Source organism: Bos grunniens, chromosome 28 (genome assembly GCF_055505025.1).
Source record: "Bos grunniens cultivar Pamir isolate PY7600 chromosome 28, Bosgru_T2T1.0, whole genome shotgun sequence".
In the NCBI taxonomy this organism is placed as follows: domain Eukaryota; kingdom Metazoa; phylum Chordata; class Mammalia; order Artiodactyla; family Bovidae; genus Bos; species Bos grunniens.
In genome coordinates this window covers 37,054,406-37,198,584 of record NC_141192.1, presented here as the reverse complement: position 1 = coordinate 37,198,584, position 144,179 = coordinate 37,054,406, and the positions used below count along the sequence as shown (strand labels likewise).

The 144,179-nt window shown below is 42.3% G+C and overlaps 1 protein-coding gene and 1 long non-coding RNA gene across 2 annotated transcripts; one reads left to right on the top strand and one right to left on the bottom strand.

Moving 5' to 3' along the window:
- The first annotated feature begins 76,621 nt into the window (after positions 1-76,621).
- On the top strand, positions 76,622-143,678 carry EDARADD (EDAR associated via death domain). Its single transcript, XM_086382806.1, has 6 exons — positions 76,622-77,184; positions 90,977-91,035; positions 95,831-95,870; positions 102,825-102,883; positions 128,021-128,066; positions 142,837-143,678. The coding sequence occupies exons 1-6, from the start codon at positions 77,154-77,156 to the stop codon at positions 143,217-143,219; spliced, it is 618 nt and encodes a 205-aa protein (XP_086238932.1). The 5' UTR covers positions 76,622-77,153; the 3' UTR covers positions 143,220-143,678.
- Positions 130,611-132,263, bottom strand: LOC147343141 (uncharacterized). Its single transcript, XR_015157128.1, has 3 exons — positions 132,121-132,263; positions 131,936-132,020; positions 130,611-131,122 (listed from the first exon to the last, which is right to left on the bottom strand). It is a non-coding gene; the product is annotated as an uncharacterized LOC147343141 (long non-coding RNA).
- Positions 143,679-144,179: the final 501 nt, after the last annotated feature.

The window sequence follows — 144,179 nt, the reverse complement described above, 5'->3', positions numbered from 1 at the left end:
ATCTGTCTCTTGGTTGGAGTTGTGAGTGTGGGTATCACATCCTGTGTCTCCCTCGTTCCCACCAGGAATTGGCCAAGATATAATTCAGTGATGCTCCCTTGGATTCTCACTCCCCCTCTCCCAAGAGGATGTACAAATGAAGGCAACAGACATTCTACAGAGAGTCTCTTCTGGGAAGATAAGTCCATGATCTAGAATGACCACTTACCTGGGGCAAGCTGACACTATGGGAGAGAGAAAAGAAAGGGATTTATTGACTTGGGAGAACACAAAGATAGCAGAGACAACAGGGCAGGAATATATTAATGTCTTCAAACATTAAAATGAGGTCTCATACATGAAAGGTTATTATATACATTTTAAATATTAGAGATCTTGGAAATGAAATGTCTAGTTGTTTCAAAATCCCTTGGGGCTATCAACAGATGAATGGATTACTAAATGTGGTAATGGAATTTTTTTCAGTCTTAAAAAGGAATGAAATTCTGACACAGGCTACAATTTGGTTGAACTTGAGAACACTATGCTAAAGTGAAGTAAGCCAGACATGAAAAGATAAACGCTTTATGACCCCTCTTGTATGAGGCACCTAGAATATGCAATTACATAGAGACTTTAGAAAGTATAGCAGAAATTCCCAGGGGCTGGGGCAGCCGAAGATGGGGAGTTACTGTTTAATGGGTGTGGCTTCTGTTTGGGATGATGAAAAAAGTGATAATGGTTATACAAATTAGGAATGTACTTAATGCCACTGAATTGTTCACTTAAAAATGGTTCAGTTTAGTTACTCAGTCGTGTCCGACTCTTTATGACCCCATGAATCACAGCACGCCAGGCCTCCCTGTCCATCACCAACTCCCGGAGTTCACTCAAACTCATGTCCATCCAGTCAGTGATGCCATCCAGCCATCTCATCCTCTGTCGTCCCCTTCTCCTCCTGCCCCCAATGCCTCCCAGCATCAGAGTCTTTTCCAATGAGTCAACTCTTCACATGAGGTGGCCAAAGTACTGGAGTTTCAGCTTCACCATCATTCCTTCCAGAGAAATCCCAGGGCTGATCTCCTTCAGAATGGACTGGTTGGATCTCCTTGCAGTCCAAGGGACTCTCAAGAGTCTTCTCCAACACCACAGTTCAAAAGCATCAATTCTTCAGCACTCAGCTTGCTTCACAGTCCAACTCTCACATCCATACATGACCACTGGAAAAACCATAGCCTTGACTAGACGAACCTTTGTTGGCAAAGTAATGTCTCTGCTTTTGAATATGCTATCTAGGTTGGTCATAACTTTCATTCCAAGGAGTAAGTGCCTTTTAATTTCATGGCTGCAATCACCATCTGCAGTGATTTTGGAGCCCAGAAAAATAAAGTCTGACACTGTTTCCACTGTTTCCCCATCTAGTTCCCATGAAGTGATGGGACCACATGCCATGATCTTCATTTTCTGAATGTTGAGCTTTAAGCCAACTTTTTCACTCTCCTCTTTCACTTTCATCAAGAGGCTTTTTAGTTCCTCTTCATTTTCTGCCATAAGGGTGGTGTCATCTACATATGTGAGGTTATTGATATTTCTCCCAGAAATCCTGATTCCAGCTTGTGCTTCTTCCAGCCCAGCGTTTCTCATGATGTACTCTGCATATAAGTTAAATAAGCAGGGTGACAATATACAGCCTTGACGAACTCCTTTTCCTATTTGGAACCAGTCTGTTGTTCCATGTCCAGTTCTAACTGTTGCTTCCTGACCTGCATACAAATTTCTCAAGAGGCAGGTCAGGTGGTCTGGTATTCCCATCTCTTTCAGAATTTTCCACAGTTTATTGTGATCCACACAGTCAAAGGCTTTGGCACAGTCAATAAAGCAGAAATAGATGTTTTTCTGGAACTCTCTTGCTTTTTCGATGATCCAGCGGATGTTGGCAATTTGATCTTTGGTTCCTCTGCCTTTTCTATACCCAGCTTGAACATCTGGAAGTTCACGGTTCACGAACTGTTGAAGCCTGGCTTGGAGAATTTTGAGCATTACTTTAGCAGCATGTGAGATGAGTGCAATTGTGCATTAGTTTGAGCATTCTTTGGCATTGCCTTTCTTTGGGATTGGAATGAAAACTGACCTTTTCCAGTCCTGTGGCCACTGCTGAGTTTTCCAAATTTGCTGGCATATTGAGTGCAGCACTTTCACAGCATCATCTTTCAGGATTTGAAATAGCTCAACTGGAATTCCATCACCTCCACTAGCTTTGTTCGTAGTGATGCTTTCTAAGGCCCACTTGACTTCACATTCCAGGATGTCTGGCTCTAGGTGAGTGATCACATCATCGTGATTATCTTGGTCGTGAAGTTCTTTTTGTACAGTTCTGTGTATTCTTGCCACCTCTTCTTAGTATATTCTGCTTCTGTTAGGTCCATACCATTTCTGTCCTTTATCAAGCCCATCTTTGCATGAAATGGTCCCTTGGTATCTCTAATTTTCTTGAAGAGATCTCTAGTCTTTCCCATTCTGTTGTTTTCCTCTATTTCTTTGCATTGATCACTGAGAAAGGCTTTCTTATCTCTTCTTGCTATTCTTTGGAACTCTGCATTCAGATGTGTATATCTTTCCTTTTCTCCTTTGCTTTTCACTTCTCTTCTTTTCACAGCTATTTGTAAGGCCTTCTCAGACAGCCATTTTGCTTTTTTGCATTTCTTTTCCATGGGGATGGTCTTGATGCCTGTCTCCTGTACAATGTCACGAACCTCAGTCCATAGTTCATCAGGCACTCTATCTATCAGATCTAGTCCCTTAAATCTATTTCTCACTTCTACTGTATTATCATAAGGGATTTGATTTAGGTCATACCTGAATGGTCTAGTGGTTTTCCCTACTTTCTTCAATTTAAGTCTGAATTTGGCAATAAGGAGTTCATGATCTGAGCCACAGTCAGCTCCTGGTCTTGTTTTTGTTGACTGTATAGAGCTTCTCCATTTTTGGCTGCAAAGAATATAATCAATCTGATTTTGGTGTTGACCATCTGGTGTTGTCCATGTGTAGAGTCTTCCCTTGTGTTGTTGGAAGAGGTTGTTTTAAATGGTTGTTTTAACCATTTAAAAACGGTTAAAAGTGGTTAAAAGGGTAAAAATGGTTAAAAGGTGATGTTGTATAAATTTTACCACAATTAAAAAGAGAGGCACTTTGGGTAACATAGGTGAATAAGACTAGCAGCTGATGAAGAATTTCACCCAAAGTTAAGAGGCATGGGAGATACATTTAAAAGTTCCAATACTGGCCCACATATATTTTATATGATGTCATCATTCCTCATCAACGTCTCTAGCAGAGAAATCACACAAAGGGCCCATCCCATCCCCACCCACCTCATCAGCCTCAGCCTGGCTGCACTGGTTGTTCTGGGCACCTGGCCTTGCACCCTGGCCAACACCTGCGCCCACGTGTGCTTCCTGGTGGGTGCCTCAGAGGAGTGCCCCAAGGAGCCCACCACCACCAGGAACCTCTTGGCCACCATGGCCCAGACTATTCTGCTTCCAGAGCATAAGTCTCAGAAGATGAGAGACTGCAGAATCAGTGATTTGATCATTTAAAAAGGGCATAAAAGTCTCCTTGCAGCTTCTAGAAACCCTAGGTAAAACCTGAAAAGTCCAGGTTTCACTGGACTTTTATCCTATTATCCTCCACAGGGCCCTGGCCTCGCCCTTCCTTCTCAGCCAGTTGCACTGGGACAGTGGAGTCTTCTCTTACGGTCTCCAGGTTCCCAGCAGAATAGGAGATTTGCAGTGAGAGAAGTAGAAGAGGGGCCCATGACCTGGGGGCAAAAAAGGGAGGAAGTCAAGGGGCGTGTAAATCAAGGGGAAGATACAGGCTGAACACTAGTCCTCCAGGCTGGGTTTCCTCCCTTCAGCTCCAAAAGGAGTTGCAGCATGTCAGCCCAAACACGAAGGTAACAGAGCCAACAGTGTGGGGATATTTTGAAATTATAATTAATATCTTCAAACATTTTAGAATAAAGAATTCAAGATGGCAGAGGAATAGGACTGGGAGATCACTTTTTCCCCCACAAATTCATCAAAAGAACATTTAAATGCTGAGTAAATTCCACAAAACAACTTCTGAATGCCTGCAGAGGACATCAGGCACCCAGAAAAGCAGCCCATTGTCTTCAAAAGGAGGTAGGAAAAAATATAAAAGACAAAAAGAGAGACAAAAGAGGTAGGGACAGAGCTCTGTCCCAGGAAGGGAGTCTTAAAAAGGGAGAAGTTTCCAAACACCAGGAAACACTCTCACTGCCGAGTCTGTGGCGAACCTTGGAAGCACAGAGGGCAACATAACTGGGAGGAAAAATAAATAAACAATTAAAACCCACAGATTACGTGCCCAATGGTAACTCCCTCAGCTGAGAAGCAGCACAGATGCCAGCATCCGCACTAGCAAGCGGGGGCTGGGCAGGGAGGCGCGGGCTGCATTGCTTAAAATGAGGACCGGGCCTCAATGCCCCAAGGGCAATCTGAGGGAACTAACTTGGGCTAGCAAACCAGACTGGGATAGCTACCACGTGAAAAGCCCTAACCTAAGACACCACCAGGCCCACTCACAGAACAAAGGACTGAACAGAGCTAGCCGGCTGCAGACCATCCCCCTCCAGTGACAAGCAGCCAGAGCCGGAAGCGGGCAATTGTGCTCCAGAGAGGCATTATCTACCAAACTGCAAGCAGGCTTCTTTGCTAAGACTTCTTGGGATTATGGATGGTCAACATCCACCTGAGAAGGGGAGCCGGTTGTACACCCAGAAAACCGAGTGGCAGGGACGGGGGAGGCAATAAGTCACAGCTACCACGCTTGCCAAACACCTGATCACCTGAGCTGCTCGGACCTGGGAAGGGTACAAAACGCAGGCCCAACCAAGTCTGCGCCTCTGAGGACTACCCAAGTGCCTGAACTTGAGCGGCTTAGACCTGGGAGGTGCATGCAGCCCAGGGCAAGCCTTGGATGGTTGGGGAATCGCCTTGGAAGTGACAGGTACAATAGATTAAAACCCTGTAGTTAGTACCGACTACATAGGAAGGGGCCTATAGATCTTGAGAAATATAAGCCAGACCAAGGAACTATCTGAAAATGAACTGACCCCACACTGCCCACAACACCACCAGAAAAAGTCCTAGATATATTTTTACTATTTCTACTATCATTCTTTATTTTTTTAATTTTAAGTCCTCTATTAATCCTTTAATTTTCATTTTTATAACCTACTATTACTTTTCAAAAAAAAAAAAAAGAGAGAGAGACCCTATATTTTAAAGCAAACTTCAAATATATATATATTTTTATAATTTTTGTGACTTTGTTTTTTTCTTTTCTTTAATATTGTATTTTTGAAAATCCAACCTCTACTCTAGATTTTTAATCTTTGCTTTTTGGTACTTGTTATCAATTTTGTACCTTTAAGAACCCAATCTTCACTACCCATTTTTACTTGGGAGCGAGATTACTGGCTTGACTGCTCTCTCACCCTTTGGACTCTCCTTTTTCTCCACCAGGTCGCCTCTATCTCCTCCCTCCCCAGTCTCTTCTTTTGCCAACTCTATGAATCTCTGTGTGTTCCAGATGTTGGAGAACACTTAGGCAACTGATTACTGGCTGGATCTGTCTCTCTCCTCTCGATTCCCCCCTTTATCCTCCTGGCCACCTCTGTCTCCCTCATCTCTCTTCTCTTCTCTGTATAACTCTGTGAACATCTCTGAGCGGTCCAGACTGTGGAGCGCACATAGGGAAGGGATTACTGGCTAGCTTGCTCTCTCCTCTTCTGATTCCACCTCACCTCATTCGGGTCACCCCTAACTCCCTCCTCCCTCTTCTTTTCTCCATGTAACTCTGTGAACCTCTCTGGGTATCCCTCACTGTGGAGAAACTTTTCATCTTTAACCTAGATGTTTTATCAATGGTGCTGTATAGATGGAGAAGTCTTGAGGCTACTGTAAAAATAAGACTGAAAACCAGAAGCAGGAGGCTTAAGTCCAAATCCTGAGAACACCAGAGAACTCCTGACTCCAGGGAACATTAATCGACAGGAGCTCATCAAACGCCTCCATACCTACACTGAGACCAAGCACCACCCAAGGGCCAACAAGTTCCAGAGCAAGACATACCACGCAAATTCTCCAGCAACACAGGAACATAGCCCTGAGCTTCAATATACAGGCTGCCCAAAGTCACTCCAAACCCACTGACATCTCATAACTCATCACTGGACACTTCACTGCACTCCAGAGAGAAGAAATCCAGCTCCACCCACCAGAACACCGACACAAGCTTCCCTAACCAGGAAACCTTGACAAGCCACCTGAACAATCCCACCCACAGTGAGGAAACTCCACAATAAAGAGAACTCCACAAACTGCCAGAATACAGAAAGGCCACCCCAAACACAGCAATATAAACAAGATGAAGAGACAGAGGAATACCCAGCAGGTAAAGGAACAGGATAAATGCCCACCAAACCAAACAAAAGAGGAAGAGATAGAGAATCTACCTGATAAAGAATTCCAAATAATGATAGTGAAAATGATCCAAAATCTTGAAAACAAAATGAATCACGGATAAATAGCCTGGAGACAAGGATTGAGAAGATGAAAGAAAGGTTTAACAAGGACCTAGAAGAAGTAAAAAAGAGTCAACATATAATGAATAATGCAATAAATGAGCTCAAAAACACTCTGGAGGGAACAAATAGTAGAATAACAGAGGCAGAAGATAGGATTAGTGAAGTAGAAGATAGAATGGTAGAAATAAATGAATCAGAGAGGAAAAAAGAAAAACGAATTAAAAGAAATGAGGACAATCTCAGAGACCTCTGGGACAATGTTAAGTGCTCCAACATTCGAATCATAGGAGTCCCAGAAGAAGAAGAAGACAAAAAGAAAGACCATGAGAAAATACTTGAAGAGATAATAGTTGAAAACTTCCCTAAAATGGGGAAGGATATAATCACCCAAGTCCAAGAAACCCAGAGAGTCCCAAACAGGATAAACCAACGGTGAAACACCCCAAGACATATATTAATCAAATTAACAAAGATCAAACACAAAGAACAAATATTAAAAGCAACAAGGGAAAAACAACAAATAACACATAAGGGGATTCCCATAAGGATAACAGCTGATCTTTCAATAGAAACTCTTCAGGCCAGGAGGGAATGGCAGGACATACTTAAAGTGATGAAAGAAAATAACCTACAGCCCAGATTACTGTACCCAGCAAGGATCTCATTCAAATATGAAGGAGAAATCAAAAGCTTTACAGACAAGCAAAAGCTGAGAGAATTCAGCACCACCAAACCAGTTCTCCAACAAATGCTAAAGGATCTTCTCTAGACAGGAAACACAAAAAGAGTGTATAAACTCGAACCCAAAACAATAAAGTAAATGGCAACGGGATCATACTTATCAATAATTACCTTAAACATAAATGGGTTGAATGCCCCAACCAAAAGACAAAGACTGGCTGAATGGATACAAAAACAAGACCCCTATATATGTTGTCTACAAGAGACCCACCTCAAAACAGGGGACACATGCTGACTGAAAGTGAAGGGCTAGAAAATGATATTCCATGCAAATAGAGACCAAAAGAAAGCAGGAGTAGTAATACTCATATCAGATAAAATAGACTTTAAAACAAAGGCTATGAAAAGAGACAAAGAAGGACACTACATAATGATCAAAGGATCAATCCAAGAAGAAGATATAACAATTATAAATATATATGCACCCAACATAGGAGCACCGCAATATGTAAGACAAATGCTAACAAGTATGAAAGGGGAAATTAACAATAACACAATAATAGTGGGAGACTTTAATACCCCACTCACACCTATGGATAGATCAACTAAACAGAAAATTAACAAGGAAACACAAACTTTAAATGATACAATAGAACAGTTAGACCTAATTGATATCTATAGGACATTTCACCCCAAAACAATGAATTTCACCTTTTTCTCAAGCACACACGGAACCTTCTCCAGGATAGATCACATCCTGGGCCATAAATCTAGCCTTGATAAATTCAAAAAAATTGAAATCATTCCAAGCATCTTTTCTGACCACAATGCAGTAAGATTAGATCTCAATTACGGGAGAAAAGCTATTAAAAATTCCAACATATGGAGGCTGAACAACATGCTGCTGAATAACCAACAAATCACAGAAGAAATCAAAAAAGAAATCAAAATATGCATAGAAATGAATGAAAATGAAAACACAACAACCCAAAACCTGTGGGACACTGTAAAAGCAGTGCTAAGGGGAAGGTTCATAGCAATACAGGCATACCTCAAGAAACAAGAAAAAAGTCAAATAAATACCCTAACTCTACACCTAAAGCAACTAGAAAAGGAAGAAATGAAGAACCCCAGGGTTAGTAGAAGGAAAGAAATCTTAAAAATCAGGGCAGAAATAAATGCAAAAGAAACATAAGAGACCATAGCAAAAATCAACAAAGCCAAAAGCTGGTTCTTTGAGAGGATAAATAAAATTGACAAACCATTATTAGCCAGACTCATCAAGAAACAAAGGGAGAAAAATCAAATCAATAAAATTAGAAATGAAAATGGAGAGATCACAACAGACAACACAGAAGTACAAAGGATCATAAGAGACTACTATCAGCAATTATATGCCAATAAAATGGACAACTTGGAAAAAATGGACAAATTCTCAGAAAAGTACAACTTTCCAAAACTGAACCAGGAAGAAATAGAAAATCTTAACAGATCCATCACAAGCATGGAAATTGAAACTGTAATCAGAAATCTTCCAGCAAACAAAAGCCCAGGATCAGATGGCTTCACAGCTGAATTCTACCAAAAATTTAGCGAAGAGCTAACACCTATCCTACTCAAACTCTTCCAGAAAATTGCAGAGGAAGGTAAACTTCCAAACTCATTCTATGAGGCCACCATCACCCTAATACCAAAACCTGACAAAGATGCCACAAAAAAAGAAAACTACAGGCCAATATCACTGATGAACATGGATGCAAAAATCCTTGACAAAATTCTAGCAATCCGAATCCAGCAATACATTAAAAAGATCATACACCATGACCAAGTGGGCTTTATCCCAGGGATGCAAGGATTCTTCAATATCTGCAAATCAATCAATGTAATACACCACATCAACAAATTGAAAAATAAAAACCATATGATTATCTCAATAGATGCAGAGAAAGCCTTTGACAAAATTCAACATCCATTTATGATAAAAACTCTCCAGAAAGCATGAACAGAAGGAACATACTTCAACATAATAAAAGCTATATATGACAAACCCACAGCAAACATTGTCCTCAGTGGTGAAATATTGAAAGCATTTCCTCTAAAGTCAGGAACAAGACAAGGGTGCCCACTTTCACCATTACTATTCAACATAGTTTTGGCCACAGCAATCAGAGCAGGAAAGGAAATAAAAGGAATCCAGATTGGAAAAGAAGAAGTAAAACTCTCACTGTTTGCAGATGACATGGTCCTCTACATAGAAAACCCTAAAGACTCCACCAGAAAATTACTAGAGCTAATCAATGAATATAGTAAAGTGGCAGGATATAAAATCAACACACAGAAATCCCTTGCATTCCTATACACTAATAATGAGAAAATAGAAAGAGAAATTAAGGAAACAATTCCATTCACCATTGCAATGGAAAGAATAAAATACTTAGGAATATATCTACCTAAAGAAACTAAAGACCTGTATATAGAAAACTATAAAACACTGGTGAAAGAAATCAAAGAGGACACTAACAGATGGAGAAATATACCATGTTCATGGATCGGAAGAATCAACATAGTGAAAATGAGTATACTACCCAAAGCAATCTATAGATTCAATGCAATCCCTATCAAACTACCAACAGTATTTTTCATAGAGCTAGAACAAATAATTTCACAATTTGTATGGAAATACAAAAAACCTCGAATAGCCAAAGCAATCTTGAGAAAGAGGGACTGGAGGAATCAACCTGCCTGACTTCAGGCTCTACTACAAAGCCATAGTCATCAAGACAGTATGGTACTGGCACAAAGACAGAAATACAGATCAATGGAAGAAAACAGAAAGCCCAGAGATAAATCCACACACCTATGGACACCTTATCTTGGACAAAGGAGGCAAGAATATACAATGGAGAAAAGACAATCTCTTTAACAAGTGGTGCTGGGAAAACCAGTTGACCACTTGTAAAAGAATGAAACTAGAGCACTTTCTAACACCATACACAAAAATAAACTCAAAATGGATTAAAGATCTAAACATAAGACCAGAAACTATAAAACTCCTAGAGGAAAACATAGGCAAAACACTCTCTGACATAAACCACAGCAGGATCCTCTATGACCCACCTCCCAGAATACTGGAAATAAAAGCAAAAATAAACAAATGGGACCTAATTAAAATTAAAAGCTTTTGCACAACAAAGGAAACTCTAAGCAAGGTGAAAAGACAGCCTTCAGAATGGGATAAAATAATAGCAAATGAAGCAACTGACAAAGAACTAATCTCAAAAATATACAAGCAACTCCTGCAGCTCAATTCCAGAAAAACAAACGACCCAACCAAAAAATGGGCCAAAGAACTAAACAGACATTTCTCCAAAGAAGACATACAGATGGCTAACAAACACATGAAAAGATGCTCAACATCACTCATTATCCGAGAAATGCAAATCAAAACCACAATGAGGTACCATTTCATGCCAGACAGAATGGCTGCGATCCAAAAGTCTACAAGCAATAAATGCTGGAGAGGGTGTGGAGAAAAGGGAACCCTCTTACACTGTTGGTGGGAATGCAAACTAGTACAGCCACTATGGAGAACAGTGTGGAGATTCCTTAAAAAACTGGAAACAGAACTGCCATATGACCCAGCAATCCCACTGCTGGGCATACACACTAAGGAAACCAAAATTGAAAGAGTCACATGTACCCCAATGTTCATCGCAGCACTGTTTATAATAGCCAGGACATGGAAGCAACCTAGATGTCCATCAGCAGACGAATGGATAAGAAAGCTGTGGTACATATACACAATGGAGTATTATTCAGCCCTTAAAAAGAATGCATTTGAATCAGTTCTAATGAGACAGATGAAACTGGAGCCTATTATACAGAGTGAAGTAAGCCAGAAAGAAAACACCAATACAGTATACTAATGCATATATATGGGATTTAGAAAGATGATAATGATAACCCTGTATGTGAGATAGCAAAAGAGACACAGATGTATAGAACAGTCTTTTGGACTCTGTGGGAGAGGGAGAGGGTGGGATGGTTTGGGAGAATGGCATTGAACCATGTATAATATCATGTATGAAACGAATCACCAGTCCAGGTTTGATGCATGATACAGGATGCCTGGGGCTGGTGCACTGGGATGACCCAGAGAGATGGTACGGGGAGGGAGGTGGGAGGGGGGTTCAGGATGGGGAACATGTGTACACCCGTGGTGGATTCATGTTGATGTACGGCAAAACCAATACAATAATGTAAAGTAATTAGCTTCCAATTAAAATAAATAAATTTATATTAAAAAAACAAACATTTTTTAAAAAAGAGACTACATATGTGAAAGGTTATTGTATATTTTTCAAACTTTTAAAGATCTTGGAAATGAAATATCTAGTTGTTTCAAAACCCTGCTGCTGCTAAGTCGCTTCAGTCGTGTCCGACTCTGTGTGACCCCACAGACGGCCGCCCACGAGGCTCCCCCGTCCCTGGGATTCTCCAGGCAAGAACACTGGAGTGGGTTGCCATTTCCTTCTCCAATGCATGAAAGTGAAAAGTGAAAGTTAAGTTGCTCAGTCGTGTCCGACTCTGTGTGACCCCATAGAAGGCAGCCCACCAGGCTCCTCCATCCATGGGATTTTCCAGGCAAGGGGCCATCAATAGATGAATGGATTAACTAAATGTGGTACATATATTCAATGGAATTTTTTTCAGTCTTAAAAAGAAATGTAATGCACCTGTCCACAGAGTCTGACTACCCCGTGGAAACCCTCTTCACCACCCCTTTTTGATGGATTCAGGATCCCTAAGTGAGCCTGGTTTCTGGGAAGCCTCATCGTAGGCCTGATAAAACCTAGCAGGTATGAACTGCCCAGGACTTTTGCTGCTGTGAGCTGAGGTAGTGATGAAAATGCCTGGAGGTACCTTTCTATCTCAGCTCAGTAAAACACTCCAGGGAGTTCCCTGGTGGACCAGTGGTTAAGATTCTGCACTCCCAGTGCAGAGGGCTCAGGTTCAATCCCTGATTGGGGAACTAGATCCTACATGCCACAACTAAAGCTCTCACATGCCACAACTAACACCCAATGGAGCCTAGTTCATTATTTAATTTTAAAAATACTTAAAATAAAATAAAGCGGTCCGTGTGTGATCTGAGTCCGGGGTCATAGCCCCAACCACTGATGTACATATTCCTGGAGTCTAGTTTTCCTTCTGCCACAGATTCCCACGTGACCTTGTGTAAGTCATTCATAAGTCTGGCCTTGTTTTCCTTCCCTGCCAGGGATCAAGCTGCCTATGAGCTGAAGTTTTAAGACTGTTATTTGAGCACTTGATATTTAGAAGTTTTTAGTGGATAGATGTTTAATGAATAAAAATGTTTTGAAACGTACTTTTTCATGTCCATGAATTTTGCAAAGCCACTTAGTTCAGGAGGCCTCTTTTGATCACTGGGTTTTACTGCCTAGGTTTCTACTCAACCTTGAATTGACCAACTCCATCCCCAAACAAGCACCAAAAGATAAACATTGGTTTTCTCTTCTTTTGGACAAATCTTTTAATCTGGAGTCCACTATATCTGGGCTTCTCTGCTGGATCAGCAGTAAAGAATCTTCCTGAAATGCAGGAGACTTGGGTTCGATCTCTGGGTTGGGAAGATCCCCTGGAGGAGGAAATGGCAACCTACTCCAGTATTCTTGCCTGGGAAATCCCATGGACAGAGGAGTCTGGCAGGCTAAAGTCCGTGGGTTGCAAAGAATCAGACATGACGGAGTACACACATACCTCTATTTACAGAGAGGTTTCTTTTCTCCCTTGCCCTCTGGTTGTGGGACCAGTCTTTGAGGAACTCAAACTTAATCATTTAGATGGCGATTTGCTTAGAAATACCACCAATGATTTCTGTAATATACTACATACCAATGCAACCAGGATTTGCAGCAAAACCTGGTTTTGTACAAATCACTTCTATTAAGCACTCAGATAAACCTGACATAATTCTGAGAAAATCTGGGGTGCACTAATTAGACCAGAATACCGTACTTGGAACTCAAGAGTGTGTGTGTTCAGTCACTGAGTCGTGTCTGACTCTTTTTGAACCCCATGGACTATAGTCCACCAGGCTCCTCTACTCACGGGATTTCCAGGCAAAAATACTGGGTTTTTGCCAAATGGGTTGCCATTTCCTTCTGGAGTTCAAATTCTGACATCTGCTTTCTTTTTTTTTTTTTTCAAGTAGTGTGACTTGGGCAAGTAAATTAGCTTTTTGGAGCCTTGGTTTTCTCAAATTTCCAAAATAATTTTTTTCCTATAAGATCAAATTGTTAGAGCACTGGATGTCAATATATTTCATCCTCACAACAGCCTCATATATAGGTATTCTGTTTTCCCCATTTTACAGATGGTTTAAGCGCAGTTACCAAGTTAGTGGTGGAGTCAGAATTTGACCAGGCAATTGGCTCCAAATTCACACTCTTTTTAAAAAATTTATTTTTCATTTAAGGATAATTGCTTTATAGCATTGTGTTGGTTTCTGCCAAACATTATCATGAATCAGACTCATGCTGTTAACCATAGCAGAAACTTGATTGGCTTCAGTTCAGTTCACTCAGTCGTGTCCTACCCTTTAGTCATATGTGGAACACCAACTCCCAGCTCCCTGGTTAGACTTTTTAAAATTAATTAATTGACTTTATTTATGTATTTGGCTGCACCAGGTCTTAATTGTGATGCATAGGATCTTTTAGTTGTTGTATGTAGGATCTAGTTCCCTGACCAGGGATTGAATCCAGGCCCCCTGCATTGGGAGCTTGGAGTCTTAGCCACTGGACCACCAGGGGAGTCCCTGGTTAGACTTTCATACTCCCAGCTCCCACTGATTTGCCACTGAAGAAACCAAGTACTAACCAGTATGTGGGAGGAATGAAGAGCAAGGTAAATATCTAAGAACTTTTATGCTCTTAAATCCCTGGTAGAAGTAGCAACAATATCTCCCATAATTCTATTCAACTCAGAAGACTGACTTGTGACTTCTGGGACAGGACAGGGCCTCTGCTTGTTCTAAACATGTTGAGAGTGGAAAACTGTCTTTGAACTCCATCTTTAGGGAGGGAGTTGGCCTAGCTCATAGAGACACTTGCAAAAAGCAGAGGTGAGCTTCCCTATGGTGCCAGCTATAGGTTCAACAGAGAATAGGCCAACGTTCGTCCCCATTATTTTTCAGCTTCCTTTGGAAAATGTTCTACTGTGAGAATTTCAAACTGGTGGCCTGTGGCTTCACATAGCCCACAGAACTAACCTGTTTGGCTCGGAAATTGTTGATCTACAGATTTTATTTTTAATGTTATTAGTTGTCCACATTTGGCAATAAGAAGAATTCGGGGACTTCCCTGGCGGTCCAGTGGTTAACATTTTAACATTTGATGCTTCCAATGCAGGCTGCATGGATGCGTTCACAGTTATATCCAAGTTGTTGGTCTACTGAAAAATCTGAAGGTCTGATAACAGTGCCACAATCAGCCATCAACTGGAGCCTAACAGATGCTGCGGTCATCGGAACAGACGTGAACACAATTTCCACCCCCAGCAGCTCGTTTCACTAATGTTCAGACCTCCTGGACTCCTAATAGCAACCAAAGTGACCATGCCTATTCTAGCCTCTTATCCCTTTTCCCTGACATCAGCCCCTTTCACCAAATGTCTAATACTTTTTCTGGGTGGTCTGTTTACTTCATTTACTCAATTAGGGGCTATATCCAGGTTTGAAAAAAAAAAAATCCCTTAGCCTTGCTAAAATACAAACATCTCCTTCAAAGCCATTAAGGGAATGGTGTTAATAATGAGGATTTCAGGTATGCAGAAAATCCATTTTATCAAATGGCCTTTTGGCAGGACTTACTTGATGATAAATAGTCTTCAGAGCATAAAATATATACATTAAGACTTCAGGGAATTGCATTTCATTTCACAGATGAAGTGCCAGAATTATACAGATAATATGCTCCAAAGGTCTTGCCTGCAGAAAGCTGTAATGAGGATCAGGTATAGCCAACTTATGAAGGGACTATTGAAAATCCCTGAAATAGAAGATACATAACTGAATAAGACAATCCTTCATAGAGAGAATTTTCTTCATGATAATTCTTTATGAGAAGTTTTTCAGTCCTCTAAATTGGAATATGTGGCCTGAATTTGTTGTTGTTGTTTTACAGATTTGATACTTTCTAAAAAAATGTCCTACTCTGGATTATTTTTAGATCTACTTCACAACTCATTCTTGACAATACTTATACCATGCTAAAGCAAAGTCTCTGGAAAATCTAAAACTATAGTTCCATCTATAATGAAAGTCAATTTAGCTATTAGTATATATGAACAAAGATAGTATCATCAAAGCCAAAATTGAGACTGATCAGTAATTACAGATTTTTGTTATGTTTAGTATCACTTTGGGCATGTACTGTATCATATAAGGAGTATTTATCATTTTTCCACCGGGAACAAGAAAGTTTTGCTGACAAGCAATTGTGTTATCCAGAAAGAACAAGAAGTACGCACGGTATTTTGAAGTCTTATGTGTGCAATCCTAGTCCTTGCTGTACCATATTGACACAATTAAAATTACTTTCTGTCCTTTTAAATATTTATAAAACAACCTGTGGTCTTTGTTAACTTTAATTTCCACATAATACTCTAATCACAGCACATCAGAAAGAAAAGCAGCACACGAAGCTCTCTGCCATGCAACATCACTAGGCTTTGACAGACGCTGATATCACAGCCTTTGAAGACACATGGTGCTATCTCTGCTTTCTCTATGTTGGTGTGATCTCAATTCATAACACATGTCTGCACATCTACCTGGGTTGCAATCTGTCACCCCTAATCTTACTCTATCTCCAATAACCAATCAAAAATTGTGGCTTGAATGGATACGTGTATATGTATGGTTGAGTCCCTTCACTGTTCACCTGAAACTGTTGCAACACAAATAAAAAGTTTAAAAAATAAAACAATAAAAAAGTCTGGACTTCCACTTACGTGCACCAATAAAGGCCTAATTGTTTGAAAAAAATTGTGGCTTTCTTTTTCCATGTTTCTCCATCAGCCGCTTTGTTAACTATATTGCTATAGTTAAATCTCTGCTTTCCAGGTGATGCAGAGGTAAAGAACCCCCTGCCAATGCAGGAAGCGTGGGTTCTATCCCTGGCTCAGGAATATCCTCTGGAGTAGGAAATGGCAACCCAATCCAGAATTCTTGCCTGGAAAATGTCATGGACAGAGGAGCATGGCGGACTACAGTCCATGGGGTTGCAAAGAGTCAGACACAACTAAGCACACAACACATAGTTAACAATACCCAGTTTAGACCAGCATCCTCCAAACACGTTTTTTTTGTAACAGTTTTATTGATGCATAATTTACATATCATCTAATTCACCCATCTAAAAGTGTATAATTCAATGGCTTTAGCATATTAGCGAAACTGTGGGGCTTCCCTGGTGGCTCATTGGTAAAGAATCCACGTGCCAATGGAGGAGACACGGATTCGATTCCTGATCTGGGAGGGTCCCACATGCCGCAGAGCAAATAAGCTCGAGCGTCACAACTACTGAGCCTGTGCTCAGGAGACCAGGAATTGCAAGTACTGAGCCTATGTGCTGCACCTATGGTAGCCTATGGTAGCCCCTGGGCCCAAGGGCTGGCACTTGGCAACAGGAGAAGCCACCACAGCTCAACTAGAGAGTAGCCCTCACTCGCCATGACTAGAGAACACCTGCGCAGCAACAAAGACCCAGCACAACCAAAAAATCAATCAATAAATAAAATTATGAAACTGTGAAGCCATCACCACAATAAATTTTACAGTATTTCTGTTGCTCTCCAAAGTAACTCTTTGCATGTTTCCCTCCACTCAGCCCCTGGCAATCACTAATATGTTTTCTGTCCTGTAGCTTTGCTTCTTCTTCATTTTATATAAATGAAATTATACAAAATGTGTGGTCCTTGGGGACTCATTTCTTTCCCTTAGCGTAATATTTTGAAGGTTCATCCATGTAAGTATCAATACTTCATTTTTTACTGCCAGATAAGATTACAATTTTTGAATACCCAACATTTAAGAATCTAAAGATACTAAGTATTTCAGTGATGTGAAACAATGGGAGATTTCTGTATTCCTGACTGGGGAATAAATTGTTACAACCACTATGAAGAGCAATTGGCAATGTGATCACAGTTAAAAAGTGTTTACCTCAGGACACAGCAATCACTCTCTTAGGTATGTATTCTGTAGAAATGCTTGCGTGCATGCATGTGCATGCTAAGTCACTTCAGCCATGTCCAACTCTTTGAGACACTATGAACTGTAGTCCGCCAGGCTCCTCTGCCCATGGGATTCTCCAGGCCAGAATACTGGAGTGGGTTGCCATGCCCTCCTCCAGGGGATCTTCTAGACCCAAGGATTGAACCTTTATCTCTTACATCTCCTGAATTGGCAAGTGGGTTAATTACCACTAGAGACACCTGGGAAGTCCAAGAAATGCTTGCACAGTTGCACAGTTGACACATAAACATACATTCACCTTTGTAATTACAAAATATTGTAATCTTTCAATGAAATATACATATCCATTTAATAGAAAATCTCATTCTGAACTATAGACATGAATGAAACTTTAAACATAATTCTAAACAAAAAAGCAACTTTCCAGAGCACGTGCAATATGAAATCATGTGTGTAATTAAAAAAAATTTAAACAGTACTAATACCTGCTTTTATTTCTCTAAAAGCATTTATTTAATTTAAAAACTAACCCTTCTCCTACCTCAGCCAAAGGTCTCTGATGTTTATAAGCAATAGAAAATAACTCTGAAGTCCTTCAAAACAAAGAGATGTATTGCACTTATATTGAAATATCCACATAATCAAAGAAAATGTTGAACCATAAAATCTTGAAACGCAATCAAGCCAGTACCAAAGTCCTCAGCAGAAGTGGGTCCTGCTATTGTGTCACTCTGCTTCTGACACCTTAAGTTCTGTATGGGTTTTCTTTTTGGAAATGAAAATTCCTGAAAGGGTATATCATTGACCCAACCCAGTCTCACTGCCCTGGTGGTGGGCATGCATAGTCTAGCAAGTTCCCTTCTATTACTGATCGTGCAGCCAAAGGGAAGGCGCCTCTCAGATCTCCAACCACAGGGCCCTGATGCTGTGCTCTGAGGGCCATCTCTAGGTTAGCACAAAGCCCATGCTCCTCCACCTCCTTCCTATCTTCTGTCTCTTCTTTAATCAGACCTGTATCCAAGTCTCACTACCCTCCCACCATCTCCATCCTCCTCCCTCATTTTCTCTGATAAGCATTTCCCCAATAAATTTCTTGCACATTTAATTCCATCTTCCCATTTGATCTTAAAGAAACTGGATTAAGATATTAAGTGCCATGTGGAGTAGGTGAAGACTGGTCTCTAAATGATGGGAATAAAAAACACTTCTATTTCAACATCACCATATTCCACAGTCCTTCTGCCAGTGAGGGGGAGACCAGTCTTCATGTACATTTGCCATCAGAAATAGTAATTAAGGAAGAGCCCAGAGTGAACCTCAGATTCTCACAACTCTCTTCATGGCCTCCCCTGTATCAGTATATTTATTTGGATCTTTGGGGAGGAAAATAAATAACAGAAATTTCATTTAAAACTGAATCAAAACCACTCAATATTGCTAATTATTAGAAAATGCAAGTCAAAACCATAGAGAGGTACCACCTCACACCTGTCAGAATGGTCATCATTAAAAAGTCTACAATTAACAAATGCTGGAGAGGGTATGGAGAAAAGGTAAGGCTCTAACACTGTTGGTGAGAATGTAAATTGGTGCAGCCACTATGGAGACTAGTATGGCAGTTCCTTAAAAAACTAAAAATAGAGTTGTCATATGATCCAGCAGTCCCACTCCTTGGCATGTATCTGAACAAAACTCTAATCCCAAAAGATAAATGCACTCCTATGTTCATAGTACAATAGGTAAGACATGGAAACAACCAAATATCCATTGACAGATGAATGCATAAAGAAGATGCAGTACACATACACAATGAAATATTACTTAGCCATAAAAGAGAACAAAATAATGCCATTTGCAGCAAAATGGATAGACCTAGAGATTAACACACTAACTGAAGTAAGTCATCATATGATATCACTTATATGTGGAATCTAAAATAGAACATAAATGAACCTATCCATGAAAGAGAAACAGAGTCACAGACATAGAGAACAGACTGGTAGCTGAGAAGGAAAGGCTTAGGGGAGGGATGGAGTGGGAGGTTGGGGTTAGCATATGTAAACTTTGATTCATTGGATTAGCACGAAGAAACAAGTTTGTACTGTATAGCACAGAGAACTATATTCAATATCCTATGTTAAATCTATATCCTATAAACCTAGGATATATTCCATATCCTAAATAATGGAAAAGAATATTTTAAAAAAGAAAGTGAATGTACATATATATATATGTACAACTGAATCATGTTTATTGTACAGCAGAAATTAACACAGCATTGTAAATCAACTATACTTCAACAAAATATAAAATTTTAGAAAACTGAATCAAAACCAATGAACTCTATATTCTCGAGAACATGAAGTCAGAAGGTAGAATGGGTTTCAGGCACATTTTGATCAAAGGTCCTGCTTAATTTCTCATGTCTTCTCTTTGCTCTGCCCTTCTCTGTGGTTAGCTTTATCTGTGCTATCAAAAGCGACACAATGGGGGATTGTCTGCCACCTTTCAGATGCAACATATGCTGTGAATTATTGGCATATATTATATTTCTCATGGCAAAATGCACAGATATAGGAACCCAAGAGTAGAATTGAGAGATGGACAAGAGGATTCTTTATGCCATTACAGCTAATGAACTGCCTTTCTTTCCCCGGTGTCTTGATTCTATTGATCTGAGATTTTACCGACATGTTCTCTGTCCCTCCCACTCCATCCTCAAGACATAGTAAGTCTGTCGCTGAAACAGAAGTTGACACCACCACTTGGCTGTGTTTGGCTTTTTTGCACAATCAGTAAAACAGATGAGAGGAAGGTGTAAGTGTTGGAGGGACTGTGACCCTGACTCTCTCTACAAGAGAAGAGAGTTCTACTCCTATGGACACCCTTCCCTTAGCATCTATTTCTCTCTTCCTCCTTTGCATCAGAACCCCAATTTCCATCCATCATCCATTTATTCCCCTTATGACTCATGGGACTTCAGAGATAAAAATCCCATTCCCAGCCACAGAGAGGGGTCCTGACTAGTCTATTCAAATACAGTGATTCCATTTGCCTCACAATAAGAGAATCAGAAACCCAAGTTGGAAGCAGCCAACACGTGACAACATCAGGCAGTGATTATTGGCTTAGGGATAGGGATCTGACCAAAGCTGGTCTAGTCAGGTGTATGGGAAGAGCTTTCATTCTACAACTGGGATTTAGAAAGTGAAGAAATATCTTGTCCTACAAGCTAATAGCAGCTATCTTGTGATCTTGAGGGAAGGTAGTCTGCAATCTTTACTATGATGTTGTTTAAATATTTAACAAAGGTTATTAGATTTACATCCCTGTGTTCCTGCCACTCACTTCTAATTTATTTTAAAAGCATACTGCTTAAAGCAGAACTCTGTTTTTTCCAAATTATCCAAAGGAAAGATAGAACATTTTTTGTTACTTAACATTTCAATGACTAATTGAACACTTGGCCTTAATATTATTTCTTTTTCCTAAGAAATCAAGTTTGAGCCATCATAAAATGATTTATAGCAGATTAAGGATCTTAAAAAAATCTTCTGGTTATTCTTTCTAATGCGTTCCCACTGTGTATATAGTTCAAACTGCCTTGTCCTCCCATTTCATCATTCTTGATCATTTCCTGTTGCAAAAGTGAATTCACAGAAAATGACGTTGGGAGAGGACAGGTAGAAACATAAGTCTGGATTCTGTCCCAGTCGAGGAAAAGTTGCTGTCCTTTCTGAGAAGAAAGAGTCCAAAGTTATTGGCCTACCACTAGGCAGCTGGCTGGTCATCTCAGATCAGGGTGCCAGATAGAGGGTTCATTGTGAATGGTGGTGGCCCACAAATTAGGTACTGCACAGTGGCAGCTTTGGTGACTGAAAGTCTATCTTACTGAGCTTTCACATAACTTGAAGTCCAGCCACTAGGGATGATAGATTCATGATTACACTGGGCTGGCAAGGGAAACAGGTTGTCTTGTTTCCTAACTAAAAATTTCATCTGCAATGGGATAGAAGTATATTTTCTGGCCCTTTGGAGCCATAGTGAGGGCATAAATGAGAGGAACACTCATGTGGCTCAAAACCAGCATCCCCATCACTCTAAGTCTTGGTATTTCTTCCTCTACATCAGGTTTCTCAGTTTTGGCAAGTTAGTCATTTTGGGCCAGATAATTCTTTTTGCAGAGGTCGGTGGGGGGGGGGTGGGGTGGTGTCTTGCTCATTGTAGGATGTTTAGCAGCATCTCTGGTCTACCCACTAGAAGCTCGGAGGACCCTCCCAGTTGTGACAGTCAAAAATGTCGGCCAAATTGCCTAAGAACCACTGCTCCAACATGGCATAGTTTTCTTACCTATGTATACAATTTAACACATGCACCATTAGGTCCAATCTTGCAGTAGCAAACCCAGGAAACTGTTGAAATGTGATCAGTTAATAGGGTGAACATACTGAATGAAGACTGTGGTGATTATACCAACAGGAATACATTCATCTGGGTTCAAAATGATGGATCCGATTGGGACTTCCCTGGTGGTCCAGTGGCTGAGACTCTGTGCTCCCAATGCAGGGGGGCTGGGTTTAATCCCCAGTCGGGGAACTAGATCCCACATGCTGCCACTAAGACCTGGCACAGCCAAATAAATAAAATAAATAACTATTAAAAAAAAAAAACACCCTGTTAATCTAAAAGAATTATCATTCTCCTCATCAACCATCTTCAAAAGTCAAGCTCCACAGATATTCCACCAATTTTTGAGAAATGAAGCAGTGAATTCTCATGGTTTCTTTGTTCCATCTTCCTATTCTGTACCATTCCTATCCATCATGTGTGTGCATGCTGAGTCACTTCAGTCATGTCCCACTCTTGGTGAACCCATGAACTGTAGCCCACCAGCCTCTTCTGCCCATGGGATTCTCCAGGCAAGAATACCGGAGTGGGTTTCCATCCCTTCCTCCAGTGGATTTTCCTGACCCAGGGATCAAACCCAAGTCTCCTGCATCTCCTGCATTGGCAGGCAGGTTCTTTACCACTGGTGCCACCTGGCAAGCCCCCTATCTATCATACCAAGGCTATATTGAGGTTGAAACTGGATTATACGGTGAGCAGCTGCTTCTACTGGTTACTGCTGCTGCCACTCACTAGTGCTCTTTTCACTTTAGAAGTTATTATTCAATTCTCTCAACAACCCATGAGGTTAATACTAAGATACCAGCAAGTTAAAGAAGTTTGCATCACAAATTACTGGCAACAGTCAGTTGGGGATCACTGCTTTCCCTAGTGAGGAAGGCAAATGTCTGGCTTACAAAGTGGGGGGCGGGGGGTGGTGAGAGTTATGATCTTTCTCTTGAGCCCCCTATAATGGACCTCCAGGGTGGGGTGTCTGTGTACAGGCAGACATTAGTGGAATTTTCCCCTGAATTCTTTGATTATTTCATTTCTGGAGCCCCACTCACTCTTTGTTCTGACCCTGACTAATAAAATCATGGCTCAAGTTTGAAACTCAAATCTTTAATGAGAAGCTGTTAATGAAATTTTTTGAAGTGAAAATGACCATTGATCCAGGTCCTGTTAGGAGATGGAATTCTGAGCAGTGCCACAATTTAAAAGATTGTTACATAGACAAAGGCTGGGAATTTTCTGTGAGACCTGATGATGGTAAGATTATAAATCCTAATACACATTGAAGCAAAGTATTGGATATGGAAGAGGGGCTTGGCTTGAACGTCTAGGACATGAAAGAGATTAAGAGTGGGGGAAGGCTCAATTTCATCATAGGGTGATTTCATCATGGCCTTGGCAGAGTCCTCTGTGTGGGGCCAACAGAGGCAGAGATAAATGTTCCACCTTTCCAAAGGGATAGTGTGAAAATATGCACAGATCAATATATTAGAAACATATTAATTTCCAACCTACTAAAGCACACTTCAATTCATGGCAGATCCTTTCAGTTTGCTCTGGAAGAATCTCCCCTTCTCCCAATTCAGTATTAGCTGTTCCCTTCTCTCCATCCTATACTCATCCTTTAACTCCTCTAGTTGCTCCAAAGCCATCTTTAGCCTGAGGTGCAGCCAACCTCACAACTGCAGGTCAAAATAATCCTCTCTCCTTTGATCCAACAGCTTCCCCAGTGGCTCAGCCAGTAAAGAATCCACCTTCAATGCAGGAAGACAAAGGAGACCCAGATTCCATCCCTGGGTTGGGAAGATTCGCTGGAGCAGGAAATGGCAAACCACTCTGGTATTCTTGCCTGAAAAATCCCTCTGGCAGAGGAGTTTGGTGGGCTTCCTAGCTTACTCACACTGTAACACTGTTTGTTTGATGTTTTTGTCACACTACCAGGTGTGGGCAGTATGAAAAGGCAAAAAGATATGACATTGAAAGATGAACTTGCCAGGTCAGTAGGTGCCCCATATGCTACTGGAGAAGAGTAGAAAAATAACTCCAGAAAGAATGAGGAGACAGAGCCAAAGCGAAAACCACATCCAGTTGTGGATGTGACTGATGATGGAAGTGAAGTTTGATGCTGTTAAGAACAATATTGCATAGGAACCTGGAATGTTAAGTCCATGAATCAAGGCAAATTGGAAGTGGTCAAACAGGAGATGGCAAGAGTGAATGTCGACATTCTAGAAATCAGTGAACTAAAATGGACTGGAGTGGGTGAATTTAACTCAGATGACCATTATATCTACCACTGTGGGCAAGACTCCCTTAGAAGAAAAGGAGTAGCCCTCAGAGTCAAAAAAAGAGTCCGAAATGCAGTACTTGGGTGCAGTCTCAAAAAAGAACAGAATGATCTCTGCTTGTTTCCAAGGCAAACCATTCAATATCACAGTAATCCAAGTAAATGCCCTGGTCAGTAATGCAGAAGAAGCTGAAGTTGCAAGGTTCTATGATGACCTACAAGAGCTTCTAGAACTAACACCAAAAAAAAAGGTATCCTTTTCATCATAGGGGATTGGAATGCAAAAGTAGGAAATCAAGAGATACCTGGAGTAACAGGCAAGTTTGGCCTTGGAGTACAGAATGAAGCAGGGCAAAGGCTAATAGAGTTTTGCCAAGGGAATGCACTGGTCATAGCAAACACCCTCTTCCAACAGCACAAGAGACGACTCTACACATGGATATCACCAGATGGTCAATACCAAAATCAGATTGATGATATTCTTCACAGCCAAAGATAGAGAAGCTCTATATAGTCAGCAAAAACAAGATCGGGGGTTGACTGTGGCTCAGGTAGTGAACTCCTTATTGCCAAATTCAGACTTAAATTGAAGAAAGTGTGGAAAACCACTAGACCATTCAAAGTGAAAGTGAAGTCACTCAGTCGTGTCCAACTCTTTGCCACCCCATGGACTGTAGCCTTCCAGGCTCCTCCATCCGTGGGATTCTCCAGGCAAGAGTACTGGAGTGGGTTGCCATTTCCTTCTCCAGGAGATCTTCCCAATCCAGGGATCAAACCCGGGTCTCCTGCATTGCAGGCAGACACTTTACCATCTGAGCCACCAGGGAAGACCATTCAGGTATGACCTAAATCAAATCCCTTACGATTATACAGTGGAAGTGACAAATAGATTCAAGGGATTAGATTTGATAGACAGAGTGCCTGATGAACTATGGACAGAGGTTTGTGACACTTTACAGGAGCCAGTGATCAAGACCATCTCTGAGAAAAATGAATGCAAAAAGGCAAAATGGTTGTCTGAGGAGGCCTTACAAATAGCTGAGAAAAGAAGAGAAGTGAAAGGCAAAGGAGAAAAGAAAAGATATACCCATGTGAAAGCAGAATTCCAAAGAATAGCACAGAGAGATAAGAAAGCCTTCCTCAATGATCAGTGCAAAGAGAGGAAAACAATAGACTGGGAAAGACTAGAGATCTCTTCAAGAAAATTAGAGATACCAAGGGAACATTTCATGCAAAGATGGGCACAGTAAAGGACAGAAATGGTAGGGACCTAACAGAAGCAGAAAACTTTAAGAAAAGATGGCAAGACTACACAGAAATATACAAAAAAGATCTTAATGATCAAGATAACCACAATGGTGTGATCACTCACCTAGAGCCAGACATCCTGGAAGCGTTACTATGAACAAAGCTAGTGGAGGTGATGGAATTGCAGCTGAGCTATTTCAAATCCTAAAAGATGATGCTGTGAAAGTGCTTCACTCAATATGCCAGCAAATTTGGAAAACTCAGCAGTGGCCACAGGACTGGTAAAAGTCACTTTTCATTCCAGTCCCAAAGAAAGGCAGCAATTCCAAAGACTGTTCAAACTACCACACAACTGCAGCTCATCTCACATACTAGCAAAGTAATGCTCAAAATTCTCCAAGCCAGGCTTCAAATGTACATGAACTAACTTCTAGATGTTCAAGATGGATTAAGAAAAGGCAGAGGAACCAGAGATCAAATTGCCAACACATGTTGGATCATAGAAAAAGCAAGTGAGTTCCAGAAAAACATCCACTTCTGCTTTATTGATTATGCCAATGCCTTTGACTGTGTGGATCACAACAAACTGGAAAATTCTTCAAGAGATGGAAATACCAGACCACCTTACCTGCCTCCTGGGAAATCTGTATGCAGGTCTAGAAGAAGTAGTTAGAACCGGACATGGAACAATGGACTGCTTTCAAATTGGGAAAGGAGTACGTCAAGGTTATATATTGTCTATATTGTCACACTGCTTATTTAACTTCTATGCAGAGTACATCATGCAAAATGCTGGTCTGGATGAAGCAGAAGCTGGATCAAAATTGCTGGGAGAAATATCAATAACCTCAGATGTGCAGTTGACACCACCCTTATGGCAGAAAGCGAAGAGGAACTGAAGAGCCTCTTGATTAAAGTGAAAGAGGAGAGTGAAAAAGTTGGCTTAAAACTCAACATTCAAAAAACTAAGATCATGGCATCCGGTCCCATCACTTCATGGCAAATAGATGGGGAAACAATGGAAACAGTGACAGACTTTATTTTGGGGGGCTCCAAAATCACTGTAGATGGTGACTGCAGCCATAAAATTAAACGATGTTTGCTCCTTGGAAGAAAACTATGACCAACCTAGACAGCATATTAAAAAGCAGAGACATTACTTTGCTGACAAAGGTCCATCTCATCAGAGTTACGATTTTTCCAGTAGCCATGGATAGCTGTGAGAGTTGGACCATAAAGAAAACTGAGTGCTAAAGAATTGATGCTTTTGAACTGTGCTGTTGGAGAAGACTCTTGAGAGTCCCTTGGACTGCAAGGAGATCCAACCAGTCCATTCTGAAGGAGATCAGTCCTGAATATTCATTGACTATTGAAAGACTGATGGTGAAGCTGAAGCTCCAATACTTTGGCTACCTGATGCAAAGAGCTGACTCATTTGAAAAGATCCTGATGCTGGGAAAGATTGAAGGCAGGAGAAGGGGACGACAGAGGATGAGATGGTATGATGGCATCACTGACTCAATGGATATTAGTTTGAGCAAGGTCCAGGGAAACCTGGAGTGCCTCAGTCCATGGGGTCACAGAGTCAGACACAAGAAACTGAACTGAGCTGAAGTGAACTAGGCATGTGGAATCTTAGTTCCCCTACCAGGGATTGAACCCACAGCTGCTGCCTTGAACGTTCAGAGACTTAACCAGTGCATCACCAGGGAATTCCCAGATTGTAATGTCCTTGGAGAATTCCTTACTTATGTAATAGCTCTCTGATTATTAATCACAGTACCCATACACAGTTGCCCATAAACATTTGTTGACTGAATCACTGCATTGTTTGAATTTTCTTTTGTCTTTTTCTTGACTGTGCCAAGCAGCATGTGTGTGGGTAGTTTCCCGACCATGGACCAAATCCATGACCTCTGCATTGGGAGTGCAGAGTCTTAATCTCTGGACCGCCAGAAAAGTCCCTGAATTTTCCTTTTGATCTCAAAGGATATCCCAAATGACCATCCTAGAGTTGGTGCCCCTTGTGGAAAGAGAAAATTATAAACCCTAAATATTTTGATTTAGCTCTTACTAAATTTGATGCCATCAGCAAAAAAGAAAAAAAAATCAGAATAACATTTCCTTAAAAGGATAAAATCAATGATGCAAGCGCTGTTGAGAAAGCAACACTGAACTTGTCATTACTCTTGGACAGAGAAAAAGGAGAAGGCTGAAAAATATTATCAGTCACCATAATGACACAAGAGGCTAATGGACTGAACATGTTCTGACTCTTTTAATTTTAGCATTACGAAGTTGGGCTTCTAACAGTTTTTTTTTTTTTTTTTAATGAAAAGGAAAACATCCTCCTGTAATAATCTATTTTTAAGTGTAAAATTTTGGTCTCTTATGGAATTTAATCTTTGAATCTAGACTTACATATTTGTTGTAAGATACTGTGTTTATTTTGGGCTTACCTAGTGGCTCAGATGGAGAAGGCAATGGCACCCCACTCCAGTACTCTTACCTGGAAAAATCCCATGGACGGAGGAGCCTGGTGGGCTGCAGTCCATGGGGTCGCTAAGAGTTGGACATGACTGAGCGCCTTCACTTTCACTTTTCACTTTCATGCATTGGAGGAGGAAATGGCAACCCACTCCAGTGTTCTTGCCTGGAGAATCCCAGGGACGGGGGAGCCTGGTGGGCTGCCGTCTATGGGGTCGCACAGAGCTGGACACGACTGAAGCGACTTAGCAGCAGTGGCTCAGATGGTAAAGAATCTGCATGCAATGCAGGAGACCTGGTTGGGAAGATCTCCTGGAGAAGGGAAAGGCTGCCCATTCCAGTATTCTTGCCTGGAGAATTCCACAGACAGAGGAGCCTGGCAGGCTACAGTCCATGGGGTCATAAAGACTCGGACACAACTGAGTGACTAACATTTTCACTTTCACTATATTTATTATGTGATTACTATTGGGAAATATAACTTTTAGATTTCTTTGTTGTAGAAGTTTAATTTACTCACCCAATCTTTAACCTATACACCATCAGTGGGATGATTAGTTTTCCATTTGACCTTATACCTTTGTTCTACAATTTCACCAGTATATATTTAGCATAAATTTACTTTTTAGGTAGGAAACACTAAGACATTCTTCCTAACATTCTTTCTCAGGTCATTTGCAGAAAAATACATTTTATGACTTTTAACAGTAAAATGTGAATCTTGGTTTTCCAATATCTTGAATATTTCTTTTAGGTGGCTTAATATGACATTTCTTGAAAAGGCAGTAAGATGGAAAGTGATCTTTCATTAACAAAAGAGTTACAGCTTCCTTTAAATAAAGGACCCCAGAGAGACATTGATTGATTATCCTACATGTTGGTACCAACGCACAGAATCCTGTCAGCTCAAAGTTTTCTCTGAAGCACTACTTCAAATGGCTAAGGATTTTTTTTAACAACAAAGTCCTCAGAGCTCCTTGTTAGATTACTGTAATGATTGGGTGAATTAAGTTGCACTTAATATTTGCATTTCCATGACACCAGCAAATAAATTGTCATTCTACCATGCCTGCCTTTTGGTTGACTTGTCAAATGAGGACAGAGTGGATGATTGGTTCTATACAAATAGCAACCAGAAGAGAACAGAGGTGGCTATACCAATATAAAAAGTAGGATTTAGACAAAAAAGCATCACAAGAGACAAAGGACATTATATAGTGATAGAAAGGTCAATTCACCAAAAAGACATAACAATTATAACATATATGTACCAATTATAAAGTAAAATATATATAAAATAAAGTACCAATTAGAGCTCCTCAATATAGAAAACAAACACTGATAAAATTGAAGGGAGAAATAGAGAGCTATACAATAATACTAAGGCACTTCAATACTCCCCTTTCAATAATGTATAGAACAACTAGACATGAGGTCCATAAGAAATTAGAACACTTGAACAGACATATAGAGAACATCCACCCAACAGAAGCAGAATACACATTCTTCTCAAGTGGCATGGAATATTCTCCAGGACAAACCATCTATTAAGCTACAAGTCTTAAAAAAAGTTATTGAAATCATACAAAGCACCTTTTTTGATTAAAATAGAATGAAACTAGAAGTCAATAGCAGAAGGACATAGGAAAATTCAAATATGTGGAAATTAAACAACGCTTAACCAACAGTCCAAAGGAGAAATCACAAAGAAAATTGGAAAATATCTTGAGACAAATGAAAATTAAAAACATTAATGACAGAACTTATGTGATGCACTGAGAGCAGTGCTAAGAGAAAATTTTAGAGCTATAGGTCCTTATATTAAAAAAGAAGAGGGATCTCAAATCGACAATCTAACTTTACATCTTAAAAAACTAGGGGGGGTGGGAAACTCACCCAATACTAGCAGAGGGAAGGAAACAATGGAAACTATAGCTGATGTAAATAGAGAATAGAAAAAAAATAAGGAAAATTAACAAAACTAAGAGTTGTTTTTTTAAAATTTTTTTAAAGAACCAACATAATTAACAAATCACTGGGGATACCCAGTTGCTAAACCACCCTGTTCTCATGGCAGTACTTGTTAGACACTGAATGGTTATGCTCCCCCAAATTCATGTGTTGAAACCCTAACCCCCAAAGTGATGCGAGTAGGAGGCATGGTCTTTGGGGTGGTTAAGTCATGGGGATGGAGCCCTCATGAATGGAATAATTGTCCTTGTAAGAAAAGACGTGCAAGCTTGTTCTCTCTGCTGTGCACACTGTGAAGACAGCATGAGAAGATGGGTGTCTGCAAACCAGGATTCGGGTCCTCACCAGACATCAGATCTGATCTGCCAGCACTTTGATCTTGAACTTCGTAGTCTCCAGAACCACGAGTAATAAAGGTTTGTTGTTTAAAGCCGCCCAGTGTAAGGTTACTTGTTATAGTAGTGTCGACTGAAAAAAGAAAAAGTGCACAATGTGAGAGTTGCAAATTAAGTGTTTGGGGCAATGTGAGGACTGCAGCCCAGAAGACAGCCCCACAGATAGCTCTGTGAAACTGCTCCAAAGAGGTTTGGTGGCGGGTGTGTGTAGGATAGTATATATGTGATTTCGGTAAAGGGGTGGGGGTGGGGTACATGCAATCAATCACATATTTTTTGTAGAAAATTTCTGATCTCATGAAGCTTCTGCTAGTCACGAGAAACAATCGGCACCATGAAGGATTGTAGTGCTTTTCAAGATATGAGGAGATACAAGAATTGGGCTCATAAAATCTGCTCCTGAGAATATCTGACTCTCTGAAGACCTGTCCTGCCAGTTTCCCCAGAGCACAGAGTGCCTCATTTCTGCTCTCCACCCTGAATTCTTTCAGGGGGTTGTTGGAGGTCAGCAGCTTCAACAGCACATGATTTGTTTTGATCCTTGTACAAGTAGATGACAAGTGCTCATGACAAGTGCCAATCTGTGGTCGACGGAAGCCTGAATTAAGACAGCACCCAAGTCCTGACTAATCCCTCTCCTACTAATTCCACCCCAGAAAGAGCAACCAGTACAGAACCACTTCCTTAGATGTGCTGCAGACTCCTTCAGAGGGAGCTCAGACCTTCCAAAAGATGCTTTCCTCTATCCTCTTGGCCAGCAGCATCCTGAGAAATGGCTTCTTTCACTGCGTGTTACCATTTATTTATTTATTTTGGCTGTGCTTGGTCTTTGTCGCTGCATGAGCTTTTTTGCCCTATAGTTTCAGTGAGCAGGGGGTTATTCTCTAGTTGCAGTGCACGGATGTATCATTGCAGTGGTTTCTCCTGCTGCAGAGCACGGGCTCTTGGGTACATGGGCTTAAGTTGTTGTGGCTCCTGGGCTCTAAGAGCACAGACTGAGTAGTTGTGCCACATGGGATTAGTTACTATGAGGCATGTGGGACCTTCCTGGACCAGGGATCAATCCCGTGTATCCTGCATTGGAAGGCAAATTCTTTACCACTGAGCCACCAGGGAAGCAAAATTCAGACTTAAGTTGATGAAAGTAGGGAAAACCACTAGGCCATTCAGGTATGACCTAAATCAAATCCCTACGATTATACAGTGGAAGTGACAAATAGATTCAATGGATTAGATCTGATAGACAAAGTGCCTGAAGAACTATATGGACGGAGATTTGTAACATTGTAGAGTAGTTGGTGACCAAAACCACCCCCAAGAAAAATAAACGCTACAAGGCAAAATGGTTGTCTAAGGAAGGCCATAAAATAGCTGAGAAAAGAAGAGAAGCGAAAGGCAAAGGAGAAAGGGAAAGATAGACCCATGTGAATGCAGAGTTCCAAAGAATAGCAAGGAGAGATAAGAAACAATGAACAATTGTGAATAATTAACAATTAAGTGAACAATGAAAAGCAGTAGAGGAAAACAATAGAATGGGAAAGACTAGAGATTTCTTCAAGAAAATTAAAGATACCAAGGGAACATTCCAGGCAAAGATGGGCTCAATAAAGGACAGAAATGGTAATGATCTAACAGAAACAGAAGAGATTAAGAAGAAGTGGCAAGAATACACAGAACTGTACAAAAAAGGTCTTAATGATCCAGATAATCACAATGGTGTGATCACTCACCTAGAGCCAGACATCCTGGAGTCCGAAGTCAAGTGGGCCTTAGGAATTACTACTATGAACAAAGCTAGTGGAGCTGATGGAATTCCAGCTAAGCTATTTCAAATCCTAAAAGATGATACTGTTAAAGTGCTGCATAAAATATGCCAGCAAGTTTGGAAAACTCAGCAGTGGCCATGAGACTGGAAAAAGTTAATTTTCATTCCAATCCCAAAGTAAGGCAATGCCAAAGAATGTTCAAACTACTGAACAATTGCACTCATTTCACATGCTAGCAAGATAATGCTCAAAATCCTTCAAGCTATGCTTCAACAGTATATAAATGGAGAACTTCAAGATGTAAAACCTGGATTTAGAAAAGGCAGAGGAACCAGAGATCAAATTGCCAACATCCTTGGATCACAGAAAAAGCAAGAGAATTAAAAAAAAAAAAATCTATTTCTGCTTCATTGACTATGCTAAAGCCTTTGACTATGTGGATCACAACAAACTGGAAAATTCTCAAACAGATGGGAATACCAGACCACTTTACTTGCCTGCTGAGAGACTTGTATGCAGGTCAAGAAGCAAGTTAGAACCAGACATGAAACAACAGGCTGGATCAAAATTGGGAAGAGTACGTCTTTGCCTCAATGCACAAGTTTGAGCAAACTCTGGGAGATAGTGAATGACAGACAACCTGGTGTGCTGCAGTCCACGGGTTCACAAAGAGGTGGACATGACTGAGCAACTGGACAACAACAACATCACCAGGGAAGCCCCCTCACTGTATTTTTTTTAATTAATTTGTTTGACTGCACTAGATCTTAGTTCAGCATGAGAACTCTTAGCTGTGGCATGTGGGATCCAGTTTCCTGGCCAGGGATCCGATCCAGAACCCCTCATTTGTAGCATGGAGTCTTAGCCACCGGACCACCAGGGAATTCCCTCCTCTCACTGTATTAAGTCAATACATCTGATTTTAACAGACAACAGCCTTGTTGCTGGTGGTCTTTGCAACTTGAGGCTTTCACAGTCTTAGAAAGTCCCTGACTGACTGGCTCCTGAAGGGGTGATCTGTGTTTCTGGGGCCTGTTCTGCCACCTTCTAACCATGGGTACACGGCCAGCACAAAACCTCCCAGATGCCGTGTTCTCACAGCCTTCACTGTTTGGCTTGGAAGTTTCTCACATGACAATTCTGCTTAATCAGTTCTTGGCAGAAAAGCCAATTGGCAGTGGGTACAAAGTGCACTGATAAGTAGTCTCAATATTGGAAAACAGTTTTTTGAGGGCCAAGCACTTTCCACACGTGTGCTAAGCCCTGCAGCAAATGTCTGACAAGGACTGAAACATAAAAAACTAGAATAACTCTTTAGGGACCTCCTTGCTGGTTCAGTGGTTAAGATTCTGTCCTTCCAGTGCAGGGGGCCTGGGTTCCATCCCTGGTCAGGGAACTAAGATCCCACATGCTGGGCAGCACAACCAAAGAAGGAAAAAAAAGAGAGAGAGAATAACCCTTTAAGGCAAGTACTGTTATTACCCTTATTTCCTAAGTTACAAAACAGGGTCAGAGAATAAGAAGTGGCAAAAGAACCAAGATTGGAGACAGCTGGACTTTACAGTCAGGTTTAACTGCACATAGACACGACTCTAGTTTCAGCTCTGCTGTAATCTTGCCATAACTAGGGATAAGCTATCCATCTCTATGGTCAGGCTCTTCGTCCACAAATTAGAGATGTTCCAGGACTTATACCTTCCACACTATTCCTGTGAACTCCACGCTTGCACATTCAACTGCCTCCTTGACTTTTTACCAAGAACTGCAAGCGTCTGAAATTTTACCCTACCTGGAAACTAGCCGGACAGTTTCATGGATGTTGTCAGAACACACAATACATTGACAGCTTACAGTGAAAGATGTCAGATCCATGATCTCTGAAGAAGATTTAGCTTCAGGACCAGCCAAGGGACCAGGCTTGATCACTCAGAGCTTCTGTATGGCAGAAGTTTTATTACAGTGAAAAAGAGCAGAGAAAGCTTCTGACATAGATATTAGAAGGGAGATGGAGAGTGCCCCACTCACTAGTCTTATCAAGGCCTTGTATACTTTTACCAGACCCACTCCCACAAAATATATCTTAAATTAACAAGGTTAGCCAGAAGGTTCTTGTTAAGAAGGAGAAACATGTCCTTGAGCAATATACATTGTTGCTATCTAATAATTAGTACAGAGCTTAAGGAAAAACATACCCTTGAGCAAGACGAGTTGTTTTGTTGTGTAATCATTAGCTCTGGACTTGAAGAAAGTCAGTCTTCTGTGACTAAGACAAAGCAATGTAGAAAAAAATGTTTGTCCCTTTCTCCTCCTCAAGGGCCCTGGATCCCTTCCTCCCTGAGGGCCCTGGACTCCTTATCAACCTAGCAAAGAATAAGCTTTCTCAATATTTAGGTCAAAATAACAAAGGATTTGATTACTCAGGCACAGCAAGGGGCATGAGATTCATGTTCATGTTGGTTCCAACCTTCAATCCTCAGGTGCCTCGGGGGTAACATGGAGCAGCCAGGCAGATGCTGGGCACTCAGTAGGTTTGCATTACAGTTGAGGAGCCCTGAACATAGGGACCCCAAATCTTTTATAATGGATTTTAAATCTGGCTGACCTTTCCCTAGACAGAGACATTAACTTTGTCTTACTGGACAGTAAGCAAACCTGCCTTCTGCTCTTCAAAGAGACATTCCTTCTATATCTCAAGGATGTTCACTACATAAACAACTTCGAAAAGCAGTCTGGAACAAGGGCTTTCAGTGCCTCTGCCCACAAGATGTGCAGAAATAGAGAGATCCATGGAAAATTGTCTCCCAACAATATCCACTCCTTATTTCTACATTCTCTTGGCTTCTGAGGAATTTTCTGATGAATGAGACATTGTGATGACTCTGACCAGTAGAGACGGGGATCAAATCCATTCATTTTGTCTCATAGAACATTTAAAGTTATGATCAACAGGACCCAAGCAGCAGGATGAGACCAACCCATAATATTGACCTTAACCATGTACCCTCAGGTTCCTGGATCCAACCAGCTGAACAAATCTCATAAGGCATCATTGTCATTAAGGGTCTGTATTGACCTTTCTACGTGGTGCAAGGCATTCCCCCTGAGTGCAGCATATTAATAGTGAGTCCACAGTCTCTGCCTTGGCCCACAAGGAAAAAGTCTAGGGAAATCCTGACACCCACTGTAACCCTGGCCAGTGAGTAGAGGCTGACCTGATGACCTCCTTGGGCCAAACTAGTGATCACTTCATCAAAGTCAGGACAAATCTTTTCTAATCAACTTTTCTAACTGGCTGATACTCACTGTAGGGAAAACCATCTGCAATGTGAGTATAATTAATGAGTCAGTTAATCCTCTGGAAGGTTTCCCTGAGCTTCATTTGGGGGAGATCTCTGCAGTCACCTTAGAACTACATGACCTCCTAATGGTGTTTCCTTAAATCCTTGAGGGTCTCTTAGGCTGTATGGTTTTGGAAAGGAGGTAAATTAATGCTTGGCTTCTACACAAGAAGTGTGGCCCAGGAAGGCCCACATGGTGGCAACAGAATGAGTGTTGTCAACAATTGTTGGAAACCCCCAGTGTGACCCGTGTCAGTGGAAGAGCACAGGTTAAGTGCCTCCCACGGGATTTCCTGGCAGGCTGGTGAGCCCTAGAGTTCCTAGTTCAGCTTCAGTAATGAGTCTCGTCCTTGCTTTGGTGCAAGCCCAGTTTGCCCAGTGCCTCCACCCCACCAGTCGGAGCATTTGTGCACCTCATAGAATGAGCAATGTCCATAGGAATGGGGGTGGGGCGGGCAACATGTCCACAGGTGTTGACAGCTGGGTTGCATGGGAGATGCAGAAGCTGAGGGCATTCCCTGCTGTTTCTGGTGGTCTCCTCCATCGGGTTAAGAGGATGGCATTCTTCCATATATAATAGTTTGCATCTGCTAATCCCAAACTCCCAATCCAGCCTTCTCTCAGCCTCCTTCCCTGATGGCAGCCAGATGTCTATCTCTAGGTCTAGATTCACTCTTTCCTAATTGGGTTATCAAACTGCTTCCCCAATGGTTCAAGCAGTAAAGAATCAGCCTGCGATGCAGAAGACACACTAGACACGGGTCTGATTCTTGGGTCGGGAAGATGCCCTAAAGGAGGAAATGGCAACCTACTCCACTATTCTTGCCTGGTAAATCCCATGGACAGAGGAGCCTGGTGGGATACAGTGCATAGAGTCACAAAGAGTCAGACATGACTGTGCATGCAGGAAACAGTTCAAAAACTATTCATTACATGTATTCAAAATTTATCCCTATAATGAATTATTGCTTTGGGTATGACCTTAAATTTTTTTTAGTAACAGTTCACTTCTTAATGTTACAATTATTTATATGGAATTCATCATTAACTTTGTATGTCTTTTGTTTCATATTTTCAGGTAATACTTGATGTATTTAGTAATACTTGTATTTAGTAATATAGTAATACTTGATGAGGAGAAGGAAATGGCACCCCACTCCAGTACTCTTGCCTGGAAAATCCCATGGATGGAGGAGCCTGGTGGGCTGCAGTCCATGGGGTTGCTAAGAGTCAGATATGACTGAGCAACTTCCCTTTCACTTTTCACTTTCATGCACTAGAGAAGGAAATGGCAACCCACTCCAGTGTTCTTGCCTGGAGAATCCCAGGGACAGTGGAGCCTGGTGGGCTGCCGTCTATGGGGTCGCACAGAGCTGGACACGACTGAAACGACTTAGCAGCAGCAATACTTGATGAATCTTTTCAGATGTCTGCTGAATTGAATTCAGTCTAAGCCATTGTGATAAAATGCATCTAATAGCTATAGTAAATCATCATGAAGATGACCACTTGCATTTTAAAATGAGAGTGGGATACTTCACATACTATATTTTCTCACTTGTTTTATGGGACCATCCCAAAATGTCTCTGCAAATAGAAATTAAAGCAGTGAGGCATAATTTAAAAAAAAAAAGAGGATGGTAATCAAATCATGGTCTGGGCTATCTGGCCAGGGATGGCAGACCCAGGAGTCAGTTCAATTCAAGGCATCTGCCAGAATTTATAAGAACCTCACTGCAGCATTTTCCATTGTGAGGAAGATCTCAGGGGCTGTTCTGAAAGACAAAGATGATTTATGTCTCTCCCTTCCCATACCTCACTGCACCTCTACACCCCAGCCCTGTAGCTGGGTATAGTTCTGTCCCTCCATCAACCACAAAATCAGTGAGCAGTTGTAACTTCACCTTTTATAATCATCCTCTACTCTACCTGAAACTTCTGTCTTGAATAGCCCTTTACAACAGGGACAAAGGCACCTTTTAAAAACTTCCAGAGATCCATTATGCTCCCTGCCCTTGACCTACATGGGCCACTGAAGAGGGACTCTGTGAACATCATTCTCAGTCAAGTGGTCCTTGTCTTCAGAAAGTGAGGAACTATGGTAGACCCCAAAACCAAGAAAGCAAAAATGAATGGGCCATCGGAATAAGAGAGCATCAATCCTTTTTCATCTTTGATTTGAATCCTCAAGATCCAATTTCCCAGAAAGACATGGGGAGAGATATGTATAATCTTGGAGTGTGTGGGTTGAGGGCAGTCAGAACGACTTGTTTTGTGATTCTGTATATGAACAAAGAGAATTCAATGTGGACAACATCTGTGTGCCTCACATTTTCAAAGGATAGTGATCAAGACTTCCCTGGCAGCCCAGTGGTTAAGATTTCACCTTCTAACGTACCATCTCTGGTCGGGGAGCTAAGAACCCACATGGCTTGCAGCCAAAAAACCAAAACATAAAGACAGAAACAATATTGTAACAAATGTTAGAAGACTTTAAAAATGACCCACATCAAAAAAGAAAATCTTAAAACAAAGAAAATAATCAACATGTGAACAGACCATAATCATTATGACTCACGTTTGAAATGTACTCTGACCCACCCCAAATCCCACCCCTTGGGGGGATACGAACAATCTCACTATCAAAGGACAAAGAGAATTATTCAAAACAATCTAAGTTTCAGTGGCTACTGTGTCAGGCACTGTTCTAGGTGCTGGTGACACAGTAGTGTAAAAAAATTGGGCAAAAATCCTGCTCTCATGGAGTTCATATATCAGTGTGTCATTCCTCTGAATTTTTGTGTTTATTCTTTCTTCCATTAATCAAGATGCTCTGTTTTTTTAAAATCTTTCCATATATACACATATGTAGTGTTATGGTATTAAGGGGAAAATCCTTTCCTTAGCGATATTAATAAAGTTATAGATGTTTAGAATTTCAGCTTTATCTTAGAGATATTTCAGGGGATCACTTTGGAGGTAGTTCTCCTGAAAATTCCCTTGGAGACCTGGTCCAACCTTCTGAGGCAAGAACTTTGCTGATGAGGATAGTAACATGAAAGGTGAAAAAAAAACCTGGCATTTTTGTATTAAGAAAACGGATCAGAATGCTTTAAACACAGATATGCTGTTCAGTTGTCAAAAAGTCCACACGACTGTCAAACGTGTGTGCCAACTAATGGCATAATTCAGAGGCTGTCACCCTAAAAAACAAGGGGATATTTCTCAAATTAATGACCCTTCTTGATGGAAGTTTGACAATGGCTTTGGCTGTAATTTTAATGTAATTTTATGAATTAAGGAAATTACACTGGGCACTTACATCTCCATGATACCATCAAGGATATTGCTGTTCTATTAAAATTTTGTGGTTCCTGATTTTAGGACTCAGCTAATGAACAATTCCACAACAGTGGCAAAGTGATGGGATAAAAACATAATGAACAGTTTATTTGTACTTCTGGGAGAAAGCTGAGTTGTGGTTAATGACAGCTGGATACTGGTAACAGCTTTTATTTATATGGCATAATAGAGATACTAGAAGGTGGGTCAAAGCCTTCGAAAAAGGCAGAATATTTATTTACTGATGACGTCTTGACAAGTATAAATTGCAATTTGTGCTTTGTAATAAGACTTTTGATACTTACTATCTCCTTTCTTTGGCATATCAACAGGATTAAAAAGTAACTAGAATGAATCTATTGTTTTTCTTAAATGTTTATGGAGTTATAAAACTCTCAAGTTTTCTTTACTAGACAGTATTAGATATTTGGAGATAAAGCTAGAATGATTCACACTGCTCAAAGAGGTTACAAATGATAAATACCAGTTAGAAGAAAGCTTATTTTTATAACCAACAGATTGACTGGACTAGAGATTAATGAGCGCTGAGCCCAGGATGGAAAGATGCAATAAATTCAATGACTGGTAAAACTTCCTTTCTAAAGCTGCCCCTCTGTCCCACACACTGTCTTCTGCTAGCACAAGGCGCTTCCCGTAAATGCACTCAGAAAATCAGGTCATAGAACCGGGCTGTTAGTGCTGTCTCTTATCTCCCACCCACTCCACATAGCACACCTGCCATCCTCAGGTCACTGATCAAGTTCCTGGAATCTACTTCTCTCCCGTGAGTGCAAGGGACCCCTCAGGGACTGCTCTTCTTCCACAATATCTATCTTCCAACACTCTTATCTTGCACTTAAAAACGTGACCACACCAGATAATGTCCCCATCTTGCAGCAACCAGAAACCACCACCAGATGATAAAATCACTAACAAACATGAGGAAGAAATGCCCCACATCTTCTCCAATGGTTCAAAGGCAGAGCCATCCTGGGACTTCCCTGGCAGTCCAGTGGTTAAGATTCCATACTTCCAATACAGGGGGGCACAGGTTCAATCCCTGATTGGCGAACTATGATCCTGCATGCCTCAGGGTGCAGTCAGAAAAAAAAAAAAAAGAACCAAGGCAGAGCCATCCTTGTGAACACACTCGGGACAGTGAAATCCTTTTGCAGAATCAGGCACTTCACCCCTGTAAGTGCTTAGTGGGGCTACACAGTGCCCACAGAAGACCAGGAAAGAATGGACAGTAAAAAATAAAAATAAAAAAACAGATGGGTTTCAGCTTCACTGGGAGCAGAGCCCACATCTATTTTTATTTCCGCTTTTATTTCACCTCTATAAACCCAGGTGATAGCACAGTGCCTGGAAAAGAGGACTTGTTGTCGTTGTTCAGTCACTCAGTCGTGTCTGACTCCTTGCGAACCATGTGCTGCAGCATGCCGGGCTTCCCTGTCCTTCACCATCTCCTGGAGCTTGCTCAAACTCATGTCCATTGAGTCCATGACGCCATCCAACCATCTCATCCTCTGTCATCCCCTTCTCCTCCTGCCTTCAATCTTTCCCAGCATCAGGGTCTTTTCTAATGAGTCAGTCTCTTCAGATCAGGTGGCCAAAGTATTGGAGCTTCAGCTTCATCATCAGTTCTTCCAATGAATATTCAGGGTTGATTTCCTTTAGGTCATAGAAAACATCCTCTTCCAACAACACAAGAGATGACTTGACACATGGACATCACCAGATGGTCAATACCGAAATCAGATTGATTATATTCTTTGCAGCTGAAGATAGAGAAGCTCTATACAGTCAGCAAAAACAAGATCAGGAGCTGACTGGGGCTCATATCATGAACTCCTTATTATAAAATTCAGACTTAAGTTGAAGAAAGTAGGGAAAACCACTAGACCATTCAGGTATGACTTAAATCAAATCCCTTATGATTATACAGTGCTGTGCTTAGTTGCTCAGTGTGTCCGACACTTTGAGACCCCATGGACTATTGCCCACCAGGCTCCCCTGTCTATGGGGATTCTCCAGGCAAGAATACTGGAGTGTGTTGCCATGCCCTTCTTCAGGGGATCTTCCCAACCCAGGTATCAAACCCAGGTCGCCACCATTGCAGGCGGATTCTTTACCGTTTGAGCCACCAGGGATTATACAATGGAAGTTACAAATAGATTCAAGGGATTAGATCTGATAGAGTGCCTAAAGAACTATAAACAGAGGTGATGATCAAAATCATCCCCAAGAAGAAGAAATGCACCAAGGCAAAATGATTGTCTGAGTAGCCCTTTCAGATAGCTAAGAAAAGAAGAGAAGTGAAAGGCAAAGGAGAAGGAAAAATATATCCACCTGAATGTACAGTTCCAAAGAATAGAAAGGAGAGATAAGAAAGCCTTCCTCAGTGATCAATGCAAAGAAACAGAGGAAAACAATAGAATGGGAAAGACTAGAGATCTCTTCAAGAAAATTAGAGATACCAAGGGAACATTTCATGCAAAGATGGGCACAATAAAGGACAGAAATGGTTATGGACCTAACAGAAGCAGAAGATATTAAGAAGAGGTGGCAAGAATACACAAAAGAACTATACAAAAAAGATCTCAAAAGCCCAGAAACCACGATGGTGTGATCACTTACCTAGAGTCAGACATCTTGGAGTGTGAAGTCAAGTGGGCCTCAGGAAGTATCACAACAAACAAAGCTAGTGGAGGTGATGGAATTCCAGCTGAGCTATTTCAAATCCTGAAAGATGATGCTGTGAAAGTGCTGCACTCAATATGCCAGCAAATTTGGAAAACTCAGCAATGGCCATAGGACTGAAAAGTTCACTTTTCATTCCAATCCCAAAGAAAGGCAGTGCAAAAGGAAAAGAGGAGAGTACCTCCAAAACTGATAATGCTGCTGTTTGTATTATAAAGTATTTTCCACAAAGGTCTCTGTGGCACAGCTGCCCCTGGTTCCCTCACTCCACTGCAGCAAGGTCCGTTATACTTAACACAATGAAGAATGATATGCTTAGATTAGAAACAGCCAGACCTGTGTAACAAGGTCCAGATGACATCAGTCATGTAGGACCTCTGATCTTACTGTGACTAGCGTTTACCTCTCTTATTGAGAGAATGGCTCTCTCTCTATATATATAAATTAGGTAAACAACAGGGACCTACTGTAAAGCATGGGGAACTCCAATATTTTGTAATAACCTATGAGGGAAAAGCAAAGAAGGCAATGGCCCCCCACTCCAGAGCTCTTGCCTGGAAAATCCCATGGACAGAGGAGCCTGGTAGGCTGCAGTCCATGGGATCGCAAAGAGTCGGACACGACTGAACGACTTCACTTTCACTTTTCACTTTCATGCATTGGAGAAGGAAATGGCAACCCACTCCAGTGTTCTTGCCTGGAGAATCCCAGGGATGGGGGAGTCTGGTGGGCTGCCGTCTATGGGGTCGCACAGAGTCGGACACGACTGATACGACTTGGCAGCAGCAGCAGTGGCAGCAGGGAACTATGATCCCACATGCTGTATTAAAAATAAAAATCAAAATAAAACAAAACTAAAATTTTTAAAGAAGAGAATGACTCCCCAGATGTCCCTCTTCCAACTCTGAAACTGTGAATGAGGTCCAGCACCAGCACTCCACTTACAGTCATATGAATTTCTTATTATCACAGAAAAGATCTTACCAGAAACAAAAGTAAATATCACCTATCTCTCTTGTTTAAAACGTAACACATTCTCCTCTCGCTCACACACACATATTCATACTCATAAAATCAAAAATGATAACAAGACATTTCCCTTCTAATTACTCAGCTAAGTCATTCTGCATGCCTGATGCTGTTCCATCACCTCACTCCTCCCCGTTCTGCCCCCAACCCCCGTTCTGTGACTGCAGTGGAACCAGTGGTGTTCCTTCCTGCCCTCCTTCCTGTGTTTATTGTCAGCACACCCTTCCCTGTGCCCCCAGGAGCTGGCTGGATTTCCCCTTGTGGTCTGACCTCTCTTTGAGCTTGTCCACTCTCCTCAAGGGGAAGTGAACCATTTCTTCTCACCCGCACCTTCTGCACAGAGATGGTCAGTCCAGTTAACAGATTAGGGACCAAAGGACTGCATTGGGTTACAGATAAAATGGACCCTGGGGCTTGGGACACAGGACCTTATCATATTGTGATAGAATCAGGGGTCGAGGAATCGCCTGAGGTCTCACGTTTGGTTGAGAGCAGAACAAAGTCCAGACATGAGGAAGGTTGGAAGTGGAATCTGTAACCATCCAACACAGCTCCCTCAGCTATGAAGAGTTAACACATAGACACACCCTGCAAATGGGATTCTCTGGCTAAATTACTTTGATGTTTTCTTTTCTCTTTTTTCTCTTTAATCTTTTAGGCCTTTCCTCACAGCCAGTGGGACTTCAGTTCCCTCACAAGGATCGAATCTGCACCCCCTGCATTGGAAACTCAAAGTGTTAACCACTGGGCAGCCCAGGGAAGTTTCTTTTGTTTCTTTTTACTTTTCTTCTTTGATTGTTTCTTGATACCAAACCCAAATGGTGATTCCCCTGTGTAGTTACTTCACCATCTCCCCATGGTCGACTCACTTTAATGCAGCCCCAGGACACTCTTATACCTCAGCTCCTGCCAAGACAACAGCAAAAGTTCATGATTCCAAGCCTACCTCTCGTGTTTTATTCATTACCTCCTAAATCTGGTAATCCTACTCTCATCTTCTTTCCCCCTAAACCATTACTTCCTGAGAACCTTCCAGATGTTTCTCACCCCTACAATCTAGTGGACAACAACTTACTGAAACCACTGAGCGAATTCTAATGTCATTTTTTCACATAATGTATGCTACATAATACCCTGTTCTGTGTTCTTAACAGCCAGGACTGTACCTGGTTTCAAAGGTCTCTGAAGGTCCAGTGCCTGTAATAATTTGTAAATAGCTGGTGGCGGATTTTAACTAGAGTCTATCGTGCAAAGGTAAGTCTCATTCACTACTGAATGAGATAGGCACACCTCCAGAGTCTTGGATCTCCTTGAGGGAAAGGATGGCCATCCAGAATCAGAATGTGACCTCAGAAGGTTGCTGCTACACTCTGCAGGCAGTATTAAGGAACCCGTTTCCTCGCCCTCACTCAATGCCAAAAACCATCCTATTCTATACACTAGCTTCCTTTCAAAATTCCAACCAATGGCAAGTGGATAATTTTCTATATGATAACAAAAGTTCAAGGGTATTCATTTGGGAACAAATAAATCTGTACTCTATTGGTTTTGCTATTTTAATATAATTATTTATAAGAGGCATTTAGAAAGGGCTTTTGATTTTCCAACATAAGTTTGAACTTATTCTAAGTTGGTCATTTATTCTCTCTCCTCTCTCTCTCACATCAGAATAATCTAACCTCAAAGAAATTCCTTCTGAATGGGAAATTTGATGGCATTTTCTCTTCTCTCATTGTTCATTGAAAGAAAGTGAAAGTGAAGTAGCTTAGTCCTGTCTGACTCTTTGTGACCCCATGGACTATAGTCCACCAGGCTCCTCTGTCCATGGGATTCTCCAGGCAAGAATATTGGAGTGGGTTGCCATTTCCTTCTCCAGGGAATCTTCCCAACCCAGGGATCGAACCCAGGTCTCCCTCATTGCAGGCAGACGCTTTAACCTCTGAGCCACCAGGGAGGCCCCATTAATTTTACATTAATGAACAACTTCTCAGTAATTAGTTTAAATAGAATAATTTCAAGAGAAGTTTCACCTGCAAAGCAATATACTTTTGATTTTCTACTCTTAGATTGACAACAAAAATTTTAGAAAGAGAGCATAAGTTAGTGGACAGTTCTCAAATTCAACTACAAGTAAAACTACATAAATCATATAATATGAATGTGGAATCTAGAAAGAAAACGCCAATTACCTCAAACAAGAGTTTAATTTGTTTGCAGAATGTTAGGGCAACGTTTACCTTTTTAAGACTTCTGTTAAATGTGGCCATATAATCTGTAAAATAAAAATGCAATAAAATCTAAAATCAGGGTTTCTGCTTGATATCTGTGAGCTAGAGAGATGAGGAAGCTTGTAGGTGAGGGAGTGTGTGGTGGGCTATATTACCAAGCTCTGCTCCTTAGAACATGATCTGTTCGGGAATGAGGAGTTCTTATCACCATCTGTGCTTTCTTTCATCCCCACTCTAGGAAGTGTGCTAACAAATTGCTAGGATGAAATCCTAAATTTAGGCTTTTCTAAAATAATATTCAGAAAAGAGCACATTATGCAAAATGCTCGACTGGATGAAGCACAAGCTGGAATCAAGATTGCCCAGAGAAATATCAATGACCTCAGATATGCAAATGACACCACCCTAATGGCAGAAAGGGAAGAGGAATTAAAGAGCCCCTAGATGAAGGTGAAAGAGGAGAGTGATCTGGTTTAAAGCTCAACATTTAAAAAACTAAGATTATGTTTTTAACATTTAAAAACTAAGATCATGGCATCCAGTCCCATCACTTCATGGCAAATAGATGAGGAAACAATGGAAACAGTGACAGACTTTATTTTCTTGGACTCCAAAATCACTAAGGACAGTGACTACATCCATAAAATTAAAAGACGCTTGCTCCTTGGAAGAAAAGCTATGACAAACCTAGACAGCATATTAAAAAGCAGAGACATTACTTTGCCAACAAAGGTCCATCTAGTCAAAGCTATGATTTTTCCAGGAGTCATGTACAGATGTGAGATCTAGACAATAAAAAAGGCTGAGTACTGAAGAATTGATGCCTTCACACTGTAGTTTTGATGCCTTCAAACAGTCCCTTGGACAGCAAGGAAATCAAACCAGCCAAACCTGAATATTCATTGGAAGGACTGTTGCTGAAGCTGAGGCTCCAATGTTTTGGCCACCTGATGTGAAGAACTGACTCATTGGAAAAGACCCTGACGCTGGGAAAGACTGAAGGCAGGATGAGAAGGGGATGACAGAAGATGAGATGGTTGGATGGCATCACCAACTCAATGGACATGAGTTTGAGCAAGCTCCAGGAGATACTAATGATACTATGCATAAAATAGGTCTTTCCTCATGGCTCAGACGGTAAATGCAATGCAATGCAGGCGACCTGGGTTCAGTCCCTGGTTTGGGAAGATCCTCTGGAGAAGGGTGTGCCAATCCACTCCAGTATTCTTGCCTGGAAAATTCCATGGACAGAGGAGCCTGGAGCGATACAGTCCATGGGGTTGCAAAGAGTTGGACATGACTGAGTGACTAACATGAACAGGATAAAATAGATAACTAATGAGAACCTACTGTTTAGCTTGGGCTTCCCTTGTGGTTCAGATGGTAAAGAGTCCCTTTAGAAGCTCTAAATACTGTACTTCTGCCCTGAACTTGCACAGCCCTGAGGGCCCAGGATTTGGCCTGATCTTTTGGAAAATAGGATTGTCCTCCAGTCCTTTGTCTTACTGTAAACAGAGGCTGCTTTCAGAAACCGGGCACCTGCGTAGTCCATATTTGCAAGCCCAAGGACCAAGACCTACTTACAAGTTGCCTGGCTCACACGACTGCCGGATCTAACTGCCACACGTGAACCTCCTGTAAGGAAGCTGTCTGCCCCGTTCTGTAGTCTTTCACTTGATAACATCCTTGAATGAACCGAGTTCAAGTTTAGGTTGTGACAAAGTATTCCAATTTCAAGTTCTGGTTGCTGACAACTTTCTACTGATTTTGTTAAGGCGCCAAACTTGGTCCCCTAGCCTGCAGGAGCTTAGCAGTAAAGTCAATCTACTGACACCTAGTGGTGATGAAGGAAAGTGCAGTGTTTATATAAGGTGCTTATTAGGAAGGATGTGAGAGTTGGACTGTGAAGAAGGCTGAGCGCCGAAGAATGGATGCTTTTGAACTGTGGTATTGGAGAAGACTCTTGAGAGTCCCTTGGACTGCAAGGAGATCCAACCAGTCCATTCTGAAGGAGATCAGCCCTGTGATTTCTTTGGAAGGAATGATGCTAAAGCTGAAACTTCAGTACTTTGGCCACCTCATGTGAAGAGGTGACTCATTGGAAAAGACTCTGATGCTGGGAGGGATTGGGGGCAGGAGGAGAAGGGGACGACAGAGGATGAGATGGCTGGATGGCATCACCGACTCGATGGACTTGAGTCTGAGTGAACTCCGGGAGTTGATGATGGACAGGGAGGCCTGGCGTGCTGCGATTCATGGGCTCGCAGAGAGTCGGACACGACTGAGCGACTTATCTGATCTGATCTGATTAGGAAGGAGTAGGGGACCTCTAGTGCTTAAAAGACCCAAACTCCCTGCAGGCTTTTGGCCAAAGGTTTTTAAAGACTGGGTGAGGGAGAGGGGTTGTGGGGTTTGTGATTGGCTCCTGTACATTCTTCTGATTGGTTGATAGTGAGGAAACTGGGAGTTACCGTCATCAGCCTTCTGGTTCCAACCAGTCTGGGGTCTATGTGCTTGTTGGCAGCATATGGTTAACTTCTACCTGGTAAGGATTTCAGTATCCGCAAAATAAAGTGTATGGCTCAGGATAGTATCTGTAGCCCTTGACCTTGACTTTATTTAATGGCTAAACTATTATTATTTTGTCTTGTTTGACTGTTTTCCTTTTTCTGTATTTTCTCACTTCTCTGATTAAATTCACTCTTTGAAACTTAGGGAAGGCCTAGGAAGCTAAAGTTTCTCTACAGATAAGAAGTAGGCAGAGGACATGGGGGAGTGGGCGGTCCTCTTCCAGGAGGGTCCCACAGGGTCCTGCTAGGTTACAAGTTTGGCAGGAGTATTTAAAAAGAACCCAGAATTTTCTCCTTAATAGGTGAGCCCAACAAATACTTTATTTCAAGCAGACCATACAGGAGGCAAAACCTTTTTCTTCTACCCAGCTAGGTTCTCCAGCTGTGTGTGTGTGTGTGTGTGTGTGTTAAGTTGCTCAGTCATGTCCACCTCTTTGTGACCCTATGGACTATAGCCTGCCAGGCTCCTCTGTCCACAGGATTCTCCAGGCAAGAGTACTGGAGTGGGTTGCCATTTCCTATTCCAGGGGATTTTCCCAGCCCAGGGATCAAACCTATGACTTTTGGGTCTCCTGCATTGGCAGGTGAATTCTTTACCTCTGTGCCACCTGAGAAGGGCCTTGGGAATTAAACTGACAAAAGACTTGTAGGAATTAAGATGTGTTTGAGTTTCACAAGGAAAATATACTCGAAATTGTGGCCAAGTGTTGTTGCTGCTGCTGCTAAGTCGCTTCAGCCATGGCCAAGTGATTGAGGCTTAAATACTGTTTTAGACTAAAGTTAGGAAAAAAGTTCAGCACTTCTGGGAGAGTAAAGGCAAACTAGGAGAAGTTGAAGGGAGAAAATATATTGTGCAGTTAAAGGTCTCAGATGATCAGAGTTGTGTCTGGGGGTGGACATCTTCCTGACACTGAAGCAACTTTACAAATGGAAATTTCCTCTTTTATTTTTTAATTAATTAATTAATTAATTTTAATTGTAGGCTAATTACTTTACAGTATTGTGGTGGGTTTTCCATACATTGACGTGAATCAGCCATGGGTTAACATGGGTCCCCCATCCTGAACCCCTCTCCCATCTTCCTCCCCATCCCATCCTTCTGGATTGTCCCAGTGCACTGGCTTTGAGCGTCCTGTCTCACGCATTGAACTTGGACTGGTCATCTATTTCACATATGGTAATATACACGTTTCAGTGCTATTCTCTCAAATCATCCCACCATCACCTTCTCCCACAGAGTCCAAAAGTCTATTATTTATATCTGTATCTCTTTTGCTGTCTTGCATATAGAGTCGTCATTACCATCTTTCTAAATTCCATATATATGCATTTTTCTCTTTTCTTTTTATTTTTTTGCCCCACCACGTGGCATGTGGGATCTTAGTTCCCTAACCAGGGATGGAACACTTTTGCCCTGCATTTGAATTGTAGAGTCTTAAGCACTGGACTGAAAAGAAGTCCCAGAAATTTCCTTCATGAGGAAATGTATACTCTATTTTAGTCAGTTAAGGGGAGGTAAGGAACTTTTCCTACATCTGTTGGCTCTTAAATCCCTGTGAAAGTTTCTCGTGTCCGACACTTTGTGACCCGATGGACTATACAGTTCATGGAATTCTTCAGGCCAGAATACTGGAGTGGGTAGCCGTTCCCTTCTCCAGGGGATCTTCCCAACCCAGGGATTGAACCCAGGTCTCCCGCATTGCAGGTGGATTCTTTACAAGCTGAGCCACAAGGGCAGCCCAAGAATACTAGAGTGGGTAGCCTATCCCTTCTTCAGTGGATCTTCCTGACCCAGGAATTGAACCAGGGTCTCCTGCATTGCAGGCGGATTCTTTACCACCTGAGCTGTGAGGGAAGCCCCCTGTAGTTCAAAATAATCCATGTGCCAAATAGTCATACTTTGGAGTGGCTAGTCTGGTAGCCTTCAAGACATTATTGAAAGAGCTGTCATGGGACTTCCCCGGTGGTCCGGTGGTAAAGGCCTCACCTTCCAATGCAAGGGCTGCAGGTTCAATCCTGAGTCGGGGAGCTAAGATCCCACACGCCTTGAAGCTAAAAAACCAGAGCTTAAAAAAAAAAAAAAAAACCAGAAGCAATATTGTAACAAATTCAGTAAAGACTTTAAAAATCATCCACATAAAACAAAAAAAAAATCTGTAAAAAAAGAAAGAGCTGTCAAGCTGTGTGGAGCTGTCAAGCTGTGTGGCAGAGGGTGCTCAGAAAATCTGGTCAGTAATAATGGCATTAAGGGTAGTGAATTTACAGAGAGCTCATGTACCACGTGGCTAGTCTTGCCTTTGTATTATCACAGGACCCTTCACTATAACTCTATATGTCAGGCATGATCAAGTACACTGGCCTGGGTAACTATCACTAAATGTAAGAGCTGAACCCTCAGCTCTTAAATTTGCCTCAATTGATTGAGGCAGTCTGACTTCGGAGTCCAGGGTTGTTACCTACCACAGACCTAGGCTGTTTCAGCTCTGCTGAAAAGAACTGTGTGACCTTGGGCCAGTTGTTCATCTCTTGGCCTTGCTTTCTCATCTGTATTTGTACACAGCTATGTTAGGTGGTGATAAAAATTATTCTGAGACTGTGGGTCTGTTGAGCACCCAGCATGCATGAGACACTTGATGTTCAACTAAGATTAGTGTTTAAAATGGAGACTATTTTAGGTAAAGTAGCATGTGTGATTAAGCTTTAAGTGCCTGTTAAATGAGGTGGTATCTTTTCATCACTTGGTTTTTCTGCCTTTTGCCCAGAGAGAAAGCACTAAATAATCAGCTTTTGGTGTTGCTAAGCAAAAGGACAGGCTCTTTCCTTTGGAGCTCATTAGTTAGAAACATTTTTTCTCTTCTGCTCTCTGTGTTCTGAGGCTTAAAGATTCTAAGACACTAAGCTCTGCACTGATAATCCTGTTTTACAAGGCTGTTATTTTTCCCCTTTGAAGACAAACTCTCAGTCATTTAGATACTTAAAAGCCTAGACACAAGCACAATTTATTCCTACAATGTACTGACCTCAAATGCCAAGTAGGTTTTGCATTTGCTACCCAGGAAACACATCCTGGATTGTGCACAAATGACTCACACACATTAAAGTGTCATGAGAAACCCAGGGATTTTTAGTTGAAAATGTCAGAGTAAGAGAGAAGGCTAGAATGTTGGAAGCCATACTTAGGGCCAAACCCCAGCATTATCACTTGTTGGGTGTGTGACCTTGGACAAATTAATTAACCCCTTTAAGCCCAAGTTCCCCATCTATAAAATTATAATAAATTATACAGTTTTTTTTTAAGGACCAAGTGAAGAACAATGCAATATACATTTAGTGTAATACATTGCCAATTGGAGACTGTCACTCACCATTCAGCTCTATAAGGACCAGGTCATTAGTCACTGACCTTCAACACCCCTGGATGGGGAATGAGGCTCTCTTGTGCACTGGGAAAAGTATCAGAAAAGGCTACAGATAGTCAGATATTTTCAAGAGAAAATGTTACGAACCCAATTTTTTTTTTTTTTATATTCCCATACTTAGAAAGCACTAAAATCATTAACTGAGATCTTTGTGCCCCATGACTAGCAGTAGCGTCTACTGAGACATGTGTTTAATTGCATATACCCCTTCTCCAAAATCACGAATTTACTGACCTCTCCCCTTACCTCTTCGGAGCAGTGCCTGAAACCTATCTGAGAGGCTGTATCCTGGGCTATATCCCTCAGTAAGTTCCTCAATGAAACTGAAACTCGCAGCTTCATGTTGTGCATTTTTATTTCAGTTGACAAGTTTCAGCAACTGTGAAGGGACCTAGAGCAGACTTCTCTCCTTTGCCTGAACTCTACAAGGTACCAGTAGGCTCTTTCGCCCATCTGACTCCTTGGCAAGTCCAGATGAACTTGGATGAGTCTTCCCTGGTTCTCCAATCTCCCAACTATTGTTCATGATCTTATTTGGTGATGTAACATAAGTACTTGACTCCCCAGTTGAAAGATACTGGGAGAACCCAGTTGAAAGACACTAGGGAAAAATGCCTCCCAGTTGAAAAAAATACTGAGGGAACCTGGTTGGAATACTCTGGGATTTGCTCAACTGAAACACAATGAGAGGTCTGGACTGGGGTGATTAGGTGGGAGGCTGGCCTAATATCTTTCATAAACAGTTCAGTTCAGTTCAGTCTCTCAGTTGTGTCTGACTCTTTGCGACTCCATGAACCACAGCACGCCAGGCCTCCCTGTCCATCACCAACTCTCGGAGTCTACCCAAACCCATGTCCATTGAGTCGGTAATGCCATCCAACCATCTCATCCTCCGTCGTCCCCTTCTCCTCATACCCTCAATATTTCCCAGCATCAGGGTCTTTTCAATGAGTCAGCTCTTCACATCAGGTGGCCAAAGTATTGGAGTGTCAGCTTCAACATCAGTCCTTCCAATGAACACCCAGGACTGATCTCCTTTAGGATGGACTGGTTGGATCTCCTTGTAGTCCAAGGGACTCTCAAGAGTCTTCTCCAACACCACAGTTCAAAAGCATCAATTCTTCAGTGCTCAGCTTTCTTTATAGTCCAACTCTCACATCCATACATGACCACTGGAAAAACCATAGCCTTGACTAGATGGACCTTTGTTGGCAAAGTAATGTTTCTGCTTTTTAATATGCTGTCTAGGTTGGGAAGCGTCTTTTAATTTCATGGCTGCAATCACCATCTGCAGTGATTTTGGAGCCCCCAAAAATAAAGTCAGCCACTGTTTCCCCATCTATTTGCCATGAAGTGATGGGACCAGATGCCACGATCTTAGTTTTCTGAATGTTGAGCTTTGGGACATCAGAAAGCCAGTCTCCAACTAACACCCCTGCCAGGTTCATGTACAAGGGAAACTTATACTTACAAGTACTTAATTAGGAGTTAAAGAAAATCTTGCTCTGAAAGTGGCTAAAATAGGGATCTTTTGACATTCCAATACCAGTTTTTTGTATATGCAGTTAGAATTAGAAAGCCAGCTTGTTATAACATTTTTTCAGAACTCTGACCCTAAGAGAACAAGTCCTTTTAGTGGAGCTTGCATTTTTCTTTCTATGCCTTGAGATGTAAATGTTCTACTAGGGTTCTCAGGAATTTTTATCCTGTCTAGACCATCTCTAATTCCTGAGACTGGGGAAAAAAAAAAAGGAAAAAGAATTCCTTTTGGAACTCAAATGAGTAAACTGAACTTATTCCAACTGTTATAAACTAGTGAGTTTTATATTGTAATACCTGATTCATGACAGTTTTAGAAATGAAGCTAATGAGATCTCTGATTGTGTCTGTCTATATGTCTATGTGTACATTATAGGCCTGATATATATTTACCTATGAATGGTATTACCAAAATTTATTTATAAATGAACATGATTTAATTAATGTAAAGGAATATATAAATTCTCAGAAATATAAAAGAAATTAACCCCAATACATTTCAGGTTCACATAAACTGGGAAATATTCAACATTAAATTAATATTTGATATTAAAGTTCAGTTCAGTTCAGTCGCTCAGTCGTGTCTGACTCTTTGCAACTCCATGGACTGCAGCATGCCAGGCTTCCCTGTCCATCACCAACTCTCAGAGTTTACCCAAACTCATGTCCACTGAGTTGGTAATGCCATCCAACCATCTCATCCTCTGTCATTCCCTTCTCCTCCTGACTTCAATCTTTCCCAGCATCAGTACCTTTTCCAATGAGTCAGTTCTTCACACCAGGTGGCCAAAGTATCAGCTTCAGCATCAGTCCTTCCAATGAATATTCAGGACTGATCTCCTTTAGGATGGACTGGTTTGATCTCCTTGCAGTCTAAGGGACTCTCAAGCGTCTTCTTCAACACCACAGTTCAAAAGCATCAATTCGTTGGTGCAATTGGTGCTCACCTTTCTTTATAGTCCAACTCTCACATCCATACATGACTATTGGAAAAACCATAGCTTTGACTAGATGGAACTTTGGTAGTAAAGTTATGTCTCTGCTTTTTAATATGCTGTCTAGGTTGGTCATAGTTTTTCTTCCAAGGAGTAAGTGTCTTTTAATTTCATGGCTGCAGTCATTGTCATCAATGATTTTGGAGCCCCCCAAAATAAAGTCTCTCACTGTTTCCATTGTTTCCACATCAGTTTGTCATGAAGTGATGGGACTGGATGCCATGATCTTAGTTTTCTGAATGTTCAGTTTTAAGCCAACTTTTTCACTCTCCTCTTTCACTTTCAAAAGAGGCTCTTCAGTTCTTCTTCCCTTTCTGCCATAAGGGTGGTGTCATAAGGGTGCGTATCTGAGGTTATTGATATTTCTCCCAGCAATCTTTATTCTGGATTATGCTTCATCCAGCCTGGCATTTTGCATGATGTACTCTGCGTAGAAGTTAAATAAGCAGGGTGATAATATACAGCCTTGACGTACTCCTTTCCTGACTTGGAACCAGTCTGTTGTTCCATGTCCAATTCAAACTGTTGCTTCTTGACTGGCATATAGTTTTCTCAGGAGGCAGGTAAGGTGGTCTGGTATTCTCATTTCTTTCAGAATTTTCCATAGTTTGTTGTGATCCACACAGTTAAAGGCATTGGCATAGTCAATAAAACAGAAGTAGATGTTTTTCTGGAACTCTCTTGCTTTTTCTATGATCCAGCTGATGTTGGCAATTTAATCCCTGGTCCCTCTGCCTTTTCCAAATCCAGGTTGAACATCTGGAGCTTCACGATTCACGTACTGTTGAAGTCTGGCTTGGAGAATTTTGAGCATTACTTTGCTAGTGTGTGAGATGAATGCAATTGTGCAGTAATTTGAGCATTCTTTGGTATTGCCTTTCTTTCAGATTGGATGGAAAACTGATCTTTTCCAGTCTTGTGGACACTGCTGAGTTTTCCAGATTTGCTGGCATATTGATGGATGATTTCTGGATGATTCACAGCATCATCTTTTAGGATTTAAAATAGCTCAGCTGCAATTCCATCACCTCCACCAGCTTTGTTCGTAGTGATGCTTCCTAAGGCACACTTGACTTCGCATTCCAGGATGTCTGGCTCTAGGTGAGTGATCACATCATCGTGATTATCTGGATCATGAAGATCTTTTTTGTATAATTCTGTGTATTCTTGCCCCCTTTTCTTAATATCTTCTGCTTCTGTTAGGTCCATACCCTTTCTGTCCTTTATTGTTCCTATCTTTGCATGAAATTTTCCCTTGGTATCTCTAATTTTCTTGAAGCGATCTCTGGTCTTTCCCATTATATTGTTTTCCTCTATTTGTTTGCATTGATCACTGAGGAAGTCTTCCTTATTTCTCTGTGCTATTCTTTGGAACTCTGATTCAAAAGGGTATTCCTTTCCTTTCCTCCTTTGCCTTTCACTTCTCTTCTTTTCTCAGCTATTTGTGAGGCCTCCTCAGACAACCATTTTGCCTTTTTGCATTTCTTTTTCTTGGGGATGGTCTTGATCACTGCCTCCTGAACAATGTCACCAACCTCCATTCATAGTTCTTCAGGCACTCTATCAGATCTAATCCCTTGAATCTATTTGTCACTTCCACTGCATAATCATAAGGGATTTGATTTAGGTCATACCTGAATGGTCTAGTGCTTTTCCCTACTTTCTTCAGTTTAAGTCTGAATTTGGCAATAAGGAGTTGATGACCTGAGCCACACTCAACTCCCAGTCTCATTTTTGCTGACTAATAGAGCTTCTCCATCTTTGGCTGCAAAGAATACAATCAATCTGATTTCGGTATTGATCGTTTGGTGATGTCCTTGTGTAGAGTCTTCTCTTGTGTTGTTGAAAGAGGGTGTTTGCTATGACCAGTGCCTTCTCTTGGCAAAACTCTGTTTTAGCCTTTGTCTGCTTCATTTTGTACACCAAGGTCAAATTTTCCTGTTACTCCAGGTATCTCTTGACTTCCTACTTTTGCATTCCTGTCCCCTATGATGAAGAAGACATCTTTTTTGGTTGTTATTTCCAGAAGGTCTTGCAGGTCTTCATAGAACTGTTCAACTTCAGCTTCTTCAGCATTACTGATCAGGGCATAGATTTGGATCACCGTGATATTGAATGGTTTGCCTTGGAAACAAACAGAGATCATACTGCCGTTTTTGAGATTGCGCCCAAGTACTGCATTTCAGACTCTTTTGTTGACTCTGAAGGCTACTCCATTTCTTCTAAGGAATTCTTGCCCACAGTAGTAGATAAAATGGTCATCTGAGTTAAATTCACCCATTCCAGTCCATTTTAGTTCACTGATTCCTAAAATGTCGATGCTTACTCTTGCCATCTCCTGTTTGACCACTTCCAATTTACATTGATTCATCGACCTAACATTTGAGGTTCCTTTGCAATATTGCTCTTTACAGCATCAGACTTTACTTCCATCACCAGTCACATCCACAACTGGGTGTTGTTTTTGCTTCAGCTCTGTCTCTTCATTTTTTCTGTAGTTATTTCTCTATTCTTCTCCAGTAGCATATTGGGCACCTACCGATCTGGGGAGTTCATCTTTCAGTGTCTTTTCTTTTTGCCTTTCATACTGTTCATGGGGTTCTCAAGGCAATAATACTGTAGCGGTTTGCCATTCCCTTCTCCAGTGGACCACATTTTGTCAGAACCTTCTGCCATGACCTGTCCATCTTGGGCGGCCCTATATGGCATGGCTCATAGTTTTGTTGAGCTAGACAAGGCTGTGGTCCACGTGATCAGTTTGGTTAGTTTTCTGTGATTGTAGTTTTCATTCTGGCTGCCCTCTGATGGAGAAGGATAAGAGTCTTATGGAAGCTTTCTGATGGGAGAGACTGACTGAGGGGGAAACTGGGTCTTGTTCTGATGGGGGGGCCATGTTTAGTATTAAAGTTAGTTTAAGTTTGTTGCTTTAATTATTACAGACATTAAGCATAATACTTTTAGGTTCTAGAAGCCAAATAAGATCTTATTATATCTGTTGCAAAATTTGTCAGGAAGAAAAATAACTTATATGGTGAATGGAAGCACAAAATATGTGTATACATACAATGGAATATTATTCACCCCTTAAAAGGAATGAAATTATGACATATATTACAACTTGGGTAAACCTTGAGGACTTTATACTAAGTGAAATAAGCTAGTTACAAAAAAGACACTTGTATGATTCTACTTACGTGAGAAACTTATAGAGTCACTTACAGTCAAGATCACGAGGCATAAAGTATCAATATGGTGGTTGCCAGGGGCTGGAGGGAGGACAGAATAAACAGTTATTGTTTAATGAGCATAGAATTTCAATTTTGCAAGATGAAAAGGCTTCTGTAAATGAATGGTAGTGGTGACTACCCATCAATATGAATGTACCATTGAACTGTACACTTATAGATGGTTATAATGGTAAAATTTAATGTTACTTGTAGTTTACTACAATAAAAAAAAATGATTGGTCTTAAACAAAGAAAAAAATTGGTATAATGAAATTTTTATAAGTAAATTAATATAAATGACATAAAAGCTTTTAGGTAAACTGGTTGGGAATAATTATGTTTTAGGAATATCTACTTAAAAATAGTCTCTCCAGGGAATTCTGTGGGGTCCAGAGATTAGGACTCAGTGCTCTCATTGCCAGGGCCTGGTGTTCAATTCCTAGTCAGGGAACTATAATCCCACAAGCCACATGGCCAAAAATAAAAATTAAAAAATCATCTCTCCAGATTTTGATAGCTTGAAACTTTAGAGTTCACTAAATTCTAAAGGAGATCTGTCCTGGGTGTTCTTTGGAAGGAATGATGCTAAAGCTGAAACTCCAGTACTTTGGCCACCTCATGTGAAGAGTTGACTCATTGGAAAAGACTCTGATGCTGGGAGGGATTGGGGGCAGGAGAAGGGGATGACAGAGGATGAGATGGCTGGACGGCATCACTGACTCGATGGACGTGAGTTTGAGTGAACTCCGGGAGTTGGTGATGGACAGGGAGGCCTGGCGTGCTGCAGTTCATGGGGTCGCAGAGTCGGACACGACCGAGCAACTGAACTGAACTGAACTGAAATTAAGCTAAATGGTAGAAGTTTATTAAATAGCTAGGTCATTCCCAACTAAAATAAGATACTGTAACATTAATTACTGAACATAGGCTTCTTTTTACAAGTTCTGATCTGGTATCAAAAAAGAGTATTCAAAACTGTTTTAGAATACAATTAAAATAACCCTTCATTTTGCTACCATATATCTATGTGAGGCTGGGTTTTCCTCATAAATTTACATTGAAACATATCACAAGAGATTAAATACACGGGCAAATACAAGAATTCTGCTGTCTTAAGCCAGGCACAAGGAGATTTGTAAACATTTAAAACATTGCTACACTTCTACGACTTCTTTTGTTTTAGAAAAAAGTAGTTGTTTTTTGCAAAATGTATATCATTTATGTTAACACGCAGGAATTTATTTTTCATTTTTAAAAATGAGTTAATAAATGGCTCTGAGCCATTTAAACTGTTGAACTTATTGGCATAAAATTATTCACATTTTCCTTTTACTATATGTGGAATCTGTAATGATGTCACTTCTGTCATTCCTGATACTGGCAATTTATATCTTCAGAGAGAAGATAATTTTTCCTAGTTATTCAGCCTACAGGTTTGTCAATTTTATTGATCTTGTCAAAGAACCAGCTTTTGGTTTCACTGATTTTCTCTGCTGTTTTTTTTTTTTTTTCTATTTCATTAATTCCCATTCCAATCTTTATTATTTCCTTTTTCTGCTTATTTATTTTATTTGCTCCTTTTTTCTGGTTTTTAAAGTCATAGATTTGAGACATTTTTCTTTTCTGATTTAGGTGTTAGTAATATAAAACTCTCCCTAACAACTGCTTTAATGGCATCCCATAAATTTTGATACGTTACATTTTCAATTTAACTTAGTTCAAAATGTTTTAATTTTCCCCTTTTGATGTCTGTTTTGTACCTTAGGTTATTTAGGAGTATGTTCTTTAATGTCTAAGTATTTGGCGACTTTCCAGTGATGTCTTTGTTGTTTTTTAGTCATGTCTGACTCTTCTGCGACCCTATGCATTGTAGCCTGCCAGGCTCCTTTGTCCATGGGATTTTCCAGGCAAGAATACTGGAGTGGGTTGCCATTTCCTTCTCCAGGGAATCATCCTGACCCAGGGATTACACCTGAGTCTCCCTGCTGCATAGGCAGGCAGATTCTTTACTACTGAGCCACCAGGTAAGCCTGATGTTTTTCGTTTTGATTTGTAACTTAATCTAATTGTTGTCAAAGCATCTGCTTCATATGACTTGAATCTTTTAAAATTTATTTTATGGGACACAATGTGATCCACTTGGGAAAATATTCTGTGTGGATTTGAGAGGAACGTGTGTTCTGCTGTCAGGAAGTGGAGTGTTCTATAAATGTCAGTTAGGTCAAGATGGTGAGTAGTGCTGATCCAGTCTACAGGATTGTTGCTGATATTCTGCTTGCTTTAACTTACCACAGTCTTCCTTCAAGTGATACACCATTTTATGCACAGTATATTTTACAGTAATATATTTCCACTTTCCTCCTGGCCTACATGACAAGAGACATCGTTGTCATTTATTTTACTTATCCATATTTGTACATTGTATTATCATAATGTGCTCGGTTACGTCTGACTCTTTTGCAGCCCCGTGGACTGTAGCTGCCAGGCTCCTTTGTCCACAGGATTTCCCGGGCAAGAGTGGGTTGCCATTTCCTTCTCCAGGGGAACTCCCCAACCTGAGGACCGAACCCACACCTCCTGTGTCTCCTGCATTGTCAAGTGGGTTCTTTACTGCTGTGCCACCATTATCACAATACTTTGTTGTAAGTTTTATTTAACAGCCAATTATATTTTTAAAGGATTTAAATCATAAGGAAAAGGTTTTATATATTTACCCATGTAGTTGTCATTTCCACTGATTTTCATTCTTTGTATAGATCTAAATTTCCAACCATAGTTGCTTTCCTTCTATGTAAAGGATTTCTTTTAACATTCCTTAGAGTATGGGTCTCTTGCTACTGATTTCTTTCAACTTTTTGTACGACTGAAAATGTCTTTATTTCATTTTCATTTTTGAAAGATATTTTCCCGGACATAGAATTTTAATTATAAAGCATTCATAATCCAAACAAAATTAATTTCTGTCACATTAAAACTTTATCATATAACCCATAATATTTACCATCTTCAAAAAGACAAACAAGTCTCCAGCTGACATTTAAAGTCTTCTCGGACTCTTCCACTCCTTTCCAACCTTACCTCCTATAAAAATCTGTACTTGTTATTAATTTTTACAAGCATTTATTTGCTTGTCTCTGCTCGGTTCTAGTTGCAGCAGGCAGGATCTTTGATCTTTATGGTGGCATGTGGGACCTCTTAAGTACGGCATGGAAACTCTTTGGTTGTGACATGTGGAATCTAGTTCCTTGACCAGGCATCAAACCCCGGCCCCCCACATTGGGAGTGCAGAATCTTAGCCACTGAACCAGCAGGGAAGTCCCAAGAACCTTTACTTTAATAGGCATCTGCCCTCATTGTTTGATTTCTCACTATATGATGATCCACACTGTATTCTCGTCTGTATATTTGCTCCCACCTCTCCTCACCCCAGCTCCCATTCATTTAAGGGCTAACAATACTTTTGTTAGTTTTGTGAACTTTACAACTCAAAAGGATCTCTTCCTGTCATATTTCTATTTTCTCTAAACTTTTTATAGCACTTACTGTCTGTATCAATCATTTGACAATCCATTATCCAGCTTTATATATTTTTCATTTCACCATCTGTACATATCTTCCCAAGAATATGTAAGTTTTTTGAGGTAAGGGATATGCCTCTTTAATGAAATGATATTTAAATTTAAAATTATCACTCATTTTATAAACAAAAAGATTTGCTAATTAATTTCTTAGGCATTGTCATCATCATCATGCTTAGTTCATATGGCCTTCCATCATTAAGATTTTGATAGCAAGAAGCAGCTCTGGTGGATTTTGTTGATAGTTTGGAGTTGGGTATTTCCTTTCCCTCATGTGGAAGGTTAGAGGCAGCCTGACTTAGGCATTTCTTCTCCCAGGCTGGTGAGGCTCTCATAAAACCCCAGTAGTTTAGGCTTTCTAAATAGTTTCTCTGGAGGGCAGGTCTTGCTAAAAACAGAATGTTCAGGGCTTCCCTGGTGGCTCAGCTGGTAAAGAATCTGCCTGCAATTCAGGAGACCTACGTTTGATCCCTGGGTTGGAAAGATCCTCTGGAGAAGGGAACAGCTACCCACTCCAGTATTCTGGCCTGGAGAATTCCATGGATGGTATAGTCCACGAGGTCACAAAGAGTCAGACACAACCGAGTGACTTTTACTCACTCGCTCTGGGTATCTCAAATCATTCCTTTTCCTGCTTCCCCTGCTTATATTCATTGTAAGAACCTGGCCAAAATCCTGAAGGTAGGGTAATTCCCTGGTGGTCCGGTGGTTAGGACTCGGTACCCTCACTGCTGAGGATCTGGTTTCAACCCCTGAATGGGGAACTAAGTTCTTGCAATCTGTGAAGTGCAGCAAAAAGAAAAAAAAAATCTTGGAGGTAAAACTCATAAATGTGCCCCCTGACCACCTCCCCAGAGTTTTTATCTCTCAGACTGGTCTACACTGAGACCTTCAGGATTTTTGTCAGTTGCGGTTCAGGTTTTCCTGTCCTGGTACTGGCTTATGGAGGTGTCTGCTTATGTGCTTCTGTTCTGGTAAATTGTGATTCTCTGTATTGACCCATTGGTCTCTCCAGTTTCTCCGTGACATCACTCCTTTTATCAATTAAAGGATAATTGTTGATGTTTCAGTTTGTTGCACTCTCTGTTAGGAAAGAGTGGTGACTTCCAAGTTCTTTACATGCTCGCCATTATAAAGTTTTACATAACTGAAAGCAAAATAACTATTTTATTGTTGTATTGACCTACTTTTGTGGTCATCATTGATGGATCATAATTCAACCACTCTCTTATCATTGAACATTTAGGTGCTATGCCTGGAGAATCCCAGGGACGGGGTGGAGGGGGTGGGGTGGGGTGGGGGTGGGGCCTCGGGCGGGGAGAGGGGGGGAGGGGAGAGGGGGGGAGGGGGGAGGGGGGAGGGGGGAGGGGGTGTGTGGGGGGGCCTCGTGGGCTGCCGTCTCTGGGGTCGCACAGAGTCGGACACAACTGAAGCGACTTAGCAGCAGCAGCATTTTCCTTTATCTCTTTTTTATACTTCAGCTGAAGTGATTATCTTCCTGCACTGAAAATTACTTTTTTGTATAGTTTTCTTCTTAGATTCAAAATTCACATCCATAATCCTCAATCCCAAACTCTATTTTTTTAAAATGACTAAAGTATTCATAATCGATTGGATCCGGGGTGGGGGTGGGGGGCGGCGTGGAGAGAGATGGGTACTGGTCTCTTTTGGCAGTTGCACGAATTAAGATGAAAAATCTCTGAACATCACAAGAAGTTGCCTGTTGAAACAACTAATGGTACAATCCCCTCTCTCTACAAAAAAAAAAAAAATGAGAAGGTGTGAAACTGAGAGAGCTTTTATTAAATTACTGGTGATGGGCATCTCCAAGATGCAAGCAAGGTCCATCCATTTCTATTAACCTATGAGAAATTCTATTCTGTAGTGTTCAACCTAAACTTCCCCTTCTGTTTTAACCGATTTAAACCTCTCTTCATGCTGATGGTGCCCAGTGTCATTTACTGATGAGGAAGTACTGGTTTTTTCCACTGAGACTGCTATGTCCCGGCGTTGGTTCTGGTAATTTACACAGAGGTCCTCTGCACTTGTGTTTGCCTCTGGCGCCCCCTGCCTTCCCTCTCTATGAACTTCCATCTCCTGACTCCTCTTCAGTTTTTCCTCCTTTCACAATGTTCCCATTATCCCCAGAGAAAAACCTGGTTGGATAAAACTAATCGGTAACAGCATAAAACTGTTTGCCTTTGAAAAGGGATAAAAATAATATAACACAAAGGAACAAAATGCCAATGGTGTAACTGAAGGAAGGAAGACTCTAAAGTCGAATATGCTGCTGCTGCTGCTGCTAAGTCGCTTCAGTCGTGTCCGACTCTGTGCGACCCCATAGACGGCAGCCCACCAGGCGCCCCTGTCCCTGGGATTCTCCAGGCAAGAACACTGGAGTGGGTTGCCATTTCCTTCTCCATCAAATATGCTAACCATCACTTATTCTGTAAAATGGATTAAAAAAATCAACTACTACTTATTTATTTGAACATTTCATAGTCTGGAAAATGAGAAGAATGAGAACCTTTCAGGTGACTGAAGCTTAGCAAATAGATCAGCCTGTGGAACAGTGTGTGGAGGGGCAAGAGTATCAGGGGGCTTTCCAGGTGGTGCTAGTAGTAAGCAACCTGCCTGCCAATGCAGGAGAAGTAAGAGATGTGCGTTTGAGGAAGCCCAGGTTTCCCTGGGTTGGGAAGATCCCCTAGAGGAGGGCATGGCAGCCCACTCCAGTATCCTTGCCTGGAGAATCCCATGGACAGAGGAGCCTGGTGGGCTACAGCCCATAAGATCGCAAAGAGTCAGAAACGACTGAAGTAACTGAACATTCCCTTGGATCAAAATTGATTTTGTTAAGCAGGTACCTTTATGAAAATCATTTCCAAATTTTCTATTTAAAATTTTTAATTAAATGAGGTATATATAAATTAATATTTATACTATAAAATTAGAACATTACAGGCAAAGCTAAAATCTCCTTTTAATTATTACTTTTTCTCATTCCTGGTCATTTTCCTGTTGCCCAGATATAGTCATTATCAGCCATTGTTATGAGTTTGACACATATCCATTTTTTAAATAAAAACCAGCTTTACTGAGGAATAATTGCCTGATAATCAAGTGTACAAATTTAAAATATACAATTTTATAAGTTTTGACATATGCATATACCTATGAAACCATCACCACAAATACCATGATGCAAGCATATCCATCATGCCCAAAGTCAACTCATTTTCCTTTATAATCTATTCTTCCTTCCCATCCTTAGGCCCAGTAATCCATTGGTCAGCTTTCTGTCACTATAGATAGATTGAATTTCAATAGGTTTATATAAATGGAGTCATATAGCATATACTCTTTTCTTTTTTTTTCCTGGCCTCTCTCACTGAGCATGACCATTTGAAGGTGCATCCATGTTGTTATGTGTATCAAGAGTCCATTCCTTTTATTGCTGAACAGTATTTCATTATGGTGGCACCTGGAGAATCCCAGGGACAGGGGAGCCTGGTGGGCTGCCATCTATGAGATCACACAGAGTCGGACACAACTGAAGTGACTTAGCAGCAGCAACAGTGGTAAAGAATCCCCCTGCCAATGCAGGAGACGCCAGAGATTTGGGTTCAGTCCTGGGTCGGGAAGATCCCCCGGAGTATGAAATGGCAACCCACTCCAGTATTCTTGCCTGGAAAATTCAATGGACAGAGGAGCCAAGTGGGCTACAGTCCATGGGATCACAAAGAATTGAGCATGCACATACATATTTCATTATAAAGATAAGCCTCAATATTTTTACCCATTCACTTGTTAATGAACCTTTGAGTTGTTTCCAGTTTAGAGCTATTACAAATAAAGCTGCAGTAAACATTTGTATTCAAGTTGTTGTCTAGACATGTGCTTCTTAAAAACTTGGGTAAATATCATACATGGAACAGCAAGATCATGTGGTAGGTGTATATGTAAAATTTTAAGAAACTGCCAGATGGTTTTCTGAAGAGATCGTACCCCTTAACATGGCAGCCATTAGGGAAGTATGGTTCCAGTTTCTCCCCATCCTTGCCACCACATGATATCGTCAGTCTTTTAAATTTTAGCCATTCTAGCAAGGGTTAAGTCGTATCTCATTATGCATTTAATTAGAATTTCTCAAAAGACTAGTGATGTGACCATCTATTCATGTACTTACTTGCCATCTTCTTTGGTGAAGTATTTCTTTATATGTCTTGTCCAGTCTCTTTTGTTGTTTTGGGGTTGTATGTTTCCTTATGTGTTGAGGGTTCTTTTTATTTTTGAATAAAAGCCCTTTGTCAAATACGTTCTTGAAAATATTCTCTCCCAGAAGTTGCTGGTCTTTGCATTATTCTAACTTTCTATAGAAGAGCAAAAGTTCTGAAATTGGATGGAGCTCAATAATTCAGTTTTTTAATCGATGTTGTATTTTTGGTATTGTACTTAAGAAATCTTTGCTTAACCCAAAGCCACAAAAATTTCTTCTGCTTTCTTCTAGACATTTTACAGTTAGCTTTTATATTTATGAACACCTCTTTTAAATATGCTTTAATTAGGTGAATAACTAAAGGTGGAATAACTGGATCATATAGTAGAGGATCATATGGTAGATGTACATTTAATTTTTAGGAAACTGCGAAACTATATTATATCTGAACTTCATTTTACCTCCTTTATTGGCTTTATTAGCCATAAATCTTATCTGTGTTATTTTGGTGGTTGCTTTAGAGTTTATTGTACACATCTTTAACATGTCACAGTATATCTTTAAATGACATAACAATTCTAAGAACCTTAGAAGAATATACTTCTACTTATTTCTTCCAGGTTTTTGAGCCATTGTTGATATTAATTTTACCTCTACACATGGTATAAATTCCACATACATTGTTACTTTTTTGCTTTAAAAATCTATAAACCTTTAAATACTCTTAATAAGATGAAAATTCCTTCTCTTATTAACCATATATTCATCACGTCTGGTGCTCGTCACTCTTTGCATAGATCCAAATTCCCATCTAGTGCCATTCTGTCTGCCTGAGGGATTTTCTTTAACAATTTCTGTAATGCAGGTCTGCCAGAGATAAACTAACTTAACTTTTGTATGTCTGAAAAAGTTTGTCTTCATTTTTGAAAAGCATTTCTACTGGGTATAAACTTCTATTGGCAATTTTTTCTTTCAGTTATTTAAAGATGTTCCACTGTCTCCTGGGTTGCATGGATGAGAAATACGTTGTTATCCTTATTTTTATCTCTCTGTAATGCATACTGTTTTCCTGTGTCTGCTTTAAGATTTTTATCTTTGTCAGGGGCTTTGAGTAAGTTGATTATGCTGTGCCTTGGTGAAGTCATGTTTATATTTCTGGGGCTTGGGATTCCCTGAGATTTAGTTTAAGATTTTCATCAGATTTGGGAAACATTCAGCCATTATTTCTTAAACATTTTTGGTCCCCCTCCTTCTTTCCATTTCAGGTGTTTCAGTTACCTATTTACTAGGTGACTTGAAGCTGTCCCATAGTTAATTTTCACTTTTTAAAAGAATTATTTTTTCTCTCTGAGTTTCATTTTCAGTATTTTCAGTTGCTATGTTTTCAAGTCACTAAGGGCTTCCCAGGTAGCTCAGTGGTAAAGAACCCGCTTGTCAATGCAGGAGACACAGATTTGACATCTGGGTCAGGAATATACCTTGGAGGAGGAAATGGCAACCTACTCTGGTATTGTTGCCTGAAAAATCCCATGGACAGAGGAGCCTGGCAGGGTACAGTCCATGAGATTGCAAGGAGTCAGACACAAATCATTGACTGAGCACATACATAAGTCACTAATCTTTCTTTTGCAATGTCTTATCTGCTGTTAATCCCAGTCAGTGTATACTTCATTTTAGGTATTACAGCTTTAATCTCTGAAAGTTCTATTTTGGGTTTTTAATATTTTCTGTGCACCACCACATCTGATTAGCTTGTTGAACCTGTAGAATACAGTTATGATAAAAGTACTAATGTCCTTCTCTGTGAATTCTAACATCTGTGTCAATTTTGGTTCTGTTGCAATTGACTAATTTTTCTTCTGGGTATGAGCCTGTATTTTCCTTCTTCTTGCAAACCTGGCCATCTGTGTATTCCAGATATCATGCACATACCTGTCTGGGTATAAAACCCTTCATGGCTATAAAACCACCACATAACCCAGCAATCCCACTCCTAGGCATATACCCTGAGGAAATCAAAACTGAAAAAGACACATGTACCTCAATGTTCACTGAGCACTATTTACAATAGCTAGAACATGGAAGCAACCTAGATGTCCATTGACAGATGAATGGATAAGAAGCTGTGGTACATATACAGAATGGAATACTACTCAGCCATAAAAAGGAACACATTTGAATCTGTTCTAATGAGGTAGATGAAACTAGAGCCTATTTTACAGAGTGAAGTAAGTCTAAAAGAGAAAAATGAATGTTGTATGCTGACACATATAATACGGAATCTGAAGAGAGGGCACTGATGAATTTATTTTCAGGGCAGCAATGGAGAAACAGACATAGAGAACACACCTATGGACACGGTGGCAGGAGAGGAGGCAGAAGGGGAGATGTATGGAGAGAGTAACATAGAAATTTACAATACCATATGTAAAAGACATAGCCAATGGGAATTTGCTGTGTGACTCAGGGAACTCAAACAGGGGCTCTGTGACAGGCTGAAGGGTGGGATGTGGGGGAGATGGGAGGGAGGTTTTGGAGGGAGGGGACATGGGTGTACCTATGGCTGATTCTTATTGATGTATGACAGAAAGCCACAAAATTCTGTAAAGAAATTATCCTTCAATTAAATTTTTTTTTTAAGTTTTATCCTATTGGGTCTTACTTTTAAGCTCTGTTAGCTGAACTGAGACCGTGTTTGCTTAGTCTAGGGACTAGGTTTTGCCCTGCTACTGAAGCAAAACATCTGTGCACTCTACCAAACGCCCATGAAATGTAAGGTTTTTTCTCAGTCTCACTGGTACGAACAGCACTATTACTGGCCCTGGGTGAGCACCAGGTACTGCTCCCTCTAATCCTCTCACATATTCCCTCTAACGGTCCTTTCCTGAGTTTGGGGTCACTTCCAACACGATTGTACCTACCATCAGTCAATGTTAAGGAGTCAAGGGGGACATGCCATGATCTCCCAGCATCTTTCTGTGCAGTCTCTATAGAACTCTGTTCTGTGAGTTAGACAGGACAGCCTTCGTCTCCTCAGACTTCTAGCTGCATCTCTTCAAATCAGGGAGTCCACTGGGCTCTGCCTGGGTTCCCTTTCTCTGCACAGCAACCTGGAAATCCTCTCAAGGCAGTAAGCTGTGGCAGTCTTAGGAATCACCATGTTTATATGCCAGCTCTTGTGGATCACTTTCCTTCTTTGTCTGATGTGCAGTACCTTAAAAACCTGTCATTTCATATATTTTGTCTGTTTTGTTGCTGTTGTTGTTGCTTCAGACAAGAAGGTAAATCAGCATCCTCTTACTCTATCTTGGCTGTAAGGCAAAGGTGGTGTGTATCCGTTTAAAAATTTTTATCTGTTGTTATAGAAAACAAGATTGCTTTGTGTCTACCCCTCATCATTCTGCAAGTTGTTGTTTTCATTTTTTAAAAAAATTAAGCTTATTTTTGGTAACTTCTGTAAAATATTCATTGCACGATTATATCGTATTTATCCATTCTCCTGTTGATGGACATTTAGGTTGTTTCTGATCTTTGCTATTACAAACAATGCTGCAACCAGCAATCTCATGCATGTCTCCTTGCATCATGTGTAAGAGTGCCTTTAGGGAATGTACAGAGGTCAAATTGCTCTCCAATGTGATCATATGAATTTACATTCCTACAGTGTATGAAGACTTGTTTCTCTACAGTCTTACCAATAATTTATATTAGCAGCCTTTTAAGTTTAAGCCAACCTGCTAGTTCATTATTGTTTTCTTTTGTATTTCTCTTATTTTTAGAAAGTTGAGTCCCTTTTCATAGTTTTACTGACCATTTTTGTTTCTTCTAGGAATTTTCTATTTAGTCTTTGCTTAACCTTACATTGTATTTTATTTTATTGTATTGTATTGTAACTTGTTTGAATAAATTCTTAAAATTTTAGATAATAATCTTATTATATATATGACATTATATATTATATAATATTCTATTTTATAATTACAAATAAGATATTTTATAATTACATTTTATTTTGTATCTTATAATTTTAAAATAGAACATTATTTATAGAATTAGCTTCTCTGAGTTTATACCCTGTTTTATGATTTTCTATTGTCTTAATGGCACAGAATTTGAATTTTATGTGTTCAGGTTTATCAGAATTTTATGTCTTATGATTTTTCTCCTTAAAGAAAGCTTTTTCTGTTACAAAAGTTATTCAGAGATTCTCACATATTCTGTCTTAATAATTTTAAAAATGTTTTAAAGTGAGATATTTAATCTATTTGAATTTTACTTTTGTATATACAGTGAGGCAGGAATACAAATTGTATTGTCCCTATATATAGCAAAATATCCTCCTAATACTGTTTCTTGAACTGTCCATCTTTTCACCATTTAACTGTCTCTATCATACAGCAGGTTTCATTAATCCACTGTTACTATTGATGTATAAGATCTTGCCATCTTTGAAGGACATTCCCTCTCTTTGCTATTCTTTTTCAATGTGATCTTGACTTTACCTTTCCATATGAATTTGCAATCAGGTTCATGTTCCAGGAAAAGGTCTTGTTAGTGTGATTCAGTTTATATAGAACCTTTAGATTCCTTGCAGGCATGCTAAATCCCTTCAGTCATGAATTTGTTCCTAGTTATTCTATAGCTTTCTTTTCTGCTGTAAGTGAGATCATTCCTGCCCGGCTGGTTATCACTGGTGTACAAGAAAGCTGTTGGTGTTCCATCTGTGGAACTTTCTCTCTCCTCTGACCTAGACTGACTTATTCGTTCTGAAAGTTCTCAACTGACTCACTTGGATCCACCTTTGTGCTTTAGCTTAGAATAAATTCTAAAGTACAAGTTGTTAAATTAATTTTTAAAATGATTGGTGATTTTGTAGATTCCAGAGTCACCAATTTGAGCCTGTGTTCTATATTCTCAGGGCACAAAACACAGGAAATTATGCACTCAGGTGCTGACTGTGCAATTTTTAGTTGATCTCTGATAATGCTCATTTGCCCTTCTCACAGCAAAAACAAAACAAAATCTCCTCTAGCTGATTTTTGTTAGTTGGGTTTGAGGTTTTAACATATCTGTTCATCTCTTTGTATAGACTTTCTCTCAAAATCTGGAGCATGAAATACATTGTTATATATAAAGATAAGACACCAGCTGGAAATCATACCATGTCAAGGCACCATGACACATGTGTGTGGTGAGTAAGGATTTCTAAAACAAATTTTAGTGCTCGCTGCCCAGTCTCAGCTTTTCTCCTTGTCCCTCTTTTTCTCTTCCCATCTCTCATACCCCACCCATGGCATTCTAAATGTTTTAGCTAAATACCATACTAAGAATCACCCACACTGTGTTGTTCCCTTTTGGGGAAACCAAACACAGCACAAAAACTGTGGTTTTCTAGCTCAAGCATCTTGATGTATAGATAATTCAAAGTAAGCTTATAGGTGTAGATAAGAGAGATTTAATCTTGTGTATGTAGAAGGGCAGGCATTGCATAAGGGAAAAGTAGAAGAACCTTTAAAAATGATTCATGCATAAATCAAAGCTACAGTGAGGTAGCACCTCACATTGGTCAGAATGGTCATCATTAAAAAGTCTACAGACAAGAAATGCTGGAGAGGGTGTGGAGAAAATGGAACCCCCTTATACTGTTGGTGGGGATGTAAGCTGGTACAGTCACTATGGAGAACAGTAGATAGGTTCCTTAAAAAATTAAAAATAGAAATATAGGATCCAGCAATCCCACTCCTGGGCATATATCTGGACAAAACTATAATTCAAAGGGAATTCCAGTAAAACATCTACTTCTGCTTCACTGACTACACTAAAGCCTTTGATTACGTGGATCACAACAAACTGTGGAAAATTCTTAGAGATGGGAATACCAGACCACCTCACCTGTCTGCTGAGGAACCTGTCTGCAGGTCAAGAAGCAACAGTTAGAACCTGACATAGAACAACAGACTGTTTCAAAATTGGGAAAGGACTACAACAAACTGGTATATTTTCACCCTGATTATTTAACTTCTATGGAGAGTACATCGTATGAGATGCTGGGCTGGATGACGCACAAGCTGGAATTAAGATTTCTGGGAAAAATATTAACAACCTCAGATACGCAGATGATATTATGATTGGCAGGAAGCTAAGAGGGGCTAAAGAGCCTTTTGATGAAGGTAAAAGAGGAGAGTGAAAAAGCTGGCTTAAAACTCAACATTCAAAAGATGAAGATCATGGCATCTGGTCCCATCACTTCATGGAAAATAAAAGGGGAAAAAGTAGAAGCAATGACAGACTTTATTTCCTTGGGCTCCAAAATCATTGCTGACAGTGACTGCAGCCATGAAATTAAAAGACGCTTTCTCCTTGGAAGGAAAACTATGACTAACCTAGACAGCGTATTAAAAAGCAGAGACATCACTTTGCCAACAAAGGTCCACATAGTCAAACCTATGGTTTTTCCATTAGTCATGTATGGATGTGAGAGTTGGACCATAAAGAATGTTGAACTCCAAAGAATTGATGCTTTTGAATTGTGGTGCTGGAGAAGACTCTTGAGAGTCCCTTGGGACTGCAAGGAGATCAAATCATTCAATCCTAAAGGAAATCAACCCTGGATATTCATTGGAAGGACTGATGCTGAAGCTTCAGTACTTTGACGCACCTGATGCGAAGAGCCAACTCCTTGGAAAAGACCTTGAGGCTGGGAGAGATTGAAGGCAAAAGAAGAGGGTGGCAGAGGATGAGATGGTTAGATAGCATTACTAACTCAATGGACAGACAGGAATTTGAGCAAACTCAAGGAGATGGTGAAGGACAGGGGAGCCTGGTGTGCTGCAGTCCATAGAGTCAAAATGAGTTGGACACAACTTAGTGACTGAACAACAACAACATAATTCAAAAAGATACACGCAGCTGTATGTTAATAGCAGCATTATTCACAATAGCCAAGATATGGAAACAACCTAAATGTCCATTGACAGAGGAATGGATAAAGTAGAGGTGGCACATATATACAATGGCATACTAACTACTCAGCCATAAAAAGAAGAAAATGCCATTTGCAGCAACATGGATGCACCAGAGATTATTATACTAAGTGAAATAAGTCAGAAAAAGAAAGGTAAATACCACATGGTATCACTTATGTGTAGAATCTAAAATATGACACAAATGAATCTAACTATGAAACAGAAACTGACTCATAGACAATAGAACAGACCTGTGGTCGCCAAGAGGGAGGGTTTAGGGGAGGGACGGACTAGGAGCTTGGCATTGGTAGATACAAACTATTACATACAGAATGGATAAACAAAGTCCTGCTGAATAGCATGGGCTTCCCTGATGGTTCAGACAGCAAAGAAGCTGCCTGCAATGTAGGAGACCTGGGTTCGATCCCTGGATTGGGAAGATTGCCTGGAGAAGGGAATGGCTACCAACTACAGCATTCTTGCCTGGAGAATTCCATGGACAGAGGAGCCTGGCAGGCTATGGTTCATAGGGTTGCAAAGAGTCAGATACAACTGAGGGACTAACACACACCTACACTGTATAGCACAGGGAACTATATTTAGTATCCTGAGATAAACCATAATGGAAAAGAATATAAAAAAGAGTATATATGTGTATAACTGAATCACTTTGCTGTACAGCAGAAGTTAACACAACATTGTACATAACTGTATTCCAATAAAAAAGAACTATTTCTGCTTTAACATATGCAGCAGGACATTGTGTCCCTGTCAAACAGTATTCACATCAGCAAAAATGATAATATTGTCCTTATTTAAGTTTTTCAGTCCCTCTGTTAACATTTTGGAATACATCATTTTTATGCATATATGCAAACCTACAAGGGAATCAAATGGTGTGAGACAAGGAATGTTTAAAAAGGTCACCAAAAATAAAGGGCCATTTTAAAATTTCAAATGTAAATTTCACTCACATTTGGACAAGGATGTAAATTCACCTCTGTAGTAAATTACAGTGTATTGTAAAGATGAAATGGTTTTTGGCCTGCATTCTCTCCTCACCCCATCCTATCCTCCACACAGCTGCCAGACTAATCCTCTAAAAACACCAATTTTCACATGCAACTTTTCAAAAACTAGCTTCCTGGCTTCCTGTTGCTGAAAAATAGTTTCAGGTGCTTTTGTCTGGCATTCAAGGCTCTCTCCCTCCCAAACATTTCACTCCTGCTTATTTCTTCCACTGCATACAGGCTCTGTGATCTTGGGGTATGTAAAGACCCATCTTGAGAATTCCATGGAGGTCCAGTGGTGAAGACTCTGTACTTCCAGTGAACGGGGCTGGGGTTTGATTCCTCGTCTGAGAACTAAGGTTCCATATGCTGTGTGGCCAAAAAAAAACAAAACCCATCTCCCAGCTGTCCCACTGAGGGCCCCATGCATCTTCCAGGCTTGTTGGTTCATTCAGCAATGCTTAGAAAGGCTATTCCTGGGTCATGTGCCAACCCTTAGAGTCAGGAGGCAGGGCTGATGGTGCCATTGCCTGATCACATGGATTGACTGTGGAATGATGGTTCTCCAGGAGAAAACTGACATTCCTATGAGAAGTTTTATAGCAAAAACAACAGAGACCCATTACCACTGCCTTAACATACTCTAGTCAAACACCAGCAAATACCTGTTCAAATGAACTTACTAACACTCATTTGGGCCTCTTCCACCACACATACAAATATCAAATCAATTCAACTGAGGGATTGTCCCATTCTGGAATGTAAGGAGTCTCCTATGGTCCTAAATCCACATGCTGTCATTGCAGGTCTAACCAGTTTACTGGGTTCATTTGTTCACAATATGCATACCTTTTGAAATAAGGAAGTATAACTTTTTATCTCAGGTTGCATAAATTTAATAACATCCAAAATAATGTAAAATGAGAAAAAGCAACATATTTCAGTGATGAATCAAATAAGCTATATTTTGAATTGCTGTTTTCCCCTTTTGAAGATAACATTTCTGATCACTGTCATTGTCTGTGCAAAGACACAAGACCAGCAGTTTTCCCTCCACTCAAAGCTTTATAAATGAAAGTCTCAAAATTTGCCTGAAAGCTTCCATGGCAAACTGTCAGTCTGAGGGTGGTAACCACCAAGCCACTTGGGCTTACATATGTCTTCAGTCCCTTTTTTTTATACACATGTCATTTCCTGTTTTAAACTTTCATCATCTCAGTTCTAATGTGGATGAGTATTTGCAAATCTGACTCCTAAAATTTCAGAGCTTTCTTACTTTGGTTTCCCAGGGCTTGGCATTTTCTTTGGTGCATACAGAGCTATCAATCAATCCATTGATCCATGTTATGTGTGAACACTATAACAAATATTGGTTCATTTCTTGTAACAAAGGGAATAGGAGCTTCTCACAGTAAAGTTAAATTCCAAGGAAAGAATGAAGGCGGGAAGGTAGCTGGTTTATTTGTACCTACTATAAGCAAGGCACTTTTAGGTATTTTTATATATTTGTTTGTTATTCTTGTTCAGTTGCTAAGTTGTGTCTGACTCTTGGCAACTCCATGAACTGCAGCACGCCAGGCTCCTCTGTCCTCCACCATCTCCTGGAGTTTGCTCAAATTCTGTCCATTGAGTTGGTGATGCTGTCTAATTATCTTATACTCTGCCACCCCCTTCTCCTTTTCCCTTCAGGGTCTTTTCCAATGAGTTGGCTCTTCGAATCAAGTGGCCAAAGTATTGGAGCTTCAGCAACAGTCCTTCCAATGAATATCCAAGGTTGATTTCCTTTAGAATTGACTGGTTTGATCTCTTTGCACTCTAAGGGACTCCCAAGAGTCTTCTCCAGCACCACAGTTTGAAGGCATCAATTCTTTGGTACTCAGCCTTCTTCATAGTCCATCTTGGGTGGATTTATAACTTCACTGAGTTACAAATTATAATTACAAGCCATGAAATTAAAAGACGCTTACTCCTTGGAAGGAAAGTTATGACCAACCTAGATAGCATATTCAAAAGCAGAGGCATTACTTTGCCAACAAAGGTTCATCTAGTCAAGGCTATGGTTTTTCCTGTGGTCATGTATGGATGTGAGAGTTGGACTGTGAAGAAGGCTGAGCGCCGAAGAATTAATGCTTTTGAACTGCGGTGTTGGAGAAGACTCTTGAGAGTCCCTTGGACTGCAAGGAGATCCAACCAGTCCATTCTGAAGGAGATCAGCCCTGGGATTTCTTTGGAAGGAATGATGCTAAAGCTGAAACTCCAGTACTTTGGCCACCTCATGTGAAGAGTTGACTCATTGGAAAAGACTCTGATGCTGGGAGGGATTGGGGGCAGAAGGAGAAGGGGATGACAGAGGATGAGATGGCTGGATGGCATCACTGACTCGATGGACTGAGTCTGAGTGAACTCCGGGAGTTGGTGATGGACGGGGAGGGCTGGCATGCTACGATTCATGGGGTCGCAAAGAGTAGGACATGACTGAGCGACTGATCTGATCTGATCTGATCTGAGTTACAAAAGCCCTTTCACCATGACAAGGCTGTGATCCATGGAGGGGATTTTTATATATACATGATTTCATTTCACTTTCACAAGCCTACACATTCTTACAGATTTGGAGTTTCGATTACTTGCTAAAGTAACACAAACTCCTGGTGAGAGACCCATGAGTCAAACCCAGCATGTCTGACTCTTCGTGATTTATTGTGATTCTGAGATTCATGAGTTAATTTAGATGCTATTAAGAAAAGTAAAAAATGTCTATTTTAAAGAATGTTTTAAAACACTCTGCAGGCATCAGTAGAAGCCAAAGCAGGACAGTGTGACAACAAATAGATTGTATGGGAGCACTTTGGGAACTCTGGTGGATGATAGTTATTCTTTAGTTAGTTTTTTGTAAATTAAAGAAAATAGTTCCATTTGCATTAGCCTTTAGAGTTCACAAAACACATGGGAAAAATAAGGTAATGAGGGGTTATGGTTGCAATTCATAAGATCAGGTACAAGGAAATAGAATGAAAGGGAATAATAACCTTTATTACATATAGTGCATTTTCTTTTAAAAAATTAACCTTAAAGTGTGTTTCTGCGACCCGCCTTCTATTTGATATAATAAGACTGGGAGTAATAAAACAATGAATTCAGAGTTTTGAAAAGCAAACCAGCTTTAGAGCAACGCTTGAGGTTGTGTTCCTGACTTGATATGTGGTTGTTGACAACCAACCTCAGAAATAATTCCACCTTCATGAGAAGTAAAGAACCACAAACCAAACCTCAGAATGGATGCTAAAACACCCTTTAAAAAAATTTCCCTTCCTATCAGAAGGCAGACCAAAAGGAAGTTCATCCTCCCACCCACAAATTCCCCAGCAAGCTCTCCATCAGAAGGTCCACATTCAGCGTGACCCTCTTCTCTGAGCCTCTAGTTCCTCCCATGGCATATTCTAGAGAATAAGGCAACGATCTGGAGAGTGCCATGGGCCTCAGGACCACTAAACAGATGGGGAGAGGCACTAAGCAGGCCTCTGGTCGCCAAGAGGGTATGTATGATAGATACTTTCTGCTTTCCCACATTTTTAGAGCTGGGTTTTAGCTAGATGCTACTCCTTTCTGATAAATTGACTAAAAGCTATTAGTTATCTCTTTCCAGTTAATTTCTACCTTTCAATTCTTACCTGTGAAGAAAGACAGAGATTATTTTAAACCCTTAAGAGATTCCTTTTAAATTACCTGTAACCACTGTATAATAAAAGATTTATGATTGATGCTAAATTTAGTTAAAATATAACCATCATATATATTCTGAGTAAGCGATTCCAGTCGTGCGCACGTAACTGGAATAAAATGAAATGAAAATTAAAATTTTAAAAGACCTTTTTTTTTTGCTTTTAAATATTTTTTAATACAAAAATACCCATACACAATCTTCCAAACACAAAGGCCACTCTCGGCCTTTGGGATACCATGTGCTACCGCCAGTTTTGAGACAAAAACGTGAAATTCACTTCTGGGGGGATATACTGAAATGTAGATTTAAGAGCTGCCGGTCGGGGGCGAGGGGGGCGGGGGTGGAAATAGCATTTAAGTTCAGAAGTTGTATTTAGACTTTCGTTTACTAAAGAACCGATTCGGCATTTCTAAGGGAGTGCTAAGCTATTTTTCTAGCGAGGCTGTGCGACCGTGTATCAGGCTTCTTCTTTCCACTCCTTTTGTGTTGCACTTAACCTGGAGGTCACGCAATAACCAATGCCAAAGAAAAATCAAAACAGAAATTATTAGCGTGTGCCATCATGCAGCGGCGTTCTCTGCCTAAAGATCAGGAAATGGTTTAAATATCAGATCGCCGCCAGGCATCTCAGCCCAGGCCTGTGCGCGGAGGAAAGTTGCGTCCCGATTCAGGGCGAGATGAGGAGCCCGTAGGGCTACCTGTGACTGCAGCCAGGTTTTAAGGCTAATTAATAATTGCTTCGCCGCCGGTGCCGGGCAGCAGACACGCGAGCTCCGCGGCGGGACCTGCCGGGGGGACCTGGACGCGGGACTGGAAGGGAGCCCGTGGCGGGCGCTGGGAGTCCCGGGCAGCCGGGGACTCCTCCCCACGCCCGGCCTGTGGGACCCGGGTTCCCGCCCGCGCCTCCGGAGGGTTGCGGGGGGGATCGGGACGCGCGGGCAGGGGCTTTGCTAATTGCCAAGCAGGAAGTGAGCGCGGGGAAGAGCTGCGGAGAGAGGGAGGAGGAGACGCAGGAGGCGCTGGAGGAGGAGGGGCGCGCGGAGTCACTGAGATTTGCTCCCCGCGCGTCGGGACTGCAGGGCTCCCTGGCTCAGCACCCGGCTCTCCTCCCCAGTCCCGGAGGCCGCCCAGGCCCCTCGGGCGCCCGTCGGCCCCACCCCGCCCCCATGGCTTCTCCGGACGACCCTCTGCGCGCAGGTAAGGTGACATCGCGCCGCGCCCTCACCTGGAGCGGGGACCGCGGGTCGCGAGATCTGGAGGTGCCAGCGGCTGCGGCAGGGTTGTCGGGGCCGAGCTCCCTGCGAGCCCTGAGGGGCGACCTGGGACCACCCTGGACCGCGGCGCCCCACCCAGGGTCGTTCAGGTCGGATCAGGAGACGCCGGAGGCGCCCGGGCCCCGAGGGAGCGGCTGCTGGTGGCACCCGCCTCCTGCGCCCCCCGCAGCCCCCGTCAATCCCTCGGATGCCTGAGACTCCCCTTTCCTCTTCCCACTCTGTGGCTCCAGCCGCTTTGTTCTGGACCCAGGGTGCCAGGTTGAAACAAGCCTCTCAAACCTCTCAGGCAGAGGAGAGCGCAAGGGGTGGGTGGGGGTGCTTTTCTTCCTCCCGAGCTCGTTCTTTCTCCCCACTCACGTGCTTTTTCATTTCTCTTCCTCTCTCCTCGTTTCACTTTTATTAAATGCTTTGGGTTCTAAATTTTGGCTCTTGGAGCTATTTCGTAAACCGCAAAACCAAGAGGTGGCTCCCACCTGTGGGATCCCACCTGTAGAGGCCTTGGATTAGAACTGCCGCTAGTTCTGTCCTTATCGTTAAACATTGTTTGTACCTGAAGCCAGAATCCATCCTTTTCTTCCATCTGACTTGAAGTTAAGAACCGTAAAACACTGTGTTGTACCTGAGGTCAGGATCTAGCTGTTAATCTCACTTGAATTTAGAATCTTTCTCAGACTTCACCTTCGAGAATTCTCTGACCTTCCTCTCCCATAACCTTGGCTAATCCTCAATGAATGTTTGTTGAACACCCAAATGAATGAATGATGTATTCCCCAGAGCACACTGGGGCTGTTTCTAGTCTCCTTGAGGCAGGAAAGGTTAGAGAGAAACCCAGGTATATGGAACTGCTTAAAGACGTGTTTCCTGTTTTATTTCTTGGGCAGCATGGGCGCTTGACTGTTTCATTGTTCACTTGGGGCTTGAGCAGTTAGGAGGAGACAGACAGTACCTGGAGGTGAGTCAGAAGATCACTAAATTGGCATTGTGATGTGCTAGATCTGGGAGGGCTTCCTGGAGATCTTGAAGGAAGATCTAAATTCTTCTTCAAGTGGGGAATGGTAAACATTTTATCCATAAGAAATGGAAAATAAATGTTTGGATATCCTTCTCCTCCCTCATTTTCATTGTTTGAAAAAACAAGAGGAAATTAAGGGAGAAATTCTGCCCTTGTCCCCCAGCTCTCGCCTCCACATCCACCTCCTCTTCTGAAAACCTGACTAGGTATAAGAGATGTTAAGCTAGATTTTATGAATGGTGGTTTCAGATCTTATTAAATGATGATGGTGAGGGAGATTCAAAAATATCTTTATAGGAACCCGATGAATGGAGATATATAGGAAGTCTGCTTGGGCCCCCCACTCCCCCCCAGTCAGTGGCACCGGAGAAGGTGGGGGCTGGGACACAGCATCACGTATAAAAGCGTCAGTGAGTCAAAAGTATGATGAGGCCACCGGGGCAACTAGTGGGATCTTAGATGGCAGCAATAGCATCGCAGGATCTAGAGTTTCAGTCATGGTACTTAGTCTGTGTGGCCCAGCCAAGATGGAAGCATACAACCGGAAACAAAGGGGCTTGGAAATCCCAGCACACGTGGTAGGACGAGAGAGCCAAGGATGTCGTTTGGTATGAGCCTGTCTCTTTTAAAAGGTAGAACCTAAACTTATAGTGGACTCTTTTTGGCTTCCTACAAAGGATGGGGAGCCCTCCTAAGTAGAGATGTCTCTGTCACTTGCAGAGATGCTTGAGAACATCTTCAGGCATCTGAATATACCTTCATGTCCATTCCCACTCTGGAATTCTACCAATTAGATAGAGTTCTTCCATTAAAAAGAAAGATTAAAAAATGACTTCTTTCTGACATCTCATTTCATTTCTATAACCACCAGGACACACCCACTTGCCCCTTTCATTTCTGTAGTGAAGCCACAAGTGGTGATAATGTGGAACTTGTTAAATGGAATTTTCCCGTCTCTACCCCAAACCCAGTTACCATGCTCTCTCACCTAATTTCCTGCACTGACCTCCCAACTTGTGTTTCCACACCCACTCTTGCTTTCCATCAACCTGATCACCTGAAAGTGGCTAGAGTGACGCTTTAATATCAACTCAGACCTGTCCTTCCTCTACTTAGAAACCTGAGCTGACTTTCCCGTCTATCTCAGTCCTTTAAAGTGTACTCTGTACATGGACCTCTAGGTCTCACTTCAGTTGGTGAGCCTGCTCTGTCTCTCTGCGTTGCAGCCATGCCACCTCCTCTGTTTCCTCGAGAGCCCTGGACCACCTGCCTCCTGGCCTTTGCACATAGAAGTGAAAGTGAAAGTGAAGTCGCTCAGTCGTGTCCGACTCTTTGCGATCGGTGTACTGTAGCCCACAAAGCTCCTCCGTCCATGGGATTCTCCAGGCAAGAATACTGGAGTGGGTTGCCATTTCCTTCTCCTGTCCGCTCATCACCCCACTCCAGTTATCTCCTGCTTACCATTCAGATTTCAGATCAAAATGGATATAGATCTGGCTCCATGTTACACACTCTTGGTGCACCCTTCCAGCGCTTGTCACCATTTCTAGCCGTGAAATTTCACCATTGTCTTTCTCCCCCATTAAACTATGAGTTCTTAGACAGAAGGCTCGACAGTTTATCTCCAACACCCGGGCCCATACACAGCACATAGTAAGCCTTGGCTAAACACTTATCATCTCAGTAAATGAATTGTTGTTCAGTCGCTCAGTCATGTCCGACTCTGCAACCCCATGAACTGCAGCACACCAGGCTTCCCTGTCCTTCAACGTCTCCCAGAGTTTGATCACACTCGTGTGCATTGAGTTGGTGATGCCATCCTACCATCTCACCATCTCATCTTCTGTCATCTCCTTCTCCTCCTGCCTTCAATCTTTCCCAGCATCAGGGTCTTTTCCAATGATTTGGTTCTTTCCATCAAGTGGTGAAAGTATTGGAGCTTCAGCTTCAGCATCAGTCCTTCCAGTGAATATTCAGGGTTGATTTTCTTTAGGATTGACTGGTTTGATCTCCCTGCAGTTCAAGGGACTCTCAGGAGTCTTCTCCCGAACCACAGTTTGTGGGGATCAATTCTTTGGTGCTCAACCTTTTTTATTGTACAGTTTTTAACATCCATACATGACTACTGGAAAAACCATAGCTTTGGCTATACGGACCTTTGTAGGCAAATGAGTGGAAAATATAAAATGTAACTACCTATGCCTCAAACAGTGACAGACTTAGCATATTAAAAAGCAGAGACGTTACTTTGCCAACAAAGGTCCCTATAGTCAAAGTTATGGTTTTTCCAGTAGTCATGTATGGATGTGAGAGTTGGACCGTAAAGAAGGCTGAGCGCTGAAGAACTGATGCATTTGAACTGTAGTGTTGGAGAAGACTCTTGAGAGTCCCTTGGACGGCAGGGAGATCAAACCAGTCAATTCTAAAGAAAATCAACCCTGAATATTCACTGGAAGGATTGATGCTGAAGCTGAAGCTCCAATACTTGGGCTACCTCATGCGAAGAGCCGACTCATTGGAAAAGACCCCAATGCTGGGAAAGATTGAAGGCAGGAGGATAAGGGGATGACAGAGGATGAGATGGATAGATGGCATCACCGACTCAATGGACATGAGTTTGAGCAAACTCTGGAAGATGTTGAAGGACAGGGAAGCCTGGCGTGATACAATCTGTAGGGTTTCAAAGAATCATGCACAACTTAGCAACTGCACAATGCCTCAAACTGTGGGTAGCAAAAGCTCTTCCCATGTTGGCATCTTAGAAACTGATTCATCGAGTTAGATATATTAACTGGGTCACCTTGTAAAGTTGAAAAAGAATAAAAATCTTTGTATATCCACATGCATATAACAAAGGTGAATAGTATTATACTGTATGATCTTAATTTAAAAAACAACTCTTTACACTAAAAAAATTTACATTGGAAGGAAAATAGTCATGCTGGTTACAGTGTAGTCAGTCTCTATCTCTACCACTAATGAACCATCCAACGTGGAATGAGTCAGAATTGCCTGCCGAATGTGAATAAAATCTGGTTTGCGTTCATACAGATATTAAGGAGAGAAAGAAGGAGGCTTTGAAAGTCAAGGGAGTTGGGGAGGTAGAAGAGTTCATTGCTTCGTTGCAGTGAGTTAAGTGCCCTGGGCCACAGCACACCAGGGTACGTTCTACCTTTGCTCGTTCTCTGGATCTTGTTTGCACTGCACAGTGGAGCTGCTCTCTGGGAGCCCTGGCCCTAGAGACTGGCTCAGCACAGCCCCGTAGGTGGCCTCTCACCTCTCTTGCACCCCTCTGAGCCTTCCTGGCTTGGATGGGTCTGAGGTGGCACCCTGTCCTTCTGGCAAACACCAGTAGCACTAAACCAGGGCTAAAGTGGGAGCATCCTTGTTATCAAAGCTAGGCCAGTCGGTTCCTCCACATCCACCAGAAAGTGGTGACAGGCTGCAATTTTCCTTCCTTCTTCTTTTTTCCTTCCCCTTCCTATGGGTTTTTCCAATGCCCACTTCATTTCTTTCCCTTTCTCACCATGCCTCTAAGTTTTCTTCTCTCTACCCAAGTGTTTTCCCCTCGTCTGTGTCTCCTTTCCGTCCCTTGGTTCATCTCTTCCTCTCCTCTCGCTTCCCTCACCCTCTTCGATTGGACCCCCTCAGCTTGGCCACCATCCAGAGGCACACCTTCTTGATCCCTGGCTCTTTCTCAGCTTGTTCAGCCCCTGCTCTGAGGCCCAAGGATGACAGAGCAGGGCTGCCTAAGACGGGGAAGAAGATTACACAGCTCTCCTACCCTGAGAGCTTCTGTAATCCCGAATACGGTTAGGGCTCTAGGGCTCCTTTAGACTCAGGAGTGAAAACAGCTGTAGGTCAAAAGAAAAGCTTAGGTACGAAAATAATAACAAAGGAAAAATAAATTAACTCTGATATCACAGGTTCAAAGAATTGCCTTTAATTCTTCCCTAAGAAGTGTAAGAGGCCCCACTGTCTTGGCTCCTGAGAACTGAGAAAGCCAGTAAGCTGTGACACGCTTTCCTCTTTGTTTCCCTGAAAGAACATCTTTAGAGGAGATCTTTGAACTTCCTCTGAAAATCTGTCTCGAGGAACTTTTGGCCCTTATCTAATGTTATTCATAAGGGGAGATGTCTGGACATGACCGGGCTGCTCTTGGGCAACTCACCCGTGTCTGTGTTTCTGTGTTGGGCAGCTCTCCTCCATCATTCCTGGTGGAGAGGCTGCCAGCTGCAGTCCACAGGCTCCAGGGCTCCTGGGAATTCTCATCTGGAAGCTGATGAGAGCTGGGTCTTTGAGTGGATGATGGGTAGATGGGATTTTGCATTTAGAGTTGATGCTGGAATGATGACCGCTTTGGGGAATGTTGGGTGAGTGTATTTTGCACATGGGAAGGACATGAATTTGAGGGCCCGAGAGTGAATCGTTACAGGTTGAACTCTTCCCTGCACCCCGCAAATTTTGTTGGCATCCAAACCCCCAATAACTCAGAATGTGACTTTATTTGGGAATAGAGTCTTTACAGAAGCAGTCAAAATGAAGTCATTAGAGTGGGCTCTCATGGAATGTGACTGGTACCCTTATAAGAAGGGAAATTCTGGGCACAGAGATCCCCCTCTCCCTCCCCCCAGGAAAGCGTGTCATCAGGTGGTCAGTGCATGGACCACTTCTGGCACCCTGAAGGTAGTGGAAAACAGGCAGATTTTGAAGTCAGAAAGTCCCAGATCCAAATTCTGGCTTTTCCTTTGCCCTGTGACTTTGGGCACTGAGTATGGATAAAGGAGAGGCATGGTCCTTTCTCAGAGTGGCTCTGAGAATGAACTGGGACTCTGTGTAAACCAGGCAGCCCCGGAGGGCACTGTATAACAGGGAGCTGTAATTGTAACTGGGCTTCCTGTGACCATCACCTGAAGATGCTCCTTTTCCTGTGGGGCCTGTACTTCTCACTACTCATGGACTTAAAAAAAATTATATACATATATGTAGAATATTTATTTATTAGCGTGCAGGATCCTAGTCCCCCAACTAGAGATCGAACCCATGCCCCCTACATTGGGAATGTGGAGTCTTAACCCCTGGGCCACCAGGGAGGTCCCCACTCATGGACTCAGAAGGCTGGAAGAGCATGTGGAGGCTCTCTGTTCACCCCTGAATAGTGAAGATTGGGATTTTGAGGCTCAGAGAAGTAAGTGACAGCCTCACTTGCTCTCACCTGGGGCTCTGGGAGCCAGGCTGGGTGTCCCTCCAGCTGCCCAGTGACATCAGTTCACCATTGGGTTTCACTCATACCTTTTGAGGATCTCCCCAGGAGATGCTCATATGAATGAAACATCTTCTCACTGCCAGCAGTGAAATCCACTTTGGTCAGTTACCAGCGCATTTGCGGTGATCTCTGCTTTGTGTGGGGTGCTAGTGGTAAAGAACCTGCCTGCAGGAGATGTAAGAGATGGGGTTCGATCCTTAGGTTGGGGAGATCCCCTGGAGGAGGAAATGGCAACCCACTGCAGTATTCTTGCCTGAAGAATCCCACTGACAGAGGAGCCTCATGGGCTATGGTCCATAAGGGTTGCAAAGAATTGGACATGACTGAAGCGACTTAGCATGCACTGCCTCATGTAGAGTCACCGATCCAGGAGAGTGGAGGCAACTTTGGGAGAGTATAGTGACAGCCAGGAGCAGTAGAAAGGTCCCACCAGCCCCTACTGACCTGCTGGCCTTGCACCTTGGAGCTCATGTGGTCCTTCTTTTTGTGTCAGCTCCTTTGTGCTCTTGTCTTGTCTGATATCAGAACCGTGTCTGGGGGCCCAGCCTGCTGTTACCTGGGGCCTGTAAAAATAAACATTTTAAAGCTTCAAAGTAAACTATTTTATTTTATACTTAATAATATTGTCAACATGTGGGTCCAAGAGCTCTAAGAAAATACTTGAGGACAAACGCTTACTGCTAGACTGGTCTCAAATAACCAGGATCAGTCCTCCTCCAGATAATCTTTGGGCACACAACATGGGCCTGGGAGAACAAGCACAAAGCGGGCCCCCTCGGGCCGGGTTCTGGGTCTGTGGGCAGATTTGACACTAACACTTTACGAAGAACTTGGACCCAGCCTGGTCCAAGTCAGAGGCTGGTATAGTTACCACCATTTGAGTGAAAATAATAAAAAACAGAAACAAAAATGGAACTTCCCTGGTGGTCCAGTGGTTAAGAATCTGCTTTCCAATGTAGGGGGTGCAATTTTGATCCCTGGCTGGGGAACTAAGATCCCACATGCCAAGAGGCACTTAAGCCCACTTGCTGTAACTATTGAGCCCATGTACTGCAACTGGAGAACCCCCAGCCCACAGTGAAAGGTCCCGTGTGCCACAACTAAGACCTGATGCAGCCAAATAAATAAATGAAAATAATAATAATAATAAAAGACCTCAAAGGGCTTCAAAGACTAGTTCTAAACCCGTTGTGGATGTGACTGCTGATAGAAGCAAGGTCCGATGCTGTAAAGAGCAATATTGCAAAGGAACCTGGAATGTTAGGTCCATGATTCAAGGCAAATTGGAAGTGGTCAAACAGGAGATGGCGAGAGTGAATGTCGACATTCAGAGAACTAAAATGGACTGGAATGGGTGGCTTTAACTCAGATGACATCTACTACTGTGGGCAGGAATCCCTTAGAAGAAATAGAGTAGCCATCACAGTGAACAAAAGAGTCCAAAATGCAGTACTTGGGTGCAATCTCAAAAACAACAGAATGATCTCTGTTTGTTTCCAAGGCAAACCATTCAATATCACAGTAATCCAAGTCTATGCCCCAACCAGTAATGCTGAAGAAGCTGAAGTTGAATGATTCTATGAACGCCTGCAAGACCTTTTAGAACTAACACCCGAAAAAGATGTCCTTTTCATTATAGGGGACTGGAATGCAAAAGTAGGAAGTCAAGAAACACCTGGAGTAACAGGCAAATTTGGCCTTGGAGTACGGAATGAAGCAGGGCAAAGGCTAATAGAGTTTTGCCAAGAGAACGCACTGGTCAGAGCAAACACTTTCTTCTAACAACGCAAGAGAAGACTCTACACATGGACATCACCAGATGGTCAACACCAAAATCAGATTGATTATATTATTTGCAGCCAAAGATGGAGAAGCTCTATAGAGTCAGCAAAAACAAGACCAGAAGCTGACTGTGGCTCAGATCATGAACTTTTTATTGCCAAATTCAGACTTAAATTGAAGAAAGTGGGAAAAACCACTAGACCATTCAGGTATGACCTAAATCAAATCCCTTATGATTATACAGTGGAAGTGAGAGATAGATTTAAGGGCCTAGATCTGATAGAGTTCTTGGTGAACTATGGATGGAGGTTCGTGACATTGTACAGGAGACAAGGAGCAAGACCATCCCCAAGAAAAAGAAATGCAAAAAAGCAAAATGGCTGTCTGGGGAGGCCTTACAAATAGCTGTGAAAAGAAGAGAAGCGAAAAGCAAAGAAGAAAAGGAAAGATATACCCATTTGAATGCAGAGTTCTAAAGAATAGCAAAGAGAGATAAGAAAGCCTTCCTCAGTGATCAGTGCAAAGAAATAGAGGAAAATAATAGAATATGAAAGACTAGAGATCTCTTCAAGACTATTAGAGATATTAAGGGAACATTTCTTGCACAGATGGGCTCAATAAAGGACAGAAATGGTATGGACCTAACAGAAGCAGAAGATATTAAGAAGAGGTGGCAAGAATACACAGGAGAACTACACAAAAAAGATCTTCATGATCCAAAAAATCATGATGGTGTGATCACTCACCTACAGCCAAACATCCTGGAATGTGAAGTCAAGTGGGCCTTAGGAAGCATCACTATGAACAATGCTAGTGGAGGTGATGGAATTCCAGGTGAGCTATTTCAAATCCTGAAAGATGATGCTGTGAAAGTGCTGCACTCAATATGCCAGCAAATTTGGAAAACTCAGCATTCACCACCTGACTGGAAAAGTCAGTTTTCATTCCAATCCCAAAGAAAGGCAATGCCAAAGAATGCTCAAACTACTGCACATTTGCACCCATCTCAGACACTAGCAAAGTAATGCTCAAAATTCTCCAAGCCAAGCTTCAGTAATACGTGAACCGTGAACTTCCAGGTGTTCAAGCTGATGTTAGAAAAGGCAGAGGAACTAGAGATCAAATAGCCAACATCTGCTGGATCATCGAAAAAGCAAGAGAGTTCCAGAAAAACATCTATTTCTGCTTTATTGACTAAGCCAAAGCCTTTGACTGTGTGGATCACAGTAAACTGTGGAAAATTCTGAAAGAGAAGAGAATACCAGACCACCTGACCTGCCTCTTGAGAAATCTGTATGCAGGTCAAGAAGCAACAGTTAGAACTGGACATGGAACAACAGACTGGTTCCAAATAGGAACAGGAGTACGTCAAAGCTGTACATTGTCACCCTGCTTATTTAACTTATATGCAGAGTACATCTTAAGAAATGCTGGGCTGGAGGAAGCACAAGCTGGAATCAAGATTGCCGGGAGAAATATCAATAACCTCAGATATGCAGATGACACCACCCATATGGCAGAAAGTGAAGAGGAACTAAAAAGCCTCTTGATGAAAGTGAAAGAGGAGAGTCAAAAAGTTGGCTTGAAGCTCAACATTCAGAAAACTAAGATCACGGCATCCAGTCCCATCACTTCATGGGAAATAGATGGGGAAACAGTGAAAACAGTGGCTGACTTTATATTTTGGGGCTCCAAAATCACTGCAGATGGTGACTGCAGCCATGAAATTAAAAGATGCTTGTTCCTTGGAAGCAAAGTTATGACCAACCTAGACAGCATATTGAAAAGCAGAGACATTACTTTGCCAACAAAGGTCCATCTAGTCAAGGCTATGGTTTTTCCAGTAGTCATGTATGGATGTGAGAGTTCAGTTCATTTCAGTCGCTCAGTCGTGTCCAACTCTTTGCGACCCCATGAATCACAGCACGCCAGGCCTCCCTGTCCATCGCCAACTCCTGTAAAGAAAGGTGAGCACTGAAGAATTGATGCTTTTGAACTGTGGAGTTGGAGAAGACTCTTGAGAGTCTGTTGGACAGCAAGGAGATGCAACCGGTCCATCTTAAAGGAGATCAGTCCTGGGTGTTCATTGGAAGGACTGATATTGAAGCTGAAACTCCAATACTTTGGCCACCTGATGGGAAGAGCTGACTCATTGGAAAAGACTCTGATGCTGGGAAAGATTGAGGGCAAGAGAAGGGGACAACAGAGGATGAGATGGTTGGATGGTATCACCAACACAATGGACATGGGTCTGGGTGGACTCTGGGAGTTGGTGATGGACAGGGAGGCCTGGCGTGCAGCGGTTCATAGAGTTGCAAAGAGTCAGACATGACCGAGCGAGTGAACTGAACTGAACTGAAACCCATTGCCTTGCTGGATTGCCCTCTCGCTCTGCTGTTGTCCTTCCGAAAACAACAATGACAAAAATTAAATTCTCCTTGCCCTTCTCATCTTAAATTTCATTTATTCTCAGAGATTTCAGACCAAAGCAAGAGCCTTTGGGCTTCCAAACACTTGTTGTTGGCAATCCATATTTTCCTGTTCACCCCATCACCCTCTGAGGCGCAGATTCTCAAGGGGAATCATTCCCAAACCTGGACCAGAGTAACACTGATCAGCTGGGTGTGGAAACCAGCCACCTGGACCCCCTCGTGTTACAGGGGAAGAGCCTGAGGCTGAGAACAATTATGCGAGTCATGCAGGGTCACCGTGTTACTCAGACTACTAGGTCTCAGTGGTGTGGTGGCGAGACCCACGCCTTCTCCCAGAGCTCTGTGCGCCTTCCCTTTAACTGTTTCACTTGCATCCTCACTGCTGCTTTGTGGGTATTTCTGCCTTTTCCCAGCTGTCTCCTCCATTTTCTTCTTTATTTTTTTCCTTTTACTTCCTCTCACATTAATGTCTCTATAGGAAAGAAACCCTACGTGTCATAGGATACCTGCACAGGATACCTGCTAAAATTCCACACTCGTGGCGGAGATAATCATTTAAAGTATTATCATCCAAGGACTTCCCTGGCCATCCAGTGGTTGAGACTCTGTGCTCCCACTGCAGGGGGCACAGATTTGATCTCTGATCAGGGAACTAAGATCCCACAAGCCACTCAGCCAAAAAAAAAAAAAAAAAGGTATTGTCATTCAGATACACTTTAGGGAAAATGAAATGGTTGAGACTAGGCTGTGATTGGAGGAGGGAAGAAGGGACTTGAGGCTCCTCAGTGTGTCTTCTGCTACCCACTCCCTATCCAAGAGCCAGAACATGAGAAGGATGGAAAAACAAAACTGGAAAAGCAAATCCAAGTGTCTGGCTAGACCTAGTTGAAGTGCACTAATGTGTCATGTTCTGTTTCATCTCTAAGCCTTCGCCTATGCTTTGCCCTCTAGACAAGAATGCTTTCCCCTCCCTGACTCTTTCTCCTGGCTAGCTTCAACTCAACCTTCCAGACTCTGGAATCACTTCCTGTGCAGGCTCTTCTCTCTCCACCGGGCACCCCAGGTCAGGCTTGTGTTCCTCCCACGTGTTTCCATGTCCTTCTGCATTTCTACTGTCTTCACACCATGTGCTCTGTGTTATAACTGTCTGTTGTTTGGGCAGCAGGAGTCCTGTAAACTCAGACGGAGTTAGCAACACAGTTTCTTCTTACTGTCTTTATATCCATTTAAACACAAGTCTGAGTCTGTCTGCTGGGCTGGCAGGAAATTCCATTTCAGTCTGAACTGGGCTCCTTCCTTAGTGTAACACAGGACTCTAAGAGGATGATATGGCGCTTGGAAAAGGAGGGGCCTTGAATTTTTTGTGCATCAGAGTCCAAGCCTGAGAAGACTCTGAGATCTAGGAGCCCTCTGTTTCTGTGCCAGACCCACATCACGGGATTTCTTTGCTGGGGCTGGAAGCCCTGGGACCCAGGGGCTAGCCCCCTCTGTGCATTCTGTGATGTGATCTTGCCAGGGACAAGGGCACGGTCCCTACTTGTGGAGTTGCAGGGGTCTGTCCCCTGCTCCATGGGGGGACACTGGCAAAAGCTCTCTCCGTCTGCACCCACTCCTCTGGGCCACCTCCTTTAATCTCTTCATTGACTGTAGCCTATCATAAAACAGGTAAAGAGATGTTCCCTTCACATGACTTTTCCTTTGGGCATTGTCAACACCCACAGGGAGAAGAATGTGAAAAGTACAGACACATTCTCAATGAAAGACATCTAGGGAGAAGGAGCAAACCTCTACAGGTTGTCCAGTCCTGTTTGGATGCCCCAAGGCGTTCCCAGGACCTAGGACCTGGGCCACATTATGTACTTCATGATGATTTGGGAGAAAAATGAAAGTTGAATCTGGACTGGTCTAAGGGTGCCGCTTAGGGTTTTGCAGCTTGTGTGCTGACTGCACCAATACTGAGTATCCCACTCAGATATGGTTATTGAGCAAGACAGTTTCCAGGCAGATGCTTCCTAAAGTGTCTAGTAAAGGGGGAGCTTTTCTCTCTCTAATTTTCTTTCTCAAAGTTATAATCAAATCGTTGCTGACCTGGGTCCTTGGACTCTAATCAGTTGTTGTTATTCAGCCACTCAGTCGTGTCTGGAGTCTCTGGGACCACGTGGACTGCAGTGCGCAAGGCTTCCTTGTCTTTTAATCAATAGAAACTGGTAAGAGACCAGATGAGGAATTCAGGCAAGGCTTTCTTTACTTGGAGTGAAAACAAGAAAACAGGTGCCCTTGCTCTCTACAGAGGGCAGGCTAGTTCCTTAAGTGGGGCGAGGGTGGGGATGGACCAGAGGGCTGGCTTCAGTGATCTGCCCACCCCCGTGGTGGTGCTGTGTGCAGGGATCGTATGCAGTTCCCTGCCTTGTTCCCAGTGCCTCAGAAATGGCCGTTGGTTTCTGCCCTTTTTGTGTTCCTTATTGTATGCTGTTCATAATTTGCCCCAACTACACATACACACAGTTATTTTCAGTCCCTTATAGTTTCTTTGTATTTGTTGCTCAAGGAGATATTTGTCAGGTGTGAGCACTGCAGTAAAGAGTCCTAGGTCCCAGCCTGTCTCAAAATCCAAAGTGTAAAAGAGTCATTAATTAATATCATGTGTGCATCATTTGTAGTTATTTGTACCTCTGAGTGTTTGTAGACATCTGTAAGTAAACTGTTACAAAATATGTTTTTTTTACTATTATTTATTTTTGGCTGTGCTGGATCTTCACTGCTGCTGGTGGGCTTTCAGTGGATACAGTGGATTGTGGCAAGCAGTGGATACTCTCTAGTTGCAGTGTCCGGGCTTCTCATTGCAGTGGCCTCTCTTGTTCTAGAGCGCAGGCTCTAGGGCACGTGGGCTCAGCAGTTGTGGCTCACAAGCTTAGGTGCCCTGCGGCATGTGAGATCTTCCAGGACCAGCGATCAAACCTGTGTTCTCTGCATTGGCAGATGGACTCTTCACCACTGGACCACCAGCGAAATCCAAATTTTTTTTTTAATGTAGTTTGTCTTAATCACTTTCTTGATGCAGACTGAACCCATTCTTTCTTATTTTGTCTCTACTAATGATCGAAAGTAAGTTTCTCTCCAAACTGACGGGGGGGTAGCTTGCATTTATATGAAGACAGTTATCAAAGGATACATTTGTGCTTTATAAGTTATAGAAAATTCTCTCATTGTGTTTTGTTTACAGATCATTTGGCAAAGGAACCAGTGGAAGACACGGACCCTAGCACTACATCCCTTAATACGGTAGGTTACGCATTTTACATTAATGGTGATGACTTTGATCCCCGCCCCCACCCGCTTTGTTATTGGTGTTAGACTCTGTTCTTGTTTTGCACATGTCAGGAATGTTCTTCTTAGATTATGTGAGGTCTTTATCTACTTGTCTTTTTAAATATGTATTTTTATTTATTTTAAATTTATAATTTTTTTTGGCCACACCATGTGGCATGTGGAATCTTAGTTCCCCCACCAGGGATGGAACCTGTGTCCCCTGCAATGGAAGGCGAGTTCTTAACCACTGGACCACCAGAGAAGTCTCTGCTTGTCTAATTTTAATACTATTTTTAATGACCCCCTTCTTCAGAAATCAAAATATATAGCTTGAGATTGAAAGAAAAAATATGAACACCTTACAGTAATGGAGAGCTGCCCATATGTAGGTGGGCATACATAGTCAATTACCTCTTTTACCCCTGAAACAGTCCTGAAAGGTAAGCATTGCCTGCTTCGTAGATGAAAAACTGAGACTCAAGGGGTGAGGCAGTTGCCAAACTTGGAAGCAGGCCAGGTGGGATTCGAACCCGTCAGCTGGCTTCGGATCCCTGCCCCACCATCCTGTAACCACTCTGTGGTGTGTCTGCTGTGATAAAAGATTTTATTATTCTACTGGAGATGAGGATATGGCAATTAGCTGATTTGTAGAAAGTCAGCCAGACTGAAGAAGCCCTGCTCCCCTACTCGATATTGCCTCCTACTTATGACCAAATAAATGCCTTTGACAGCATCACGTGTGTTACTGTGCATGTAGTGTGAGATACATTCCTGTTTTTCAAAGTATCCGGAGGATGCGATCTGTTGAGTCATGAAGAATTTGTATTAATTTAGTTAGAATGGCATAAAATGCTCTCAAGATATTTCAGTTCAGTGTCTTTAAGTCTTTGGTGGAGACTTCCCTGGTGGTGCAGTGGCTAAGACTCCGTGCTCCCAATGCACGGGGCCTGGGTTCAAGCCTTGATCAGGGAACTAGATCCTGCACTCCTCTGCTAAGACCCAGCACAGCCAAAAAAAAGGGGTGATTCACAAGGCACCTTAATGCCTTAGAGACCTGAAATGTTTGTCTTCATGGCCTTATATTATAACTACAGCCCAGTTTAATAAGTGTGGACAGCGTAGGGAATCAAACTTTGAGATACTGCAATTATGAATTCCTGTAAAAGCAGAGTACACAATGACCCCGTGGCCAGGTCTTATGATCCTCTCAGGCGTAGCCTGTTACTAAAGCCATGGGTTCTATAGAGCAGCGGTCCCCAACTTTTTTGGCACCAGGGATCGGTTTCATTGCAGACAAATTTTCTACAGACCAGGTGGGGATGGGTGGTGTGGGGATGATTCAAGTGCATTATATTTATTGTGCACTTTATTTCTGTTATTATTACATCAGCTCCACTTCAGATCATCAGGCATCAGATCCCAGAGGTTGGGGACCCCTGCCAAAGGGTTACTTAATCCACCCTTCACAGTGCCTGACCTGCGGTTGTCTTGCTGTCCACTCGATCCCCTGACACCAGGGTCTGCCTTCCTTGGGGGCCCCCTCCTTATGGCTCACCTTGAGTCTTGGCTGCCTCTCCTCACTCCTCTTTGACTCCAGGACAAATTACCTTTACTGCAGCTTCCCTGTATTCGTTTGTTGGGGCTGCCTGACAAGGTCCTGCAAATGGACTAAAAATCAAGGGCTGTGCTCCCTCTGAAAGCTGCAGGGAAGAATCCTGCCTTGTGTCTCTGGCTTCTGGCGGTTGTCAGAAGTTCGTGGTGTCCCTGGGCTTGTAGATGCTCCCCTCCTCTCTCTTCCTTCAGTGGCACGTGGCCATCTTCTCCCTGTGTGTCTGTGTCTCTTCTCTTCTTACAAGAATGTCTGTCCTGTTAGATGAAGGGCCCACCCTACACCAGTGTGACCTCATCTTAACTAATTCTGTCTACATTGACTCTGTTTCCAATAAGGTCACAGTCTGAGGGACTAGGGGTTAGGACTTCGACATATACGGAGTGTGCACAGATTTCAGCCATAACATTCCTGCTGCTTTCAGGATTAAATTTATAGTCCTTGACATGGCACATGAGGTCCTCTTGTCTCAGCATCCCAGTCGTGTGCAGCTATTTGCTGCTCCTCAGATGCCCCACGTCCTCTTGCCATCCTGGGATATCCCTAATGCTGGCCCTTGCCTGCTTCCTCATGTAGTGAGCTCCTATGCACCCTGCTACTCAACTTAAGCATTCCTTACCTGGAAAGCCTTCTCTGCCTTATCCTGGGGCATTCAGCTGTTGTCTTCTCTATTTTTTTATGCTATTGTGTGGGGATGATTTGCTTGCCTGGCTTTCTGCAAGGCTGTGCCGACCATGTTCTTGTATGCAGAGGTGGGCACCAAGCAGGCAGCAGTGTTTGGTGAGTCAAGCTTCCTGAGATCCTAGAATGGCACCTCAGTCCCTTCACCTCACTTCCAGGGTCTTCCATGGAAACCAGCTCCATTATTTCATATCCACCTGTGTCTTCCTTTTCCACCCCCAGCCTCGTCTCTGCTGCAGGCTGACCAGTCTTCCAACCACCTGGCCTTGATCCTCTATGTCCACCATCTGCAATGGCCATGCTGAGTCCTGAGCACCCTCTAGGCCCGCTCAACTGTCAGTCTGTCTGGGGAACCCACACTTGTTTGTTCTTGTAGACTGAACTTAGTCAAAACCTTGGGATGGTCCCTTCTCTTGAAACACTCACAGTCTGAGACAGATACTTTGAAAAGAGTCTGAGAAGTACTACAGTATAGGTGTGTTTTCCACGTTGTAGGGGGCAGAGTACGGGGAAGGATTTAGTCTGGGGGGAAAGTATTTGACTTTTAAGTTCTTTCTGATTGATGTTTATTTTTTCTCCACTCAAGATTGTGGTGTATTATAGCAAAAGGATTCAGATTCAAGTCAGCCAAAGGAGGAGGAGCATAGGTCAGGGCCCAGGAGAGTTGTAAGCAGGTGGCTTTCAGTTCCCCTCTCAGCTGTGTGGACAGTGTTTACAGGTCTCAGTAAGGGTGTGTGATGATACACACAGAGTACTGACAGCCAGGGAAGCTTATCCTGCCTTTGGTGTCCAAAGTGTTCTTGGGGCTCAGTTGTATAGACATGCTTGACCACCAGTGTGTCTGACCTTAAACCCCAGGCCCTTCAAAGGTTGAATTGATAATATAAAGAAGATTAATTTCTTTTGTGGAAAGAGGTTGGAGGCTTCTGCTCCAAAGAAACTCCAAAGAAAGGCATTTAAAACAGAATCTCTGGATGCCCAAGTCCCTTCCATAAAATGGAATAGGACTTTTCTGGCGGTCCGGTGGTTAAGACTGCTGCTGCTAAGTCACTTCAGTCGTGTCCGACTCTGTGCAACCCCAGAGATGGCAGCCCACCAGGCTCCCCCGTCCCTGGGATTCCCCAGGCAAGAACACTGGAGTGGGTTGCCATTTCCTTCTCCAATGCATGAAAGTGAAAAGTGAAAGTGAAGTTGCTCAGTCGTATCCGACTCTTAGCGACCCTATAGACTGCAGCCTACCAGGCTCCTCCATCCATGGGATTTTCCAGGCAAGAGTACTGGAGTGGGGTGCCATTGCCTTCTCCATGGTTAAGACTACACGATCCCAATACAAGGGGCACAGTTTCCATCCCTGGTTGCGGAACTAAAATCCCACTTGGGCATCCAAAGTTTGGTATTCATGGAAGGTCTTAGAATCAGCCCCTCAAGGATACTGAGTGACGACTGTATGTCAGCCTTCTTTTAACTCCTGATCAATAAGCAAAATTAAATACATAGATGACAACCATGTAAACTCGAACATCCATAGAATATTGGACTATGTTAAGGAAGTCATGTTAATTTTAAAGCTTAATAATGTTAATAAACTCAGTTTGTTTGTTTGTTTTTTTCCATTAAAAAAATAATCCCTGGTTCTGCATTTCTCTTCTTCCTCTGTCCAAGGAAGACAGTGGTGAGACCTACAGGAGAGTTGGGAGGTGCAGCTTTGTTTAAGCTGGAGAGCCGTGGACCCAAAGGCCCAGAGGAGATGATGGTGGAACTGAGGCAGGGTCAGAGGCAGGCTAGGGAAATTGGGTACATTCAAGCTTCTCTCATAGAAATCTACAGAAAACAACTATATTGTGTAATCTGAAGTAGAAGTTTCCAGAAGCTTAGATATCTGCATATTTATCAGTACCAACAAAGACATACGTGATTGCAAGAGCATTTGCTCTTTTGAATTCCCTGTGACAGTACTGCCGTCAACGAAAGCATTGAGGAACTGTGCATAATTGTGCATAATAGGTGACTGATCTTCGTGCAACTTATGGGATACTTACCTTTTCGATCCTGTCAACCCAGGACAGAGCTCTCCAGCTGTGAGAGCTGCCCAGAATACATGCTTGTTGACCCAAATGCATGTCACACAAATGGTGAGAAAAGATATGACAGTCCCTCAATTTTGAGCTGCAGGAAGTAAAATAACACTGCAGACAAGAGAGGAAGTGTGGTTTAGTGGTCAGAGCTGAAGGCTTGTTCTGTTTCATGTTCTACCATTGACATCTCATCAAATTTGATTTCATCTCTATAAAATTGAGAATCAAAACAAGCCATGGGTCAGGCTTGATATGGATATGGATAAATTCAAGGCTAAAAACTTGCAAGGTTTTAAATGAAAATCATGATTTTCCCAAGACAAAGCTTTCTTTTCACTTTGATCTTATAATTGACTATGGTGTTTAAAAAAAATAACTTTCCCCTTTTGTTGGTTTTCTACAGTCAGACAAGTATCCCATTCAAGACACAGGACTCCCTAAAGGTATGTACAGTGAATGCAACAACTTGTGCTTGTGATTATTCTCCTTTCGTGAACAAAGCACTAGTCAGAGTTAAGTTTTCATTTGTTAAAATTGTGGAACAGAAACATACGGATAATTTAGTGCCTGATTTGATCATCTGTAGTATGGATTTTTTAATTAAAATCTAGAAGTGATTTTAGATCAAATGATACCTCAAGTTCCTATGGTGTTTTTAGCATGCTTAAAATGAAGACAACCAGGACTGTGGGTTGCAAGTGACAGAAATATAACTCAAATTAGTTTAAAAAGGTGGCGGAGCAGGGACTTCCCTGGTGGTTAAGACCCTGAACTTCCAATGCAGGGGACACAGGTTTGATCCCTGGTTGGGGAACTAAGTTTCTGCATGCTGCATGGTGCGGCCCCAAACCAATAAAAACGAAAAAGGGGAGAGGAAGGATTTGGTGGTTTAGTGTCTTTGAGTCTGTTAAATCCAAACATTTAAAATGGTATCTCAGGCTCTCTCTCCCCCTCTCTCTCTTTTTCTTTTCCTCATCTCCTTCTTCTTCTCTCTCCCCACCCCTCTCTCTGACTCTCATGGCTCAGTCTTCTGTGTTGACTCAATTCTCGGGCCAGTTTTCCCCACGTGGTGGGAAAGATGGTTTCTGCCACCTCCAGCTTCAGCTGGTGCTGCTTACGACAGTGGAACAAGAGGGGGCCTTTCCCCCAGCACACATGGCTCAGTTTTAGGGGCAGTTGAGACAGGAGCAGTTTCGTCACATGGCGATCATATTGATTGTGGTCCAGGAGGATGGAGGGCTGACCAGGTCTGAGCCTTGAGGTGAGATGGTGGGTGTGGAGGGCATGGAGACAGTTCTACTCAAACCACAGGTTCCATTGCCAGACAAGGGGAAGGGGATGCTTGTCAGGTCCCAAAGCAAAAAGAGCTGTCTTTCATGATCCACAGATTAACATCTCAGGTGTGGTGCAGACGCATCTGAAAGGCGCCTGAGCCTGTCCAAGGCTATAGTCTGCAAGGCTGTATCTAGTAAGGAGAACGAGCTGGTGGCCATCACACTGGAGCACTTACCTTATGTTCTGCTGACAACCCAGGATGAAGGGGTGGGGTGGGGAGCAAGCAGACCTGACCAGCGTCAGAGTTGGCAGGGCCTCCCCAGCTTCCTGGAGAGAGAGGACTTCCCAGCACAGCCTGCTGTGGGTTTCCGCAGCCTCCTTGCGGTGATGGGTATCACAAGACTGCCAGATTGCAGGTCGGAAGGGAGTTCCCTGCCAGGGCCCATCTGTGGTCAAGTCTGTGGTTCTGCTGAGTCCCCTTCTCTCATTCTCTACTCACCAGACTCGTCCCCCTGCTTCCTGAAATGACATCAACACAATTTCACCCAGGAATGGCAGTGGTATAAGGAAAAGAGCCTGAAGGCCACCTTTGAGCCCAATTCCTGGTTGTTCTAGGGGAGGCTGGCTCCCTGCCTGTTTCCTTTCCCTTCCTCTTCTCCCTGAATGACTTCTCAGCATCCTGAGTTCCCCGCCCTGTGACTGTCTAGTTCAGCAAGAAAGTGAGAGGTTCAGGCCAAGACACCAGCATAGATAGGAAACTGTCCTGGGCAGTAAGTATTCATTGGACTTCAGGGAGGGTGCAGTGAAGAATTATCTGGGGAACTAGTTTAAAAGGCAGATTCTGAGCCCTGCTTCTCCAAAATCATCGTGTGGTGGGTCTAGGATCAGGCCCAGAAATCTGTAGGGTTTTTTTTTGTTTTTCACGTGTTTGTTGTTTTTTTAATTGGAAGATAATTGCTTTACAATGTTGGATTAGTTTCTGCTGTACAACGGATCAAATCAGCTATATGTATACATATATCCTCTCCCTCTTGAACCTCCCTCCCAAACCACCCCAATCCCACCCATCTAGGCCATCACAAAGCACTGAGCTGTCTTCCCTATGCTATACTGCAGCTTCCCCACTAGCTAGCTATTTTACACATGGGTGTGGGGTAGGGGAGGGTGAGACACGTGGGAGATTAGGGTTAAAACCTGTGTTTTAATGCATACCTGAGTGAGTGGGTCTCAGACCTCCCTTTGAGAGCCTGCCTAAGAAGCTTCAAGAATGTGGTGTACCCTCCAATGGGACGTGTAGGAGAGAACTGGCTGGTAAAACTCGCCAGCTCTGAGAGGACTTAGCAGGTGACTTCACAGCTTAGGATAAGATAGATCCCACCTCCCAGGGTACTCATGAGAATTAAACACAAGAATAGCACCTGGCACCCAGGAGCTTCAGACAGGGTGGAGGGAAGTCTGGCAAGAGAACTGTGATCAATCAGGGTTGAGGACTGTGGAAAGCTCTCAGAGCAGAGGTGAGAGTGGAACCACTGTTTTAAGCACAAACCCAGCCACAGTGACTCTGGGAATGCAGTGCCATGGTTTGATCCATCTGAAATCTTTTTTTTGTTTGTTTTTATCATCTTGAGTGTGATTTCCTGTTTTAAGAGAAAAAGATTGTTGCTTAGCAGCCTGATAATACAGTAAGTGTACTATAACTATTTCTTCAATAATTTAAGTTTTACAAAACTTCAATTAAAACAATAGTGAGTTGACAAGTAACATGACTATTAAAAACCATACTCTAGACCTTTCCTCTGTCTTTATTCATGGGGTCGAAGAGCATTATTAAGCACATAATTTTTCTCCAAGAAATACATGATCTTAAATGTAATGAACCATGTCTGGAAGTTTGATAACTTACTCCAACATTTGCATTTGATAATACAACAATTTAATATCTGCAGTATTTTGTTAAAGATATCTTTTGTTAAAGATAATGGAGCCAATATCAGTGTTAAATGATTATGGTAATGTTCTTGTTGTTTTTAGGAACACAAAGCCCACATAAATTAGTGAAGAGGCTAGTTTATAGATTAAAAGTAAATGTAATCGAATTATATTAAGTACAGATTCAGATTCTGACACATAAGTGAATTCTAGGGGGCTACTATATTTAAAGAGATCCAACCAGTTCATTCTAAAGGAAATCAGTCCTGGGTGTTCATTGGAAGGACTGATGCTAAAGCTGAAACTCCAATACTTTGGCCACCTCATATTGGAAAAGACTCTGATGCTGGGAGGGATTGGGGGCAGAAGGAGAAGGGGACGACAGAGGATGAGATGGCTGGATGGCATCACGGACTCGATGCACATGAGTTTGAGTGAATTCCGGGAGTTGGTGAAAGACAGGGAGGCCTGGCGTGCTGCGATTCATGGGGTCACAAAGAGTCGGACACAACTGAGCAACTGAACTGAACTATATTTAATAGAGGAGTCATTTGTAATTAGCTTGAACCATTTCCGTATGATTAAAAAGTCCTCAAAATATATTTTCTTAAGAAAAGAAGCATGTTTCACAAAATCTTCATCCTAATTCTAGTATATTCCTAGTTTCCCTACGGACAATATAACACTGTTCCTCAACATGGTCCAAACAAAAATGGGTCTGAATTTTGTGCTTTTTACCGTAAGTCAACTGTAGGCATCCAGTGTAATTTCAGTGATCAGCATATTTTTGAGGTAAAACATGTGATAATACTTGTTTTCTTGGGAACAAATGTGTAGCTTCTGCCTCCCCTGATTTTAGAGATTTCAGGCGGTTCATTATGTCAAGTGTCTGCTATAGGTTCTCTGTGAGAGTCTTTGGAGAAGGCAATGGCACCCCACTCCAGTACTCTTGCCTGGAAAATCCTATGGACGGAGGAGCCTGGTGGGCTTCAGTCCATGGGGTCGCTACAAGTAGGACATGACTGAGCGACTTCACTTTCACTTTTCACTTTCATGCATTGGAGAAGGAAATGGCAACCCACTCCAGTGTTCTTGCCTGGAGAATCCCAGGAACGGGGGAGCCTGGTGGGCTGCCGTCTGTGGGGTCGCACAGAGTCGGACATGACTGAAGTGACTTAGCAGCATGAGACTCTTTAGGCACTAAATTCAGGACTCATTTAAGATTGGGGTTCAGTTTATTTCATGATTTCCTATATCTTATAGAAACTACTGGCTTGAGAATTCTAGAAGGAATGTGGCTCTTCACATTTTGAAAGAAAAATGTCTTTTGAAAAAAAATTCTGATATTTCAGCGGCTATTCCTAGTGAGGGGAAATTGCACAAAAATATATTTGATTTAATCAAAATTATATCACCTTCATTTTTCTCTGAGTTTCATTGTTCAAAAAAAATTATATAGCGAATGTAAAGTGAAAGAGAAATAGACTGATTTTATTGTTAATAATTTTGTGTAATTTGAACTTCTACATGGGTGATATTTGGAAATTTTTGTTAACGAAATGTAGTAGTTCAGTTTGGAAAAGTTAGGAGAAAATAAACAAGTACTGAGGAAATCATTAAAATAATTCGGGTGTTCGGGTTTGTCCATAGCCTGTAACAAAAAAAACCCAAACGAACTTTATGGCCAACCCAATAAAAATGTCTGCCCCGAAACCAGCAAGCCAATGTATTGTATTTTATGATTTCTCATTTTGCCGATTAATTGATGGTATTTTGCTATTAAGTTTGTTTTAAAATGAAACTAAAAACCTCTCTCGTCTGCGTGATATGATGTTACCTGGTCCCACTCATCCCACCAGCTCACTGCCTCCCACCCAACCTTGACCCAGACTCTTGGCAGTCTCCTGTTACAGCAAACCAACAGTTAAAGCCCCTCCCCCAAATTATAATCCCCTCCCCCAGTACAAAGGTGACCATTCTAGAAACTTCTTTACTGGAGGGTGGATGGGAGTGAGAAGGATACGACCACAGGAGTGTTTGGGAGGCCATGTAAGAAAAGTTGCCTTTTAATTTCAAGTTAACATTGTGTTGGGAAATAAAAAGCCCTGCCTTTTCAAAAGTGCTCGGGTAACAGTGATGACACTGGCCGTTGTGAGGGGCTTCCCAGGTGGCGCTAGTGGTAGAGAACCCACCTGCCAATGCAGGAGATATAAGAGACCTGGGTTTGATCACTGGGTTGGGAAGATCTCCTGGAGAAGGGCATGGCAATCCACTCCAGTATTCTTGCCTGGAGAATCCCATGGACCTGGCAGGCTACAGTGCATAGGGTCACGTAGAGTTGGACATGACTGAAGCAACTGAGCATGCCCAGCATGCACGGCCATTGCAAGAATTAATATGACTGAAATCAAATGTCTGTCACTGTGAAAAATCACTTTAGTAGGATGCATCTGAATTCTATGGGGTGCTTGTTAGGTGTCAGATTTCTGGACTCCCCGAAGTTCCAAACCAGAAAGTCTGGAGGTAGAGCCCAGGAATCTGTATTGTTAACAGACAGTCAAGTGATTCTCATGCAAGAGAACTGGAACTGTATCATGAGGAACACAAGCCTAGGTGAGATCTCCATTGCTCCAGCTTAGAAAGATATGGTGTAGGGATTTCCCTGATGGCCCAGTGGCTAAGACCCTGCCCTCCCAACGCACAGGGGCCGAGTACTATGCCTGATCAGGGAACTAAATCTCTCATGCTGCAACCAAAGATCCTGCATACTGCAACTAAGAACCAGTGCAGCCAAATAAATTTAAAAAAGAAAAATATACCATATGGAATCTTAGTAAAAGACCGTGCTTTTAGTTTAAATTTCACAGATAATAATATTAAGGAAAAATGACCTTTGAGTCAGAATCATGTAGGCAGCAATAAATATAGCCCCTTACATGAACAAATCTATCAGCTCAGTCTGTAGTAGGTCAATGCATGTTACAGAATGTGAAAATAAGTAATGGATGAATCAATCAATCTGTCATTCAGTCCTAACTTTTGAACCTTGAGTTAAGTGATTCTCTGTGTAAGGCTTTATAACTCTAAAATTTTACATGCCACTAAACTTCATAGTATACTGTATTTCTGTCAGCTTTCAAGGTTAATATGATACTGAATTCTATGGTTAAAGAGTAAAATCTAATGGAAAAATTCAGCTTTTTTTTTTTTTTTTGCCATACCACATGACATGTGGGATCTTAGTTCCCCGACCAGGGAAGGAACCTGTTCCCCCTGTAGTGAAAGTGCAGAATCTTAACCACTGAACGACCAGGGAAGTCCCCCAGATCAGCTTTTAATGTATTTGTCTTCACCACAAATTGGGGAGCTGTGAAGTTAACACATACGTAAGACAGCGTAAGAATGGAATTTCCTTCCTCACAATTAATTATGAGAAGTATTAGATGTTTCACATGTCTATCATGTTCCTTTGACTTTCACTGGCAATCCCCACTTTAGAACTGAAATGGTTTCAGTTTGACTTTTAGGAGGCTGAGCTATCAAGATAAGTATTATCCCACTCCCTGATCTCTGAAGGCTTAGTAAACTGTCAGTCAAACAGCCAACACCGTGGAACCTGATGTAAAATGATCAGAGGGGAAAGTTTGAATCACCTCCTGTTCACTACGTTGGCCAGGGAGGGATCCTGCCATGGGGTTATGAGGATGGCCACGCACAGGACATCTGGCAGGTGAGACTGACAGCAGCTTATGAGTCACGGAGCCTCGTGGCCTGGGGGAGGACGATGCTGCACGCCATGCAGGGTCATACAGGGGCTGCGCTTGGGAACAGAGTGAGCAACCAGGGGCTGCGGGTGACAAGGCTGTCCTGTAAACGGGTGTGTGCCCCAGGGCTCCTGGGGAAGGATGTAATTGTCTGAATAACTCAGTGGTCTGGCAGGGAACCGAAACCCACAGCTCAGGAATAAGCAAGGGTTGTGCCTGATCCCCTTGAGAAGGAGAATTGTTTAGCTGGGGTCTTGTCCACAGGAGCAGAGCGAGGAGGGGAACTTGTAACTGGGCCGCTCAAGGTCCTCCTGGTTTTACCAGATGTAAACAGAATGTAATATTAAGTCTTCATTTTAGGCCTTATACTACAGAGCATGTGCTTTCTTCATCAAGCTGAGCATCTTTTTTTTTTTTTTTAATCCATAGAAGAGGAGTGTGATCCAATTACTTTGAACTGCCCAGCAAATTCCGATGTGCAGCACCAGGTAAGAATAATGCCAGTTATATTTTTACCCCTAGGCACATGGTAATCCAACTAGAATTTATTTAGTAATTATCTTCTAGAGCTTTAAAAATAAAGAACAGGATCTTTGGATAATAAGTGTGGAAATGATCTTCAAGCATCCCAGTAATGTGGTGTGTCTATATAGCTTCTGTGACTTTTAGTAACTGGGTAGCTTTACTCTACTCTTTGAAATAAATATTATCCATATGCCAACAACAGACCATCAGTGTTATTGAGTTAGAAAGGAAAGTTGCTTTCTTTTGCCTGTTGTTGGTATGCAGTGGATGGGAACTTTTTCTTAAAGCCTCAACAAAACTGGGTAGTTTCAAGACATTTTTGTAATGTTTTATAAAACTTTTACTTCATTCAGATACCAAGTTTTAACATATTATTTAATTGTCCTTTTACAAAATACAGCTGTTGTTTTCTGCTTTTAGAAGAGTGCTTGTTTTTTGAAACTTCAGATCAGACAAAAATGTACCAAAATGTTGAGAATCACTTGGCACCTTCTACTATTCACCTTGCGAAGGACAGTAAGTCCCCTACATAGGAATGAGATCTGTTCTGAGAGCGGTTTGTAAGTCTGATTTGTTCATAAGTCCAGCAAAGTTAGCCTAGGTACCCAAATAACATAATCGGCTGTATAGTACTGTACTGTAATAGTTTTATAATACTTTTCATGCAAATAATATATAACAAAGCAAACACGAAAAATAAAACATTTTTAACCTTACAGTATGGAGAAGGCAATGGCACCCCACTCCAGTACTCTTGCCTGGAAAACCCCATGGACAGAGGAGCCTGGCAGGCTGCAGTCCATGGGGTCGCTAAGAGTCGGACACGACTGAGCGACTTCACTTTCACTTTCCACTTTCATGCATTGGAGAAGGAAATGGCAACCCACTCCAGTGTTCTTTCCTGGAGAATCCCAGGGACAGGGGAGCCTGGTGGGCTGCCGTCTATGGGGTCGCACAGAGTTGGACTCGACTGAAGCGACTTAGCAGCAGCAACCTTACAATATAGTACTTTGAAAAGTACTGCAGTATATAGTACAACAGCTGGCGCTTCTTAGCACTACCAGCTGTATCACTGCTGCTTTTACGTTTGCTTCCGACATCATGCGCTTGAAATAAAGGTACTGTACTCCTGACTGCATACAGTCCCGTACAGTAAAGCACACAAAAGCACAGCCCCTTGTAGAAGATGCACACACATGACCATGTACATCAGACACGTGAACTAATTTATGTGATTGGACATGTGAACGCACATTCACATCTTTGAAAGTTCTCAATTTGAAGGTTTGTATGTAGGGGACTTACTGTACATCCTTCCAGAAGCGTCTTTGGGTCACCGTGTGTTTCAGTTGCTTCTGATACTTTCCAGTCTATCTCTGTTTACTCATTCAAAGCTCATTGGCAAAACTACACAATTCCTCACTATAACTATAGTTAGGACATTAAAAGTCTCAAAAAGGATGTCTTGCCTCAAGACAGACTGGCTGGGTCCTGCTCTGTCTGTAATACCAAGTTAATTGCTAACAAGACTGATTTGAAGCTTGCCTTGCCTGGAGAATCCTATGGACAGAGGAGCCTGGCAGGCTGTGGTCCATGGGGTTGCAAAGAGTCGAACACGACTGAGTGATTAACTTTTTTTTTTAGTCTTGCTGTTAAAGCATCAGCCAGTAATAAATCAATAATACTGATATTCTTAGATAATCAAGTCACTTTTGTCATAGACTTATACAGTAGTTGATAAGATAAGCAATTTTAACCATAAACACAGTTCTCTTGAAAATTGTCAGTGGTGCTACTTCTAACTTTAACTTGGCAGTCTTTAGTCACCAATTGGAAATACCATTTTCTTATTTATTAATCCTGATACTCAGCATTTTCCTTGGAATTATAACCTGATGCTGGACTTCGACAGTGACTGAATTTCAACTATTTTAGTGAACTTAAATGGCAACCCACTCCAGTGTTCTTGCCTTGAGAATTCCAGGGACGGGGGAGCCTGGTGGGCTGCCGTCTATGGGGTCGTACAGAGTCGGACACGACTGAAGCGACTTAGCAGCAGGTTCACTGAAAACTTAGTATAAGTTTTTCCTTTCTTACAATCCTTAATTTGTTTAACAAAGTTTTGCTCCTCACATTTTTTTGCGACAAGATACGAGAATGTTATGGTGTTTGTTTAGCGTTAGGGATTTTCCAAAATCATATAAGATTAGATACAGAATATGTTTTAGGACACTATTCAGTATATTTTCTAATTTTAGTATTATAGTTCTGGTTTGATCAAGTATAGACTATCTTCAAAGATGGAAAAAAGATTTTTCAACTGAAAAAGCAGGGTGCGTGCTCAGTCACTTCAGTCGTGTCTGATTCTTTGCAACCCTGTGGACTGTAGCCCACCAGGCTCCTCTCTCCATGGGATTTTCCAGGCAAGAATACTGGAGTGGGTTGCCATGCACTCCTTCAGGGGATCTTCCTGACCTGAGGATCAAACTCATATCTGCCTGCGTCTCCTGGATTGCAGGCAAATTCTCTACCCACTGAACCACATGGGAAGGTCCCCCACCCCAAATAGGGGGACTTATTTGAGATTTTTATTTAAGTTCTGTTTTAAAACAGGATGTCATATATTCCTATAAAAAGTAGCACTTTTTATTTCCTATAGAAAGTACTACTTCAGTTGGTTATTTCTTTGAATAATCTGTAGGACTTGTTCTAACCGCTAGGTATCCAGAAAGAATCTTTGAAACCAACTTGGCAGTTAGAACAAAGAAAACTCACTAGGGGAGAAATGTTAAAAAAAAAACGACAACAACACAACACTTCATTTTCTGTAGCTCAGACTTTAAAAGCAAGTTGAAAATACATTCTTTAGAATATTTATCATTTGCTGTTTCTTTGATTTTTCTAATTTATAAACTAAAATCCATTTCTATGTAAGATCTAAATTTTAACCAGGTTTTTTGAATGATGTCAAGGGAAGACATTATGATGTCCTGTTTATCAAAAATGGAAAACTGACATCTCATAAAATTTCATAAAGAATCCTTTTCTTTTAGTAAATTGAAATCAATACCCCAGCAATTAGAATTATCCTACTTGTCCAGTTTGTTACAGTTGGTACTTACCAAGTCTGTGTCCTGAGCTTGGGTGTTCTTAGATGTGTAATACTCAGGGTGGGGGTTGAGGCAATGGGGGGAATAAGGAGGAGACCAGACCCAAGCAGAGCTTCTAGACTCGTTGAACAGCAGTGTACACAGCTTAGATTCTAGATGTGGCTGTGGTTCAGCTGTTTAAAAAAAATTTCATGGTTCTTTATGTTTATAGAAAATATTTCCCAGAACCTTTAAATCAAATAATAAAATTTTAACTACATGCACACATGTGTGGCAAATGATAGCAGAGCAAAATTTGTTTCAGTTTTTAGTTAAGAATCCATGCCAAGAGGAGACCAAGATAATAAGAAAAATAGTAACTATGAGGATGCTAAGTTGGAGTTAGAGGTTATGAAAAAATTACTTTTTCCTCTGTTTATGCTGGTTATTTGGTTTTACCAAACTGTAATTTTTTTAAGTTTTAAAAACCACATTAAATTATTGATATTGGTAGGGTATTATTGATATTATATTGATACCATACCATATTGATATGGTATTATTAGTGTGATACTAATATACGATGTTGCTAATAAGGAAAACCACCGTAAGGTATATAGGAATGCTCTATATTATCTTCTCAAATTTTCTGTAAATCTAAAATTATTTTGAAACATACATACACACACACATATAATATTTTTTTTAATTTATTTTTCTTTTTTGGCTGTGCTGCACAGCATGTGGTATCTTATTCCCCTGATGAGGGATGGAAACCCCACCCCTTGCAGGGGAAGTACAGAATCTTAACCACTGGACCTCCAGGGAAGTCCTGAAACATACACATATTTTAAAAACCAAACTAAATAGAATTTGGAATCTAGAAAAATGAATAAACTCATCCAACATTCCACCACTCTAATATAATTATTTTTGTCATTTTGATGTATTCCTTATATATTTTTATCTGGATAATTATTTTTAAAAAAACCTGTTCGCAGACAATTTTGCATCTTGCTTTTGTTGTATAATATGATCTCACAAGTTTTCATCCAGTTTGAAAACTGGATCTCATTTCATCCAGTTTGAAAACTGGATCTCATTTCATCCAGTTTGCTGCACGGCCTTACCGTCCATCAATGGCTGCATGATACTGTCACCTCTGATATTTACTGATCACAGAAATAGACTTGAGGATGTGTGCCTAGGGGCAGGGTGAGAGCAGGCCTCATAGAAGGAATGCTCTGAGGAGAGTCAGCGACAACTAACTTTGCCTGGTGCTGAAGTATTGGCAGATTGAGGCAGTGAGGCTGGAAGATCATTTGGATCCAGGACCCTAGAACCTTAAATGCCAGAAGGAGGCAGATGGAAGTATTGGTGGCTTTCAGGGATGGTTATGTGACCAAATCTGGGACCCTCGGGAACTGGAGAGAGATGAGACTCGGCCTGTGAGCAGAGAGGGTGCTACTAACAATTTCAGTAGAGGATTAAGGGGGAAGATAAGATTTGTGTGTTGTTAGGATTGAGAGTGGGAGATGGGTCAGATGGTAAAGAATCTGCCTGCAATGCAGGAGACCTGGGTTTGATCTCAGAATCAGGATCCCTTGGAGAAGGGAATGACTACCCACTCCAGTATCCTTGCCTGGAGAATCCCATCTACAGAGAAGCCTGGCCGGCTACAGTGCATGAGGTCGCAAAGAGTTGGAAATGACTGAGCGACTTACACTTTTCAGGATTGAGAGTTGTCTGTTTATGGACTGCAGAAAAAGGAGATTGAAGTCTGTAGAGTTGAGATGTGTGGCAGGAAGTGATTGGTTTAAGATGCCTGCTTCAGGAGGTTGCAGTTGAAGCCCGAGAGGAGGATGGGACTGTCAAGGAGAGAGTCCTTGTTGAAAAGCAAAGAGAGGTGCCAAGGATGGAGCCTTGAGGAACACTTCCATCTGGAGTCCAGAGGAAGAAAAGGAGCTGAGAGGCAGAAAGAGGAGTGGCCAGAGAAAAACGCTGTCTTTGGTAGAGGCATCTGTACTTTGCAACACTTTCCTGGTTTATGCTCAAATGTTTGCTGATGGTCTCATTGTCTCTCCCCACAAGCCAGGGACTCCTATGTCTTTTGGCTCATAAGTGTATCCTCAATGCCTAGCACATAGTAAGTCTCAATATATGTACGTTGAATAAAGACAGAAAAAGGTCAGGGTTGGATGTTGCTTCAATGCCAAGGAAAGTAGTGTCAGCAGCATCTTGTAGTCAAGGGCAGGCCCTACAAAGACACATTTGCATTTGTCCTTACTTTCAGGAAGGACCTTTTAGGAAGGAACTCAGTTATAGGGACAAAAACATAATTACAAAAGGCTTGAGGAGTGAGTGGGTGATAAAGTGTCAGATTTACTAAGGTAGCAAGGAAAAGTAGTAAGCTTTTATTTAAAGCTGTTGGAAAATATGGCAAAAGTTTCTTTTTCTAAGGATGGGAAACAACAGATTTTAAAGGATATGGTGTCACCAGGAGTGTAGAGATTAAATGTTAAGAGGGAAAAGAGAGAGAAGTGGAATAATTAATGGGATTTGTTTTCCCTGGGAAGGCAGAGAGGATTAATTTTCTTAGCAACTATCTACCAATAAGTCCTTAGCATTTTCTATTGGAGAAGACACAGCACATTGATTTCCCTAAAGGAATTTGTAATCTGGCAAATGAGATATATGTACACCTATGTTAGATAAATAAAGATACCAAAAACACAGAGAGAGGAGTTGTATTTTAAAAGTAAGAACTTCAACTCTTTTTCAGAGGTAAGATGAAAAGAAGGATTAGATGGGAGAAAGATAGAAAATTCTTTTTTAGATGTAAAGGCAAGTAGTTGAGTTGAGTTGAGTTCAGTTCAGTTCTGTCACTCAGTCGTGTCCGACTCTTTGCGACCCCATGAATTGCAGCACGCCAGGCCTCCCTGTCCATCACCATCTCCCGGAGTTCACTCAAATTCACATCCATCGAATCGGTGATGCCACCCAGCCATCTCATCCTCTGTCATCCCCTCATGCCCCCAATCCCTCCCAGCATCAGAGTCTTTTCCAATGAGTCAACTCTTCGCATGAGGTGGCCAAAGTATTGGAGTTTCAGCATCAGCATCATTCCTTCCAAAGAACACCCAGGACTGATCTCCTTTAGAATGGACTGGTTGGATCTCCTTGCAGTCCAAGGGACTCTCAAGAGTCTTCTCCAACACCACAGTTCAAAAGCATCAATTCTTCGGCGCTCAGCCTTCTTCACAGTCCAACTCTCACATCCGTACATGACCACAGGAAAAACCATAGCCTTGACTAGACGGACCTTTGTTGGCAAAGCAATGTCTCTGCTTTTCAGTATGCTGTCTAGGTTGGTCATAACTTTTCTTCCAAGGAGTAAACGTCTTTTATTTCATGGCTGCAGTCACCATCTGCAGTGATTTTGGAGCCCCCAAAAATAAAGTCAGCCACTGTTTCCACTGTTTCCCCATCTATTTGACATGAAGTGATGGGACCAGATGCCATGATCTTCGTTTTCTGAATGTTGAGCTTTAAGCCAACTTTTTGACTCTCCTCTTTCACTTTCATCAAGAGGCTTTTTAGTTCCTCTTCACTTTCTGCCATAAGGGAGGTGTCATCTGCATATCTGAGGTTATCGATATTTCTCCCGGCAATCTTGATTCCAGCTTGTGCTTCTTCCAGCCCAGCATTTCTCATGATGTACTCTGCATAGAAGTTAAATAAGCAGGGTAACAATATACAGTCTTGACGTACTCCTTTTCCTATTTGGAACCAGTCTGTTGTTCCATGTCCAGTTCTAACTGTTGCTTCCTGACCTGCATGTAGGTTTCTCAAGAGGCAGGTCAGGTGGTCTGGTATTCCCATCTCTTTCAGAATTTTCCACAGTTTATTGTGATCCATACAGTCAAAGGCTTTGGCATAGTCAATAAAGCAGAAATAGATGTTTTTCTGGAACTCTCTTGCTTTTTCGATGATCCAACGGATGTTGGCAATTTGATCTCTGGTTCCTCTGCTTTTAGTCAATGTCAAATTTGAGTTGTGCCTTGAATGATGACATGTGGATGGAGCAGGAAGAAAGGAAATCCAGCAAAGATATCAGGTTCTAAAGAGTTTGTTCCATTCATATAGCACTGAGGCCATAGGCCTTCTTGAACTTGGTAGTGGTGTGACAGTGTTTGATAAATGGGAAATAGATTGTAAGAGGGTAGATGATGACACTTCCATCCATCCATCCACCCACCCACCCATCCAGCCAGCCAGCCACCCACCCACCCACCCATCCACCCAGCCAGCCACCCACCCATCCATCCACCCACCCATCCATCCATCCATCCATCCATCCACCCACCCATCCATCCATCCATCCATCCATCCACCCACCCATCCATCCACCCACCCACCCACCCACCCATCCATCCACCCACCCACCCATCCATCCATCCATCCACCCACCCACCCATCCATCCATCCACCCACCCATCCATCCATCCATCCATCCACCCACCCACCCATCCATCCACCCACCCACCCATCCATCCATCCATCCACCCACCCATCCATCCATCCATCCACCCACCCATCCATCCATCCATCCACCCATCCATCCAGTATTTGAGTCCAAGAATGTATCACCACTACTGTTAAGTGCTAGGGATGTACAGTGATGCACACTTAGAGCTTTCAGTGAAATTGAGCGTTTTTAAATCTCCCACATGGAAAGCTGAATCAGAATGTTTAAGGTAAGAGCCTCTCCCTTAGATTCTCAGAGCATCTCAGCACAGGACTATAGAGAGAAAAGAACAGAGAGAAGACACTGATTGAACTCGTTCAATAGGTAAGCAAGCTTCTTACCTGTTCAAGAGGGACAGACTTGTTTCTCCCACTTCAGCATACCTGTCTCTCACGGTCCATGTTTTCTCTAACTGCTACCATAGGAGGTGCTGCTCCAGAGGAGGTCTGGAGGACCCAGATCTCCCAGGCACTTGGAAGGTCCCGGAAGAGTCTTCCTGTGAAATGATGGGATGGAAATAGACTCTTAGAAACGTTATTCTCATAAGTGGCTTGTCCAAGCGGTGGGTAGGAAGAAAGACTGAGGCCAGGAGACACCAAGGGGCTATTGCAGTCACCCAGGAAGATCATTTGCCTAAGGGCCTGGGTGTGGTTGTGGAGGGAAGAGTGGGGAGTGTAATTCCAAGACATCCGTGTTCGCTTGCTGGGGCTGCTGTCATGAAGCACCACAGAGAGGGTGGCAGTAACAGCAGAAATGTTTCACCGTGTGAAACCTGTAAGTCTGAAATCAAGCTGTGGGCAGGGTTGGTTCCTTCTGAGAGCCATGAGGATGTGCCAAGTCTGTCTCCTGGGTTTGTAGCCAGTGTCTGTTCCCTGTCTTCCCCCTGGGTGTGGCTCTCTCCTTTCACATTTCCCCATTTGGTAAAGACACCAGTCATACTGATTTAGCACTTACTTTCATGACCTCGTTTGACTTAATTACCTCTATGAAGAGTTGTCTCCAAATACAATCACACTCTGAGGTGCTGGAGTTCGGACTCCACTCTATATCTTTTAAGGGACATCATTCAACCTCTAAGAATCCTTGGGGGAAGAAAGAACAAAATAATACATTTTGGAGATGTCAGGGGTTCAGTGTCTGATAGGACTTGAGACTGCAGAGGAGGAAAGGATTATAGATCTGCTTCAGAGAGTCCCAGCAGGTGAGCAGTGTCTAGTAGGGCCACTGTTGAAAACTAAGAAAACAGCTTCTCTGGGAACTAGGAAAAAAAGTGAATTTGTATTTTTTTAAGCTCTTAAAATATCCCCAAGGGACTTCCCTGGCAGTCCAGTGGTTAAGACTTCACCTCCAATGCCCGGGGTATGCGTTCTATCCCTGGTCCAGAGCGAAGATCCCACTTGCCTTGCAGCCAAAAAGCCAAAACTTAAAACAGAAACAATGTTGTAACAAATTCAATAAAGACTTTTAAAAAAATCTTTAAAAGATGCCATCAAGCACATCATAAATGCTTTATGGGTATGTAACAAATAAATAAGATTTACTGTGAATGAATCTATACAATACAGAACCTTTCTACTGATAATGGTGTGGCCAAGAAAAAAATCACATAGGGAAAGAAAATCACTGGAAGGGGAGTGTCCAGATTGGGTGGGAGTTGCCATTTATAACAGGGAATCAGAAACAAGCTATGTTGTGTTCAGGGTGCCAGAGCACATGGTGAATTTTTGAGAAGTGTTACAGGAAGCAGCATGAAAGGCTGTAGATGTGAAGTCCCCAGGGACGGAGAGCATGTGCTAGTCCAGATTCATGGCCTGCCCTCCTCCACAGCCCCAGAGGCCACGGTGTATCCGTGTGATCTACAGAGGACTCTCCAGCAAGGTTCCTCCCTCCAGAAACCACATAGGGGCTGAGCGGGCTGGACATGCCCACGGGCATCTAGGCTGTTGGGGGTTCCCAGGACTCTCTTCTGTACAAAATCAGTCCTGTTATTTTGGGGGCATTAGCAAGACCATCAGGAGAAGGCAATGGCACCCCATTCCAGTACTCTTGCCCGGAAAATCCCATGGACAGAGCAGCCTGGTAGGCTGCAGTCCATGGGGTTGAGAAGAGTTGAACACAACTGAGCAACTTCACTTTCACTTTTCACTTTCATGCATTGGAGAAGGACATGGCAACCCACTCCAGTGTTCTTGCCTGGAGAATCCCAGGGACAGAGGAGCCTGGTGGGCTGCCATCTATGGGGTCACAGAGTCGGACACAACTGAAGCGACTTAGCAGCAGCAGCAAGACCATCCTGCCAGCCATCATGAAATAGAGAGGCAGGTGAGGGAAGGAAGGGAACTGGGCCGTGTTGCAGGAGCTCTGAGCTTCCAAAACAGCACAAGGAAAAGCAGAACCTTCCCAAACCCAGAATTAGTTTCTACAAGCCTCATAGGTGATTCTGATGTGCCAACTGCCTCCATCCAAATGAAATCATTGAATGGAAGGGAGAAAGTGTCTGGCCATGGGTTAAGCTCACCTATTGCACAACTAGGTTGATGTCTGAATAATTTTAATTTACATAACACAAATCTGTAGTTGCAGTTATCATGAGATTAGTCTCAAATGACCCTCTTATCCTTCATTTGGTTTATTCTCTCACCACCCTACCCTTCTTGGCCATTTGTGGGTAACCTATGAGCATGGCATGGAGCTTCCCTGGTGGCTTAGATGGTAAACCGTCTGGCGGCAATGCAGGAGGCCCAGGTTCGATCCCTGGGTCAGGAAGATCCCGTGGAGAAGGAAATGGCAACCCACTCCAGTACTCTTGCCTGGAAAATCTCAGGGACAGAGGAACCTAGTAGGCTACAGTCCATAGGGTCACAAAGAGTTGGACATGACTGAGCGACTTCACATGAGCATGACACATCACTTTGCACATAGAAAGTACTTCAAACATTGGCTCTGGAAAGGGGCAGGGTCTTATACCGTCCATTGGCTGCTATTTGATCCAGCACTATAGGCAGCAAATTTGAGGACAGATTTCAAAACTTAGAAGAGGGACTTCCCTGGCGGCCAAGTGGTTCACACTGGGGGTGGGGGCCGGGAGTGGGGCTGTTTCCAATGCAGGGGGCATGGGTTTGATTCTTTGTTGGGAAACTAAGATCCCACATGCTGCAAGGCCAAAAAATTCAAACAAACAAACAAAAAACTTGGAAGAAAGCTCCCACAAAAAACAGATTTAAATTTACTTTTCTCACTAAAAGCTATCTATAGCGTGCATGCTGTCGCTTCAGTCACGTCTGGCACTTTGTGACCCTATGGACTGTAGCCCACCAGGCTCCTCTGTGCATGGGATTCTTCAGGCAAGAATACTGGAGAGGATTTCCATGGCCTCCTCCAGGCGATCTTTCTGACCCAGGGATCAAACCTGCATCTCCTGTGTCTCCTGCATTGGCAGGTGGGTTCTTTACCACTAGCACCACCTAGGAAGCCCAAAACTTATTAGTGCCCACCTGTGATCTGCATAGACAAAGGTCCTGGACCCTGACTGCACATCAGAATCACTTGGAGAACTTTTACAGAATATCGATGGCTGGCTCTTATCTTGCAGAATCTTGCTGAAGTGGTCTGGAGTGGGCTCCAACCTCTGATATTTCTCAGTGTTCCAGGACTTTGTGTAACTGGGGTGAGAAGGGCTGGGGTAGACCGTGTGTCCACAGGGTAAAACAACCCAGACACGTCTTCAGCATCACCTCTGCATTTGGCACAGATGCAGACTGCTCCTTCCTGCTAGCAGGTGTGGCTGGTTAGCTGAGATAGAATTGGGGCAGCCTGAGGGGGTGGGGGGTGGTGCTGATCCTTGAGTCGGTCAGTGTTGGTGGTTGGTCACAGTGGTTGGTCAGCGCAGCTGAAGGGGACAGCTCACTGCATGTGGAGAGCATGAGGAAGAGGGTTCTTTGACTGTTTAAACCTGTTCTCCAACTCTTAGGCCCAATAATCCAAGAAACACACATTGGAAATGCTGATGTGCTGTATTTATGAATAAGAGTTTAGGTTATTTTAGATGTATTCTTCACCTAAATATATGTATTTCTGATGGAGAGATTATGCAGATGTTCCTGACAGAGATGGAAGACGCTGTATCTGGGATCCATTTCTCAGTTTGCTGCTATCAGAAAACAGAGGTTCCAAAAGTTGTTTTTTTCCATTTCAGAAGCAATGAACATATCACATGTGTATTAGTTTCCTAGGGCTGTCGTAACAAAATCCTGCAGACTGAGTGGCTTAAACAGAAATGTGTGGCCTGTCAGCCTGGAGGCAGAAGTCCACGTGTCATCAGGATTGGCTCCTTCTAGGCTGAAAGACAGAATCTGTCCCAGCTGTCTCCCTTAGCTTCTGGTGGGTGACGCCATCTTCAGCATTCTTAGCCTTAAAGAAGCATCACCATTAACATTTTTAAGGTCAAGTGTTGTTCCAAGCAGTCACCTGCATGAACTCTTTTTCTTTTTTTATAGTAATAATTAAAAAAAAATTCTAACAGCTGGAGAGGGGAATATCTCTTTTTTAACTTTTTATTGTGGAGTACAGCTGATTAGCAACATTGTGATGGTTTCACATGTACAACTAAGGGACTCAGCCATGTGTATACGAGTATCCATTCTCCCCCAAATGCTCCTCCCGTCCAGGCTGCCACATAACGTTGAGCAGAGTTCTCTGCACTATACATAGGAGCTTGTTGGTTATCCATGTTAAATACAGCAGTGTGAACTTTCATTTTCAAAATGACCCTATGTGGGATACACTGTTATTCTGCCCATTTTACTGTGGCACAGAGAGGTTAAATCATTTGTTTAAAATCACACAGCTATTGCATAGTAGAGCCATAGGTGACTCTGCTGCTGCTGCTGCTGCTAAGTTGCTTCAGTCGTGTCCGACTTTGTGCGACCCCATAGACGGCAGCCCACCAGGCTCCTCCGTCCATGGGATTTTCCAGGCAAGAGTACTGGAGTGGGGTGCCATTACCTTCTCTGAGTCTGACTCTAGAATCCATATTTGGAACTGTAACCAGCCTTACCATGGTCTTTGGAGCTAGACAGACCTACCAGGTCCCTAACTCTGCCACTGAGCTATATCACTTTGAACAGTTAGTTCACCTCTAACCTCTAACAGTTAGTTCACCTCTCTGTTAGTTTCCACCTCTGAAAAATGAGTATAGTAATATGTCTCCTAGCATCCAGTAGTCTGCATCCTGCAGCAGCAGCAGCATCCTGCAGCAGCAGCAGCAGCATCTAATAGTCTGGTTAGTATATTTAAATCTCTGGTTAGTATATTTAAATGAAGTGAACTCCATACAGTAGTTAAATCTCTCATCCAATTCAAACCTTTTCTCTTCACTTCCAACTCAAGCCTGATTTGAAATGTTGAGGTCCCCAAAGAGGGGCAAGTGGCCTTGGTTCTCCTCCCCTTCTGCAGCAAGTGGGAACTCAACCCTGCAGTTACCTGATTTGGGCAAACCATCCCCAGCTGAATGTTCACACATGCCTCCAACAGCTCACCCCAGGTCCTTCTGTCTCAGGAGTATGTTCTGCACCTCTTACCTTGGGCAAGGTCCCACACAGGGCAGGTGTCCCAGTGGCAGAGCGGTTGGGACTGTGAGCATCTACCGATCGACAGGCATCAGGCTAAGAGTGAGAGAACATCTCCTCCTTTTGGCAAGCACCTCTGACAAGCGGTGATCTTGAGGCCCCCTTCACTTGGCTTGGGGGTGGGACAGAGAGCCGTACACATAGAGGAAGAAAAGCAGCCCCAGCTCTCAGTTCTTCTACTGATTCCTTCAAAGAAATCTCTCCCTCTTCTATCAGCTGAAGGCTGGTCCTTCGGGATTAACCAGGCACCTCTCTGTGGGAGGTGCTTCCCATCCTCCATCCTGTTACATTCCATGCCATAGAGCTACTTGAGTTTCCTGATTATGGTACTTTGAGGTTGTTTTACTCTTCTCAGTACTGCTGTGGTGGATGTCCATGTGTCAGTCCCCATCTTGAAGGCTATATATTTCCTTAGACTCCATTTACATATCTCTGTTAGGTTAGACCTAATAGACCACACTGCCAGTTCTTTCACTGAGCAAGCTATAAGGGCTCGAAGTCTATTTTTAGTCGTAAATACCACCAAATTTTTAAAAACATGCTGTCTTCTCTATGGAAAGCCTAACAACAGCTAACTGATTTCTTCAAAATTAAACAAGCCTTTCAAAGTTAATGTTCCTCGTTATGTTCCTCAGAGTCAGTGGAGGGGGTGGGGGCACAGGGAACATCCACCCAGTTTTAAAGCACAGAAACTCCAAGCATGCTAGCCCGCTGATAGTGTTACACAGAGTATAATACGATGGCCCAGACACTGAAGCCTAAAAACTCTCAGTTATTGATTGATGCTAGAGTAGCAACCCCTAGAGATGATGATTAATTTTGTATCTTATTAATTTACCAAGCAAACAGAAGTCTTTTATTTCTAAGGACACATGCTTTGTTATCTTAGGCAGGACTCTCCCCCCACCCCATAGCCTTGACCCCTCATAATACCCTCTGGACTCCCCGCTTCCTCCCAGGCCTTCCACACACCCTCCACTGTGACAGAGGCTGGAGTCCTGTCTGTGTTGTACCTTATGTCCTGAGCTTTTTGCCACCTGATACTAAATCAGAGAGAAGGCTTGGCCTTGTTAATCCTGACCATTTAGATAGCGGGTTTGGACTTAGATGCCCAAATTGACAACTTGGCATCGTTAGAGCTTGGGGTGGGGGGGCATAGAAATCACATTGTTTCGCAGAGGGCACTTGAGCCAGCGGCTGAGTGGCAGAGTTGGGACCGGGAGCCTTCCTCATCAGGGCCCCTACGCCTAGCATTTCTCAGCAGCAGCAGTTGGTGTTATCAGTTGTGACTGGGCGTCTTTCCTGGCTTAAACCAGGGGAGATTTTAGGCTTTTCCGCAGTTCTCAGTGCTGTCAGTCTGGCAGACCACTAGTGAAAAACTTCGGGAACAAAATTGGTAAATGGTGGAGTTGCCCTTTTCTTGAAATTAGGCTGAGAGGTGGCTGGCAGAATCCCATCCAGCAGCCTCACTGCCTTGGCAGAGGTAGCAGCCCATCAGACCATCTGCAAACCTGAAGCAATTACATGTGTTTTAATAACAGGGAACGGGCCCACCAGCACTTGCCCTGGATGGTGTCTTCTGTGAGTCAGCCCAGCAGGCCCCTACCTGCCCTCCTTGATACGCAGCAATCCTTTCAAGCTCCAACAAGATCTGTTTGATCGATTGGCGAGTCCTTTTGTTTGTTCTTTAGGGGAAAATCAGATCATTCTGCATTTAGAAAATATTCAGTAGTTCCTTACTTCACCCTGATGTGAAGTTTAGAGATGTGGAACCAGAAAAAACTAGAGAACTTTGCCCAGAACCTACATTTGGCATTTTTCAGGTTTTTTTTTTTTAATTGTCTGATATTGTCTCCTGGTTATTAATCAGATTTTCCTACTTCTTTGTATGATTTTTAAATTCTTTTAAAGATTTTTTTTAATGTAGACCATTTTTAAAGTCTTTATTGAATTTATTACAATGTTGTTTGTTTTATGTGTTGATTTGTTGGCCTGGAGGCATATGAGATCTTACTCCCGGACCAGAGATCAAACCTGCACCCCCCTGCATTGAAAGGGAAGTCCTAACCACTGGACTACCAGAGAAGGCCCCTGTTTGTTTACTAACTTTTTTATTGGATCTCAAACACTGTGAATTTTGCATTATTGATCTGGATTTTCTTTCTTTTTTTTTTTTCCAGTTCCTTTGTTTTATTTTTGGCTGTGCTGCTCAGCTTTCAGGGTCTTATTTCCCCGACCAGGGATTGAACCTGGGCCCTTGGCAGTAGAAGCATGGGGTTGCGACCACTGGACTGCCCGGGAGGACCCTTACACTTGGTGTTTTTAACTCTCATGAGAGGGACTCCCTTTAGCTTTACAATCACCATCTCCCAGTCCAAACAGATTGCACTTTCTTGAACCAGTAATTTATTTATCCTGGATGGTGACCTGCTTGCCTCCTCACTGTGCTCGGCCATCCATGGGAACCATTGCATCTGTGGTGGATTATCCCCGAGGATAATCCCTCCCACATCTCTGACCCAGCCTGGTCTCTTTTTCTTTTTACCTCCCCCTTGCTGCTTCTAGCCATCAACTTGGCTGGCAACAGTCTCAACTCATCAGGCATTTTGGTGATGCTCTTGCTAATTTGGGGTGGAACCTGTCTGGCCCAGTCCTAGGTTGGCTGAACCAGGACCACCTCCTCTCTCTGTCTTTGATTCCTGGAAAGTGATGAAATGTGAACTATTCCTCCCACCACAAATCCATGCCACTCAACCGCAGTCATCATCTCAGAACCTTGAGTCCTTTTGTCTCTAGTGAATATTCCAGATATGACATTTTAAAAGAAAAATCAGAGTACTCTAATTTGATAGAACCTATGAATGTCTGTGTCTTTGATTTATATATACTTTGGTACCAAGTCAAAAAGAAAATATTTGTGATAAGACAGGTACATGCTAAAGAGCAAACATGCCTACTTTCTAGCTTCATAGTTATTATCCTGAAAGCAGCATAAAGAGTTTCCTAACCATTAAAATTGTACAGCCTTTTACTTTTCTTAATTTATTTTTTATTTATTTTTATCTTTTGGCCGAGCTACACAGCATGTAGGATCTTAGGAACTTGTGCCCCCTGCATTGGGAACATGGCATCTTAACCACTCAACCACCAGGGAAGTCCCTAGTTCTTTACTTTATCTGCTCTAATTGACTTAGTGGCTTCTATTCTCATTATCATTCAGTGCTCTGTGAACTATAATGACTTTAAATCTCACAAGTGTGCTAAATTTCACTTAAACTTCCCGTTGGTGTGGTGGCTGCCCTCATACACAGTTGAGAGTGTAAACTGATAGAATTTTCAGGAAATTATTTGGCAGCGTCTGTTACTCATTGATCCAGTGATCCCCCTTTAAGGACTTGATACTGGAGACATCTTTGCAGAGTGTGTTTGAAGCAGAGAAGAGTTGCTGGTAGTGTACATGCACATAGGAAGGAGGTGGTTGATGAATGACGGTACTTTGACACAGAGTAATATTAAGCCATTGGAAAGAGGAGAGGCTACTGACCTTCAAAGATATTCACAATATAATGTTAAATAAATGAAATTGTAGACTAATATGGTTTTGGGCTAAACAACATCTCTAGGTAGGTTTTGAGTGTGGCTATCAATAAGGAATGAGGAAGGAGGCACTCCAGATTGTAACTAATGGTCTCTGGGCAAGGAGTTGGGATGAGAGATTAGGGAACAAAAAATTTTCGTTTCACTTATTGCTGTTTTGAAAAATAGTATAGTTTTGAACACTTGTTATTCGTGTTTTTGGAATTTTCTTCAAAGAAAAGTGATGGGTTATATCATATACACATTTAGATGGTATTTTGGTTCAGTAGCCTTTTCATATTTGGCCCTGCATATGAAGCCAAGCGGTCTTTCTTCAGCTAGCAATGTAATTATGCAGGAGAGGAAAATCAGAGACTGAAATGAGGAGTTCTCAAATGCACTTCCTCCTCTCAAACCTTCAACTGGTCTGTGCTCCAGCATCGCTTGTATCCTCCAACCCAGGATTTGTGAATGAAAGAAACACAGGCAGAACCTCCCTGCCTCGAAGTGTTATCCATATCTTCATTGTCTGCTGGCATTTGCACATGCAAGCCATAATCTCCTGTAAAATACTTCATGATATTTCTCAACAGTAATCATCTAATGCTTTACACACAAAGGGAAAACCCCTTCCTCTTTATCTCTGAAACCAGAGCCGAGGTATGAAATTACACCTGAGTATCCCCGCCTTGAAGTCGTGGAAAGAGCCGCTGCAGTCTCTGACCTTCACTTCAACTCCACAAGTAGCAGGTCTTCCTTGTCATTCAGTAAAGATCTCCTTGAAGAGAAGAAAGAACTAAATTAAATGTGCACACACCCACAGATTTGCTCTCATCCTAGCGAAGCGCTGTACCATTCATTTCAAAATCCCTTTCTTCCAGATTCAGTTCTTTCATCCTTTGCGAAACTTGCCCTGTTCCTGGAGGTCTCACTTGAGTTCCTGCCCACCTTTGTGTTCCCTTGGCACTCGCTCTGCATGTACATTTTTCACACCTTTTTCCTTGTGGTTTGGATGTTTATGTGTGTCTTGGTCCCATTACTGGATCGTAACCAGCAGCATCAGGGATTTGTTTCCAGCACTGAGTAGGTGCTTGATGAACATATCGACTGAAACCCATTTCTAAAAGCCGGTTCTGAAATACAGGCGAACATCGTTTTATTGTGCTTTGCCTTTATTGCCTCTTTGCCTTTGCAGAGATTGCATTTTTTACAAATTGGGGCAACCATGTGTCCAGGAAGTCTGTTGCTACCATTTTCCCTACTGCATTTACTCGCTTCATGTTTCTGTGTCATGTTCTGTAATTCTTGCAATATTTCAAACTTTTCCATTTTTATTATATGTGTTACGATGATCTGGGAGCAGCGATCTTTGATGCCACTGGTGCAAAAAGAATATGACTTGCTGAAGGCTCCGATAACGTTTAGTATGTTTTAGCAATAAAGTATTTACAAAATTTTTATTTTTACATTCTGGCACACCATGAGGCACATGGGATCTTGTTCCCCAACCAGGGGTCGAACCCACACCTCCTGCATTTGGAAGTGCAGAGTCTTAACCACTGGACCAGGGAATTCCCTAGCAATAAAGTATTTTTGAATTAAGGTATGTAGATTGTTTTTTAGATAGAATGCCTATTTAATAGACTACAGGATGGTATAGACATAACTTTTATATGCACTGGGAAACCAAAAAATTCATGTGACTTACCTTATTGAGGGAGTGTCCTTGGTGGCTTTTAGTTGTAAAGAATCCGCCTGCCAGTGCAGGAGATGTGGGTTTGATCCCTGGGTCTAGAAGATCCCCTAGAGAAGGAAATGGCAACCACTCCAGTAACCTTGCCTGGGAAATCCTATGAACAGAGGAGCTTGGTGGGCTACAGTCCATGGGATTGCCAAGAGTCAGGCAGGACTTAGTGACTAAACGATAACAACCACCTTATTGAGTTATTCAATGTATTGTGGTGTCCTAGAACTAAACCTGCAATATCTTCAGACTATGCTTGTATACTTTCAAATAGATATGTCCAGCTTTCCATATGTTTATTATACTTCAGTAAGAAATAAAAATAAATCTAAACAGTTATTACAATTGTAATTAGTTTGCAGAAAAAGAATTGAGTATAAACTGCTTTAGAAAAACCCAACAGGAGACTGATAGTCTAGTCCTAATGTTTAGAGGTGAATAATCAGTAAATGCATTCAGAAGAGTTACACAGAACACAGGTCTGTCTTGGGAATTCATAGCACCAAAAGGCGCTTGCTTGCAGTGGCAAGTGATGAGAGAAAATTTAGAACAGTCTAAACCCATGCTATATAAGCCCTATTTCACTGGCACACTCAGGCATTTAAAATCACATTTTCAAAGCCATTTACTAAAATACTTTCATGAAGCAGAGACATCAAGCTTTAGCATTGGTTGTTCTCCCAAAGAAGTTAGTTAATTCAAAGGAGGCATTTCTTAGGTTCTTTGCCTGTAGTGTAGGTTGCTGCCAACAGGTAGACAATGACTACTTTGGTCTTTATGGTGGTTTCCAATCAGACTTAGGCTACAACTGGATTAACCAACCTGTTAAGGGCTTTCCCACTCAGTTATCTTCTCCTTAGTTTTACAAGTCATAAAGATGGGACTCTTTATTAGTGAGCTAAGCATAGACACATAAAGATGGGCCAAACTGGGATTTCCCAGACAGTCAAGTGGTTTAGACTCCTTGCTTCCAGTGCAGGGGGCTCGGGTTGAATCCTTGGCCTGGGAACTAAGATTCCACATGCTGTGCAGTGCTGTGGAAGGAAATAAGGAAGGAAAGGAAAGAAAGGAAAGGAAGAAAGATGGACGAAAGAGTCCAACAGATCGTGTTTCCCTGAAAACTGGCACCTAGCTCCTGGGTGCTGGTTTGTATCTTCCTCATCAATCTGTCAGCATCTTCAGCCCATCTGTCCATCTCCATGTGTGGATGGCACATGGATCATGTGTTCATCTCTCCTTCCCCCTAGTGTCTTCTTGGCCCCGGGGTTGCTGCTGCCTGGAGCCTGGTGTGAAGTCACCACGTGTAAGTCCCCAGGGCAGACTCTTGTTCATTACCTGATTCCTGCAGCTCCCTAAGCAGACATGGGACCCAATGACTAGGTTATAAACTCACCCAAGTGCAAAATTGATGTCACCTAGCCAACTTTCTTTCTACTCAAAGAATTCTTGGCAGCAGTTAACACATTTGCCCAAATATAAGGTAATTTCCACATATTCACAATGGAAAGGGTTTGCAAAATGGGTGTTTTCTTTAGCCGGCTTGAATTTATACAACACTGGTGTTCAGTTTTGTGGTTACCTTCAGATTTCCTAAGGAGATATTTTAAAATTTTTAAGTGGTAAAATACACATACGATGTTTACCATCTTGACCAGTTTTAGGTGTATGGTTCAAAGGCATTAAGTACAATGACACTATTGTGCAGCCATCACCACCACCCATCTTAGGAGCTTTTTCATCTTGCCAAACTGAAACTCTATACCCGTTAAACACTAACTCTCCATTCGCCCTTGCTCCACTCTCTGGTAATCAATATTTTACTGTCTGTCTCTTTGAATTTAACTCCTCTAGGTGACCCATATAAATGGAACCATATAGTATTGTCCACCTGTGACTGGCTTATTTCACTTAGCATGCAGTAAAGGTTCATCTTTATTCTAGCATGTCAGAATTCCCTTCCTTTTTAAGGCTGAATAATATTCCGCATTTTGTTAATCCAGTCATCTGTCAATGGACATTTAGGTCATTTCTACCTTTTTTCTTATCTAGACCATTTCCCTTTGGCACACAGACCCAGTGGTATCCAGAAACTATCTTCCACAAAACCAATGCATTGCACTTGAACTTCACTCAGATTTAAAACAAGTCCTCCCAACAGAAATCTGCAGTGTTTCATCATTTGTGTGTGGTGGTTCTCAGCTCCTCGGCATCTCGAGGAGGAAATGAGCTAACCCAATCAAGATTATCGGCCTGGGGATGACTTCCCTGGTGGTGCAGTGGTTAAGACTCCACAGTCTGAATGCAGACAGCATGAGTTCGATCCCTGGTCAGGGAACTACAGTCCCGCATACCTCATGCCCCCACCCCCCCAAAAAAAAAAGTGTCATCTGCCTGGGACATAGTATGTACTCAGCAAAAGTCAGCCATAGAGAAGTTCGGAAGGAGGAAGGAGCAGGATGGAGGAACTGGTTTTGGGAGTTGGCTCAGAAAAGACCCAGGGGTAGGATCCCTTGGAGGGGAAGGGACAGACATGAAAAGGAGAGGATTAGCCTTTGTGTCATGTCCCCTGCCATCCTGTGTGGCTCACAGCTAAGCCCACTGCTGCTCTGACCCACGACTCTGTCCTCTGTTCCTGGATCAGTTTTAATGGAGCAGCAAGTGCTCAATCGCACTCATACCCTCCGACCTGGATTCAGCGCCCCCAGGACGCTGCAGGGCTGGCCTCCGTGCCCGAGTCACAGCTCCTCAGCCCTGGACTCCTGTCCCCAGAGCTGCACTTTGGTTAGGTTCCCACCACCAGGCTTCCCCCTGAGGATTATTGGTACTGACCTTACATGTCACCAAGTGTCATTCAGGTCCAGAAGGCTGTACGAGCACCCAGGGCACATCACCCTGAATGTGAGCTTGGACAGCTTCCCAGAGCTGGTGATGCCTAAGCTGAGGCCTTAAAGGGAAGAGAAAGCGAAGTAGCAAGGAGGGGCGGGGGAGAGGATTCCCCACATCCTCACCGCCCGCCTGGCAGAAGCTACTAGAGCTGCTCTCAGAACCTGCTCCTCTCCTTGCCAGACCACGTCTTCATGTGGCCCTTGACCTTTTCTCTCCTCCCCTCCGACTTCCCTCCTTTCTCATTCCCTCCCTTGCTACTGAAATGTAGGCCCTGGGCGTTCCTCGAAGTTGAGACTTGACCACATGCCCTCCACTGCCCGACTTTTCTCCCAGCGTCCGTGTCTTAGTCTCGTAACCCAGCCTCTCCCGAGGACCAGCACTGTCTTCGGTTTCCGCCAAGCTCTGTGGTCTCATCCGTCATCTTCTGGACTCACTCTTCGTCTCACTTCCGCTCACCCGCCCCCATGCTGGCTGTATCCTCACCATGGCTCTAGCTTTATCCCTTCCTCTCCCAAAGCAGTGGTATGGAGACTTCCTAATCCTTGCCTTTGAGCCAGTCATGCTTCCCCTCATCAGATTGCCTGGCTGCCCCATTCTCCCTGGCCACCTGTGTGTCCCAACCTCCTACAGTCGGGTAGGTGTTTCCGCTCTGATCCTTGACAGCTCCAAGGATGCCCAGGTTCTGATGACAGCCTCTTAGTGGCTCCCATTGCCTGAAACCAGGTCTCAGACCTCAGCCCATTTTCCCATCTCATCTCCCTCCATCACACCCTCAAGCCTTTGCTTCAGACAAAATGCCCTGCAGGAGCCCCGTGTGTTTTCACTTCCTTTTGGGCTCCCATGGACCTCTAGCTCAATGCCCTTTCCTCCTCTCCAGGCCCTCAAAAAGGCTTATCTCTGACATCTCTGATTTGAAGAATCGAATGTGTTTTGGTTTGAAGAAACCTCTCCCCTCTGACTTGATCTTTTCCTCCCTATCAGAACACACCATCTTCCGCCTTAGTTTTAGTTAGTCTGGTGTGTCTCTATTTCCCCAGCATCTCTGAGCCTTGCGGTCAGGGTTCAGGTCCCTTTACCTTTGTAGATGGGTTCCCCCACAGGAGCTGGTACCTATTAGTTAGTCAGAAAAGAGGTGCCGAATGAGGTTTCAGTAAGACCCTGGAAACCACCAAATATAAGTCTCTTCTGACTTCACTCTTAGGAAACCATCTTTAAAAGTAGCACAACATATTAATCAAGACCAAGAACAAAAATCTAAATTGTGTCCCCATCGACTGTCACAAGTAATTCCGAGTCTTGTCCCTCATCTACATCAATGGGGTGAGGCTAGCCGGACACTGATTTTGGTAACATTTTCTCCAGATGATGAGAAATCAAATCAGCTATGCCACGTAACATCATCTTTACTTAAAGAACAGCCCATGCTTTAGCAGGACTCGGCAGTACCACAAAAATCTGTCCAGTGCTAATGTTTGTGTCTCTTGATACTACCTGAAGGTCCGGTTTCTGCTTCCCCCACGAAAGTTTCCAATTCAGTGAGCATAACTGTGACTGTGCCAGTGGGAGGGCGAGCCTGCCCGGTCCTGCTGGAGCTGCACAGATGGGAAAAGGCAGGTCCCCACACGACCCGGTGAACAGTGAATAGTGGCCTTAACGTTGTGGAGCTCCTGGGTTTTGTCTTGCAGAAGTAAAAAGTTGCAGAGAGAGGAATTTTTGTTCTTTTAAAGACTGCCCCTAACTCTTATAAACTGTATGTACGGTATGGTGAACAGGTTGCTTTTTGTTCTAGTGAGGACAGTGAGAAAGAGTAGGATTCAAATAAAGCAAGAAATAGATGAGTTAGGGGACAAAATCTAGTTGGTAAGACATAGGGATGCTTCTTGTGTAAAAAAAAAAAATATTAGGCTTGTAATTAGACCACTCTCTGTATTCTGTAGAAACATGGGCATTTATTTTTGGATAAAATTTGTTTGTGGCCACACCCTGTGGCATGCGGGATCTTAGTTCCCAGACCAGAGATTGAACCCGTGACCCTTGCAGTAGAAGCTAGGAGTCTTAACTGCTGGACCACCAGGAAAACCCTGGAACATGGGAATTTATGAACTCAAGAGCAAGGAGAAAGGATTCTTAGGGGATTAAGAGGAAAAGACTGTTTAAAATGTTTGACACTAGGGAGCTAGCACATCTTTAAGTGAAACTCTCAGAGACCTGAGAATGTAGAGCCTCTTAGGGATAAGGTCATCTATCAGCCCCCTCAGCATGCAAATGAGAAATCAGAGGCCAGGGCTCTGACTCCAGGTGAGTGAGGTCCCCGTGGTTATGAACGCAGGTGGACTCACACCCGGGGCCTTGACCCAACTCTTAGTGCTTCTTCTGAAGTACTGTGGATGGAAGGGGTACCGTTAGCTGCTGAGAGAGATTTAGTTGTATGTAGATAGAGTTAATGTGGGCTTTCCCTGGGGGTTCAGTAGTTAAGACTCTGCCCTTCCACTGCAGGGGATGCAGGTTCGATCCCTGATCAGGGAACTAAGGTACCACATGCTGCATAGCACAGCCAAAATAAATAAATAAATAAAAATTTAAAAAATAACATAGAGATAACATGAACAGATATACAGTGGGGTCGTTCTTCTCTGCTGACTCCACTGAAAACACACACCGACACATACCCTACGAGGAGATCAGGTAACTCGCTCCAGGTAGCACAGCCTTGGTAAAAATAGAACCTCAAGTAGATGGGCAGAAACACATTGCTTCTAAAGGGAATTAGTCACTGTTTTTAACAGTTTTTCTTTGCTTCTGTGACTTAGCAACTGAACAACAACAATAAAAAAAAGTATAGTAGATGCAGGCAAGAATTATAACTTGGACTGACAAACAACAAGCCCAACAAAAAGCAGATAGAGAATAAAATAAGAGCAATAGTCCATAGTGTAAAATTAAAAACAAAAAAGAAATGGCATCTTGTATGCATTTATACTTTAAAAAAATGACAGTAATTTAACAAACATCTGTGGAGTGTCTGCTGTGTGCTGGGCATTGTTCTGACCGCTGAGGACCCAGCACGGAGAAGAAATAGACAAGGGTTCCTGCCCTCTGGGAGTTTATATTCTAGGGAGAGACACATCATTCACTACCCATTTTTATTTTAATTGGAGGATAGTTGATTTACAACATTATGTTAGTTTCTACTGTACAGCAAAGTGAAGTGACACATATACATATATCCACTCTTTTTAAAATTCTTTTCCCATATAAATCATTACCAAGTATTGAGTAGAGTTCCCTGTGCTATACAGTAGGTCCTTATCAGTTATCCATTTTATATTTAGTAGTGTAAACGTGTCAATTCCAATCTCCTAATTTGTCCCTTCTCTCTTTCCCCCCAGTAACTGTAAGTTTGTTTTCTATGTCTCCGACTCTCTATTTTGTAAATAAGTTCATTTGTACCTTTTTTTTATACCACATACAAGCAATATCATATGATATTTGTCTTTCTCTGTCTGACTTACTACTCAGTAAAGTACATTCTTAAGATCCATACCCCCCTCCCAGGCTCTGGTGGAAATATAACTAAATTGGAAAATTGATAACATCTCTAATCACATATGGGTATGGTTTTAATGAAGATTGCATTTTTGTTTTTTAAGGGAGAAGAAAATGGCTTTCGAGACAGTACTGGAGACCCCCTTTCAGGTAAATGATTGACTTTAAAGGTATCTGGGCATCAGTGCTAGCTAGCATGGCTAAATTCAAGATCATTTGAGAAGGTGTTTATCATTAACTTTCAAAATCTGTATTACCGACTAGAGAAACTTTCCAACCACACGCCATGGTGAACTGCAAAGAAATCTTGCAGGATTTCACAAAAGCCTACAAGGAGTATTTTCTCATGTTAACCCTCCTTTGCTTGTGCAAGGCACAGCAGGGGTTTTAAGTGGATGGCTTTAGGATCTGATGAGGGTCAGAACCGACCCTCCCTCCAAGTTCCAGGGGCCACAGTGTTGGTAGAGAACTTTGCCAGGAGGAAGCAAATGATGGGAGGTAGGCAAACCCAGTCACGGTAAGAAGGGCCGCTCAGACACCCACTGCCTCCCTTCTGTCTCCGCACCTTAGGGAGCCAGGCTACGTGCTGGTTCCCACCGTTTTCTGCTTCTAATGTGTTTCACCAAAAAACATTTTAAAATTAATTTTTATTAGAGTATAGTTGCTTTACAATGTTGCATTAGTTTCTACTGCACAACAAAGTGAATCATATACATGTATATATATACACATGTATAGGTATATACATATACATATGTATATGTAGGTTGTCCCCGAGCACTGAGTAGAGTTCCCTGAGCATACAGTAGGTTCTCATTAGTTATCTATTTTATATGTAGTATCAATAATGTATGTAAATCAACCCCAATCTCCCAATTCCTCCTACCTCTCCCCTTCCCCTCCTTGATGTCCACACATGTGTTCTCTATGTCTCTGTCTCTATTTCTGCAAATAAGATCATCTATACCGTTTTTCTAGATTCCACATATATGCATTAATATACAAGAAACATTTAATTCGTCTCCACTGCCTCGTCCCCCACCACCTTTTTTGTTTCTTCATTGTAAGACAGAAACTCTGGCAGGGTTAAGGGCCTTCCTTGGTGGTCCAGGGATTGGCACTTCGCACTTTAGTGCAGGGTTGCTGGTTTGATCCCTGGTCAGAGAATTTAGATCCCCATGTGCCATGTGGCATGGCCAAAAAAATGAAAAAACAAAAACAAAAAAAATTGGCAATATTTAGATTTCTCATTAATTAATCATGGGGAAAATATGGAGTGAGCATTAAAATAAGCTACCAAAATAAAGGGGAAAAAAAAACCTCACCAACATTTTAAAATATTTTTTAAAACACATATTGAATGATCCAAATCATCAGGGGTTTGTTCATTTCTTTTTTAAAGAAGGATGGGGATACTCATAAAAGTCTTAGATATATTCTACCATCAATCCCAAGCTGTGCCCAGGTAACCATGCTGAAAATCGGAACTTGCGATGCATAATCAACTTTTGATACATGATGTTAGGAGCAGTTTTATCTCTGGGTGGTGAGATTCCAGGTGGGTTTTTTTGTTTGTTTTTTCATTCAACCGATTTTCACTTCTTAAAGACCCACTGTGTGCCAGGCTCTGAGGAAGCCAGGTGGCAGAGGTACAGTTCTGAAAGACCCAAGTTGGGACGCTGGTTCCTGTTCAGCCACTATCCTGCTCACCACTGTCCTACTGTGATGGGAGAAATCAGGGAGAAATTGGGCCAGGAGAACGTCCGGTGGCACCTACCCACCAGCTTTCATGGCACAGGCCCAACATCTGGGGTCCCAACCAGGAGCCCATGGAACTTGTCTTCCTTGGACCACAGTCCGCCCCTGCTGGAGGCTAAGGCCTCGGCTAAGAATTATCCTCTTCCACAAATGCTCCAGTGGACACAGGCTCACATTAGAAGCACCTCGCTGAGTGAGGTGGAGGAACGGAAAGTATCTTTTCATACAAGCAGAGGCAGTTTTAATTTTCTTTTCACTCCCCTGTATTTAAAAAATTTCTAGTATGAGTATCAGAAAAACCTACCCCCAAAACTTTCATCTGTATATTCAAACATATATATAACCAATGATCTGGTGTAGGCACATACATATAATGAGTAGTAAAATAACCTAAAAGGTGAACTGTGATGAGCCTGAGTGGTGAGAATGTGAAAATTTTTTTTCCTATAATCATCTGAGTTTTTAGATTTTCTGTGACAAGTACATATTTCTTTTCTAATTAAAAAAAATCCATAATTAAACTTTTTAAAGACTAACATCTTGCCTACCAATGTGAAACGTCAGCTAAAATGAATATGAATCAAGTAAGTTGGTTAGTAATATCTGTAAACCCTTCCAAGACTCTTACGAGGTCAGGTCATTACTAGATTAATCAAATTACAGTTTGTCTCTAAATGTCTTTACCTGTGTCAAAATGAAATGAAAGATTTTCAGAGAGAACAAACTTTTCACAGTGATAGCAGGTAACATTACCTAGAGCAGAACCCATCCTGCCGAAGTCAACATCTTTGCCACCCAGCATGATGCTTTGCCCAGAGGAATGTTCAGGTGTTTGGTTGGGTGTTTTTTTTTCCCCCATAAATAAGCAAATGAGAGACATTGACTTCAGGGCTTTGCTCTTGGAAGATGGGGCAAAAGCAAATCCCCATTATTTCCTCTTTTTTTTTTTTCCTAAATATCTATTTATTTGGCCCCACCGGGTCTTAGTTGCAGCACACGGGGATACTTAGTTGTGGCATGCAAACTCTTTGTTGTGGCATATGGAATCTAGTTCCTTGATCGAACCCAGGACCCCAGCGTTGGGAGTCTTAACCACTGGACCACCAGGTGAGTCCTGCCGTATTTCCCCTTTGAATGAGAGCAGCCACCTAAGTAAGGTTTACTTACTGTTCCACTTGCACAAATTTAGCGTTTGCCATGAACCAGGTCTCGTTCAAGTACTTTTGTTGTTCAGTCGCTAATTCATGTCTGACTCTTTGCGACCCCATGGACTTCAGCAGCCAGGTTTCCCTGTCCTTCACCGTCTCCCGGAGTTTGCTCAAACTCTTGTCCATTGAGTCCGTAATGCCATCCATCCATCTCATCCTCTGTTGCCGCTTCTACTCTTGCCCTCAATCTTTTCCAGCATCAAGGTCTTTTCCAATGACTCTGCTCTTTTTAGAGATGCCCTTAGAAAAAAGTGTTAATGACAACTCTGTGGGTTCAGTTATTCACCAGGTGTATACAACAGAAGTAGCACTGGGTCACATGACTGGCACTGGTCATGTGACTGGTACTCCATCGCATAGATCCTGAGTGGGATTCAAGCCCCAGGCCTGGCCTGACTGCCCACCCCACCGCCACCACCAGCACCACCCCACGCTGTCTCCCTATTGGTCAAACCCATCGCCTGTGAAGCACACATGTCAGATGCTTGAGTGTCATACCCAGGGGGTGAAGGTCAGACTTCCAGCTCAGAGTCTCAGGCTGGAACAAAGCCAAAGTCCACCCGCTTCCCCCGAGTCAGTCTTTGAGCCACTGAAACACTTTTTGCAGATGCTTGCTACTTTCCCATAATCAGGCCCTTGGTCTAGCCTTACTTAACGCAGAGCCTGGCTTTTATTTAATTCTTAAATAAAACCTTAGTTATCTGCCATCCAGTTTATATCTGGTAAAAGAAAGCAATGTACGCAGGATGGAGGGCTCTAAGATAAAAGGAGGGATTCAACCAGAGTGAGAAATGACAGCTGACAGTTTGTAATCAAGGGAAGAATAAGAATACAATTCAGAATCAGCTACTACCAGAAAAATAAAGCCCCCTCGTGGAACCATTGAATGCAGAAACCAGCCCCCAGGAGTCATAAAAGTTTTACAGTGTTTTCATGCAGTTTTTCAAAATGAAAACATTTGGGCATTAAAAGAGTATGACTCAGTTATAAAAACCAGACAAACAAAAAACTCCTCACAAATTGGAAAGTTAGAAACCTTTTCTAGGGACTTACCTAGCAATCTAGTGGTTAAGACTCTGCACTCCTAACGCAAGGGGCGCAGGTTCGATTCTTGATTGGAGAACGAAGATCCCACGTGCTGCAAGGGGCAGGTGATATAAAAAAGATACGTCAATTCTGTAAACTACAGAAATTAAAACAAATAAATAATTTTAAAAACTAAAAAAACAAATAATAACCTCTTGTTCTTGCCTCTGGTGGCGCTGTTTATCACTTGGACCATGACTCCCTCCCTACCTCTTCACAGTTGCCAGCTTTGCAAGACTTGACTTTCTGACCACCTTGCATAATTCAGCACTTGCCTCTTCCAAACCTAATTTCCCTGTAGAAGTGAATGTGCAAAAAGATTTTCTTTTTTTTCAACTGAGGTCTATACGGTGACTCAGTAATACGTGGTGTCACGTAATTCAGAATGCAAGCTCACGTAAAACTCTCTGCTAAACTTTAACCTCGGTCCTTTCTTATATGTGTGTTTTGTTTTGTTTTTAAACATACCTTCTATGCCTCAGTTTGGTGAGATGACAGAGTGGCCCAGTGTGATTTACTTGCCAAGATCCATCCAATTTGTCAGTTAGATTTCCTAGTGCTGCTGCCAACTTGATGTCTTCTTAAAAGGGTGTTTCAGAGAGGGAAAATGAAATCATATTGTTTTTCCCTTTGGTTAAGAGATCAAACACCCACCGAAAGCCCTGAGGTCAGTTTCTTAGTAGATAAAAATAATTCTTCACCATTTTTGAGCTCAGAGCAAATAACTACCTCTGATGAGTCATGTGGTATGCACACACCCCACTGATCTCTCAAAGCCATAAACTGGCATTTTAAATATATTTATTTCCAGCCATGTTAGAAACCACACGCAGAAAAAAGCGTGAATTTACACCATTAACAAACACAGCTGTGGAAGTATTTGACAGTACTTTGACACTTGCTGGTATTTTCCAAATCTCATAATTTATAGACACCTAGGAGTTATTTTTTCCAATGAGTCAATTCTTCGCATGAGGTGGCCAAAGTACTGGAGTTTCAGCTTTAGCATCATTCCTTCCAAAGAAATCCCAACTGAGGAGTTATTTTAGTTATTTTAGAATAGAACATGTTTTGCTATTTGCGAAGCTGCCAATATAAAATGTTTACTATTTAATTGTTCGTGCCAACTGAAGACCTGGTTATCACGGGGAACATTATTGTAAATGATTTGAGAGCTCACAGTGGCACTGAGCACTGTGGAGGGAAATACCCGTGTAGTAATAGCTCCCGAAAAGCCAGGGTGTACAAGATAAAACGGCACCTCCCCTGCAGGGAGACACATTAAATCAATCTGTGATGCACTGCCAGCACCCTGACTGGAGCTATTTTCCAGGCTCAGCCAGTCATGACCCTTGTGGGCTCTGCATCTTGTTCCAATTCACAATTAACTGTTAATTGACCAGCATTTCATGGTCTGCCAGCCGCCAGCTGGAGAGTTAGGCACTGCGTCTTTGGACGTGAGCTGTTTCTTACTGTGTTTGAAATGACATGCACATACCTTGTCACTGAGCACGCTTGATCTCTGAACTCTTCTTTAAGGTATGATGTAAAAGGTGTGTGAGATGAAGAATAGTGGAGGGAGGGGGGAAAAGAAACCCTAGAAAACCCATTCTTCTGTTTGTGAGCGCGGAAATATTATCCACAAACTCCCAATCACCAAGCGCACACTGTATTCTTCAAAGAGAAGTAGCTGGCATTCCAAAACCTACTTTTGCTGGCCCATCTGATTGAGAACTTCCTCAGTAGATATGGTTTAAGGCAATGGTTTTCAACCCTGCTGCACATGAGAATTTCCAAGAGAGCTTAGAAAACTTCCCGTGTCTGGCCTGTACCCCAGACCAATTAAATAAGGATATTGGTGGTGGAACCAGACATCAGGATTTTGTAATTTCCCCAGGGGAGAGTGGGGTGGGGAGGGGGTAGAGAGTTCCATTTTTAGCCAAGGTTTGAGAACTACTGCTTTATTTATTCATTCATGCCTGTCATGCATGGGGTCTTAGTTCTTCAACCAGAGATCAAACTCGTACCCCCTGCATTGAAAACTCAGAATCTTAACCACTGAACCACCAGGAAAGTCCTGAGAACTACTGCTGTTGTGGTTCCTTACCCACAGCTACTAATGCTTTGTTGCATACATTCCATGCACTGCTGCTGCTGCTAAGTCGCTTCAATCATGTCCAACTCTGTGTGACCCCATAGACAGCAGCCCACCAGCCTCCCCCGTCCCTGGGATCCTCCAGGCAAGAACACTGGAGTGGGTTGCCATTTCCTTCTCCAATGCATGAAAGTGAAAAGTCAAAGTGAAGTTGCTCAGTCCTGTCTGACTCTTCGAGACCCCATGGACTGCAGCCTACCAGGCTCCTCTGTCCATGGGATTTTCCAGGCAAGAGTACTGGAGTGGGGTGCCATTGCCTTCTCCAACTACCATGCACTAGGATAAGGCTTTAAGGGATGGTCTCACTTAATCCTCTCCACACCTTTATGAAAGTCAGTCCTCTCAATTGTTCAGAGAGGGAGGACATGGCTGTACAGGAGTACAGGAGTAACTCGTCCAAGCTGCATACCTGCACAATGTCAGCTTGTATCGATAGTTGGTCAGCATGCCTCTAAAGCTCATGTGGCTCTCTCTGTGGTACATGGTGTACTCCTTCTCCATAGCAACCAGTCATCCTTCTTCTGCCTTGTATATACTCAGCACAAGAAACCTTTCGGTTTGTCTGAAACTTTCTAGATAACTCTTCATATGCTGCTCAGAAGTTTCTGATTTGATTATTTCTCTGTGTCATGTTCTTCATTAAATAGATTTACTCAGCAGACATTAGTGAGTGCCTACTGTGTGCCTGGAATTAAGTGGAGACATTAGACATCTAAGTCCCTTTCCTCTTGGACCTTATATACTGGTTGGGAGTGACAGACAGTAAACACAAGTAGTTACATGTGGTGGTAGGTGCCTTGAGGAAAATAAGTGAGTGTACAGTGGGGTTTGCCTGCAAGGAAAGGATGCTGTGTTAGCTACGAAGGTGCACCAAGATCTAAGGAGCAAAGGAGCCAGCCATGTGGAGATCTGAGAAAGGAGGACTTCAGAGGGAAGACCCAGCTGGTGCAAAAGTCCTGAGGCAGGGTTGAGTATATGTTCTAGGGACAAGGGTGGGCAGTGAAGGGTACTTGGAAAGGCAATGAGCTGGGAGGTGTCAGCAGAGGCCAGATGACACAATGACACACTCTCCCCGCCCCCCCCGCTGCATTCTACTTAAAAAAAGTTGTAAAACCTAACACCCTTAAATAACATTTACATAAGACTTGACAAAAATGCTTTCACACCATTCACCTCATTTAATTCATGAGATATAGGAATTATTATATTATCATCTCCACTTGATAGATGAGGACTCTGAAGTCCAGGGATGTTAAATGCCATTTAGCAGTCAAGCCCTGGAAAGCTGGGGCACCAGGGTTTGAGGAGCCGCATCTGATGCAGCTGATTCAGGATTATGCATGTGAAGCAGCTGTCCCCAACCTTTTTGGCACCAGGGACTGGTTTTGTGAAAGAGTTTTTCCACCATCTGGGGGTGGGAGTGGGGGATGGTATCAGGATGTTTCAAGTGTGTTACATTTATTGTGTGCTTTATTTCTATTATTATTCCATCAGCTCCACCTCAGATCATCAGGCATTAGATCCCAGAATTTGGGACTCCCGATATAAAAGGGCACAGTGCAGGGCCAGTTATATATTAAGCGTTTGATAAATGACAGTTACTGTGATGATAAAAACCACTGAGAAATTTGGCCCTTCTTCCACTGATAAATTCTTCCTTAGTTCAAGCCAGGACTCAGACTAAACTTATAGAAGGCAAATCCTTCCAGAGTTTTGGCCTCTAAGAAGTTATTATGAATTAATGGTGCAATCTGTTCTTGTTTTTCATCAGTGGAAAATATGCAAGTCAAGTGTCAAAATATGACAAGCAAGGACCCTACTTGTTAGAGAATCTAAGTGAATTTTTGTACATAACTGACTTCTCTCTCCTCAATAACACTCTCCTTTCCTTGCCCCAAATCTAGAATCAATCTGTTTTTTGTATTTTTCTGTTAACAGCCAACAGACACCAGTAAATTTCTCTTTCCTTTGCTAGTAATTATCTCTTCACATCCTAAAATGCATCACACAGTAATAAGAAACCTACCTTGTCTCCAGAGGAGAAAGAACAATTCTCATTCATTCATTTAGTAAACAGTTTTTGAGTTTCTCCTGTATAGATACCCTGAGCTTGCCACTGAGTAGCATCCAATAATAATCCCATTTTCCCCCCATTTCTTAGGAAAACGTCTTTGGTTCTAAATGTTTCTCTTCTCATGATTTTTCTTACCCCAAAGCTTCAGCCATCCTTTCCTTGCATGCACACGAATACATGATAGGTGTTTACAGGAGGGCAGGACAAAATATATTTCATAGGGGAAAAAAAAGTTTGTCTGCTTAAGTCCTCAGAGAACTAATTATAGTTTATGATTCAAAAGGCAACTTTAAATTCATGACTGTTGGCAGTTTGTATAGATTCCAGTTGGGAAAATGGCTTAGTGTGTGTGTTATTGAAAATAAAAAAGGAAACAATAGACTTTTGACACATCATATGTTTTAAAACAAACTGATAAATGGATGGTGGTGATGTTCAAAGAAATAGAAGTTTCTCATACACTAGAAGGCTTAGAGGAGCTTCACAGAAACCTTAACGATTTTCATTCTTCTTGACACTAAAGGAGAAAACATCGCTAAAACCCTGAGTCTTACGGAGGTAATACAGGGCAGACCTTCAGAAAGCAATACATTTCATTCTGGACTTAGAGATATAAATCGTTTATTTTTTTGTGACATTTAAAAAATATATTTTAAGTATCCAAATAAACATTGTAACTATAGAAAATTAGGACCATCCATTGTTAATGTTTTTATGCATACTTCTAGATTTTTCCTATGCCCATGAATGTGTGTATAATATATGCTTTATGTGGATAAAAATGACTATATTATTTTGTTTTTACAAAAACTGAATTACACATACCCTTTGGTAAACTGCTTGTTTTCCTACGTGACAGATTTTTATTTTGACTCTACTTTTTTTCCGTATACCCACCTTTATTTTTTTAATTTATTTATTTTTAATTGAAGGATAATTGCTTTACAGTATTAATGTTGGTTTCTGCCCTACATCAACATGAATCAGCCATAGGTGTACATATGTCCCCTCCCTCTTGCACCTCTGTCCCACTTCCCAGCCCCACCCCACCTCTCTAGGTTTTTACAGAGCCCCGATTTGAGTTCCCTGGATTTTGACTCTACTTTTAAATAAGGGCAAAGAAAATTGCACAGTTTCCCCCTTGTACTGCAAAAGCCACCTTCAATGTTAGAAAGCTCTTTATAAATAAATTTCTGTCCCATCATGGAGCTAAAGTCTTACTTCCATATACACCACACCATTATTAATGGAGCAGAAGAATAACTCTCACTATATTACACAGAAATGTAATTCAACATTTTAGAACTCTAAGATGTGTACACATTGCAGGAGGATATGGATCTTTTCTCAGGGCCCTGAAGGTGCAACAACAAAGATCATACGGAATATCTCACTGCAAGGCAAAGTCAGGAGATGCAAACACAATGATGAGACTGTGGGTGAGATGGCATTGCAGGCAGAGCAGGGGGATTTCATGAAGGGGTGTTTCTGAGGTGGGTTTCATAGGATAGATAAGTTCAGTAGCTGAGGGGAATTTCAATGAGAGGAGTTCAGTGAGAGGGAGAGAGAAAGAAGAGAGATGACTGATCAGAGAGAAAACATCAGAAAAGTCATGGAGGAAATCTTTATTTTCCACCTATGCAATTGACAAAGATCTTTTTAAAAGTGTTACTTGGTGCTGCTGCTGCTAAGTCGCTTCAGTCGTGTCCGACTCTGTGTGACCCCATAGATGTCAGCCCACCAGACTCCCCCGTCCCTGGGATTCTCCAGGCAAGAACACTGGAGTGGGTTGCCATTTCCTTCTCTAACGCATGAAAGTGAAAAGTGAAAGTGAAGTCGCTCAGTCGTGTCCGACCCTCAGCGACCCCATGGACTGCAGCCTTCCAGGCTCCTCCGTCCATGGGATTTTCCAGGCAAAAGTACTGGAGTGGGGTGCCATTGCTAACAAAGGTCAACTGAGATATGCACCATCACTATTCTCTGTTTGGAGTGTAAATTGGCACAATATTTTTCTGGAAAGCAATTTAGGGTATATGCACTGATAGCCTTAAAATGGTCATACTTTTCAGCCTAATAGTCCCATTACTGGAGAGATAATTAAAGAGGTGGCCAAAAATTTAGATGTAAGGGTCTGCATCAAATTGTTACTCATAGTCATGCAACTATGGGGAAACCCTGGATGTTCAAGTTTACACAAAATTCATAACTGAATATAATTTTAATGTTCTACCCTGGGCTTATATTTTTTCCTTTTCATTTTATTAAACTTTGAAACAAAGAAAATACAGGTTGTCTATTCAGGAAGTGAGTAGTCCCCCTTCTCTGGAGCCCAGATTATATTCAAGGAAGTCATGGGAAATAAGATGGGAAGAGAGGTATGGAGAGCTTCCAGGGGAGATTGGGACCCTGGTAACTGGTTGGATAGAGAAAAAAAGTCTGTAAGGATGCTGAAGAATTGCAGGTGCCATTAGGGGACTTGAAGTGCTTTGTGTGCACAGTATATAAGAAATATATAAGTACTGTATTGGGCCCTTTGAGTTGGAGATGTCATCTGAACATCGAGAGATGCTTTCTCGTAGTCAGTTCTGGGGCCCAGGTGAGCTGGCAGGGTTGGCCATTCATTTATTCACTCAATCCACATTGGTTAAGTGTTTGCTGTGTGTCAAGGGCTGTATTAGATCCTGCAGATGCAAAAAGAAAGGGTCTTCCATTCTAGTGGGAGATCTTTGTAGAGGCTGTTGGGAGCGGAGAAGACCAAAGGGACGCAGTGCAGAAGAGGAAAGCTTTGGGCTAAGAACAGGACTAGAGCACCTCCTTGTAACTCCCAGGGACTTGGCATGAGACAGGCTGGGATCACAGTGTCTCAGGCAGACAAGAAAAGGGATGTGGCCGGGACAAGGTAGGATGTGCCTGGAGATAAGGGGCTTGAGTTCTGGGAAAAGAGTCTTCAGTGCAATAGACAGTGTTCAAAGGAGCACAAGAGTCTTGGGCTCAGTTCTAGAGGCAGGCAGGCCCAAGGGGAGTGATGTGATGGGGGCATTAGCAGCAGCAGGGGGTCCAGGTGATCCTCCAAGCCAGGTGGGGATCTGCTTGTCTGGATTTATGTACCCCATCAGAACTGGACTCTGGTCCGCAGGTGGGGCATGGGGAACTGGGTCTGGTCTCTACAGGGCTGGTAAGAATGGGGCTGGTCAGATGCTGCTCGCCAAAGAAGGTGAAGGTTAATAACATGGTGAGGCATTGTAGGCAACAGGTTTTGATTTCTCCTTTTAGAAGTTTAATAGTAAATTGGGACTTGCCCAGCAGTCCAGTGGTTAAGACTCTGAGCTTTTACTGCAGGTTGTATGGGTTCCATCCTGGTTGGGGAACTAAGATCCCACATGCCATGTAGTGTAGCCCCAAAAATAATAACAAGTATTTTTAAAACAGTAAGGAAATGAAGAGTAAGAAAGGCCTTCAGTGAATTATAAACCAGAGAGTGGCAGTTTGAGGTTCTTATTTTTTATGATAGAGGAGCTATATACCTATCTGTGGATAAAGGAAAGAGAATCAGTAGAGATAGTGTCTGGAGGTGAGGGGAAAGAAAGGAGGTATTTGATGAAACAGATCATGGGGAAGGTGGGAAGAGGTAGCCTCAAAGGGGTAAGTGAAGCTTGGCAAAGAGGAGGGATGCTGCATTGATATGTCGGCTCAGTGCTGAACAATATGTTTGTTAATGTAATACATGGTTTTCATTATCGTAGAAATATAAACACCACTAGAGAAAGTTTGGAAAATAGAAGCATAATCCCAGGTGGTGCAGTGGTAAAGACTCTGCCTGCCAATGCAAGGACACAAGTTCGATCCCTGGATCAGGAAGATCCCCTGGAGGAGGGCATGGTAACACACTCCAGTATTCTTACCTGGAGAATCCCATGGACAGAGGAGCCTGGTGGGCTACCGTCCATGGGGTCACAAAGAGTCGGACACGACTGCACACAGCTCACACCTGAGCACACCCCAACATGCACACTGAGAAAGTTTGGAAAATAAAAACATAATCCTACATTAACCACAGAAGCTATGATTATTTTTGTACATTTCCTTCCATGGTAATATTAACAGAGACTTTTCCCATAGTTTTAATCAGAGTACATAAATTCCTTACTTCTTGTATTTTTCTTTTTTTTTTTTAATTTTACTTTATTTTTAAACTTTACAAATTATATTAGTTTTGCCAAATATCAAAATTAATCCGCCACAGGTATACATGTGTTCCCCATCCTGAACCCTCCTCCCTCCCCATACCATCCCTCTGGGTCGTCCCAGTGCACCAGCCCCAAGCATCCAGTATCGTGCATCGAACCTGGACTGGCAACTCATTTCATACATGATATTATACATGTTTCAATGCCATTCTCCCAAATCTTCCCACCCTCTCCCTCTGCAACAGAGTCCATAAGACTGTTCTATACATCAGTGTCTCTTTTGCTGTCTCGTACACAGGGTTATTGTTAGCATCTTTCTAAATTCCATATATATGCGTTAGTATACTGTATTGGTGTTTTTCTTTCTGGCTTACTTCACTCTGTATAATAGGCTCCAGTTTCATCCATCTCATTAGAACTGATTCAAATGTATTCTTTTTAATGGCTGAGTAATACTCCATTGTGTATATGTACCACAGCTTTCTTATCCATTCATCTGCTGATGGACATCTAGGTTGCTTCCATGTCCTGGCTATTATAAACAGTGCTGCGATGAACATTGGGGTACATGTGTCTCTTTCCCTTCTGGTTTCCTCAGTGTGTATGCCCAGCAGTGGGATTGCTGGATCATAAGGCAGTTCTATTTCCAGTTTTTTAAGGAATCTCCACACTTCTCCATAGTGGCTGTACTAGTTTGCATTCCCACCAACAGTGTAAGAGGGTTCCCTTTTCTCCACACCCTCTCCAGCATTTATTGCTTGTAGACTTTTGGATCACAGCCATTCTGACTGCATTTTTCACTTAACATGACAGCACACACATTTTCTAGGTTGCTATATAGTCTTCATAATTTGTTAAATAATATTCTTTCAAATAGTAACAATAATTTATTTCACTAGTCCCCTTTGATTTTAAGGTTTTTTTTAATGTATAATAAGACTATAATAAAAAATGTTTAAGTACATACATATTTTAGATGATCTCCTTTGGCTGGATTCTCAGAAGTTATATTAGTAGGTCAGAGTATGAGCATAATTTTCATGGCTTTTGTTATCTTTTACTTTGTATTTGCCTCAAATTTTCTAGTTCTCAATTTTATAATAACCAGAGTGACTCCTTTTTTTTTTTTCTCCAAATTTTTTACTTTCCTAAGTTGGGCAGTCCACACAGTTCAGTGTAGAAAAAGGCATCATAACCTCCCAGAATTTTCCAAGCCAGTGATCTTTAGTGTTGCCTTTGGTGGTTAAATATCCCCGGTGAGAGGGGCTAGGAAATTCGGTGCAGTTGCAGAGTTTTAATTCACTTGGGTTGCTTCACCCACTTACACCTGTACTCTGAGTTGTCTCTTGCCTACTAACCTCTTCCCTCTAACCTATTTACTGCTTACCTACTAGCTTCATCCTCTGCTAACATGCTGGCAGATACTGCAGGGAGGCCAGAGATGATGGATGGGAAGGTGGCCCTTCCTCTGTGCTGGGGCAGCTCTTCTTGGTGAAAGCAAAAGTGTTAGTCGCTCAGTCATGTCTGACCCTTTGTGACCCCATAGACTGCAGCCTGCCAGGCTCCTCTGTCCATGGAATTCTCCAGGCAAGAATACTAGAGTGGGTAGCCATTCCCTTCTCCAGGGGATCTTCCCAACCCAGGGATCGAACCTGGGTCTCCAGGATTGCAGGCAGATTCTTTATCATCTGAGCCACCAAGGAAGCCCCCTTCTTGGGGAGGCTGAGCTCAAAGCCACCCACTCACCCAGCCCACTGCACACTCCTCAGGGTATTGGCTCCACTTCAAAGGCAGCCCTATGTGTTAAAAAAAAAAAACAAAAAAAACACACATAAATAAAGGCAAAGCCATGATAAGGTGGCCATAAATCTGAAAAGTCTGGCATTATCAGTTATCACTTATTTTCAAATATGTGTTTGGAGTGGATATTCCAGTTTTGGGTTTTGCATGTATTTTTTTTTTTTTTAATAAAGACCTTTTGAAGAATTGTGTAATACTTTACACTCTGACATTCTATGCTTGACTTTAAAAAGCTGACAAGGCTGACTTGTAATATGGAAGGGGCGAGAGGGTTGAGGAGCAGGTGAGAATGGGCTGGTTTCTCCTGGGATGGCTGACCACCCCCCCTCCACTGGCTATCTGCCCATGGAGAGAGCTCTGCTCTTTGGAGCCCTCATCTGGCCAGCAGGCTCACAAATGCGCAGCCTGGGGGACAGAGAGTCTCAGAAAGGAACACTGGCTTTATAAAGTCTTGCCACGCTTCCAACAGAGCAGCTCTTCGTGACCGCAAAGAACAGGGGGTTATTGGTGAATATGTAGAAGTGAGTATCCTGAAATAGGTGCTGTGCTTACCCTGATGCTATGAGCAATTCAGTAGGAGAATAAAGGACCAGAGATAAGCACGTGTCTGGGGCCTCTTGCTGACATATGCACCCTGTGGTTTACCCTGCAGATGTGAGCAAGGACGCGTCCTGCACGGAGACCTGTTCCTGTCCCTCCTGTTCGCTCCAAGTCCCCATCATCAGCGACTTGCTCAATGACCAGGACTTACTAGATGTGATCAGGATAAAGCTGGATCCCTGTCACCCAACAGTCAAAAACTGGAGGAATTTTGCAAGCAAGTGGGGCATGCCCTACGACGAGCTGTGCTTCCTGGAGCAGCGACCGCAGAGCCCCACCCTGGAGTTCTTGCTCCGGAACAGTCAGAGGACGGTGGGCCAGCTGATGGAGCTCTGCCGGCTGTACCACCGCGCCGACGTGGAGAAGGTGCTGCGCAGGTGGGTGGACGAGGAGTGGCCCAAGCGGGGGCGTGGAGAGCACCGCAGGAACTTCTAGACCTCCGCTCCTTCTCATTGGCCTCTCGGACATTGAAACAAGCGCAAGTTAAGGAGCAATGTGAATCTGTTCTTTTTTTTCTCTTTCCCCACATTGTGCTGCACGCAGGATTTTAGTTCCCTAACCAGGGATCGAACCCATGGAGCCTGCACTGGGAACGTGGAGTCTTAACCACTGGACCTCTGGGAAAGTCCTGACTCTGTTCTTTTTCAGGTTTAGGAGAAGGGCCCAGAATCATGGACACTGGTTTTCCCTAGAGCTGGCAGTTTTGTGGAGGGGTTGGGTATGTTTTTGGTGGTGGAATTTCCTTTAGTTTTGCACATCTGTTTTAATTTAATATTTGAATCTGGAATTGGGGAAAATGCGTTGTAAGCTCCTACGGGGACCAGGGCCAAATCTATAATCAGAATGGATTCATGCCATGATGAAAATAAAAGCTCCCCTCCTTTAAATACTGAAGATTGAGATTGGAACTAAGATGGTTGATGGCCCCCAAAAGTCATCCACAAGATCCCTGATGAGTAATGACAGTCCCACAGCTTAGAAGAAACCCACAGAGAGCAGTCACCCTTTAGTCTATTACTCTTTTTGTTATAAAGTGCTCAAGTGAATTTACAGGTTACTGGCATTATGTTGTGATACACTCTAGGACACAGGTGCCGTCTTTCTTATTCAAACACTTGCATAATCTGGGCGCTGTCAAAGGGGTCTTTGCTCGAGTGTTTTCGAAAGAAATGTTTATAAAAACAATTGGTTATTGGGAAGACAAAGTCAGGAGTTAGCAGGGTAATAAGGACCACCACGGGAAAGGTATTGACAAAGAGTTGGCCCTTCCAGTATCCTTGACTTTTCAAAAGTTAATTTAATATTTACGTCTTTTCTATCGGGTCAAGTGTTTTGTCCCAGAGAGAAAGCTCAGTTGAGAAATAAAAATCTGGGGAGGGAGGAGGGGGGAGGGGT

What these genes read in the sequence shown, in the direction of transcription:
- EDARADD (XM_086382806.1), top strand. Translation starts at nt 77,154, where the DNA reads ATGGCTTCTCCGGACGACCCTCTGCGCGCAG. An exon ending in GGACGACCCTCTGCGCGCAG is followed by an intron (nt 77,185 to 90,976) that starts GTAAGGTGACAT and finishes TTTTGTTTACAG; the next exon opens with ATCATTTGGCAAAGGAACCA. An exon ending in GCACTACATCCCTTAATACG is followed by an intron (nt 91,036 to 95,830) that starts GTAGGTTACGCA and finishes GGTTTTCTACAG; the next exon opens with TCAGACAAGTATCCCATTCA.